Source organism: Amblyomma americanum, chromosome 11, assembly GCF_052857255.1.
Source record: "Amblyomma americanum isolate KBUSLIRL-KWMA chromosome 11, ASM5285725v1, whole genome shotgun sequence".
Lineage (NCBI taxonomy): Eukaryota > Metazoa > Arthropoda > Arachnida > Ixodida > Ixodidae > Amblyomma > Amblyomma americanum.
Genome location: NC_135507.1, coordinates 19,886,752 through 20,008,647, shown reverse-complemented (window position 1 = coordinate 20,008,647; position 121,896 = coordinate 19,886,752). Strand labels below are relative to the sequence as shown.

Below are 121,896 nucleotides of genomic sequence, written 5' to 3'. Positions count from 1 at the left end.
ACACCAAATGTGATGGTACCCATCCGGACGTCGATGCAGGCACAGTCACTCTTCCTGAGGCCCTATAGGGTTTAGAGACATTGGTCATGTAGATAAATCTGCTGTGAAAGTTCGCAAAAAGTGATTGGAAGATTGACCACTCAAAAGCAGAGAGGTGACATAAGGTTAGAACTGTAGGAACACGTATTTAAAGAAAATGGTGATTTTTAATAATTTACCACACAGTTAAACAAAGATAAAAAAAAGCCGAGCATGGCGGCCACTGCCACCACCCCGTTTCAAAAGGGACGCTCCTATCTTCCATCCATCCATCCATCCATCTTTGGTGATGGGGCATGTTAAAATTGGTTGTGCTGCTGGTCAACAAGGGTAACCGCCAGGCTGGGCCAAATGTACGGAGAATAGAGAACATATTCCCCATGGTTTTATTGACGCACATATCATTCCCGTTACTTTCAGTCTGAAAGATAAAATCGCGGCATTCCGTACAATACAGATAATGTGTGTTGATGCACCAGAGGTGAGAATTTTATATCAAACGGCGCAGCTGACATTTTCAGTACATCATTTCGGGCATCATTCACGCAATACATACATGTGCGATCATTCCGTGTATGCTGTCACACAATACAGAAGGATCATTTTGTGCGCAGTGAGTACACGCAATTTAATGCATGCACGATAAAATCGTAGATAATTTCAAAAAATATTCAGTAATTAAGTAAACGCGTGAAAGCAAACCACTATCGCGCAGTGGCTTTAACTATAGTCCACGCTAATATACGCGACACCAATAGAAATAGTTAACATACAGTTATATAATCGGTTCCGACGATGGGCCGACTCTTCTGCGGACCAAACACGATGAGTTCTTCGTGAACAGCAGTGACTAAATCATAGTTAATGATCCAAGGCGCCGAAATGAGTGATGGCTCCAGCGAAAGTGAGCGCAGGTAACAGTTCTCGTCGTATCCATGCTGGTCTCGCTGCACTCTTCACAATTTCTACGGTCATGAGCACACAACCAAACCAAACATCACAATGTCGCAGCACCGACATCCTTTCTTCTATTAGTCACTCCTTTATCCCATCCCTTACGGCACGTTTCACGTGTCCGCCGATATGCGAGACACAGATACTGCGCCATTTCCTTTCCGCAAAAACCAATTTTAAATTTTTCAAGCCACCCGTCGTAGTGGCTGAGTGGTTAGGGCACTTGGCTACTGATCCGGAGTTCCCGGGTGCGAACCCGACCGCGGCGGATGCGTTTCGATGGAGGCGAAACGCTGAGGCGCCCGTGTGCTGTGCGATGTCAGCGCACGTTAGAGATCCCCAGGTGGTCGAAATTATTCCGGAGCCCTCCACTACGGCACCTCTTTCTTCCTTTCTTCTTTCACTCCCCCTTTATCCCTTCCCTTACGGCGCGGTTCAGGTGTCCGCCTATATGTGAGACAGATACTGCGCAATTTCCTTTTAATAATAATAATAATAATAATAATAATAATAATAATAATAATAATAATAATAATTGGTTTTTTGGGGAAAGGAAATAGCGCAGTATCTGTCTCTTATATCGTTGGACACATGAACCGCGCCGTAAGGGAAGGGATAAAGGAGGGCGTGAAAGAAGAAAGGAAGAGGTGCCGTAGTGGAGAGCTCCGGAATAATTTCGACCACCTGGGGATCTTTAACGTGCACTGACATCGCACAGCACACGGGCACCTTAGCGTTTTGCTTCCATAAAAACGCAGCCGCCGCGGTTGGGTTCGAACCCGGGAGCAATTTCCTTTTCCCCCCAAAAAACCAACCAACCAACCAAGTTGCGGACAGCCGCTGCATGATATAATATGGCTCATAACCACTTCAGTGAGCTGCCTCATTTGTAACGTAATTGTTTTGGTAAACCACTGTAGTTATAATAGTCGCCTGTAAAAAAAAAAAACATATTTAAAACTTCACTTTCGTTTCCTCTGCACAGAGAGCCGGGCAGCGCAGCGTTAAGCGTATCGTCATCAGTTCAAGATGTCGCCAAGTGTGTTGAGGTTTTGAGTTATACACTATAGTTTGAGTGGCTTCGGTGAGAATTTCGGTCGTTAGTAATTGTTTTCGGCGGCTGTTCACGTTCTCGATCGCCACGCGCAAGTATGAAGGCAACTGCCTTCGGCTGGAAGCGGAAGGCAGGTGGGAAGGTGGCGTCGAGCGTCTCGGCGGCGTTTGAAGAAAACGCCGCGGACGAGAACGGCGATCCGCCTGACGGCGTAGATTGGTTGAGCGGCTACAAACGCCGTAGGAACCTGTTGCTTGAAGACTGTGCCCAGAAGAGCCGTCGACTCAGACAGGAGGGGACCACGTTGGCCGAGCTGGAAAGGTTAGTTTCAGCAGCGCACCGATCCCTGCCTGGTGCATGGTCCTTTTTGCGCGCTGTTTTGCTCGTAGCAGAACGGTCTTCACATATTCAGTGGCTGTCACTGTGGCTGTTACCTGTTACTGACTGCTGCCGCCGAGAGTCCGTTTGTAGTCACCATCGCGATTTGTAAACTGCGTGCTGCCGAACTGGTATGCTGATTTCATTCGTTTCCAGCATAATACGTTAGCGTTTATTGAACATCTAAAAGTAGTAACAGTTTTAGCGTGTAGTGGAAGCGCACCGCTGTACGTTACTTTGCTGTACTGCACGCTGCTATTGTACTTACTGTACGATATGTATGCGAAATGTGGTTGTGTGTGGATGCGCGATTACGCATTTGCAACCGGAAGGTCCAATGCATCCCCTTTTAATCAGGGTGGTGACCACCTTGCCTTGTAAATTAAAGTGGCTGTTTTATTTATCTCGTGCTTCTTTTTTACCTTTAATTCCCGCCTAGGTCTTTGCCATTATAGGCGTTTTTTTTTTCTGAGCTATATTATTTTGGTGTTTTATAGTTCTTGCAATTTTCCATCCTGGTTTTACGCCATCTGTACTCTAGTACCCTCTTGACTCGTTGTGACCGCTGATGTGCTAATTTTGCGGTCACTATCCCTGAAACCCACAGCCTCTGGAAGGCTGGCCATGTCCTCCTCAGTGTGTTGTTACCAGTCTACCAGAACGTGTAATGTTTCTTACACTGAACCCGCATGCTACACAAATATTTCCCCAGGCATGCTTACTCCTCTGTCCCTTCTAAGACAATCTGATCGAGCTTCAAACGTGAGGGCACTTCCTCTTGAGGTATCGTGCAGCATTTCCTTCCAAAATTTGTTCTTTCTTGCTCTGTCTCCAGTTAGCAGTCTTAGTATTGCGGACTTTGTCTTTGATTTTCGTGGTAACTTCCTTTTCCCTACAACTTGTGTAGGCTGCCGTGAAATTTTTAGTCTTTTCGGGCGCCGGATGTCCACATTTTTACTGTACAGGTACCTGAAGACTGGCTGCCCACCTCTTCTCATCCATTTTTATTAGTCTCTCCTTAAACAATATTTTTCTGTGTGCTCCCTGTGCATGATCAGGGGACGACCAATGCATTACCCCATGCACAGATTCATTTGTTATTTTTTCATGAGCCCATACAGCTAATCTTCCTAATGTTCCCTCATTAATCTGTAGTCTTTGTAGCGTATTTGACCTCAAGTACAGTACTGCTTTCAGCATAATTTGTTAGGTTGTTAACCTCCTTAAAGCCCCCATATTGGTTCAGTTAAGCTGCTCCCTTTCAGTCGTGAAAATCGCCTATGTCTATACTGGTAGAGTCATGGACAAGCTAACCTGAAGTGACGCAACAATAACCAAAAATTTATGTGGCTGTATGTAACCACGAGAACATGAACCAACAGCAGGATAAACACCGGCTCAAAATGTGCAGGATGTCACAATTTTGTGTGCAAAATTGCAGGTACTGGGAAGCAATGAAGAAGTTTGACGAAGCCCTGCAACTGACTCCTGGTGACGTTGCCATCCATGAAATGAGAGCTCAGGTAATAAGAGCTATTGGAATCTCTTAGATATTTTAATTGCTGCTAAAATGTGTTGTCTAATGCCAACCACCGTGTCTTCACTTACTGTCTTTATCGAAACAGAATGGTGCAGCATTGCTTGACCCATGAAACAGTGAGGTACTATCGAGATGTATCGTATTATGAGCCCCCTGCAGGTTTCCTGGCACTTTGGTCCTTAGCCTGTGTTAGATTGTCAGTTTTAAAGTTACTGCTTGTAGCGAAAACATTATAGTTAATTCCCCAGGGGCAAGTGGGCTGTCTGCAGGTATGAAGTGAACTGCAGGCTTCACTCTTGAGCAGTTTGAAAGTGAGGCAGGCCAAGCAGTAGTAACATTAGCAGAATCTTCTTTGAATGTCGTTGCCCCTCGGTGAGCATGATATGGCTGCTTGTAGTGGTTATTACAGTTGTGATGGTTGTGCAAAGCCAGCCGTTACAGTGCGTTCTCAGAAGCTTGGGTAGGCAAGGTGGCATTCACCCTCCAGGTGCTGATGCTGCTGCGGGAAGACTTTGCAGCTGTCCAGGAGGCAGAGCAGGCTGTCAAGCTTGACCCCCACTGGTGGGTTGCCCACCAGACCCTGGGACGAGCCCGTCTGCAGCTGGGCGAGATTCACATGGCAAGCACTAGTGTTTGTCTGGAATTTAGTCCCGTGTGTTTGGGGGATCTAGCTGCGATGGTGGAGGAAATTTGTGATATGGGAGTAACGGTCAACCTGTGCTACACTGCATTGTAGACAGTCTCGTTTCTTCCGCAGGCACTGAGAAGCTTCTGCTCTGCTGTTCACCTGAATCCTGCTGATGAAGAGCTGCGCAAAGATGACCTCCTGTACACTTTGCATCTCCTACGTCAGAAGCAAGTTGCTGAAGAAAGTGCAAAGGACACATCAGTTTGTTTTGATGAAGATGGCAACATCGTTGAAGTCGAGGACACTTCCATGACACCGGAGCTCGTGTGCTGTCGAGAAACAAGGTGACACGAGGCTTTGGGTCCAGATTTCTCTGGGCCCACATAGAGGATCTGCTGCATGACTTAGTGCATTCACTGAAGGCAGCACAACTAAAACAGCAGCTGGCTCAGTGTTGTACTCTCAGCATTTTTTCATGCTTCATAAAGCTAGGCCTGCTGTTGAGATTGTGGTTGTGGTGCAGTGTTCTCCATGGAAACGCCCATTATCCCATCTTTCCGAGGACTGTGGAAATGGTTATGGGCTCATCTTAACACAGCCAGCTCTCCCAACTTAGAAGCTTCACCATTTTCACCGGCTAGCTCAAAGGCTCAGCTTTTCTCGATCACTGCTGTTGTCTGTCATCAGATGTGGCAGTACAATCAATGCTGTTTTCCAGAAGAAGAAAAATTTGTGACTTTCCAAGTCTTAGTGTTACCTAAAGAAGACCTGCAATACCGTATTCTCCATTTTTGCAAGGTAGAGAAGTGAAGAATAGCATGGTTATTTTTTCAAAGAAGTAAAGCTTGCATCGTGGTCACGTGACCTACTTATCAGTGTGGTGTTTCACTATGTCCAACTGCATTCCACATCTAAAACCTGTGCTACAAGAATAAGGCTATAACAAACTACAGTGTGCTTTATGGATTCTGGAACAGACATCTCCTGGATGCAGGAGTGCTGGCCGAAATGGGTCACGACTTTCTTCCTTTCTTGCTAGTTTCCTCCTTCAAGTCTACTTACTCGTTATGTGCTTGCAGGCATCCGTGATAAGGGTCAAGACCTGTCAGCAGATATAAGAGAAGCCAAACTTTTTTGGTATTCACTAGTGTAAAACTTGGCAGTTGTTAGTGCAATTGCCTGCAGGAGAGTCATGTCCTACTCATGCACTGAAGTTTTTAACCCTTTTCTGCAGTGAATTAAAGGCTGTGCATCACCAAGCTGCACTGAACCAATCACAGTTGCAGTAAAGAGGCTAAATTGCATCAAAACAACACCTGGCAGTCTGGAAACATCCCGAAACTTAGCGATTGTGACTGCACATGGCGCGTCTGTTTTATATGCACGTGGTGTGCTCATCCAGAAGTGTTTGCTATGCTTTCTTTGAGCTTGGGCATGGTTTGGGGGCCAGGAGTGACCCTTAAATGGTGCGGTGATAAGCTGGCATGTATGCTACTGTTCTGATAAGGCGTCGCCAACAACGCCTCGTTCAGATAAACATACTTCTCTATTTGGCTTTACTAGCAGCTAGGCGCTGAGACATAGTCTGACAACAATTCTTTTCAGCACAAATGGATACGCCATATGTGATGTCTTGAGTAGCAGAACGCTAAGGTCGCCTAGCGACACAGTGATGAATTTCGGCTGGTGCTCGCGCGTCCTGGATGTGTAGTAAAAGTATGCCATGCATATGCTTAATCAGGATTACAGCATGATAGTACAAAATTGATGTCAAACTACACATTATGCAAATAAAGCCAACAGTCAAGCCCATTTGCCTGTCATGCGGCACATGCTCATTACGTGCCAAAGTTCGCTGTAAGTAGACTAAACATATAACATATTGATGTGAAGCTGGTTGAGTTGGTTTGGATGATGAAGCAGCAGCACAATAACATGACAAGAGAGAAAAGACACAGGGTGCTGATCCTGAAAATATTTTCCAAAGCACGCTAGCAAAAAATTGTGACTGCGCCAATGTCCTTGAGCAGAGACTCCAGCTGTATTAGTTAGTGAGGAGAAAGGTACATGGCCCGATGCGGATGCCATCTTTTTTCTTTAACTTAGAACTTGTTGTGGTTAACCTTGGGTGGAAGATGTTATATTGTAACCTGGTACATAGTGATACTAGAAGTGAGGAGAGCCTCGATCAACACTGGGAAGTTTTATTTAGCACAGGCAGGCAAGTGTTTCTCGTGGCCTATTTCTGCCTCAGCTGCAAAACGCGTTCTACGCACCCACTGTCTTTTTGAATCATTCGGAAGTGCTTTTCTCACCCTGTAGGCCTAGTGTACATCCATGCAATGTTGGTCATTTTTGCGTCTGACGTTAAATTTGTCAGCGCGCGGACTTTGTTGCATGAACACGCCAACGCACAGTTGGAGCAGCGAGATTTCATTTACAAAAAAATTGGAGGCGACACTTATGCTCTGCCTTAAGGGTATGACGCCATAGTGTAATGAGTTAATTCCTCTATGTGCAGAAGGTCATTCTCTACTTTACATTTGTAGACTCCTGGGAGTCCTCGTACCCCTCCTGGTGCAATGGTGCAGCAGTTACACCACTCGCTTGCAATGGCAGGTGCTCCCAGCGGTGGGCCTCGTGCTGCCCAGGTTGCTCTTCCGAAGTGGCCAGTCATTCAACTGCCATCTGCCATGGTGGGCAGTATGCTCACTATCTGATGGGCAGGTTGTGATGACACCGCAAGGTCATGTGACCTAGGTGGCTCACCTGCCCCATGCGTTGCTCTCTGGGGATCACCTGCCAGAGTCATGCCTCGGGATTTTTCACTAACGCCGACAATGTCAACACTGGATTTTCTGGTCTTTAACGCTGTCGCATTAAAAAGCATCGTTATGTCTTCTAGCTGATTCTAACAATTTATTTCCTAGGTCAAAAAGTCTTAACTGACCAAACCAGTTTAAATTCCTTGTCTATTCCAGCTGGTACTAAATGGGAATTATTCATAGACCAGTTCTAACTTAAAATTTTTGCTTCAGTTAAAATGTGCTCTTCTAGATTCCTTGCAAAGCCCATGCACCAGGAGGCCTTGAAGCAAGCGCTGCACAGCCATAGTCTTTTCCTTGGTTTTCATGTCACATTCCTGCTCTCGCATGTCACTTGCATGTTCACTGTAACCTAGCGCCATAGCACTAAAATGCGTCACAAATGCATGCCAGCTTTGTTCAGATTGAGCAAGTGTCCGTTATAAGCATTGTCTGTAATCAGTGTTTCCACAGCACGAACAAAACTATGCAGTTGAGAAATTGTGAAACGGGTTACAAACTTTCAGATGACATTTTTGCTGCTACAAATTATTCCAAGCCTAAGTAAAATTATGCTGTAAACTAGTTGAGGCTAACCAAAGGCACGATATGCATTGCACACAATTTTTTTAATTACTTAGTGTAAAGATGGAAAAAATGCATCCTTTATGCTGTGGTGGTCATTGTTCAATATTGATATAGTTGGGTGCAACTCAAGACTGAAGCGGCAAATGCCCCTCAAAGGAGGCCTTCCAGCCAATGGTGTTGACCGATTGTCATGACCTCATGGTTGCATCTGCCTAGCATGCGATGTCATGCTAGCAATGTGCAAGGGGGTTAACCATGGATTAACTGCCATGTTAGGATACGGATTGACACCATTGGTTGGAGGGCTGCCTTTGGGTGGCATCTGGGGCTTTGTTCATGGTTTGTGTCCAACTGTAGTTGTGAAGAGGAATAGTAAAGGACATAGCTATTGTCTACAGTTTTCAGGAAGTCGCATGCAATTTGTCTTTCATGCTTTCGCCATTTGCAGCCTGGTAAAGATGAATTCAGCTGGCGGTGCATGCTAGTGAAGAAAAATATTGCAAAATTTTGAAAAAAATTAACTTGATCAGTGAACACAACCTACTGTTGTGATCAGTCCTCTTCCATTATTAGTATGCCTTCATCTTTGCATATTTGCTGCTGTAAGCAGAAATTGACCCGCAAACCTTTCGGCTTGCAGGCCTGAACAATAGCTCAATATCAAAGCACATTTTTGTAGAATAATCCAGGTGGCATGTCTGTAGCATACCTGCCAACCTCAGGGCTTTCAAATTCGTAAAACCCTGGTGACTAGGGGGGGTGTAGCCAAGCCAGCACACAATTTTTTTTTCTTAAATGTCGCGTTTCGTCGCCAGTCCATGACATGATAGCACTGAAGCTTCTTCACACGTGGCGTCGCACGTGAGGAAACGCACAAACTGCGGACAGCACGTGACGAGCGCGGAATTTCAGCACGCTGGAAGAACGCAAGTATCACGCGGACTGAATTGAGGGCCGCTCGCAGTTATGTCACAGTCGTGCCGCAGCGGCCATTAAGATGCTTTCGACAAACAAACAAGCATACAAAAATGTCCACGACAATGCAGTCGTCATCTTAAACAGCGCGTAGCTCGGCTGACTGATAAGTGGAGCCGATAGTCGCTGACGCTTCCGGCTGGCGGCGAAGCTCCAAAAACGAAACTACGCGGGCAGACTATCGGCCTACCGGAGGGGGCCTGTCGATCCGGAAAGCACCTGCAGTTGCGCGCATGTCAGAGCGGGCCCGATAATAAGAAATGTAACATGCAGTTCAGGCCTGGGGATCGAATGTTTGGGCGATTGGGTAGTCGTGCACGTCATCATAGCGTGACACGGCACCACTTTTTGGGAGCCTGTCAGAATTGACCGACGCCAGCCCCTGAGTGTCCGAATAAACGAGCCCCCATTGCCACAGTCTTACAGGGTCGTTCAGCAGGACTGTGACAGCAGCACGGATTATCTGAATTAACAGAGGCTGAGGAGTAGGAATAAATGTTTGTTTAATTCAGATTGACGAAGTTTTACTTTCCAGTATTCCAGGTGCTGCTCATTTCACAGATGGTATACATATCCCTCTCTCGTGGTGGCAGAAGGTTACCGCCGGCAACAGTGTTTTTTTCTTTACAGAATTTTAAACGTTTATCGCAAATAAATTTTAGATTCCGTAATATTTCAAGCGATTCGTAAAATCGTAATATGGGTCAAAATTCTTACATTTTACTGAAAAATCTGAAGAGTTGCCAGGTATGCTATAGCAAAGTGGGCAGCGTTCCACAAGTGTGCTATTTTCATGCATTTGCAAGCCTACCACAATGGTCTAAGAAAATGTCACTTAAGTACGGGATGGGGTGGAGACCTTTACCTGTTGCTCCTTATACTGGTTGCGATATTGCTCACATGTGTCAAGCACAGCAAATGGTAGTGCAAACATTTCATACACATATGAAACGGTCAAAAGTTCAAGTGTTTTGGCTTCTCTGTGTATGTTAATGGCACAAAAGTCGGCGGGTAAGGTATTAGCCTTCTTGGACCTGGTTGGTCTCCTTAATTGCTGCCAAGCCACTCAAGATGAAAGCCGATTTTTCTAGTGCAGTGCAACATACTGTATCTTCTTGTTCTGGGCTGTAAGGAAGGCTGGGATTATATGGATGCAGTGATTCTACAGGTTTTGCGTGGGCTTAACTCTACTGATTTATGCAAGATGTGCACATTTGAAATTCCCATGTAGAGAGGGCAAGCCAGCGTGGCAGGTGTTGCATGGTGAAACTTATTCGCCAGATTTCCGACACACACCAAAGCACCTTTCACCTCCAGTTCGTTTTTCATAAGCTACTGTTATGACAGACATTGAGCGTTTAATGTGTTCGCATTAGAACACCCGTAATTGCGAAAAGCGTCCGGCGCTGGCATGCAAGGCGTCTATTGGCAGGAGGCAGAATGGAGAGAGGGAAATCCCCCCTCCTCTTTCAGGGTATACGACATGGTTGCCAATCGGGGTCAAGGGTCGGGAGGGTGGAGAGCGGGTGTGCCGTGTCATTGTGATTGCTCAACTATCTTCTGGCCATGTATCAGCATGAGGAAACTTCATACTGTAACACTCTACAGCAGTGCCTTTGGACACTCATTGTGATTGCACAGGTCTTTGCACGATAAGACCATCATGCTGTTAATGGTGCGATGCTACTATTCTTTGTTCTCATTTATACTTACTTGGGTTGTCCGCACTTTCGAATGATGATTTCCAGACTTAGTTGCTACTACCAGAGGCTGTTCACAAAATTGCTTTCGCAATATAGTTGAAGCACTTACCTACTGGCAGTTATTCATCTCATACATTTATATATTGTCTCAGTTGTGGCATTGTGTCATGCAAGACCAGGCTGCGAAACTGTGCCCAGGTGAATAGTAATAATAATTGGTTTTTGGGGAAAGGAAATGGCACAGTATCCGTCTCATATCAGTGGACACCTGAACTGGGCCATAAGGGAAGGGATAAGGTAGGGAGCGAAAGAGGAAAGGTGCCGTAGTGGAGGGCTCCGAATAATTTCCACCACTTGGGGATCTTTAACATGCACTGACATCGCACAGCACACGGGCGCCTTCGTGTTTCGCCTCCATCGAAACGCAGCTGCCGAGGTCGGGTTCGGACCCGGGAACTCCGGATCAGTAGACGAGCGCCCTAACCACTGTAACCACTGAGCCGCCACAAAGTTGGTTTTGGGGAAAGGAAATGGCGCAGTATCTGTCTCGCATCTTGGCGGACACCTGAACCCCACCATAATGAAGCAGGGAGTGAGAGAAGAAACGAAGAAAGAGGTGCCCTACCGGAGGCCTCCAGAATAATTTCGACCACCTGGGAATCTTTAACGTGCACTGACATTGCACAGCACATGGGCACCTTTGCATTTTGCCTCCGGAAATTTCGACCACCTGGGGTTCTTTAACGTGCACTGACATCGCCCAGCACACGGGCGCCTTAGTGTTTTGCCTCCATAAAAACGCAGCCGCCGCGGTCAGGTGAACTATTTCAATTTTGTAACCTGGTTCCTGGTCTGTACCAGTGTTTCCACAATGCTGTCCTTTTGTACTGCCGAGATCACCTTGCCATGTTCGCAAGGAAAGCCCCTCACGGAGCATCACTCACTCACATTTTCGCTTCACTCACATCAGGGTCAAAAAGACGTTCCCAAGGCATTGACAAGCTTAGTCAATGCAAGATTCCACCAACTTGTGAGGCATCCATGACAATAAAGGGAGGTTCAAATAATATGCACCTGATCCTCGCAGTTGTAGTACATAACGAATGTACAGAGACGAGGCGAAATGCTTTCAAAGAATAAGGATTACACAGAGTGCTCATTTCAAAGTCTTCTGCACACTGAAGTGCAATCTAGCCCTGTGCAGTGCTCCACTAGCCTCCTCACAAACAGTGCAGTCTTTTATCAACCACTCATGTCGGAAAAATGTTCCATGGTGATATCATCAAAACAACCCTTTCTGAATGTTGCGTTAATTTCTGAACCTTCAGTTGTTCTTTCTGATCACTCGCCAACACTCATGGCCGGAGGTGTTTCCTATTCAAACTACAGTGGTCATGGAAAACTGGACTTTTTCACAAGATGTGGCGCCCTCTTGGGAGTGCGCGAAACTTCGTCCTGTACACAAAAAACTGGTTGAGAATACATGCAGGTAAACGCCGCAAATGCGATGCACCTCCGTGCGGCACCAACAGTACGCACAAAGTAGTGGATGTACGCTCACACCTGCCAGCTACACCTGTTGCTGGCACGGACTTCACAAGCATAATACAAGCTTGATGTTTGTTCTCAACCTGTGTAGCGCGGAAGAGGGCAGAGGTGGAGAGGCGTGCATGCACAGAGCGGCTGTGTGAAGGTGAACTACCCAACACTGGTGCTTGGGTGTAACTCGAAACCTCATTAATGCACAGGACATTAATGCACCATCTTTGGTATTAATGCACAAAACAAGTCCTGCAACAGTTGGTGGCTGGTTGCAGCACACACTTTGTGTGGGAGACTGACTTGGCAAGCCTCGAGAAGTGGTGCAGGAAGCCTCTGTGGACCCCTGATGCACCACGTCCTTGTGGCTTAGTATGCATTGCATATTGATGACTGTCGCCACATTACGTATCACTTCAGTCACAGTAGGCAGGCAGCAGAGACTACAAAACATTTTCAAGACTAAACACTACCGAGCAGTATGATAGCAATTCATGCCGATCATCATTTCATATTGCTGCACACATTACGTGAACCTCTGGTCATGTTGCGGCAATGAAACTTTCTTTGACCAGGGCATCAGTGCATGCATTTGTGGCAAAGTAAACCTGATAATGGCAACGTGCGGTGATGGTCCAAGCAGCCTGGCATCTGATGATGCAGTGCTCAATATTATGCAGGGAACTCTTGCTCCCGTCATCACATGCTTCCGCAGTTGGTTTTTGGTGGCACTACACCAGCTGGTCTTTGATTCTTGGCTGTTGCCATGTGATGCCGGTGTAGAGCACCCCAAAGGTCACTTCTGCCGATATTGAACATGGAAAACAAGGGATGCATTGAATGCATTTGCCTGTCGCGTCGTTTAGCTTGGGTGCAGCACTATATTGGGATTGTATTATTTGAAGACCTTATCAGCAGAGCTTTGCCAGTTTCTTTCAGAAGCATTGCTCTTAAAGGTGCACTAAAGAGGAATCTGAATCCGTCTTTTTACGGCGGGAACTCTATCTACACATTCCGGGAATTCTTATAAACTTCGAATTATTGTCCTAATTAAATTGGATTAAACGTCCCGGCTCCTGCCATTTTTTGAACTCAACGCAGTAGGTAGGTGGAGTCAACCAACGTGTGGAGTGCCTTGCAGCCAGTCCTGTGGCGGCTTCACTTTCGCTTTTATTTTAGGCTCCTGTGAATAAACAGCTTCAGTCACATACAATATAGCCGCAAATTAGGCCCACGGAAATAAAAATAGATGTGGACTCTTTGATTTAAGTATCACTCCGCCGATGGCGGAGCGGCAAGCTGCCACGGGACTGGCTGGCGCGTTGGTTGATCCTCCTACCTACCGCGTTGAGTTGAAGAAAAGGCGGGAGCCGGGACGTTTAATGCGATTTAATTAGGGCAATCGGCCGCAGAGGACCATAATTCGAAGTTTCTAAGAATGCCCGGAACGTGTAGATGGAGTTCCCATGGTAAAAAGACGAGTTCAAATTCATCTTTAGTGCAACTTTAATGCTCATGAATGAAATTTGAGCTGCAGTATTGGAAGCCTGGTTGGCTGTTGGGTCTCTCCTGTTCAATGGTTGTGGGTACCAGCAGGCTGTCAGGCTCTAGCCATGGGAGACTAGCGACTAAGCAATTCATCAGTACAATCTGGGATCAAACAATAGTGTGACTGGAAGGCTGACAAACTAGACTATTAATGCACCAGTGCCTGTATGCCTTGAGGGTGGTAGGCTAAAGAGGGCTCTGAATGCTGGTCCTGGGGTTGTATTTTGCAATGTTCTGTTTTCCATTCCGTTGGTCATGACGTCAGTCACAAAGAAAGCAGCAGGAGGTGGGGAAGAAAATGATCAATGAGAGGGGCCATGCTCCAGTTTTTTTTTTTTTTTCGTGCATGTCAAATGCGTTGTCATGCTCGCTTATTTGGTGCAGTCAGCACTGGTTGGCCAGTGCCCACAAACAGAACACTAATGCAGCTGGTCCCTGTAGCCTTAACAACTCTGCTGTTTTTCATTCTTTCGAATGAAGTTACCCATCATCGGTCAGTGAAGTTTATCTTTATTACAATGCCCATGCCTACTATAATAGCAGCATTTGCATGTTTGTCATATTGTCCGCCGCGGCCTACATCATCGGAAAGCTGCAACCAGTGACTAAACGACCAGAAGAAAGGAAAACCAAGTGGAACATTACAGAATACAACCCCTGGATATTTTTTAACAGGTCAGTGCCTTCGAGCTTACTGCACCCAGTCTTAGTGGAAAGAAGGAAAGTTCCTTATGTCCTCCTATTTTTTTTTTTTTACGCTGTGGAAGTCCTATAGTAGGATACAACTTAAGAAAACAGCAGTTGGCAACAATGGGTCACGGTCCATAGCATCTTGTATTGCTCTACTAGCCAATCACAACAGTAAACAAAATCAGCCTTTTAAAGTTTGATTATATTAAACAAGCCAGGTATCAAAATTCTAGAGCTTATAATTTTTTTCTTATTAGCTTCCTGTTCAGGTAACAAGAAGTTTTAGCAACGGACCACTTTTTGCCATGGAGGAATTCTGTGTAGCAGTCCTGAATGTAGGCGGAGCTTCATTGCAGACTTAAGTTGGATCGGACTATAGGAACCCTGTTTTCCTCTTGGCACGTGGCTAGGCTTAATTACATGGCAATGCCCGAAGAAGTGGCCACCTTGTGTCACTTCATGTGACACAGATGCCTTTAGCTCCTTGACCCATGTGCACACAGTAAGGGAAAGCCCCTCCTCCCCGTCACTAGGAGAAAGCATGGTGTACCGCAGCACTTGCACCTGATCTCGCATGATTCTGTTCCTTGAATAGTACATAAAATCTCACAGGATGGATGGACGGAAGATAGGATCATCCATCCCTTTTGAAACAAGGCGGTGGCAGTTGGCGTCATGCTGGGCTTTTAAGGCGATAGGCTTTAATGGCTCATACTCGCGGTGACCGTCCGTCCGTTACATCACCACCTAGGTCACGTGACCTCATGATGTCATGTGATCTTAAGGTCACGTAACCTTAAGATGACCGAAAAATCTATAATTTGGGTAAAAATTGCTCAGAAATGAGGAAACGTAGATGATGACATCACACCAGACGAAAGGACGTCGAAGCAGTGCGATCCGCCACTAAGCAACAACTGCAGACTCGCTGCGCATGCGCAGCGTCACTTCACCGCTTCCTATGCCACGCTCGCGCCAGCTGCTCTTCTCTTCTGTCGTGAAATTAATTCAAGCACGGAAAATTCAAATCAGAGCAATGCGTTGCAAGCGGCTTTCGCCTTCCCGCAGTTAAGAGATATCCAAGTATCTCCAAAGTATTTTTTCTTTATGTTTTATAATTTAACGATGTTATAATTCAGTCTATAAATTTGCCATTTCATTAAATGCAATTTTTAATCCTGCACTTCTAACCTTATGTTACCGCCCTGCTCTTGAGCCACCAATCTTCCAATCGCTTTTTGCTAACTTCGACTGTATGACCATTGTTATCTCTAAACCCTAGATTCTCAGGGAGAGCGACTGTACCTGCATCGACATCCGGATGGGTACTGCCACATTCCAAAACAAGATATTTAGTTTCTATTGACTCACAACGCGCTACACATGTGTCATCTTCTTGGTTAAATTTATTTTTGTAGCAGCACATTCTAAGACACCCTGATCTAGCTTCAAAGAGTAGGGCACTGCCTCTTGAGTAATCATGAAATGATTCCTTCCTTATCCGGCTTTTCCAATTTCTACATCGTTTTGCAGTAACCACAGCTTGTTGGCTTTAATAGAGTCACCGACTTATCCAGCGGCTCTACAGGATGGATGGATAAAGCTGAACCCTTTAAATCGGGCGGTGGTTCTAGCCACCTAGCCATGACTTGTGAAATTTTACTCTTGTCTTGACTTTAGCCACTAATCAGATAACCTTCGCTTGGTTATCTCTACCCGCCTAAAATCTACTTTCCTTTCACTGTCCTTAAACCCCAATGCTTTGAATAAATCAAGCCCGCTGCTTTCCGCTTTAGAGCAAGGCATTTACAGAAAAGTATCAAGTGTTCAGCCGTTTCCTCCTCCTCTCTACACGCACCGCATAACGTGTCTATCTCGTGGTACCTGACTCTGTATGTCTTAGTCCACAAAACTCCCGTCCTGGTCTCAAAGAACAAAGAGCTTTCCCCTACAATTATCATAGATATTTTCTTTGGAAATTTCTTGCTTGAAGATCCTGTATGTTCCCAGTGCCGATTTCGTCAGCATCCCTGTTTTCCACAGAGCTCTCTTTTGTTTCTTTAACCTTTTTCTTGTAATAAGGAACGTCTGGCAAAGCACAGTATCGCAAACAACCAGCAGTACAGTCCAGGCACAGACCAGAGGCAGCGTTCAGTCCAGAGCACGCACGAGGGACTGATCGTTTGGCACTCGAGGTTCAGAGCGTTCGGCGCTTCTCGTCGTCTTCTTCGTTAAGCGCCAGCCTCTGAAGATTCCAAATCAAAGGCCAGTCTAACATTCTTAACCGATAATTGCTAATTTGCCCCCCCCCCCCCCCCCCCCCCCCCCCCCCCGACTGCTGTCCACATATTTGCTTGTCAATTTTCTAGCGTGCTTTCTCCATTTCGTGTCAACATTCCTTATGTACAGGTATCTGAAAACTTTCCTCACCCACTGCTTTTCCCCCATTTTCTCAATCACTCCTCAAATGCTATATTACTGCTAGCTTCTCTGCTATTGAACAATGCCCACCTCATGTCCCTCTGTACCCCCTGTATAGGTGGATGGATGGATAAGGCTGAACTTTTTAAATGGGCAGTGGTTCAAGCCACCTAGCCATGACTTGTGAAATTTTACTCTTGTCTTGATTTTAGCCACCACCCAGATAACCTTCGCTTGGTTACTTCTACCCGCATAAAATCTACTTTTCCCTCACTGTCCCTAAGCTCCAATGCTTTGCTTTCAACCCAATGGATGGATGGATGGATACGGCTTAACCCCTTAAATCGGTCTTGTTGTTAAGCAATGCCACCTAGTGGAAAGTAGGAGAGGTTTCATTACAATAGATAAGAGCATAATTAAAAGTGCTCATTCCTATTTTTTCTGTGGCACAGTAAATTGGTGCTACATTCTGAATGCATAAGGCAGCACTTTGAATCCCCTTACTTGGAATAATTTTTTTTACTGTATTTTTTACGCCAAGAATTAACAGCAAGAACATTTTTTACCATTTGCCACCGGGTGTGTGTTACCACTTGCATTACATTCTGAGGCGCTTTTGAGCCGAAATCACCGTTGAGAAAACTGCGAGATGAGCTGGGAGGCGGAACTGGAAGTTGGGTAATGTACCACTCAAAGAATGGAACTGCACTCCAATCCGCCTTCTTTGCCCTGCCCGCAGCCAAGTCAGTGATACACAGTTCTGTTGCTTCCCCGAAGCCTCCACCCATAGGTGATGACAAGCGCATGGCCCTTGGAAACAAAATATATAGTATACGGGCTATAAACTTTTGTCAACTGTCCCTGTCTGCAGCTTTTTCTGCGCAGTGCTAGTGGGTCAACAAACCACTGAGCCACACCACTGATAGGAAAGTATACTTCTCTTTAGACCTTACCTAGCTGAGTGTGGACAATGCATAGCCCCACCAATGCCTTCTACTATAGTAAGGATGAAATGCCCAACCACTGTTTTCTATTGCTGTTGAACTGTGGACTTGTGGGACTAGCCTGTGCTGCTCAGCATAACTCAACCTGACAAGTTTGGTGTTATTATGACTTTAGCAGGCTCAGCAGATAACCTTATGTCCACTTGGAAGTAGAATCACAGTAGCTGGTCATAGCTATCATCGTCTGGCCAAAAGTCACGTTCACACCATGCTGAATGCTGCCTGCAGTGGAAAAGGAGGCGGATCTTGAATTGCAGCACAATTTCCCGAGCAGAACTGCTAAAGTTCAGGGCCAGCTGTTTTAACAAGATTCTGCAATTTGTGGGACTTGCATGCAGCTGCATCACACACATACAGCCTGGCCTCACTGGAAAGGAGTGCTATCTAACCATGGTGGACTAAGTTATTGATGCCCGCTGGGCGAGTTGCAGCTCCTTATATTAATGCCGTACAGCTCATCTGGCACAATCAACACGCAGTGAGCTGCGTGATCGTTGAACTTGGAACACAGCAAGAGTTCTTTGTCTACAGAAACAAGCTTGCTTCCCAGATCAACTCGAGTGTTCGCAGTGTTCCGAAAATGGGCTGTGTTTGCGTGCAATGATATAGCTTTCTGATAAATGATTACACACTTTTGCACACAGCCGGTGACACGTTCACAGCAGCGAGGCAATAACAGATAAAGAAGGAAACCAACTACACAGGCCATGAAATGAACGCGACTTGTGACACACGAGTTGAGGATGTCCTATTTAGACAAGTGCCGTGCAAAGAAAGTGGCACCCGGACTCAAAGAAGTCATGGCACTGGCACCAATGAGTCAACAACAACAACGGAGCTGTGAAGCAAGCAGCTGAAAGGGTGCTACTTTGATGTCACTCGTCGTTTCTCCTGCATCTTTGCTGCGGCTTTCTTCTTCATGATCTGCAGCCGCTTGTCCGCAGACATGAGCAGAGATGAGGATGCCGACTTTCCGTTGCCACCTGCGGTGGTGGTCGCTGGGACCAAGGCCGGTGGCGAGGGCCCCGATGGGGACGTTGAACTGCCATTTCCGCCGTTGTTTCCTCGAGAAGAGGACCCGGCAGAGGAGGAGGAGGAAGAGTAGGAGGAGGACTTTATGGCGGCTGCAGCCGTGGCTAGGCTTGAGAGATTCTGGAATGCGGACGGCAATGGCTTCTGCGGCTGCGCAACAGAGCTCAGTGGCTTCAGCGGTTTCGGCTTGCTCAAGTTCGCTGCGAGTCCGGCTAGTCCGATGGGCTTGTTCGGACCGGCAGAAGAAGACAGGGCTGGAGCCTGGGCATAAGAAAACGGTTAATTTCGAATATAAAGACAAAACCACGCAAAATAATGCGGGGCCTTCCACACTAAAACAAGAGGCAACCACTGTGTGAGCCATCTTTTGGTTAGCTCCTAGGTGGGAGGTACAGTTTTACTGGTAGGTGCCCGGAGGTGCACCCAGTGAAAGGTGGTCTGTGCCCAGAAGGGGCACTGGGGAATGGAGGCTTCACAAGGACACACAGACCACAGTTTTTTCACCAAGAAAGGGCTACATATAAGCTAATGCAGTAATAACAAAAGTGCTAACACAAATGTGTTGGCATCAGCTCACCTTGAGCTCGGAGCGCTTGAAAGGCTGTGATGTGAGTGGTGGTGGCGTTTCTGGCTTGCTTGGCGGCGTGAGCTCGCGTGGAACACCAAAGGGCATCTTGGATGCTGGCTTGGGAGGCTTGATGGTCTGTATGGCAGCACGCAATTATTCACTTATACTACCGACATTCAGCTTGTGCATAAACACTTCAAATAGCAAAAAGTCAATTCTTAGGGTGGCAACAGGCCACAATAAGCTTTGTGCTCAGTTTCATTCATTTAACAATGCAAAACTTGCTCTCAAATATGACAGTGCCTTGCAGTTTTGAGAGCTCCATGTAGTGCTGCTTCCCTGTCCAGACAAAAATGCATGTCATGATAGGTCGTTGATGTAAAACGCTGAACGAACTTAGTTTCACAGTGGCCAAGGTAAGTAATACTGTAGAATCTCGATAATATGAATATCTTGGGGTGGCAAAAAATATTCACGTCATCCAAAACGAACAAAACCCTTATGTAGGAGCACAGGTAATGCATTCATGGAGATCTCATTTACCATTTATGGGATTTATTTACAGCTGCGCGCGACTGCTCAGTGCTTGCGGTGCGTACCACGCGACTGGCAGTTGCAACATCTGCAATGTGCGGGCTGCTCTGCTGCACTCACAGCCTGTTGTGCCATAGATAGTGCAGGCAGGGCATTGTTTTTCTAATACTTTTAGCAGTCATCCTAACGAAAGCCTGCAGTGCATACCGTGTAAGTGGCGATTACAGTGTCGGGTAACGTGCAGCCCGCGCTTGGTGCTCAATGGAGTGATCATGGCTGGCGCGTTCGTATCATTCACAGTGGTGCGGAAGCGTGTTAGGAACATCTGCATTTCTGCGCATTTGTACAACAAAATGCACTGCGACCAGGAATTTTTATAAATTCGTATAGACCATGATCATCAAGATCCTACAGCAGCAACAGAAGATTCCAAGCTGTACATGTTCTGAGATAAAATGAATGAAAATGAGTAGATGGTTATCAGATTTTTTCACAACATCAATTCAATGTGAAACATTTGATGGCAATAGTAATAAATGTGATCGTATGTGAAGATACTTCATAAAAACCCACCCCTTATGTAACACCCCGCAAGGGGTCTTTAAGGAAAATAAAGTGATGTGATGTGATGTGATAATGGTAATAATATTTTATGAAAAAGGCACAAGCGAGACACCTTGCCGATTAAACTTGATGGCTGAGAGTTGATTTCATGCGATATGCTGGCTGTTTGATGACAATATGAAGTGAGCAGCACATTCTGAATGATGTGCACTACAGGGTAAGGGATAAGTACTGTGCAAACTGTCTGGCCTCTCGTCAGAGCATGGCACAGTAAATATAACAGCACACAATGCAAAATAGCCATCGGAGAAAACACATGGCATAACACAGGGCCGAGGAATATGCAGGGCCTTGTAGGCAGGAGCACAGATCACAAGAAACAACACGACGGAGAAACGTTACGCCACTGTAGGCAAAAACACATTGCATAGCTCTATCACATCATTCACCTTACTCTCTGTACTTTTAAGAAGTACACGTATCCATCGAGAGAAACAGACAAGGCTTTCATGCAAAGTGACGCTGATGCACTGGCATGGCTCACCATTTTTTTCATGTTTTTTGTGCATCGGGCACAGTACCAGACTAGGCGGGGGTCGTTGACATCGTAGTCAGTTGCGGGTGGCCTATGGCACTCCTGCGCAATTAGAGAGAAAAATTAAGAGAAATGTGACATCAGCATGTGATATCAAAATGCGTTTGGAGGTTCAATTTTCTCCTTGCTATGTGCTGTCATTTCATGTGAATTTCAGCAACATCTAGAGGGGGGGACGGGAAGGATGGCGGTCTGTCTACAACTGCCGAGCGCAAATGTCAAGTTTATGCGACAAAGAACAAGGAGAAATTATTTTCTACAACAGGCTATGAACGCCTATGTTTTGGATGCACACAACTCACTTGGTGGTAGAGGCAGTGACATTCTTGACACTCTATTAGCTGATTCTTGGCTGTGACGTCTTGCTGGCTACAAATATGAAGATTGAACAGCATACAGGGTACAATGAACTGTGGAATGGACTTTGCCATTTATTTTAGAGTGCTCCCTTAGTATAGAGTTTGGTTTAGAGATAAAATACTCAAAAGTGATAAGATAAAACATTGGCATAATAACTGGGGAAAAATAACAGCCAAGCTTTTAGCAGTTTTGTGAACTCCTGCAAACAAGCAGGCAGACCATAAACGATGCAAGCTAAAGAGAGAAAGAAATGTTCTACTCACTTGCACATCACGCAGACCTGACCCATGTCGACAGTGAAGTCTTCCCCGTCGCTGCTTGAATCGGGGGATGAGGACGAGGCGAGGCGACTAACTGGTGAAGCCGAGTGGGATGAAGCGAGTTGCGGTGATTCTGTGCGAGTACGCTTGGCTTCTAGGAGGCCACTAACCTGCACAGCACAAAGGCATGGATGAACAGTTGAGGTAATGTAAAAGCATACACACCAAATTTATAGTAGGCCTAAACTAATCCAAACGCTTTGTGATTGCATAATCCGAAGGCTGGATTATTCACAAACATTCATGCAACACCTGATGACATGCGCACCGTCACAAAACACTGGTATCAATCACCATGAAAACATTCCAGTTTATTCAATAAGTGGGTTGCTGACAAACTTACATCCTCCAAAAGCGCAATTCTTTCTACCTCAATAATCTCGCGTGTAATCTGAGGCTTATTCCTCTTGGCAATATAACACATTGATTGCAATGCTGTGAATGTCAGTGGATGCTTCAAAAAACATGAGGTGTATAAGAATAGTGTATAAGAATAGCTGCCACCCGCTATTTAGATTTGAAGCAACCAGAATTTTCTAGATAACAAGCCTATTAGTAGAACAGCTCTGAAAACTATACAATAACGTGTTAGGTAGTCATCATTAGCAAAAAAACTACTAGTCGCTTCATAGGAACATACAACTCATACAATATGCACTGAAAAACAAGTTTGAAAAATGATAAGGTTTGGCGATTGAAAAGAAAGGTCAGTGATGGAGCAAGTATACATAGAAGAACTTGGCTTCAGTATGATCAAGTAAGAGGGGGCAACCCCCATGAGCATCACTCACAAAAAGATTACTTTTATATCAATTAGCAATAAGGTATTGATGCATATAAGGTGAAAAAAATTGTTTGCTGTGGTGTACTAACAGGTGTGTCCCTTGTTCCTCAACACTGTCTGTGTATGAGCACATCCTTTGCTGAGGAATGCAATATCTAGAATAGACTTGGTCAAAAGCTACAGCAGTGCCTTCGGCGTATGTTCATGTCTTAGCTAATGTGTGTCCCGTCTCCCCCCAGCCCCCTCCCCAAGTTATAACTGGCCTCGGCTGATTTGAACAACTGCCGGAGACCCCCCACCACCGCTCGGCACAACGCGCGGTGCTTACCTCCAGGACAGGCGACGGAGTGTCTGGCTTTGCAGGCAAAGGAGGCGGCTTGCATTCTAGCGGCGGTGGGTCCTTGCGCCTTGGCTCATCGCTCGGTGAAGAAAAGCTCCGCACAGCGGACAGAGCAGGTGGGCCCCCGTTGCTGCCTATGTCCTGCTTGGGCGACTGCCTCCTTCCGAGCAGGTGCGCCCGGCCATCACTCTCCTGCAGTGGCACCATGCCGGAGAAAGCACACCTTACGCAAGCACACAATGAGAAGCACTGCACTTTTCGATCAGATGCGCCTCCCACTCCATTCAATTTTCGTTCTTGGTAACAATCAAATATATTGCTCTTTCTGGGCATATGCCGACGTTTGTCTGGCAGCAAAATATGCAATTATTGCTAAGAAAATTACGTTATAAAATTTTCCCGCCACTCGGTTCAAACTTCTGATTTGTTTACACTGGTAAGGACTCCGTGATCACCATTTTGAAGTGAATGGCGGTACAGCCTAGCCTCTGAGATCTGCATACAAAAAAATTATGGTGATGTACAGCAGTTTACTTGCGAAATCAGCAGGTGGCGACATCAGTATTTCATTTTTTTTTTTACCTCTTCTAGCTTATAAAAGTTTTGTTTTCAATTAATGTACCGTCTTTGTCATTAGAATATGCTGATCTATTGATACAGGCTAACTTCAATTAGTCCTCAGTGTCCCTTTAACCTTAGGGGGGGGGGGGGGGGGGGGGGGGGGGAAACTGCAAGGAAATATGCTGGGTAGGTCAGAGTATGTGATCTCCTCCAACTAATCTGCAACAAAGCTAATCTGTGATCTAACCAATCAGTGACAAGGAGCTAATCTGTGACAAATGACGATCAGTGTCACAGCAGCCTAGCATTAGGGCTTGAATACAAATGGCATCTCCTGTCCTTCCTTTGCACCATTTCATTTTTTTTTTCGCTCATTTCAAGTCACTTGATAATTAAAGGTCTGCCAGCTAGACCGCACTGCAGACTGATCACACAAACTGTGGTTTTAGGCCTAACAGGAGGGGAGTGATGTGGGGCTGACAGAGGGGGCCACTAGCCAGCTTGATGGTGGTGAGCAGTGTCTTGGTGTCCCTGCCAGCTGAGCCGGTGGTCCCTTGGCGCTGCACGAGCGTGTCCTCAATGAGCTGGCGCAGCTGCTCGGCCGAGTCCTTGGCCTTGGAGTGGAGCAGGCGCAGAGCCTTGAGGAACAGCGGGTCCAGTTCCAGCTGAGCCATGGACACTCCTTCCTGGCAAGGCAAGGAGGACAGCTCTTCAGGAGATGAGAAGTGCCTGCAGTGTCTTCATGCGAGGCTGGCCCTTACCTCCTTCTGCTTGACAAGCAAAACAACCTTGCATGTGTGTGCCTCAGAAACAAGAGAAGAATGCTCGCACAAGAAGACAAGTGACAGCCCACAGTCACCTTTACGGCTTCTCGCTGTGGGCGACAAATATAAGCGCGGGGTTTGACTTTAGAGTGGTGTTTATGGCTGATAACAAAGGCTGCACTCGGCTATCTGCAAGGTGGAACCAAAGATAAGTGCTTGATGTGTTGTACGACACACTTCATTATGTGCGAAAAAAAAAAAAAGCGGAGCTCCCAGTCTCTTTGTGAAAAGAACTGTACAGGCCAAAAGGGCCTTCGTTGGTGTGAGAAAGCAATACAGCTCCAACTCTTGTCCAGCCTATCACTCAAACAACAAAACAAGGTGGAAGGGGCTGTTTGCGACTTTCAAAGCCCAAATAACAGCCTTCAAGGAGTTGCAGTCAGAAAGCTAAAGGCAAAAAGAAAATCTAAGCATCTGATAATGTCCAAGAACCTTTCAAAAATACATTTGAAAAAAAGTATTGTTTGGTTTTACTTCTCAAAAAGGTGCTTGTCACCCACAAACTAAGGCTGTATAACGAGTAGTAACAGCGAGTGCTCTCGTGTCCAGAGCAAGACTGCTGATGAGAAAAGTTGTCAGCAGTTCACAGCAGAAGTAAGAGGAACCAAATTTCTTGGCTCAATAAATTATTTCATTTCAGTTATGAATTTTTGCTTCTGATGCCTAGAACACAGTTCGATTAATTTATTTTTGATGCGGTAGAGAAGATGAGGACAAAAGGAAGACAAGACACACGTAGCACTAAACTTGCAACGAATTTTATTCCCAGTAGCACTCGGGAACAAATCCTTTTCATCTTTTCGAGTTGTCTCACACAATGTCACATGCCCGGAATCTCTATAAAGCATTGTAAGATGCCTCATGAAATCTGCCACCGGAGCACCAGCCCGCCTGGCCTGCAAATGCATTCACTGCATGTCAGACAGATCTGACAGAATATGCTGTCTGTGCAGAGTATGGAAAGGCTTCGATGCTTCAAGCAGTCAAGCTGTCTCACTGGAGATGTGAGCCGTTCGGGGCTGAACGCTCAGCTCTAGACCACAGAGGAAACCAAGTTTTATGTTGAGCGATCTGCCTCAGACTGTGTGACACCCAGTTGACGTAGGACGCAACTGCAGTTCCGTTTTTCTTTGCCAGATGCATGATAAACAGCATTTTTCTAGTTCCTCAGCTTCTTGAGACGGCCTTGAGCCAGCAAGGCTAGTATTTGTTGGGGAAAACCAGCTCCCACGAGCCCTACTATTTCCTACCTGAAAATTTCAACGCCATGTAGACATGGCCTCTTGACTGTAATCGCGTGCTAGTTTGCAATGGATCTTTTCCTTGACTTCGAATGAGCTGAATCAAAAATTAAGAAATTTTTTGCCTCCAGGCTTGAAGGCCCAGCAAACTTGATCTCCTGAACGAAGGATCTTGGTTTCAAGAAGCCAGATGTTGCTGTCAACTAGAACCTCACACATTAAAGGCAATCATTTTTTTTAGATAGGTGGATAGATAGTACATTTATTCATGTGAATTCTCGTACACCAAAATCAAGACTACCAAAGCCTCAAAGGATTTGAGTGGAAGCGCCTGGCAGATAGCGAACATTTCCAAAACAAAGGAACATAGAGATATTGCAGCGAACTCAAAAAAAAAAAAAACACAGAGAGAGAAATATAGAGATAACTATTACAACATCAAAAGGTTTGGTTTGGTTCATGGGGGTTTAACGTCCCAAAGCGACTCAGGCTATGAGGGACGCCGTAGTGAAGGGCTCCGGAAATTTCGATTACCTGGGGTTCTTTAACGCACACTGACATCGCACAGTACACGGGCCTTCAGCATTTCACCTCCATCGAAATTCGACCGCCGCGGCCGGGATCGAACCCGGGTCTTTTGGGCCAGCAGCCGAGCGCCGTAACCACTCTGCCACCGCGGCGACTACAACGTCAAAAGGGATGACAGTAGAGAAATTAAGAAAGTAACATTAGATGAAATAATTATGGCACAGGAAGCAATGCGGAGACATAGCGCAAAATTTTTTTCAGGGTGTATTTTGTTTTCATGCGGAATACACTAGGTGGCAAACTACTGAAACAGGCAGGTGCATAATACTGACGTATGCGCTTTCCATACCATGTTCAGGAGTGAGGAATGCAGTAACGGTACTTCGATCTTAAATCATGAACAGGAACATATGGAATGGTGAACTGACTGTACCAGAAATGTTTGAGGACAATAGTTTCTGATAACAAAGCGTTAAAACTTGGAAGCTTTAGTCTTCTAAAAATATCAATGTTATTACCAAAGAGCAGGTCGTAGGCAATATTCTTTAGAAGTGAATGCAGAAGCGAATTCACCCTGTGCTGCCAGCGAACCGTGCAGTGACCATAAACAGTGATTCCGTATCTAAGCACACTATAGGCTAGAGCGTGTGTAACACATTTACGGCCGGAAAAGGCATAAAATATCTAATATTATATAGGATACATGATACAGCACGAAATATTTGGAAAACAAAAGAAAGGTGCAAATTCCAGGAGAGATCACTGTCGAAGATCAGGCCAAGATATTTCATCTTTCTCTTTAATGGCTTCCAGTATTATGGGTGGCGTCCACTTCTTGTCCAAATTCCATTGCTTAACTATCACCATGTGTGAAGATTCGGCTTTGTGTGAACGAAAAACCTCGACAAAACTGTCATATAAGTCCGCAGGGTACACACTGTCAATAAAAGAATCCTAATCATACTTTGCAATTCTTTCATCAAGATGCTTATAATCAAGTAATGATTACCTTTTGCTGGCTGCGCATAGATGCAGGGTGGCTGGAACTATCCGTTAGTGAGCAGCAAACGAAATAGTGGTCTGCAAGCTTGACTTCAACCACAGCAGACTGCACCGACAGGTTTTGAGAACGCATGTTTATGTGGTCTATGCAAGACGAGACCAGCTGTCCAGATAAGTATTCCTCACGTGTAGGGCTGTGAATTTTAGTCTCTAGCCTCCACTTTGATAAAGTGTCCAGATAATCTGGGACCGTTGGCACAGTGGGGTGTAGAATATCGATATTGATATCACTGATAGTGCACATGTGTTCTTTGCAGGAGAATGATGATATTGCAGAATCAAGCTCAGCTAAAGAGATTCAACCATTACAACACGGAGGGCAGTAAATTGTGAGACGAACCAACGACAACCAAGGTGTACTTGGGCGGAGAGCAACAACTACTGCTTGAGAGAAAGGAATACTAATTTCAGAAATGGAGCAAAAATCTGTAACAAACACTGCGATTCCTCCTCCTGTTCGTTATAGACGAGTGTAGGAATATAACTGGTAACCTGGCAGCAAGAAATGTGATAACACATCGGATGAAACGTTCACTTCCGTGAGAGCAACAACGTCAAAACTTGAATGAAAAGGGTGAGCTAGTGCACAAAAATGGTCCGAATGTTTCCGTATACTGCGAATATTAACATGAGTAAATTGAAATGAATTGCCTGTTTGATGCTGAAAGAACTTCCGGACTTCAGAAAAATTGTAACATTTCACAAAACCGATGTCAGACATGGTTATGTTAGCTTTCAAGATGAGAAAGCCTGTAAGCCTGTTGATGCGAATGAGAGGTGCGCCTTCAGACAGTTCTGCAAGGACCTTCCCATTTTTGGTCCAGACGAACTCGAAACCCTTTTCTCTGTCAAGAGACCTTGCTAGTCGGAACAACTCGTGATTAACCCGAGACAGGTTATCGTTAAAAACAGCCAAGGAGACTGATCGTCTTGGACCAAATCAGGAAGGCTGTTCCGAGCCCCGAGCCATTTTTGCTTAACAGAAATTGACTGAGTTAGCACTAGAATTCGTGAAATATAATTGCCTCTAGATGGCAGCCGATGTACTGCTGAGATATCTGCTGGTTGCAAATTGGTTATGTTTAGCTTGCCAGCTAAGGCACTTAGTAAAGAGTGCAGGTTTTCATCAGATTTGACTGGAAGGCCGTGAATCTCGAAGTTACATCTTCTGCTGTATTGTTCGAGTTCATTTATCTCCCCACTCATCCTGTCAATCACCTGTGTCTGGGAAACTACTGTTGAAGGCAGCGATTGAACTTGTGATCGAAGGTCTGCAAGCTCAGCCTGATTAGTGGTCACTGTAGCAAGCACCGTGTCATACTGTGACGAGAGGAAATCAATAGCAGACTGTATGTCTTCGACTGCTGAAGGAACCTTTTCACTAGTTTCCTTGACCAAGAATAGTTCTTCAATTTTCACCATAAGTGCTGAAACAGTTGTAGTCAAAGAATCCAGTTTCGTATTCAGAGCAGACAGTTGCTAAGAGAATGAACCGTCACCTGGGTTGGATCCTACGTCTGGTTGCTTAACCGAATCAATCTTGCATGAAGGACACTTTTACGTTTCACGTGCGTATGTTTTACATACTCATCTTCTTGTAAGTGTTATCAGTAACTGACGAGCAGTTTTTCCCCAGGTGAAATTTGCCCTCACAGGCACAACAACTCATAAATCTTCCATCTTTCAGTATGGCTTTTGAGCAAGAAGTACACAAAGAAGAAATGGTGAAGTCAGCGGCAAAACCTGAAAAGTGATGAATTACAACAGGTGTAACCAACACTCACCTGCCAAAAGCAAAGCAAACGTTTAGTCCAGGACAGGACAAAGGTTTTCCGCTGACTGCAACGATTCACGAAGTTGACGACCTTTAAATAATCGTTGTTCGGCGCCAGGGGTACATCATAGGCAGGTCCAGAGCCCATGAGGTCAAGGATGGCTTGCTATGTCGAAACTACAGCTTTCTTGAGATCCGCATGCGTAGACCGGTCACCAGAAGCAGTTGCGAAAATGATAGCCGTTGAAAGATACGAGCGGTTTTCCAGCTGATACTGTCCCACAGCTTCCAAAGCCTGCCAAAAGCGAAACAAACGTTTAGTCCAGGACAAAGGTTTGCCGCTGACTGCAACGATCCACGAAGTTGACGGCCTTTAAATAATCGGTGATCGGCGCCAGGGGGACATCACTGGCAGGTCCAGAGCCAATGAGGTCAAGGATGGCTTGCTACGCCGAAACTGCAGCTTCCTTGAGACCCGCATGCGTAGGTCAGTCACCAGAAGCAGTTGCGAAGATGATAGCCGTTGAAGATACGAGCGATTTTCTAGCTGATACTGTCCACTGCTTGCAAAGCCTGTCAAATGCTAAGCAAACATTTAGTCCAGGACAAAGGTTTTCCGCTGACTGCCAAAAAGCTGCTATAAAAAATACTCAAAAGACTAAATGGACCAAGTTCAAAGCTGACTGCATAATTATGAGTGAGAATAAAAAAATCGTCCAGATCTCTAAAAACTGTTAAAAGGCCTTTAAGACAGGTAACTGAAAACAACTGAAAATGCAAGACTGCATACAGTGGCCCTGCTTTGCAAGTACTTCGTATCAATAAAAATGACATACATCAACCTAAGGTAGAATTCTAGCAGCTAGACTATAAGCAGCTTCAATCTGTGAAACCCCACATACCATAGCACTAAAAAATCCCTATTGGCCAATACTGCAACATTCTGAAAAACGGCCCTTCCATAACAGTTGATGCACTTTTCAACACAGGGCAGTGGTATCAGCTTGGGTTGCATATAAAATGTGTCAGCATCCAGTGAAAGTGCCACAGAGATTCTGTCAAAATGCAATGTTTTGAAATTCTAAGCAACTGCCAAATTTTTTCACCAGGAAAAAGTGGTGTACGGCTATAAGGTTTAGCTTCTCCAGCAGGAAGAGCAACTTCTTTCAAGTGCAACTCTCAGTATTGCGTGTAATTTTTTCCTTACGTCCTCGTTTTGTCAGCATTGTAGACATGATGGCTTAAAATCAACTAGACCTGCAAGTAACTCTTCTGTTCAATGACTGTTCCACCATTGAGCCATGCAATGAACATGTGTTGCAGGTCCTTTAAGATTTTGCTCCTTCCCTAGAGCCATTGTTGGGAAAGCTTTGGGGAGCACTGTGTAAAAGGGGACTCTTGAATTTGCAGATTTGAACAGTACTTCATGTACTGTCTCCAACATGCTACACGCTTTTGACCATGAGGCAGTGGAATTGTGAACAGCACTGTTTTGAGTGCTTAGCACTGTCCCTTATACTAGTTAGTGACTTGTATTAAATTATCATATTGTTTCCTTATATTTATATTACAGAAAACATTGGCTACAAGTCCAATAATTGCTTTCTATTTTGCAAGACATGTTTTAAATAAATCAGAAACCGAAAAAGAAAATCCTGACTGGCACCCATTTAAAACCCTCGATTTGTGCATGCCACGGACAGCTGGAACTACAGAAATGCAGGATGACATCATGCAGAAGGCAGGCAGGATGATGTTCCCGACATGATCGTGACGCTGACAGCACTTTCCGCGATGAGCATCGAACCTCTTGTTCTCTTCTCGGTATTTCTAACCCCAGCTTTGCTCTCTCTAAATCAACAACACAGGCGCAAATGCGCTAAATTAAAAAGACGCTACAAGGAGGAGTTAGCTTCGTAATCGTGAGATTGCGTCCAGCACGTTTCAAGATTTTTTTTTTTATTTTTTGCTTCCTGAAGTTAAACTGCAGTTACATGCGTACATGAAACTATTGCTACATATATTTCGTAATCTGGTTGCAATTCACGTTGGAAATACGAGTGTGCCTTGGACGAATTATTTCTAAACGAAGAGTTGCTCAACCATGCAAAAATAACACCAGAAGTGGTAGTCCCCAACTCCTCAGATATATTAGTGTGGGCAGAAAAAAAGAAAATAAAATAATGTTGCCCGGCCCGCACCACCGATGGCACAACGGGTTAACAGCAGGAAGCTCAGCGGAACTGTCACGCGGAGTTCACAACACCAGAGAAAGTTCTGCAGCACGCGAAACAGTGCAAGCACGCTCGCGAAGAGCGCATCATCAATGTGCCGAAAGTAAAAAACGATATAAAGAGCATGCAGGGGAGGAGGTTGAGACGAGAGGGAGAGGACGGAGCGAGCGAGCGACCGAACGCACGAAGAAAGAAGAGGATGAAGAGAGGAGAGAAGAAAGAAAGGGCGAGGGAAACAAAAGGAAAGTAGTAGCTCGCTCATGGCGGACGACCACCCATTCATAGTTGCGAAAATATGACTCCCACTGGCTCTGACGGGCCACACTTACGTTTCTGCTCGGGAAAACGGATTTGCTGGATGTTCCCACGTTTATTTGGGGCCTTAGAACCAGTGTTCGGTCCCTGCGACTAGGTTTTCTTGACAATTTTGTGGCGAGCCCTCCCTCCTTCGACTAGTCGGCGGTTCGCGATGCCGATTGCGGTGCGGGAACCATGAAAGTTGGACGGGCAAGGCTGTTCGTGGTTGGGAGAAAGATGCCTCCTAATTTTTGGCTTTTGTGAGAGCACCAGTCCTTTAATTATACCGTAAGCTGCAGTTTATGCTTAATATTAGACGAAAGAGATTGTAAGAAAGCGCTGAGCGAAAAATAGTTGGTACAGTGGCCATACAGCGATGAACGCCCCACGTAGGCCGTGCTGCACAAACACGAATAATTATTCTTAAATGAACGCTATGTTATCAGAGTAAACGTTGTCTGATTTTGCATAATCAAAATCGCTTTCGCGATGCGACACTACACCAACTACGCTTGGATGTCGACGGCCGAAACGACTGAGATGGCGACATCTCGCCGAATCTCGTTTGGGGTCTCGTTCGCGTTGCCTGCTGTGGGGGGGCTGCGCTGGTGCGCTCTGTGCGTGATATTTGGCCAACGCCATCGGTGAACTCGACCTCCCGACGACGGCGAGGATTTTATCTCCCCCACACCCTGCCATTCCCATGACTCCAAAATGACCGTGGACTTCCGTGACTACTTTTGGGTGCGTACCGATTTTCACCAAGCAGTGCACCGCCGCGGACAGCGCTGCACCGCTGTCGGCGTACTACATCGACAGCGGGTCGACACTTCCTACCCGTCCCTTCGATGTGACGGTCCGATCACCCCTTGGCGATAGCGCCGCAAACCCGACGGGTCCGCGCTTACGCCTAAACATTCTGCCACGGTCTCCGCCGTGTCTCGGGGCTGCGTGCTGACATGCTTGATGAGCAGCGGCGAGCACTCACTAGTGGAGTTCCCGCAGCCTGTGATTCGAGTGCGATGCCATGCTTATACGGGAGGCCAATTTATTTGTCTTTTTGGTCGCGCACAGAGCCGTTGATGCGTACAGTGGCATCCAGCACGATTCGAGAGAGGGGTTCGCGGCGCGGAGGGAAGAAGAAAGTGAGGCACAACGGAAATAAATGCATCTACGCGAGGATCAGCACGCAAGCGCCAAACAGGATAGAATGTGTACTCGGGACGTGATTAGTCTACGCGGTGTGCTTGCAGAGTTATTGCTCAAGAGATCCCCGCTGGCTGCGGTTGTGGACGATATTTGGCCGAGTTGCTTTCACAAGCACGCGGCGAAAGCGGTCGTGTGTGCACTGGGCCCTGTCACCGCGTCGGTTCGGGCACGTCCTGTCGCGTATTTCTTGTTTGTTTCTTTTGTTTATGTAGCGACGGTGACGCGTGTTTTGTTTTGCTCCCTGTAAGGTAATCGGCCGTTGTTTGTTGACGAGCAGCGCATTGCTGCTTTCGTGGTTTCTCGGCGGTCGCGCGCGTGGTGGTCTGGAGACGGGGCGGCGGCGGGCGTTATTGGAGCCGCGTGACTCAGCTCGCGCACTGTCGTTTGATTCCGTCCCCTTGTAGCTCGGGCAGTAAATAGCTGTTTACGACTGTCAGGTGCATTGCACCTATCTTTCTTTTGCCGTGGTCCGCTGACTTGTAACTGCGCGCTGTAGTAGACGCCGCCTGCACACTTCCGAAAATGAACTTCGCGCGTAGCCATGCCATATGTCTGATCCACGGGTAGGAACAGCCGGAGAGGGCTGCTGCTTCGGTGACCTCGCAGCCAGAGCCGCGGTTTGTGACCGCAGAGATTCGTGGTTCGCCGAGCACGCACGACCGGTGCGCGACGGTTTGTGCGGTGGTTCTTTTTCGTCAGGCCAGCGGCAGTGCTGTTGCGGTCTTCATTATCTGCGCTGACCTATTATTCCGCGTAATCAGCGAAGGAGAGGCATCACGTCGACGCTGGATAAACCTAGATCTGCTGTGCTGGCGATCGCGTCCAGCACTTTCGGACCACTGATTTCGCCTTCGTGAGCGATGAAGGCACGGCGTCCGCGGCGAAACCAATTACCGGCTGCGCCAAGCACTTTCGTAATCGACTTGACGCACGAGCCGTTGAGAAGAGCGCGCTGGGTCTTGTGCAAGGCGTTGGGATTCGAGGACAGCGCGTTCGACTCGGTAGACATGCGAGAAAAGTGCGCAGGCACGCACCATTTTGCTCCTTAAAGTTGGAGCTTCGACATGATGTGGGCTTGGTGCAGCGGTTCATCTTAAATGAGCTAAGCTGTTCTGTGCTACAGTAAAGTTGGGTTAGGAACATTGGAGAAAGAGAGTTGTCTCATGTCTTTGTTGCACGTTCACTCACATAGGTTTTGCCATTGGCTGTTCTACTGGTTTCAAAAATTCATGTCATGATTAAAAGACCTGTCAATATTTTCAGGAAGTAATAACATATTTCGCTGAAGAATAAAAGTTTTGATTTCTTTTATTAGTCTGACATCTTGGAACGGTCAAAAAACGGAATTGGCTGGAAAGATTTAGTAAATGTGAATAGCTGTGTGAGGAGACAAACAGGAATATACATTCTTGTGTGCAGTCATGTGAAGGTGTAACGTTAGGAGACGGGAAGCGGCAGAGTAGGTGAGGGAGAAAACGCGGCTTAATGACATCCTAGTCGAAATCAGGAGGAAGAAATGGGCTTGGGCAGGCCATGTAATGCGAAGGCAATATAACCGCTAGTCCTTATGGGTAACAGAGTGGATTCCAAGAGAAGGCAAGGCGACAGAAGGTTAGATGGGTGGATGAGATTAAGAAGTTTGCAAGCATAGGGTGGCCGCAGCTGGCAAAGGACAGGGTTAATTGGAGAGACATGGGAGAGGCCTTTGCCCTGCAGTGGGTGCAGTCAGGTTGATGATTATGACGATGTGAAGCCTTGCTTGGTCCTGCCAACTCTTCATTTGGTTAACCATTCAAACAACTGCTCTGCTGAGGAGGCTTTAGTTTAGCTATTGTGAAACAAAACTTCTTGTCAACCGTCTGCAATGTCCACTAGAGAACTGTATGCGTCTAATGGACCCAGAGTTATTGAATTCCTGGTAGCCCAGATGTCCTTGCATCATTGCTAATACAGATGAGAACACTACGCATTAATATGTAAGAACCCAGATATCCTTACCTGCTAAGAGGCCATGCATTCACCCAAAAATCCTCTTGTTACTTTATCTAGAAGGCATCCGGGATTTTGCATGCCTTTTACGTTTTTTCATTGCCAAGAATTGAGGCATTGTAGAAACACAATTGACAGCCGCGTATTCTGCAGCGAAATGCCAGGTGACCATCTTCGCCAGTAATAATCTGTGTGTGGTGTTCGCGTAATTTATCGTTAACTCACTGCTCTTCTAACTCATCCAAACATTTTCACAGGTATTTTGTCGGTCAATTTTGCGCTGCATTTCGTAAACTGATTCCTGTGTCTAGTGGCGCACAGGTTCATCTTTTCACTGCAAACTCATGAGTTGAGGCATAACTTTGCTCGAGCTGAAAACGCTTCTGTCACAACTTGCTCAGAATCCTTTTTGTGGTTTTGAGACTCCCTGTGCAAATATGGAAACACTCGAATGTGTCTTCTTTTTCAAGCACATATTTTCTTCCCGCCATTTGGGCGCTTGCACTCATCTCCCTTAGAAGAGATTCTGTGACCACTTCCATCAAACTTTACGGAAAGTCCACATCGGACAGACAAACTTGCATTTCAAAGCTGGGAATTTTAGGAGGAAGACTTGGAGATAGCTCTCTTGATTATGAGTTCGGATTAATTATAGACTTTGGTGGGTGCATCCAGCTTTCTCCAATGAATGTTTAGCAGCAGGTTAAGGAAGCAGATGAAGATGGGCATGGGTAATTCATGACTGAATTTGAAATGAGATAAACATTGTCTTAACGTGCTCAAGATACCCCTCTACCACATCTTGGAAGGGGCACTAAACATGCACAGTCACACATGGCCACTTATTTATCCATCCATATGGATACGGGTGGACCCATCCCTTTGGAACAATTACTCCTCAAGTGCAATGTCATTTTGTCTGGACCAGTCACTTATTGTCATTCTGGCTGATCAGTGTGCCGCAATGTCATGGCATCATGCCTGATGTCACTGTATTCTGGCCCATCTGCATGGCACGCTGTCATGATGTCATTCATGACATCACTTCATTCCGTCCACTCAGCGTTGTACCTTGTGTGTTACATCGACACCAATGTCACAGAAATAGGAATGATGGGTGCCTTTTAATGGCTATTGCTGTAGAGCTGTAGACAAGAAAAGCACTGAGATACACCTGAGACACTGAGGCCAACCTCAGTTACAGTAAAGAAGACAGGAGAAGTGTGCGCTTATAGTACTTGCTGGTTACGAGTTCTGGCCTGCTTATTTGGAACACTGAAACTACCACCACTGGGTAACATCAGGTACAAACATGACCAAGCAAAGTATGTGATGTGTCATCAGTAGTCTGTTCAGTCACAGTTAGGCATCCATTGAAAGGGGCTTTAGTGACTACTGTTCAGGAACACATTCGAGATCTTGTGTTTGTGTAGGGCAACTATTACCGTCATTTGCTGCTGACCTTAGGGAAATGAGATAAAAAGCATGGAAGTCTGGGGGTTGTGCGAGCACTAGTGTTGGGGGTGCTGATTGGAATGACTGACTAGCAGAAAGCTTTTAAAAGCAGCCACACTGCCATATTTTCCTCCCTCAAAGTCAGCTGAAGCATGAACTACAGACAGCTGGGGATGTAAAATCCGAAAAAGGAAACCAGTTGAAGTGCAGCCAAAAGGTTGTCTTCTTGAGTTGGTGAGCTGCTTCGCACAAATGCACAACATAGCGACACATTTGGCCAAAGCAGTGTTGTGCCCCAGGGAGTTGTAAAAAAAAATGCTGTAAAGCTCCAGGAGAATCAAATTTAAAAAAAAAAATTTGTAATCAGCCTTCTTTGAAGCTGTCTGGAATTTTTTCTTCTGATGCTTTCAAAACCTTGAAGGGCCTTTAGATTTTGTGTGAACCCCGATGTTTCATTACCTTTGCTTTTGTTTGGGCTTTTGATTTTGCATACATGGAATGCTGATAGCAACCGATGACCTTGTTGACTCCATTGTTATCATTTGGGTTAATTTTGTTGCGGCAGCAGCCTTGTTACTCACACCTGATAACACCGCTTAGGGAAGCGATCATGTTCTGATAACAAGAGTGTGCTGGCACCTTTGTGTTGCTGTCTCTGATAATCAGAGCGGCGGCATTTTTCCTTATATTGTAGAGGTATATATGAGCTCTCAAAATTATTGCGTCTGATAATAGTTTTGGTGAGTGATAGCATTTGTTTGACAGGTCTTTATATTGGCTGTATTTGAAACCACATGCAATTTTTTCTGACTGACTTTATCAGCACTACCGCTTGCTGTTTCATGCCATATCTACGGGCTGGTTCTTGTTAGTGGAGATGTTTTTTCTGTAAAAGGGAATGACACTCGGGCTCAGTTGTCTAGGATGAGTGGTGTTCTCATCGTTCTTGTGTAAATTTTGTTAATTCTGTTGCTGTGGCGCGGCTGCCAGCTATTGTTGGAGTAATTGGAAATGTTGCATTGACAAAGCCTCACCCAAAAGCATTGTCATTAATGCATACAGTGCCATTCAGTGTTGTACATTCTAAAACCCCTATCTCTAGGAAGCCACTGCTAAGTACTAAAGCAGGAAAAAGGAAGGGGTTTTAACGTGACACAGTTAAGACTCCCATTCTGCAGAAAATCCAGCAGCGGTGGCGGTTGTTTGAGCAGAAAATCCCTTGAGAAGCAGCCTAGGAGGAGCCACTTGTGACCTAGTGGCGTTGTCACAACCTGCTCGCCAGATTTTGAGCAAACTGACCATTGTGGCAGGCAGCAGTTAAATTAATGATTGGCCCTAAGAGGTTGCTTGGGAAGAGCAACCTGGGTCGTACAAGCCCCACCGCTGGCAGCAGCTGCCACTGGAGGGCAGTGGCATATCGCTTAACCAGAGAGTGTTGTGTTTGTGTTTGCAAAGCAGTGTGGGCTGGATGCTGCAGTGAAGGGCTCTGGATAGTTTCGGCCCCCTGGGGTTAACATGCACTGACATCGCACAGTACACGGGCCTCTAGCATTTCTCCTTCATTGAAATGCAACCGCTGTGGCCAAGTTCAAAACCGCATCTTACAGGTCAGCAGCCGAGCATAACCACTGTGCCTCCGAAGCGGCTGTAAGGTAGAGTATGACTGATTCTGCATATATGGGCATTAACCCATTGCGTCATACCCAATAAGGCAGATCTCTCCCCCTCCAATTTTTTCTACTGAATTGTGGGAAATTTTAGGAGAGCAGTAGATTAAGGAAGAAAAAGTAATAATGAGGGAAAATATATACGGCGAGGAAGAACACAAAGAAAACAAAAATTCCATGGAGTCATCTTTTAAAAGAGTCTCGCATGAATGCCAACACTCTAGGCAATCTGCATGTTCTTCAGAAAGGGCGACTGAAGCAGAGCTTCAGCACCAGTCTCTATATTTTGTGATTATGTGGGCCCCGTATGTCTTGTATGTGCATATTTCCAGTGTGCTGGGGTGCTAGTTTGTCACAGGATAAAAATATTGTTGCTTTGTTTGTAAAAGAAGCAAAAAGTTTTCTCCTTCACTGCAGTAAATGAGCAAAAATATTTGCTGACTGTCAATTCATACCTTACATCTTCTCAGTGTTTATCTTGGTGTTGCTCTGCAGTACGGTTATTTCTTGAGCCAACTTTTTTGTTTTTAGTTTTCCTGCAGTTTTATGAACTCTGCTGGGACTGTCATTTCTACATCCCATGTGGTTTTTGTGCTTTCTGCCAGACACTGCCATACCCGATGGGCATTGGAGCTCCTTTGGACATCCTACGGACGTCTTGAACATCCTTAGGACGTCCGAAGGAGTTCAGTGCCCATTGGGTAGCAGCATCCCAGTAAAGCTTTAAGAGGCCTGACCTGCTTGGAGTTTTTTTTTAGCTAGGGAAGTATTAATGTTTGCAGTTTTAGGAGCTGCTTTGGAATGTCTGGAGACATAAAGGGTACACTACTACTCAAGGTAGCTGTGGCTTATAACTGACCTTCCATTTTGGCTGTGTCATTTGGCTGCCAAGCTTGAGTTTCTGAGGTCGATCCTGGCTTTGGTGGCTGAATTTTTGAGGCATGGAATGCAGAAATGCCCCGGTACTGAGATGCTAGTGTCTGTTTAAGAACTCAAGGTGAATGCCCCCTCCCCCTCCTGCACTGCCATCCAGTGCAGTTGGGGGAGGGGGGTGTTTCTTGCGTATGCCTCAGGATTGCAGCCACAGTTTTGTTGGACGTAAGCCAGCTGCGGCCTTGGCACAAGTGGAGTGGGATGTAGAGGATTATGTTACTCTCTTACGTGGTCTGTGTTGCGGAATGTACTAGTCCGTTTTCTTTACTGGTTGCCAACAGCGCCTTTTGTTTCAGTCCTGTTGCTTTGCCTTCTCCTGGAGGCACTGCATGTAGCATGTTTGTTTATATCCACTTCCTATTTATTTTTTCCGTTGTGACTGAACTAAATGCTTAGTGGGAATGCGGGCTGCACGGCAGTGTTTTACGTTTTGGAAGCCTCACAGAACCCATGGAAAGAACGCAACTGCAAAAAAGGTATCTGCCTCTTCACAGGTTTAGAGGGGTGTCCTGTGGGAGCTCCAAGATGTAAGAGTTGAGGGATTTGCGAAAGTCGTGTCTTAGTGAAGTAAAACATTGGATTGTGAGCCTCAGCAAATCTACAGCAACCACATGGCAATGATAGTTTGTTTTTCGTGGTTAGATTGCTCCACTTTTGAGTGAGTGAAAAAATGGTATATTCTAATTAAACGCCAATGCTTACTACTTCTGCCTTTACCCAGAACAGGTGTTGTTAGCTGCCATGGTGGCTTAGTTGTTATGGCACTCAGCTAGGCACACTAAAGGCAGGGGTCTGATCCTGTCTGCAATTGGTGCGTTTTGACGGAGGTGAAATGCTTATAGCCCTTGTAAAATGCAATGTCAGTGCCTTTTAAAGTACCCACGTGGTCAACATTACCCGGAGCCTTATACTGCGGCGTCCCTTGGAGCCTGAGTCACTAGTGATGTTGAACCCTCTAAACCATAAACCAGACCAGGTGTATGTGGCAGGTTGTGTGTGACAAGGAGCTTTCGCATTCGTAAAAGCTTTGTTGGCAGTGTAAAACACGCATTGTTAAAATATGTTAGTGGCACTTTCTGAACAGGAGCATCATATTCGATATATGGATGTGCAAGCTTATTTTAATTATTTTGTAATCATGCATCTTTTTCTTTGGGATAGTTACAGCAAGTACCAAACTACACCATAGCTTGAGAGTGGTTGTCATTATAGATTTTGTGTTTATGTTAAACCCAGTTTGTCATCTGTTTGGCATGAGCCAAATGCATTTTTTTCTGGTGAAGAATGTCTGACCAAGATACCTGAAACCTAACATTAGAGCTACTTTCTAAAGGTTTCTAAAAAATGGAGATTGCTGGCAAGTGTGAGCTTGCTACTTTGTATTTAATGACATTACAGGTGCTGTGGGTCAGTGTTTAGTTATCTGCATGTCATTTTAACCATGAAATGCTTTTCGATTTCGTTCTCGCTAAACTTGGACGAACGTCATTCTGCGACCATAACTGTGCTGACGCTGAAACTGAAGCTAAAACATTTCAAGATTTTCTCTCTAGGTATTATCCAGCAGGAAAAAAAAAAAACTTACCTGACCCGGTATCCTTGGTGGGATTCAAATGAACGTCGGTGCAAATGAAGCACTCTATCTTTGTTGCTTAACCTTCAGAACACTCAGCTGCGTTACAAATGGTACATGCACTTGCTGGCCGCTAAATCATTATCATCGTACATCTATTCATTCCATGCTTCCAAATGTTCCAACAGCAGTAATGCTGTCATGGCTGTGCTATGTTGTCAATGGCAGCTTTATGTAGCCGCACATGAAGATGAGAAAGCGGCAAAGGCAACCAAATGTGTTGGCAAGACTGAGGAATAGAGGGCAAGTGCTATGGATCATCAAGCAATGAAAGCAGCGAGGGACTCTGAGCGTGCCGCCCAGCACAAAAGAGAAAAATGGCTGAACGGAGCACGTAAAGCAACAAAAGTGACGAGGGATTCCGAGCGTTTTTGGCCAAGAGAGCAGGCCAATACCCAAGTGTGGCTACCGCAGTCTCTGGGCCGTCACAGAATGCACCAAGGCTTTTCCTGCAATGTTTGTGCCTATTCTCAACAGAAAGATGGAGTAATTTGGGGGGAATTTTCAAAAAGTAGGCAAAAGGTTATTAGAGCTCTGTAACCACATCATTATGTTGCAGGTGTGGTAACGGGCATACGTGCTCACTGTCACAACACAAATGCAGACTGCATTTGAGGTTGGAAACAAAGAACGCTCTGACTTAAATGGCTTTAATGCATGTACATATGCTCATCTGTCGGTTTTGATAGAATACTTGCAATTGAATTGTTTTCTAATGCAGGTTTGCACACAAATTGTAGTAACACATATTTGTAGCTGTTGTCTTGAGGCAGCAGCAGTGTCCTAAAGTGGGTCAGTGATCTGGACTTTTGAACAAGATGACCTGTTGTTCGTTTTCTGCTACTCTTTCTTCTTTCGCAGGGAGACAAGAACAATGGCTTTGATGTGCTCTACCACAACATGAAATATGGCTACCTCGCTGCCAAGGACTTGGCGGAGTTCTTCCGTGAGAGGTGAGGTGGCCCACTTGGTTTTTCCGAGTTATTGTGAGTTGGTATCAATGTCATTGCTCAAAGACTGCAAAGACGGTAATACTTTTTTTTTTTTTGTTCACAGTGCTGCGGCAGCTTTCTCGATCAGCTTGACCAAAGTTCCTCTTTCTTCACATAGAAACCTTTTCGTATAATTTTCGCAGAACGCTGGGCCTTGTTTTTCTTGCCCGGTACTTTTATTTGGATGATTGTTTTCTTGCCCGGTACTTTTTTCTGGATGATTGTTAAAAACCTTTGCAACCGTCTCAGCTTTCTGTTGGGGTGGAGATTGCAGAAAACTCAAGAAACTGGATGCTGTAGTTAACTGCCTTTCTGCGTCAGTTGTAACCGCAGTTTAGATTTCAGCTTGGAGCAGTATTGGATTTTCATTAAGAAGCACAGATCAAGAGAGAGGGAGAGACAAAGACAAACGGAAAGGAGACTATTTGACCTTTCATGTGTACTTCAGAGTTCATATCTAGCCCTTCATAAAGCACAAAAAAGGGGAAAATCACTGCCTGTGACCCACCAGAAACCTCATGCCACTTTCACCACACTTGACAGGTCATGTTTGCATGACCAGCTGCTGGTGCCAGTAGCGCGCAACATGGTTAAACTGAGCCAGTTACATAGCTTCACTTGTGCGCATTATCCTCTTTTCTACTAGACAGGCTGTGAAAGTGACTCAAACACCAATGTGCTTATCGTGTCACTAATTATGCTGTGAATGTGTAGGAAATAGACTAGTGTTTATTTGTTTGTTTATTTATTTTATTTAATTAATGGCAGTAAGAATTTTGATTTAATGTGTGGAATCAGGTCTAGAGGATATAAATTGAAGCAGAAGGAGTTAGGTAAGGGCAGTGAAGTATATCGAGTTAAAAAAGTTGAGTCAAAACTGTTTTCTGATGATATGCAAGGTATGGCAGGTGAAGGCTTGCTTTCATTCGACTTATACTCACAGATCAATCATAATTGGACGTAATAAGATGAATATATTATGTGTAATTTCTAACTGATTGGACGAACTTGGCTTCAGTGCCATACTAGAACAGTATATTCTACTTAGGATTGAATGAGCATTTTACACAGCAATAATTTAATTATGGAGATACCTGCTTGCAAGAACTTAAGAAGAAGAGATTCTAACCGTTGGTCAGCAGTGCAGTTGTGTTTCAAGAAGTGATTGGATGGTGTTTGAAATGGTTTGAAAGTTACAAATGTAGAGCAAAACTGTCCGAACAAAGTGTGGGTAAGATAAAGTAGTTAATGCCGGAACGACTGCTCATGTCCAAACGGCTCTTTCAGTGACAGTGGAAAAGGCCCACAACAAATGCACCAGGTGTGGTATAGAACGTTTCAAGCTAATCAGATAGAACTGGGATGGAGCAGTTGCTGAAAAGGAATTTTAAGGGAAAAATTTAGTAAAAATAAAATAGATGGACGAGGGTCCTGGGAGGTCAGAGAAAGCATCCTAGTTACTAAAAAACATTGCGCGCATGCGCACACACACACACTCACAAACGCACACAGAGATAGAGAGAGAGATCCTCAGCCTTGGCTCTGTGGAGCCGGCCTAGAGACGATGAGAGCCAGAGGACACCAAGCCATGACAATGAAGAAAGGCAGGAACCCAGCAGCTCAGAATAAAAACATGCCATATGTTCACGTCATATAAACAGTTAACAAAACAGTGATGGCAGAGGTAGATGGGAAAAAAATTGAAGTATGCAGATGGCAAATGATGGTATTTGAAGGAGGAAATCAACCTTACTGCATCAAGAGTCCCTGTTGAAAGTAAGCTAAGTTACCTTTTGACAAATGGGAAGGATGGAAGTGTACACACGTAGCTGTGTATAGAGGCACTCACAGCTTGGAGAGCCATTTAGTGCAACTGTGGTTGATAAGCTAAAGGTGAAAGGGGAAAAAGAAAGGAGAAAAAGTTACCACCAAGCCCTGCTTGACCCACCATCTTGGGCATGTTTGCGTTGAGAGTGAGCATGGAAGTTTATCGAGAACAAAGTTCCTCATGCTGCTGTCCCAGATTTTAGCTTGCCTTGCAGGCATACAGGTAATAGCCGCACCTGTTCACAATTTTGCATGGCCACCATCGGTTCTTTCTGCGCAGTGCACTTGATGGCAATCTAATTGGCCAAAAGTGTAGGTAGTGAGTGCTGTGGAAGCAGACAGAAGTGTAGACAAGCTTGCCAGCACGCACATGAGGGCAATGGAGGAAAGTGCTCAGTCTCACATGTTACACACGAGTTCCCACACGAGGTGGGAACAGATGCACACGTTGCACCTTTTAGATGCTCCTGAACACACTGCATCGAGCGTGTGACACATCCATCAGCTTAAGCAGGTGGTCTGTCCATGTGCCCTCAATTACTGTTTATGTTTGAGTGGAGCTTCTGCTGCTGTCCCCCCGTCCCATTCACGAGGTTCATTTCCATTTCTTTGTCTCGCCCGCCAGACTAGCCTTTGAAGGGGGAACAATGGGTCCTGAGAACAATGCCTTCAGAAAGGGGGGGGTGACGATTAGAGCTGCCTTGCTCCTACGCAGTAGTGCTCTGATTGCGTGTTGGGCCGATGCCTCATCTGGGAAGCGGGCTTTGCACACTTCCGCTTGCGTTAGAGATGCACTGTAGATAAGCAGGGTTGTATGGAGCAGGCAAGGAGGGGTTTGCTTGAGGACAAATTTAAGTTGGGCTGCATCGATAGGTTAATGCGTTCTACCTACAAAGAGGCTACTTTGCACTGAAAACTGAGCTTTTATGAATTAGAAAAGTTCAAAGAACATGAACGTTTCACCATCATCAGCCGATTGTGGAAGTAGACTGCACTGTTTTTCAGGCACGGATCACGGAGACTTGGTTGATCACAGAGTCATTTTCGATGTAGCCTTCACAAGTTTGAATACACTGATGGGAAAATTTGTGAAATGCAGCTTTCTCAGCAATAAATGATGCTGCCGGACTAACATCAACATTGCCAGAAAGACCCCTGCTGTCATTTTCATAGCCATACAATCAAGAGTGTGAATCGCATGGCGTTGTCTTCAGTGTCCCCTTAACATTATGCACACAGACATGCACTCTGGCTGTGCAAGCAGGTGTGCACAGAGCAAAGGGTTTGCCATAGCATGGTGGGAGCCAAGTTCAGTCTCTTGCGTTGGGCTGTGGTTGCAGCTGCATTTGCAGTGGTTGTGAATGAAAACTTCTGGCATAGAGGTTGAAGTAAACATTGGAACCTGTGCCTCTGCATTCCCAGGTCGGTGGTGGAGGAGTCCCACTCGAAGCTTCTGTCGAAGCTTGCCCGTCAGGCAGCTGGCTCCTGCTCGACGGGCACATTCGGCCCTCTCTGGGGGGTGTTGCGCATCACCTCCGAGAAGCTCTCCTCGTTACACGCACAGATGGTTGCCCAGCTGCAGGACCTGGTCCGCGAGGTGAGGTCCGCTGATAGACATGTCCGCTGCAGCAGTGATCATAGGAGCTCTAACCCATGTGTTGCAGCCCCCCACAAATGGGCCACCCTCCCTTTTTTTCTTTACGGTGGTGTGTTCCGGGCCTTCAGCAAAACAGCTTATTTGTTCTTTGAGCCGCCAACACATGGCAGTAGGCAACCTTGCATGTGAAGTTCTTGTGGGATATTTGAAACTTATGGGGCTACCTCATGGCTTCATCGCACGATGCAGTACTGTTGGTCGCAGAGCTTGTATATGCGGCATGACCCACTGGTGACCCACGGCGCAGTGAGCATGTTTTAGATAGGGCCTGCGGTTACACCCCTCTGTTCATTGGAACAACAACAAAGGTGTGTGTGGAATGACACAGGTGCAGCGCTACTGTGAAGAGCAGCATCGGCGGCACAAGCAGGTGAAGGAGGAGGAGGCCCCCACGCTGGAGGTGGTGCAGGGCTTGCAGCAGACCACGGGGGCCCTGGCCAAGGCCCGCGAGGCCTATGCCGCCCGCTGCCTCGAGCTTGAGAAGCTTCGACGGGAGTCCTCACCCCGGGACCTTGACAAGGCCGAGGCCAAGGCCCGAAAGGTGAGGAACCCTGCTTTACACATTGCAGATGTTCCTGGGTGGTGACAGGCTGGTCTTGTTGCTTGGTAGATGGGTTGGGCTAGTCATCAAATGAATATAGACACTAGGTGGCAGGGACGACAGAGTTTCGCACTGTGTAACACATCCACGTTTGCACTCTTCTTTTAACTGCCCATTCGATATGCCAGGGGAAGTAGCCTGATGCTTGTCTTGACACTAAAAGCAGTACTAAACATTTCACTTAAACATAGTGCTCTTGCAATGTTTGGCCAAACGTGCCAAAACGTAACATTGCAGTGGGCTGCAATACCTGACTGTGGGTCGTCGAAGATACTTTTTCAAAACTTCTGCTGCTTGATCCTGAGGAGGGATTGCACTGCTTTGCAGCCTGTGTAAATAAAAATGAAGGGCACAAGGTGGACTGAATGCCCATTTTCATTAATTTGTGACACAAATTTTTCCTAATTTGTACAGCCGTAACAAATATATGAACATTTTCTTCAGCGTGAGTGCACTAACTTTCATAGTAGGGCCCTGTACACCAGCCGATGTATATAGTCCTCTTTTACGCATCCCGTTCATGCCATTACCTGGTGTGTATTGAAAGGAAGGTAGTGTTATTTAAAAAATTGTAGTCCTACAGCAACACAGCAATTTTTTTTCAATGCTGTGTGTGGTGCATGGTAGCCTTAGTTGCTTATGCGTCATAAAACGCCCAAACCGCTCTTGGGCCATTAAAATCAGTCATCAGTAATTGCGACTTTTTGTTATAATGGTGACAGTACAGAAGGGGGTGATGCGGGACAAAGTGACGCTAGGCCTGCTGACCATTATACGCATTGTTACTTTTTTTTTATGCTAACCAGGCCTGGCCTTCTGTTCTCCTCGTCCACTGCTCTGCCCATGAGAAGTCATGAGGGCAGTAGCATGACAGTCCAGACATCTGGTACTTTGATGTTGTATAACAATGCAAGAGAACATAGGTGACATGTGATCTTACACTCCATTTCATGCATAGCTTGCAGCACTGCCAGCACTAGCTCTCCTTTTCGCTTCGGCTGCATTCATGCCTGAGAAATAGTCGTTTGTCTAAAGCACAGGCAAGCAGCTTTTGTTACGGTAAAGCTCGAGTACCATGGCTAGCAGCACCCTGCACTCCGTTTTACCTCCTACCACGTTTCCATCCTCCCTCTAGCCGACCTCGAGAAGTGGGTGCGACATGTGGTGGCATTTACACAGCTGGCATGCCTATTCGCTCCGACTCCATGCGTGCCGATAAAGCAGTTCATCATCAAGGAAAGTTATAATCAGAGTGTTCACTAACTGAATGCCTGACTGCCTTGTTCGTGATTTGTAATGCCGGACATGTTGTCTTATGCCACTCCATATTTTCATCTGTACCCGCGCCAAGGCTTCAAAAAGTACAAGTGATATATGGCGGAATAATATGCTTTTATGGGTGCACTACTTACTTAGTGTCCACAGTGCTGCTTGTTAAATGTGAAACTATCGCTTGCTGCTTTGCGGGAGATGCCATGGTGGTTGGACGGATGCAGGCATGCGACGAGTACCGGCACCTTGTGGAGCGGCACGGTGTGGTGCGGGCGGACTTTGAGCGGCGCATGGCCGGCTCCTGTCAGCGGTTCCAGGAGCTGGAGGTGGGCCACCTGGAGCACATGAAGGAGTTCCTGGCGGGCTATGCACGCGTCCTCGACAGTAGCCATGCACTCGTCGGGCAGGTGCACGCCGAGTTCCGGCAGCAGTGCGATGCACTCGACGTCGAGACGCTTCTGCGCCAGTTTGCGGCTGCACGACAGACGGGCTCCGAGAAGCCAGGTACCTAGCCTCTCTTCTTCATCTCTTGCTGAATTGCGCGTCGCTCCTGCGTGTAATGGAGCTTCGTACTTACCTAGAGAGGAAACACATTGGAGGAAGATGGGAGGCAATGAGCGTCAGCTTAGGCCAGGTGGTGCATGGGTGACACGTTGGAAATGCGAGTCAACTGGGTGAAAAGGAAGCCAAGTAGCTATTTGGCCATGTTTGAAAATGCGGGTGTGAGCTAGTTTTATTTAAGTGCCTCTGTGTGATTTGTGGGGCATCAAGAAGGCAGTGTATACTGGGTGTTTCAACGAACACTTTCAAGAATGGGCTGTGTGGGGTAAAAATATGGCTTTTGCAACATGGTATTACTAATGTTGGCGGACACTAGAAAACTGATGAACCGTCTTAAGTAGTAAGCTGGGTAATTAAGTTTTAATAATTAACTTTCTAACTAGTAGGGTTAGGCGCTTAGTTGCAGTTAGAGGTTTGTAGCCGGTCATTAGTACAGTCAAGCCCGCTTATAACGAACATGAGCGTCACGTGGCGTCCGTTCGTTATGTCCCGAAGTTCGTAGCAAGTGGACCACAGCTTTAAAGACTGCTGCTTGTCAAAGAAGCAAAACTTTTTTTCTTTGCAAAAAAGTCCGTGATGGACGTCTGTTTTTGCAGCGCAGATCTGATGAGGGAGGTTTCCAGTTTATTTAAAGCAGAAGCGTTCTCTTCGCCGAGGCCCTTGGCGTAGACAAGTTGTCTGAGGCTCTTTATGTATCCCATTGCTACAACCGCGCTTATGGGTGCTGGCTCCGAACTTTCATCCTCACCTGATTCCTTCGTGTTACTTTCGTCCCGCACTTCAGAAACGATGCCCTCGTCCATGCACGGTTCCACGGTGTCTGCGTCATCATCGACAGACATAAAATCATTCCAACCAATGTCATGACCCCGCATGTCAGAGTCGACGACGCGCTGCCACAAATCGCCGCCGGGCTGGTCATCTTCCGAAGCATCAGGCTCAGCATCACACACTGTGTCGACGAAGCCGGCCTTGCAGAAGCAGTTACGCTTGCCAGTGGCCGTCACCTCCGCCCAGGCCGGTTTCATCATCTCTACTGGTGAAAACAATGGAAATGGGCACGGTGTTCCCGTCCGCCATTCCGAATTACAGCCAGGGCCCGAGATTTGAACGAAGCCAACGTAACGTCCGCACCGCAACAAGTGACAAAAGCACGGGATGGAGTAGACTTGTAACATGCACAGGCGGCAGTCAAGCCAATCAAGCTAAAGATACAGACGCACAATGCCAGCAGAGAGACCAATGAGGGGCGTCACTGAGCATCAGTGCAGCCATCTCTTGGCTCCCACGGAAGGCCTGCTTCACGAAGCACGTCCGTTCTCGAGGGGAGCGCGCGCTTGCCTTCTCCAGACCGGCCGTGTACGGAGCATGGCCTCTGTGATCGGCACCTGTGGCGGCACAGTTGATCGCGGATGCCAAGCGCGGATTTGCAAGAGAGCGAGGAGACCGGAGTTGTAAGGAGGGGCGGGAGGGCGATCTTGGAAGGCGTGTCGGCGGGGAAAGGGTAGCTCGCTTGAGAGTGGCACGAAAAGGGACGGGCAGTTCGCCTGCGATGGGGCTCAGGAAAGCATGCCGGGCGCACAAAGGGGTCGGTGGCAGGTTATCTCGCATCGCGGCGCCGGGTTTATGCCGTCCGTTCGCTGTAACCGTTCAGCCGTGTGATTTTGTGCCATTGAAACAATGTATATTTTGACGGTCGCGCAGGTCTCGTTCGTTGTAAGCAAAAGTTCGTCTTAAGTGGGGCCGTTATATGTTGGCTCAACTGTAATAGCCATATCAGTTTTTAGAATTTCGAAAATGTGATACCCTTTGCGCTGTGGCTCGACAAAATTTGTATTTTTCGATTAGTTATGTGCACTGGAGGAGTTGCTTTGCCCGCAGGCTTTCGAAAGCGCATATCTTTTCGCACGATGCAGCCAGATTTTGTCGAGCCACAGCGGCGAGGGTAATCGCGTTTTCGAAATTCTAAAAACTGATGGGGATTTTACTGACAACCGGCTATAAATCTAATTGGAACCAGTTGCCTCTTTATGATAGCTAAAAAAGCTAGTTATCAGAAATTAGTTAACCAGCTTACTACTTAAGACAATTCACGGGCTTTCTAATGTGCATTAAAAATGGTAACACTGTGCCGCAAAGGCCATATTTTTAGCCCAAAAGGCCTATTTTTGAAAATTCTTGAAAGTCTTTCCTGGAACATCTGGTATGTGTTTGGGAGCCTTTTGGGATATTAAGCTAGAACAAGGCAGCTTGTTTCTGCGACATATTGCACATTAGGAATCCTGTCTTTTATTTTTTTTGGCTATTCATGCACCTGTATATATTTGCTTGCAGGTGACCATTTGTTTGAGAGTTGGTGGTTCGGTGCGTTGTTCATTTGTGTTGCTGGCTTTCTCTTCATGACATAGTTGAGAGTGGCAGAGATTCAGGGAAAGTGATGTGGTAGGAAAGTATGCAGGTTTAGGATAGCGGTTACGGGAGAGCTATGGGACCATTTTTCCAAAGAGCTCTGATTGCCTAGTTATTTCAGCCGTTGAATCTGCCGCGGTGGCTCAGTGGTTGTGGTGCTCAGCTGCTGACCTGAAAAGACACGGGTTGCATCCTGTCTGTGGCGGCTACATTTAGATCGAGGTTCAATAGTAGAGGTCCGTGTACTTTGCGATGGCAGTTTACATTAAAGAACCCCAGGTGGTCAGTAGTGGTGGTCAGAGCCCTCGACTACTGTGTTCCTCATAGCCTCGAGTCGCTTTGAGGTGTTAAACCAGATAAACTAAACAATAAACCTATTTCAGCCATTACTGCTAGTTATTGTTGGCAAGATTCGTGATGCATCCTTCGACCGCGCAGAGCCGGTGACTTTCGAGGAGCCTGACCCGGGCCTGCAGTTGACACCAACGAATGCTGGCGCTGCGGGATCCCCACCATTTTTCACAACGTCCACACCTGCGAGCTCCGAAAACGGGCCGCCTGTGCTGCCGGCCGACTCGGTCTCAGCAGCTGCCGCCGCCACCACGGCTGCTGCTGCCACCAATGGGCCGCAACCAACAGCCAAGAAAGAAGGTAAAGGGCGGCGTCATCGCGCCATGTCTCTCCTGGACCTGTTTTTTTTCTCTCCGTCCCTGTCGGCTGCGAAAACGCCGGCCCCTCCTCCTCCCACTGCCAACAACAACGCCACCACTGCTGCCGATGTGCCTGCTGCTGCTGCTGCTGCTCCCGTGGGTAGGTTCTAACCGTTCCACCACCTCTCTCCCCGTGGCTTTTGGCATTCATAACACCTTCCTACAGAGCTTGCTGCTGCTGACTCCGATATGGCTCCAGTCTGGCTCCAATCCACCTCCAATCCGGCTATGATCCGGCTCCAGTCTGGCTCCAGTCTGGCTCCAATCTGGCTCCAATCTGGCTCAAATCTGGCTCAAATCTGGCTCAGACCTTGCTCTGATCTCGGCAAGGGGTGCATTGTGCCACTCTTGATTAGCAACAGAGCAGCCAGTAGTGAGTGGAATAGATGTTGCGTATATATGCTCGTACGAGGATGCTTGTATCTACGTGGCATGTACATGTACGCGAATGTGTACGTGTTTCTCCGCGTAGCGCATCTGCTGGAAATTGGAGGAATGAGTGCGTGGCAGCGATTTTGACTGCTGCCAGAAGTAGGTTTAGCCACAGGTGCAGTGAAACAAACAAAAACAAATGTGATACGGTAGTAAAACCAACACACCCACATATTCCCCCTTGCATGCAGCGATCACCACCAGCTCTCCTGTCAAGGGTGCACAGCGCCTTGGCGGTCTGCCAAGTTCGCTGAGAGAGCCACCCCTACTGGAGATCCCATTCAAAAATAAACACGCCATAATGTTATGTTACCCACGCGCACCATCTTGGCGCACAACCAAGGTCTGCATTGGTGATGATTCGAAACGGAGGAACTCGCTAAGAAAAGCCACCACTTAAAGGGGCAAGGGGGGGGTCAGAGATACGTCTTGCACTTAGTTGCCACTTTTACTCAGTTCACAAATGCATGAATGGGCAGGAACTCTGAAACTAGGTTTGTGGAGAAAGGCTTGGGCAGCGGCGGCCAAGCAACCTCTTTCTTCCTTCCTCCAGCGATTGCGACGATGATAGCGCTTGGTTCCCAGGGTCATACGCAACGCCTCCTCACAAATTTCACCACACCAGTCTGTATGTGGAGATTTGAAGCCGTTTGCTTCTAAGTATACTAGCTTTATCTAACTTTCAGACAAATTTGTGGGATAAACACCTTTCGGGTAGCCAGAATTCCATTGCTGTGTCCGTTTTTTGCCTATGATTTTATCATTATATACTGTTTAATTTTACATAGGGGCAATGGGAGAATTGATAAATGTAAACAATTTTGTTATAACCAATGTATCGTTATATCTGGTATCGTTATTAGTGCATTACTCTATTGCACGAGGGATGTCTTTATATCTTACAGATAAGTTCATAATTTCGGTGAGGCTTTCTGTAACTGTTGTTCTGTGCAGTGAAGCTGCAGGCACTGCATATTGCAGCCATATTTGGTAATGGTGCGCTGAAATATTCTGCTGGTCCCTGGTCGGGGTTATGCATCTTTTTCCCACATACAGTTAAAACTCGATTTAACGAAGTTGAGGGGAGCCGTGAATTATTTCGTTAAATCGAGAACTTCGTTAAATTGAATGAGGCATTTCTTGGGCACATAATTCAGTACATTCGATTACAGTAAAACCTCGTTAAAACGTACCCGCTTAAACAGTACTTTCGTTTTAAAAGTAGTAAAGTCAAGTCTGATGCGTCGTTGGCAAACCTTGGCTTGACCACGTGATCACAACGTCACCTCACCGGCGGGCTATAAAAGGGGCTGCCTGAATAAATCGTTCCTTCTTGTTGTGTCATTCCTGCGTGATGCTATATTGCAGTGGCGACGAGATAGCGCGCCGGCGCTAGGCGAACTTACGTGCGCAAGAATGAGTGCCGGGCGGCCACCGGAATTCACGGATGCAGAATATACGTGGCCTACGTATCGTGTTCGGCTGGAGGCTTACTTCGAAGCCCATAGCATCGCGGAACCAACGAAGAAGCGAGTGCTGCTCATAGCTTCGCTCACAGACAGTGCGGTGCGAGTGGTGCAGGGGCGGTGTCATCCAAAACAAGTGAATGAGCTGAGTTACCAAGAAGTCGTCCAGCATTTGGAAGACCACTATGCTCCGCAAGTTAACGAGATCGCTGCAAGTTATGCTTTCTTCAGGCGCTCGCAAAAAGACGGGGAGTCTGCCCAGGACTTCATTGCGGAAATTAGGCTGCTAGCGGAGAAGTGCAACTTCGGAACGTCACTGGAGCGCATGTTACGGGACAGAATTGTGTGCGGTGTGCAAGATGAAGACGTCCGGCGACACTTACTGACTCAACGGAAGCTTACACTAGAAGAGGCGGAAGACTTTGTTGTCTCGGCACAGAAAGCCTCCCAGAACGCCAAAAGCATGCACTCTTCAGAGCCAGGAGAGGTACATTTTGCCCGTCAAAAGAGTCGTTCATCGAAGCCGCGCCCAAGGCTGGAGAAGTGCGATACATGTGGCAGGTGTGGTGGCGAGTCGCACACCGAGGCGGAATGCAAACACCTTCACGCGGTGTGCTACCGGTGCGGCAAACGAGGACATCTGCGCCGAATGTGCCAGTCCAGCACAAGTTTCCTTCGGCACGCATCGCACCCAGGAGGCCGACGACGCCAGGGCTCCTACGCAATGGCAGCAGCAGGGGACACGAGCTCGGACGACAGCGAAGCCCTGTACACTATTGCAGCGGTTCTCCACCAAGAAGCCAGCATCCGCAAGGTTCGGCCAATTTACAAGGACATTAATTGGAATAACGTCCCTCTTACTATGCTGGTGGACACAGGATCACCCGTGAGTGTCATCTCCGTAGCGACGTTCCGGAAGTACGAGGCGTTGTGGCCGCCGTTGCGCAAATCACAGCTTAAGCTATCCTGCCTCTTGGGCGAACTTCCAGTTGTCGGACAGCTCAGTATGACGGCTACATGCGACGGGAAAGGCATTCCGGGTACGGTCGTAGTGGTCGACAGCGTCGGACCATCTTTGTGCGGCAGAGACACAATCAAGGCATTCAACGAGGCTGGGGTGGCAATGCTGTCGCGTGTGGTCGCGAGTGTGCAACCAGTCGAGATAAAAGCTGACAGCACGGAACTGCAAGAGCTGCTCAACGAATATGCTGACGTGTTTGCTCCAGGACTCGGCGTATGCAAGGGACCACCGGTCACATTGCAGCTGAAAGAGAATGCGTGTCCAAAGTTTTTTAAGGCCCGTACGGTTCCCTACGCTTTGAGGGACAAGATGTCTGAAGCGCTGGACCAACTGGTTGCGCAAGATGTCCTGGCGCCTGTGAAAACCGCCGAATGGGCAACACCAGTGGTACCCGTTTTAAAGGGCGATGGGTCTCTCCAAGTGTGCGGAGACTTTCGTATGACAGTGAATGCAGCCACAGTGATGGAACAGTACCCGTTGCCTCGAGTGGACGACATTTTTGCTAAGCTGAATGGCGGAGAAGTATTTACGACGTTGGACTTACGCCAAGCCTACAACCAGCTACCTTTAGACGCGGATGCCAAAAAGATAGCAGTGCTGAACACTCAGAAAGGCCTCTTCTGTTTCAACCGATTACCTTTTGGCATAAGTTCTGCTCCAGCTATATTCCAGAGGCGGATGGACGCGCTGCTGGGCGATATTCCAGGAGTTCAGGTGTACCTGGATGATATTATCATCGCTGAAAAAAAGGACGATGTATCAAGGCTGAAGAGAGTGCTGCAACGCCTGCGGGAGTACTGTCTCCGACTGCACAAGGATAAGTGCAAATTCCGGCAAGACGAAGTCACTTTTCTCGGCCATCGGATCGACGCTAAGGGTCTGCGACCAAAGGACGATAACATCAAGGCTGTTATCGAAGCCCCAGAACCTACTTCAGTGAGTGAGCTGAAAGCTTTTCTCGGACTTGTAAATTATTACGGCAAGTTCTTGCCCAATCTGGCCACTTTGCTGGCTCCGCTGTACGCCCTCCTAGCTAAAGGGGCCAAGTGGGAGTGGAACAAGGAACAAGAAAAAGCTGTTCAGAAAGTTAAGCAGGCAATTGTGGCTTCCAAGTTCCTTGCTCATTACGACCCGGATAAGCCACTGCGGCTTGAGTGCGATGCGTCATCAGTAGGCATTGGGGCCGTTTTGTCCCACCGTGTGAACGGTGTTGACTACCCCATCGGATTCCGGTCCAGTACACTCACAAAGGCAGAGCGTAACTACTCTCAGTTAGAAAAAGAAGCACTAGCACTGGTGTTCGGCGTCGCACGGTTCAAGGACTACTTGTATGGACATCGGTTCGTGTTAGTAACCGACCACAAGCCTCTTACTGGTTTATTCAATCCAGGCAAACCAATACCACCGATGGCGGCTGCGAGAATCCAGCGCTGGGCCTTGTCCCTTGGCAACTACAGCTACACATTGCAGTACCGCAAGGGCAGCGAGAATTCCAATGCAGACGCCCTCAGTCGCTTGCCATTGCCGCTTACGGAGCCGCGGGATGTCGCTCCCGACGAGTACGTTTTGTATGCCCAGTGTCTTGAGGAAACGGCGGTCGGCGCCCGGGAGGTTGAACAAATGACAAACCGAGACGCCACTCTTCAACAGGTCAAAAGGTGGATTGCTGACGGATGGCCTCCGTATCTACCGCAGGATCTTGAGCATCTCCGGGCGTACTTCAACAGAAGAACAGAGCTAACCGTGAGCCACAATTTGGTGTACTGGGGACATCGCATTGTTCTACCTATGGCGGCGGCAAAGCGTTTGTTGGGGCTGCTCCATGAGACGCACCCTGGTATGACGTCCATGAAAAGCACGGCGAGAACGCTGTTTTGGTACCCGGGTCTGGATTCTGACAGGTGAAATCATGCTCTATTTGTGCACAGGCCGCTGCGATGCCACCGGCACAGATACCTTTGGCGTGGCCAGCAACCGGGGAAAGATGGAGCAGACTACACGCAGATTTCGCAGGCCCAATGGACGGACATATGGTATTGGTCGTCGTAGACTCTGAAACAAAATGGATAGAAGCAATTCCAATGAAAATTGCCACATCGCAAACAACGGTGGATGCACTACGGTCAATATTTGCACGCTTCGGCCTTCCAAAAACCTTCGTTTCAGATAACGGTCCACAATTTGTGAGCGCCGTTTTTCGCGAGTTTCTGGCACGAAACAACGTGAAGCAACTCACAACAGCCCCTTATCACCCACAATCGAATGGTTTAGCCGAAAGAGCTGTGCGCACGCTCAAGGAAGGGCTAAAGAAAAACCCTGGAAAAGACCTGGAAATGCGTATAGCTCGGTTTTTGTTCCGATATCGCCGAACGCCTGTTAAGCATGGCAAGTCGCCTGCGGAACACTTATTCGGCTACCAGATAAGAACAAAGATGGATTGCATCACGCCCGGTGAGAAGTCGGCAGAAAGCCAGCGAAGAGTAGGTGCGACTAAATTGGATGTGGGAGAACCGGTCTGGATGCGCAGTTTCGGAGCAGGTCGCAGGTGGATTCCAGGAGTAGTGCATGGTCAACAGGGCTCCAGGATGGTCTCCGTCATTCCTGCGTGATGCTATATTGAACATAATGCATTTTGCATCTGCATAAACCGTACCAGCTTATCGCGGTCGTATCGGTTAGCACGTACCATTTTCACTTTTCGTCGCACTCGCGCGTGACGAATTCACGCCGGTAGCACCGACCCAAAGGACAGATCGGCTAGCGGCGCAACAATCTTCCCTAAATACCGCCGACGGGACGGCAAGCCACACAGCTAATGACAAATTGGCGCCAAAGTTGGTAATCATACAACTAGCGCAATCTTTGGGGGTCCGTATGGTCATCGTCATGACCCCCCGCGCTACTTTCGAGTGGGTAGCGCCAGCACCACGACCGGCGCCGCTAGCGCGTATGAAAAGAAACAACAAAAATTCTTACTCGACAAGAAAGGCCCGAGGGGACTACAAATTTATTTTCCGCCAAAGAAGTCGGTGATCTTTGCCTGCGTGCGCTTTGTGAGCAACGGCCGCACCGATTTCTCGTAGGTCTGAAGTGCGTCCAGCGCGTCTTCCGTCCCCTCGTGTGCGCCGGCAAAATGTCGCAGCAGATCGAGAGCATCCATCACCTGACCTGGTGTCGGCACGGGAGCTTCGGCACCTGCAGGGTCGTCGGCAGCGTCTTCAGCCGTCACTCCCTCCACGCTTCCTACAAGCCGCAACATATCGGCATCAGTCAAAACTTCCGTTGTGACTGCGTTTGCGTCGGCGTTCAAGTAGTCTGAGAAACTTATGCCTGTGGGCACTTCATCCACTGAGCGAAGGTGTTCCCAGGCATCTTCATCCTCGTGCACGGCGCTCGCGCAGTCCGGACCAGCTTCGGCAGTTTCAGTGCCTAGTGTACCGAAACCGGCAGTCCTGAAGCAGTTGACAATTATCGACGGCCTCAATGCTCTCCAAGCTGCCGCCACCATCTCAACCGCCATAAAAATATCTATTTTCGTCTCGCGCTTCAGCTTCAGGTTGAGGAGAACTCTGTCGACGACTCGACGCTTGTATGCGCACTTCACGTTATTACAGTCAAACCCGGATATATCGAACTCGTAAAAAAACGGGAATCACTTCGATATATCGTGTAATTCGAAATACAACTTTTAACAAATTTGGCAATGTACAAACCGCACCTCAGTAAAAAGCATTCTTTATTTGATAAAAACATGTACGGTGGGACTATTAATGCGAGAAATAGTCGTTGATCTTCTTCTGCTTTTTGATTTTGAAAGCATTATTAAGCATGCACTTCTCAACGTTATCGAGCGACTGAGAACAGCTGAGCCCACAGCCTTCTATTGACTCACAGTGACGGCGAACAACGCTCAGCGCGTTAAGTGCGTCGGAACACGATGGCGGGTACGAACTCGTCGTATCCTGACAGTTACTGTCGCCGGCGGCATCCCTAGTGAGGTCGGCAATGATGTCTTCGTCAGCGAGCTCTCCGGTTGTCGGAACATCGTCGTCGACGGAGACGAAGTCTGTTGCTGCAGTCCCATCACAAACAGCACCCGGGAACTCGGCAAGCTGGCTAAACAACTCATCAAGTTCCTCCAGCGGTTCACCGCTATCCAGGGGTTCATGGTGATTGTTTGATGAGCTCGCGCCAGCCTCGCCGGAAGCAGAGAGTCCACAATGACGGAAGCAGTTCTGAATTGTTTCTTGTTTGACGTCGTTCCATGACTCATTCAGCATGGTTATTGCTCCCAGGAGGTCAATTTTCAGCTCCCGGCCAGTGCGGAGGTTTAGCAAAAGCCTCTGCACAAGTCGCTTTCTGTAGCCTGCCTTCAGTGCACGAATGACACCTTGGTCTAAAGGCTGCAGCACCGACGTTGTGTTCGGCGGAAGAAAACGAAGCTCGATGTTGCTGACGCTGACGTTGCAATGGTGGGCAGAGCAGTTATCAACCAGTAAGCTGACCTTTCTGCCTTGGCTTACCAGGTCGTCGTCCCAGGACTTGAGCCACTTGCCAAAAAGTTCGCTTGTCATCCAAGCTTTCCCATTCGATCTGTAAGACACCGGGACAGAAAGTGCGTTCTTTAGGCACCGCGGTGATTTGCTCTTTCCTATTACGAGCGGTCGAAGCTTGGTTGACCCGTCGACGTTGGTGGCGAGCAACACGGATATTCTGGCTTTATTGACCTTCCCGCCGAGATCTACAGCGCGGCTTTCACCGGTGACAGCACGGCCGACAATGCCGTGACGCTCTTTAAACCGCTGCAGCCAGCCTGAGCCGCCTCTGAAGTCGTGTCTGTTCAGCATGAAAGCGAAATCCTTTGCTTTCTGTTCGATCATTGGGCCAGAAACGGGGATGTTTTGCGACCTAACGTCAACAAACCACTTATACACTGCAGCCTCTACGTCTTCAAATGCAGCCGTCCGTACTCGTCGAGCGCTGGTGGTAGCAGCAGGCCTCTTGTCCGCCTTAGCCCTAATGTCGGCCCTAATGTCGGGGGATGGATGTTGGCGCAGCTCGCCCGGCCGCCACGCGGGAAAGCCAACTTCTGGAGCAGTTTTGCGCGGCTTGAAGTTCGATATATCAAGCGCGGCTGCTATTTTTGTTCGATATATTAGTATTTTTTGCTATATATTCTCATTTTAGCAATACAATGTTCATAAATTGTTCGATATACGGGGTAATTCGATGTAAACGGGTTCGATATAGTCGGGTTTGACTGTAATTATCCCTTGATCCAAGGGCTGAACCACGGACGTTGCGTTTGGGGGGAAGTAGCGGAGCTCCACGCTGGTCAGCTCGACCTCTGCAACGTAGTGGGCCGTGCAGTTATCCAGCAACAGGCACACTTTCCTTTTCTGGCGACACATGTCGCTGTCAAATTCCTTCAGCCATGTAGCGAAAATGGCACGCGACATCCACGCCTTTGAATTGGCAACGTACTTCACAGGAAGCTTTTTGGTGCCTTTAAAACAGCGCGGCCTCGCACTCTTTCCGATGACAAGCGGGTCTCGTTTGTCGGTGCCGTCCATGTTGACGCACAGCAAAAGAGTCAGCCTTTGTTTGCTGTGTTTGCTGCCGTGGCACGCCTGTCCCTTCAGGGCGAGTGTTTTTTTAGGCAGCATTTGGTAGAATAGACCGCCCTCGTCGGCGTTGTAGACGTCGCTGGGGGCATATTTTCCCAGAATGTCGGGCACGTTTTCAGACTGCCAGTCGCCGACTACAGCCATGCTTACGCTGCTCGCTTCACCGCTAAGCACTTTCCCGACGATGCCGTGTCGTTCTTTGAAGCGCGACAGCCAGCCGGGACTTGCCTTGAACTCGTTGTCGCCCAGCAAGCACGCGAAAGAGCGAGCTTTTTGTTGGAGCAGGTATCCACTCACGGGAATAGTACTATTCTTTGCCCGCAAATCCATAAACCAGGCGAAGAGGGCCTCTTCCATTTTGCTTTGAGGAGTGGTCTTCAGCGTTTTTTTGCGCGAGAGATTCCCCGACGAAGTGGCGTGGAGGATGTCATCTTTCCCTTTCAATATTGTGGAGAGAGTACTCGCTGGAATGCCATGTGATGCAGCCACGTCACATTTCTTCTGTCCACTTGTCACAGCACGAATTATGTCCGCTTTCTCGTCCAGGGTAAGCCTTTTTCGTTTCTTGCAGGGCTCCATCTGCTAGTCAGGAGGGTTAGCGGCGCGCTTGCTCGCACACACCACGTCCGCGTTCACGATAGCAAGGCTAGACTGATGGAGGCCTAACAAGCTGAGCTTGACAAAGATGTGCGTTCAAAGGCACGGGGAAATCCGCACAAGAGCGAACACAGAGCACAACACACAAACACACACACAAAAAAAACACGCGAACTGCAACAGCGCCATCTATGAAATGTGGCACGAAACTTTTTTACTGCTGGCGCCATCTCGTGAGCTCGACTCAAAATTAAATCTCGTTTTGCGCCGCGCAGTTTGAAAAAAGCGACGGGATGAAGATGCTCCGCGCTGTTACCGCTGACTCGCAATCAATAAATTTTGTGGTGCTGTCTACAAAATAGACCAAAAATTAACACTTTTTCACCTTTATTTCTCGAAAAAAGGTTCGTTAAATCGGGACAGATCACGGAATCGGTTTCGTTATTTCGGGTTAGTCAAAGCATTGAACCCTATGTGCGTCTGAGGGGGAATTAGGATACCTTCATTAAATCGAGATTTTCGTTAAATCGGGTTTCGTTAAATCGAGTTTTGACTGTAGCAGCAAGCTCTGTGGAAGTCTTACCCTCGCCTCTCCTTCCCCCCATTCCTTTCCTTACCTTGCCTTTCCACCTCTTCCATCACTTGTGAGGGCTGTCTGTAGTGAATTTACGTGGAGCTCCTCGGGTCCTGTGCTCTTCCAAGACATTTAGAGTTGGCCGTGATGCGTTCACCACAGTAATTGCCTAGCACCTGTATCCTTTTTATGGCTGATGAAGAAAGCCTAGAGATGTGTGGAATGTTCTTTTCAGTTTTATTCTTGGGCTTAGCCTCGGTCATGGTTTCATCCCAGTTCCAAGGCTGCATTTTGATGTGCAATTAAATGCAGATATGTCCACATGCCAGGATTTCGGTGCACATTAGTCACTTTCTGGCGTCGCCCATTTCTGTCAGAAAGAAAATAAAATAAAACATTTGTAGGGAACTGTTTTTATTAGGCATAAGGGGGTGTGCTCGTTTCAAAATGCAAAACAGTCGCTGTTCGTGTTCTTCAAGAATGCAATGCACGCAATTGTGTACGAAGTGTCGCGTAATAGCAGCAAGACCAAAGTGCATGTTCACCTTGTGAAAAACATGGAAGCAGTTGCTGTGTTTTTCCGGAGGACATCTTTTTGTGCCACTACCAGCAAAATAACAATGCTAACACCATACTAACAGCAGCAGTCTGCTGTGCTACTAGATGATTAAAAGACAATAAAAGATGATTTTACGACTCTCAATAAGTCATACTCAAAGGAGACTAGAGACTTTGTGTGAATTGACCCACTCGAAAATTACGACAGAGCCGGTCCCAAAACATTACAGAATTTTTTATCGTCCTGTCATTGCGACAGATTTTTCTGTAGTATTGTGGAGCTGTCTGCTGTTATGACAGAACTGGCTCTATCGTTACGGCAGTAGACTGCTCAATACTACAAAAAATCCTGTTGTTACTACAAGAATTTCTGTTATCTGTTGTGACAACAAAAAATTATCTGTAGTGTTTTTCGATAGGGAGGGAGCCTTTCTTTAATGCTCTCGATGCTTGTTGGATCAAAGCATCAATTTTGAATGAAACTGAGGTTTGAACTAAGCGAGTTTCAATTAATGAGATTTCACTGTGGTGACATGACTGATTGCAAGAGTGAAAAAAAAAAGTTAAAGGACCCCTGAAGTTCCTTATTTTTAAGAGAACTTCCCAATATGTTCACTTGTAACGAAGCCTGCCTATGAGCAGCCTGGCTAGGTTTGAACACATGTCACTGCTGTTAGGTCTGGCTTCGCTTGCTCAGCCAGCATGAAAGTACCCCCAGATTTGCACTTGTTTCTAGCACCATAAAGTGATACTCAGCAGGACATGCTTTACTAATTTCTACCAGTAAACTGACCAATTAAAGGCTGTACTGTGCACCCTACTTCTGTAATATACACTGCACGCTGTTTATTCCGAGGTGCGGAATATGTGGTGAACATGCTGTGGTCCCTTCCTTGAAGCTCCTCCCCCAAGGTGTTTAATTAGTTCTGATCCTTTGTTGTTACCTAATGTGCCACCTCTTCCCCAGCCCCTAAACTCAGAAATGTTTTCTAGTCCTACTGTTACTTGATTTTTTTTATCAATACGTGACGTGCTGCCTGTTGGCAGGTTTAAAATAAATAATCCTATTTAATCTTTATTTTTCGATCTCATTTGCTCCTTGTGTTGTGCACTAGTTAGGAGCACTTTGCTGAGAACATTCACTTCAGTGTTGTAAAGACAGAAGAAAAGACAATACTAGTAACCATGTCACCACCCCTATCTAACTACAATTTACACAAAGTAAAAACTCATTTGATTTCGATGATCTCTTGCCGCGCCGGTCGTATCCTGATGCGGCCTCCTTTTCAGAGCACGTTCGAATTAAGTGGTACCAAGACTCATAGCATCCGACTTAGTGAGTGTATGACACCACAGACGTGATGACAAACGGATGTGATGGCGAACGGGTGGCCTTGTCCCTGAGACATAGTCCAACTGCTTTGTTCGAATTCCGAATTAACAGTTATTGGGGGTTGAGTTGACGAGCTTTTACTGCACTAACCCTTGGTTACTCTCCCCCCCCTCCCCCCTTGCAACTCTAGTGTACTGACCTGTGTTTGTTGTTGTGCATGGTATTTTGGGGTTTGTTCTTCCTTTATTTTCTCTCCTTTCTCCCTTTTCTGGTTGGGCTTCATATGTTGTGTTGCACTGCTGTGTTGCGCTTGGTTGTTTCCATGGCTCACTTTCCTGCCCCCATTGGCTTCCATTTGTTCCTCGCCCCAAGTTTGTCAACCGGGCGAAGGTGGTTTTATTAATTCTTTTTTCAGGCAGCAGTAACTTTTTTATACCCTCATGTTTGTGACAGGCTTTTCTTTGTTACATTTAAAATTTTTAAATTTGTCTTCCCATCACCCGTGTGTACAGATGCATGCTGCCAAGTCATTTGCTGGCTCCTTGCTGTGTGGCTGCATTGCTTGGCTTCCCAGGCAGTGTGCCATTTGCCTTGCTTTGACTTCGGCTTGGCTTTTTTTTTTGTTCAAGCTGCAGGTGGCAAATGGCGCCTTGGAAGTAGAATGAATGGCCCCTTGTAGAACTTGGAACTTGTCGCCCACGATTTGAGAAAGTCCTACCCTTGTTGGGAGGCAGTTGGCCAACATTTTTCTAAGCTTTATGTGCACATGACATGGTGTTTCGCTTGCCCAGGTAGCTGCTTGTTGTGTTTAGGCGCAAAAGCTAGCTCTGTAGTGCACTTTTGTTAGCCATGGTGGCAGACTCGCTGAAACCTGAAATATTGCCTTGGGGTATCACTCATCAGGAACCAGAGTGGAAATGCAACCAGATTGCGTATATGATCAGGTGCCATCGCTCAGTACACTCTGCAGCAGCATTAAAGACACCATACGATCGAGGTTTTTATGCTTTCTTTTACAAAGAGTTTTGCCACTGTGTTGGGTCACTGGATAGCGCTGGCTATGTGAACGAGCCTTCTTGCCGGCGCAGCATCAGCAGGGAGCGATGAAGTGCCAACATCCGCACCGTTGAGAGGCAGCCAGAGAACGAAGTGTCACCAAAACGCCCATGTTGTCTCTTTCCTCTTACCTCAGGCACAGGAGTCGGTGGCAACGGCAGCGAAGCCAACTCTGCGACCACTGCTCCCAAGAGAGAGTCCCTTGCCAGAACCTCGCTACGATCATCTAAATGTAAAGTTCAAACGATGCCCCCCCAACCCCCTCTCCAATCTCGCACGTGTAAACGTAGCAGTAGACAGTAGAGCAGGAAGTGGAATGAGAAACACTGAGCGGCTGCTGAAATTGTTGCTGCTGGTGTGGCAAGACACAGAATGCTGTTTGGAACCCAGGGCAGGTCATGCTAGTGGTTTCATTACAATATCTGGTTTTGATTGAAACAAAACTCAACAAGGGTACTCGTGTAAGGATTATGTAATTGAGTGGGGAACTCGGTAGTTAAGAAGTGTGCAAAATCCTGTTTACATTGGAGGCACAACTGCCCCCTTAACATTCAGTGTCGGAGTATAAGACCGATTCCCACAGTGCTCTCTTTTGCGAGCAGTGTCGGACAGTGTGATTTTTGTGCACTTGCATTTCCTGTCATAATGAGAGCATTTGCTCTTTCAACTCCCATTGTTCTCAACGGGGTGCATTGATGTGAAACACGAGAAATGTGCAGTACAAAGTACCACTTATAACTAGTTTTGTTGAAGCCTGCGTCAAATAGATTATGCTTTGTACATTCACCGTGTGCAAACAAACATACAAACATGGAGCAACGAGAAAACAAATGATAAAAGCAATAGTGAAAGCAATGCATGTGTGAATGTGCAACTATGAGCACTAGTTGTCCAAAGGTAAAAATGATGAGAAAAACTGACTACTATTTCTTATGCACGATTGAGTGATTTGTCACACAAGCGGCGCTTACCCTTTGAGGCGCCCAAAGCCACATCACAGCGTGGTGCCGTCTTAGGTGCAGAAGCACAAACAGATCTAGTGCTAGTTCGTGTGGGTGGACACAGAGGGCGCCACAGATTTGTTGGGCGGCAAAGCGTACCACTTGTCTTTGCTTCTCGTTTCTGCTCTGTGTTATGCTGCCACTCCATAACTTGGAAACGTGTCCTTCGACAGCTGGTGTTGTAAAATGTGAAACACATACTTTCACATATGCCTTGCTTTCGCTATTGTTTTGATTATTTGTTTTCTTTTTACTGCACCTTTTCATGTTTGCATATGGCTTGTGTGAAAGCATATGTCACTGTCTTATGTGGGCTTCAATAAAATTAGTTGCTATACTCTACAACAACTTTTTCTGGCACTAGAGCAGAAGCTACGGAGCCGAAACACGCCCTCTCCTCCCACGCAGCAGAATATCGTCCCTGCTTGCAGTTAGTAGTTTTCTCTTGAAATGCGGTACATTATCAGTATTGTTACTGCATATTTCTAACACAACTGCCAGCTTTCAATGCTGAAAGTCAAGGAGTAGATAGCTTGCTTGATTACAACAAATTTTCTAGGCATGCTTAGTTACAAGAAACTTCAACAGATGCCGCCAGCTGTGGCAGCGACGGAATGCGTTTGCCGCAGGGAGATCAACATGCCACACAGCCAGGCACACCGTCTTGCGGCTGAACTATTTGGCGCAATAACACAGTTATAGACGCTCTGCCCCTGTAGTCTTCCTTTCGTTGCCAGGAAAAGCTGTCGCCATGTGTAACGGTGTTCTGCTCTTCGCACTTGTTAGTGTGCCAATGCACCTCTTTTAGAACAATGGATCACCAACTGACTTGCAACACAATTCTTCTAGGCAACTCCCAGTCATCAAAACAAGCTCCTATATCTGTGCGCAATCTCTCTGCTTTCATTCGAGATATAATTTTGAGTTGACGTTGTTTACGAGCTAGTTTGTTTGAGCATGTTTGATTATTGGAAACTGTTGCATATTGGAACCACCGGATGCACAAAGCTCGCAATATAGCACTGGCGTAAGAGACCCCCTCCCCCATTTTTCTGGGGTTTGGTTTCCGACATGTTGCTTTTGTCAACCAGACATGACTAATTCTCTGCTAACACATTTCTACCATTTTGCATTGGTTTTCTTGTGTTGTCACTCTAGCTGCAGCAATTTCAGTAGCCGTTTGTTTCTCACCTTTCATCCTTTTTTTTTGTTTTTTACAAAGCGGTGTAGACGCGTTGACCCTGCCGCACCACCGTCTCTCCCACGAAGCACCCCCATGCCGCTCGCCTTTCCTCCTAACGCTCACAGCGCTTTGACTAACACGAGGGGGGAAGAAAAAAAACGCTCTCAGCATGCCTCACTGAAATGGGAGCACACTACTGCCTCTTCTTGGCCTGTTCTGCAAGGGCATGATGCTTTTGCTGGCAAGTAGGCTTTTGATTTCGGCTCTCGGCACTTTCCACACATCGGGAGTTTTCAGGGATTTTTCTTTTGGTTTTTGTGATTGGACACCTTTGCAAACACAAATCAGAACACCTCCCCAGGTGTATGTGACAACCTTGCATTTAATGAAGTGCAGGGTTTACCTTTAAGATACAAGATCCTGCGTTAACTCCTTTGGACAAGGGTGCTCGCTGTGAATTATGCATTGGTGAAAGTTCACAAGTTCACTGTAATGATGGCCAACTCCTGACTCAAAAGCAAGGCTCAGAATTCCCTTTGACTCAAGGGGCTCTTGTGTCCCTGGTAGTGCACAGTGATAAAAAACACATTGGGAACAGTGTTGTGATACGTTTATCTCTCTGATGGCACTTGACATGGGTGCACACTGTTATATGGTAGTAATCGCATAAAACACCGGGAAGTGCCTTCCAGGATGCTAGTGATATTTTTACTTTTTAACCTTTAAATCAAGGGACCATTCAGTTGCATACATTTATTGTTAAGAACTGGGTCTGAATCGAAGACCTACAGTAATATGCAGACAAAGTACAAGAAATGTATGGCAATGTTTTCTGCTTGATTTTTTTTTATTTTTCCAGATATTGATGATTGATGATATGCAATATAGATATTGGCAGGAACTTTTACTCAAGTTTGGTGGATACAATTTTTTTTTAATAGAAACAGCTCCCATCTTGACTCTCTGCTATATTGTCCTTGAATATAGAAGTGCCACTTCACGTTGAAACTCAGCTTCTTGGTCAGTGCTTTCATCTAGGGCCAGACTACTGTATTTGTTACCTGCAAAAGTAAATTTTTGTATCTGTGAGCAACTAGGACTGTTTGCCCATTAAAAAGTACATTATAGTAAACATCCTTTGCATTCTGAACAGATTCAAAGAAGCATAAACTTTTTTTTTTTTTCGTGGCATCGAGAATTACAGATGTAAAGTGTTAGTATATGTAACTGGTTTTATAACTTGCCAGGTCACTACGAAATAGCTTCAGGCTTTGATGTTTAAAAGATGGGACAAAAAATTAACATATCTGTGAGAAATGCAATGCTCATCTAAGTAATACTGAAGGATAAGTGTACACAGGAGCGGCAGCCTTGTATAGTTGTCCTATAATGGCACCAGTGTAATAGATGAGTTGAATTTGGGGAATGGCCGCGACATTTGTGCACCAACAGCCGTGGATATCTGTGCTGCGTGTTTAGAATTATTTTAGACCCAGAACATGGCAGACAAAATGGTGGTTGCTGTGGTGATCACACACACACAGTGTATTGTTCAGTGGGCAAGTCATTGTTGAAGCGGGCACATGCTTGAGGTGAAGAAAAACACGCGAGCACAGTTCGCTGCAAGTAATTGATGTTAGGCGCCAAATGCTAGACTTTAACTCCGGAGCATTTTGATCTGCGAAGCAGCTTGATGTGTACGAAATAGGATTAAGCTGTCATCTCTCTACAATGCCAGTGATGCTGGATTGATGGTATTTGATCCCAGCGCAGAAATTGGGTGCCTTAGAGGCACTGGGGGTCTTTGTTTTTATAGTTCGTAAACATTGTGCAATGAGCCCAATGTGAACTTGTGCAGAATCTTTGTTTGTCGAAGCTTTGTTATGCCGTCCTTAAATGTCCCTGTCTGAAGCTCTGCTTGCAACTCTTCGTATGTGAAATTCTTTGGAGTACTGCTCTTGTTGTGACATTAAAACCTCGGTTATAAATAGCCTGATCTCCAACTTAGTTTATTTCGTAATTCTCCTTCTTGCTTGCACCTTTAACCACACATGCTCTTGGTGTACTGCCTGATCTTCCCTTTCTGGTATGTACGAATTCACCTCTTTTGCATTTGAAAGAGACCTTCTGACCTAATTATGAACATTAATATTAGAATGCATTTAATGCACACCTCACTCTTTTGTAATGATTTATGTGCTCAAATCAGCAATACCACAGCGTTGTTCTCCGAGCACCATGCTTGCAAACTTCACGGCAGAGTGTTTCCTACCCTGTGTAAGACAGACATTATTTTAAATACATGCCCCCCAGTTGATCAGTGTGGAGCAAAAAGGAGCTTTCGCTTTTTGCACTACATTCAGGCATTTCGAGGCTTGTTCTTGTGGTGGTGGTGGTGGTGTAAACGCTTCAAGGTTCCTGTATGGGCCCTGTTGCCTAGGTGACGGTGCTTGGCATAGTTGACTCAGTTTGCTCTCACATCCTCCTCACCCTTTACCTCTCACTATTACACCTTACCCTTCTTCTCTGCACCTCTCTTTTTTGGCCACCCGCGCAACACGCTCTATTTTTTCCCCCTCACCCTCTGGGAGCAGCGGCGGCGGCAGCCCAAGTGGAAGTCACGGCGGTGGCAGCGGTGGTGACTCATTGCTTTTCTCTTTTTTTCCTTTAAACTGCGTTGTTTGCATTGTTTTTAAGGTGTTGGCAATGGCGACAACTTTCCAAGCCATGCTGTCCTTGTGGCCAGCTGAACAGGTGGACTCGCAGAAAGGGTTCAGATGACAAAGCATTTAGAGTATTTTATCATGTTCTTCCCTGTCTGAAACAGTCCTGACAGGCCTTATTTGCTGGAAGGTTGCCAGAAGCCTACTGGCTGCATGATAAAGCTGGTCCCAGCTGGGACACTTTTATGTAGTGTTAAGCTTTGCCACTGATCTCTGCTGCGCCCTGCCTTTGTTCTTAGTCTAGGTAGATGAAACTGCTCCTTTCAAATCTTTTCTCCAGCATAATGTCACCAATGCTCTTATGAATTGCTAAATGTCCGAGAATTGGGCCTAGCTGATTGTTCATGATAGTAGCAATGGGCTAAGCTTTTCAAAGACAAGGTGATGTGTCTTTGTTCTATCTTGTCCGTAAAAAGTTTAGTGCTTTGCTACTACCTTATGTATTGCCCACTGTAGGGAACAGAAGCAAAGGTCACGCACCGGCTATCGTCCTTTAATCTCATTTCCGTGTGTTCATTATAGTCATGCCAAAATTCTCAGTCTTTTAAGTTGATATTGTGCTTGCGCCTAATTTATGCGCTCCCATGACAACGGAGCCACATTGTATGCCGCAGCGCATGCACTTTTTTAGGGGCTGAGCAGTGTCAGGAGTCAGGTGATTGCAGATGCCTGGTTGCCTTTCAAAAAATAATTGGCTGAGGCCAAAGGTTCGGACTTCCTTTCCAGCTCATAGAAACCATACAGTAGTTGTTGGGAAACCAACCATTTTGTGGCAGTTAATTTTCGGCATGCAAATTAATGCTGCCTCATTAAGCACAAGGAGAGCTTGGCTTGCGAAAGTGCCGTCTCATCTTGCACTGCAGCCAACCCTAGTGATACATTATTGTTCTGTGTACGACAGTAGAACAGACATTTTCACAAGTTGGCTGCAGCCCATTTTGGCCGGAAAACAGTGCAAAAGAAACAATGGACTAGTGCAAGGACACCGCCTGTCCTGTCTTGCCTCGCACTCGTGTGTCGTTTCTTTTGCGATGTTCCTCGTCCAAACTTGGTGCAGCAGGCTTAACATTGATGCAGCTTTCTTCAGTTTTCTCTCTTGTATGAAAAGTATGCCAGTGTGTCAGTGGATGAAAGTCTCTTTTCCGGCTGCCCTTTTTATGCCGTGATTTTTCTTTTCCTTTCTTTTTTTCATATGGTTCAGTAATTTTTCATAACTTTCATAAGAGTTGAAATGACAAAAGGTACCTGTTGCGAATTTCAATAGCTGTGTTGAGGCAATTAACAGAGTGTTACCTTTCTGAAGCCTTTCTGAAGGCCTTCTGAATTACGTCTTTTAGGCATCCTGTAGTTGCACTTTTGAACGAGTAGATGTTCAGTTTGTGTGACTCAAGTATTCATTGCTCCTGCAAATAAGTCAGTTCTTTCAAGTTAAATAATCTTTTGGCGGCTATATTGCTCCGACTACCACACTTAACGGTGCACACTACTGCTTAAAGGCCTTCCATTTTGCGCTGACCTTCATGTACTGTTGACTCAATTGTCACTGGTGCCACTCTTAGTAAGACTTAACTGCGTGTGCTGGGAATAGATCGTCAGTTCAGAGGACAGGTAACAGCACCTCGCTTTAGCTTGGATATGGCACAGAGCTTTATGGCCAAAGCACTTAAGGTTAGTTTTATTGTAGCTTTTAGTTTCATAGTCAGGCATTGTAAACAGCGTCGTAAATTGACGAGTCTTTCTTGTTCTGCTGTTTCTTGAAGTACTTAGGGCTACAAAACTGTGCACCAAAACAGTGGGCCTGCTTCCCATGTCAGTGTCTGGAATGAGGTCTCAACCTTGTAATGAGGGTTTGGTAATGGCCTATGGATAAAATGAAAGCATTATTTTTCAACTTTCATTTTGGTGAGAAACAGAGTACTTCCTTGTTCTAGCACATAAAAAGTGTTCTTTGAAACTGTAGTTGAATCTGGCTGCTTTCTGAAACTATCACGTTTTCCTGAAAATTTGCATTTTTTGCTTCAGGGTTTACTTCAAAATTAGAAAATAGTAGAAGCTGCGTAGTCTGGGTATGATGTGAGAGGCCTGAATTTATAGAAGCATGAAGTTGAAAAAACGAAGGACCGTACTTGCAATGTTTTGTAGCATGCTTTTAAAATGGACTGAGAACACCAGATGATTGAAATTATTAATCGCAAGCCTTTCTCTATGGCATGGCTCACAGTTCACATGTAAGAATCCAGTGGCGGATCATTAATCCAGCTTGTCAGTCGGAAAATAGATCGTAAGTGGTAGTGTGCTTTGCTAGAGGTGTATACGCAGTTGTCGTTATTTGTGTATTGGTTCACTGAGCAAGAAAGATTAACTTGTAGCTGACTGCAGACTCTTTACAATTACATTGGCTTGTGGAGTTCTATAAAACCAGTGTTTGCTGCCTCCAGATGAGTACTAGCTTGCTTGCTTTTGCTTGCATTTTCAGTGGCCTTCCTAGCAGTAGTGAGTAGGGGCACTGCAGACACCACTGGGCTTTGCACGGCCACGTTTGTAGGCTTGTCCGATGTCCCGTCTTGTTGTGCTGATGTGCATGTCAAGACGTACAAGTCGTACGTATTAATGTGCTTTACACATCTCCGACTGTGTCGCATATCTCAAAGCCTCTACAGATGTACTTCGTACGTACATCTCTCGGCAGAAAGTGCAAAATTACATACGCCGCTGCCCTTTTAAAAGGCTCACGTGTCTTGCACAGAGATGCGGTTGGTTGTGGTGGTGAGTGTAGGAGACCTTTGAGCAGCTGTGTTCTCCCCCTGGCGGGGCCGGCAGGGTTCTTGCGGACCAAATGGGAGCGGCAGAAGGAGAAACGCAAGCGCAAGAAGGAGATGTCTTCCAAAGACGCATCAGCCACGAGCGGAGAGGCGTGAGTGTCTCGCCAGCTTCCTTCCTTCTTTTTGTCTTTCTGCGGCATTTCTTCTGCACAGCAGCTTTTACACTGCTTTCTGCAGCCGTGATTTTAGAGCAAGGCAGGACACGTTCGTGTTTGAGTGAAAAAGCAGGTTCTTTCTCAGTTCTCGGCTCAGATGTTTGTGTTGTATAAAATGTTTCAGCTCTGTGAGAAAGCAAACCAGAGTTCTCATTGAGCTAGCTCCTCACTCTAGTTTACAGTCGCTTAAGTGTGTGTTTGTTTCTTCCTGTAAAACTATTGCGGAATCTGTGTCACTTTTCTAGAGGGTACTGTATGGCTCCTGAAGTGTGTGGTGTTGTCCTTTGTGACATTGTTCGTAAAGTGTGAGCAAGGTTTAATGGCTTAAATAATTTCTGTGTCTATTTATTTGTTAATTGACGGTAACTGGAACTGCAATAAATTGTTTCTTAAGTTTGGATGACCAAGGTATAAGCCAGCATTGCCAGCGATAGCAATGTAAAAGCATGGTACAAGTCTAAGGTCAAGCCCCTTAATCCGCTAAGCAACCAGTTTTCATTACATGTAAGATATGCTGTACCATATCAACACTGAACCAATTGGCAATATAAATGAAAAAGTAGCGTGCCTTCTGATGAAATCTAGGGTGATGAAGCATTGCCACCTTCTGGAAGGCACTTCTGCTCACTGTGTGTATAAAATATTTGCATTAATCACTTGTGAAAAGCACCATTATGCTTTCTTATTTGGGGTTATGGCTAGAACAGTGTTTCGTGCAATTGGTGTGCTGTGTGTGGACTAACTGCACCTACCGACCATGTCACTTGAGGTTTGTTTGTTCCACATGCTTGCTTCATGTGCAATACTAACCCTGCTTGTTGTGTTGCCCATGCTTTTAACCACCTAGGCTCTCATCTCCTCCGAAGTTATCGTGGCAAGCACAGTCAGGCAGATGCACTGTATGAAATTGAAGGCTGATTTTTTTTTTCTTCTGGTTTATTTATTTGAGTGAAGAAAAGTACGAGATTCCTGGTTAGGCACTGGCCTGTGCCATTGCATTCTAGGTTTCTCATACATGTGCACATCATCAGTTCGGGGGGTTGGGAAAATGTGGCGGGGTATTTCCGTTGATAAGAGAAAGAGCAAAGGTGTTAGCGGCTGAATGTGGCAGTTGAAACAGTTGTGACTGATATAGCAAACAGCTGAGCTCTCGTACAGAGCTGTGAGGAGACGGTGTGTAAAAAAATGCTGATAAAAAGGAATTCTTGACCACCACAGGCTTCCGGTCTTAAGACCATTTTTGCTAATGCAGGAGTTATTACACGGAATTCTTAGTGTCTGTGGATGGAATTCACATTTAGCCATTTCAAATTAGGCAAGCAGCAGAAAAGAATGCAGCACTTATTTTTCTCCTCCGACAAAAACAGTGGCAGCATTACAATATTTTAGGGGATTGCTTTTTGGATGTTAGCTGCAGTATCTTACAGTGGTCACGATTAGTTCACCGAGAAAGAAAGAAATGTACCTCGGAAGCGGGCCACCTGTTGATGGAGTTACATGCTGTGTATAACGTGAATGCATTGGAGTTTCACAGATTGAGTGCAAAACTCATCTTCTCCTAAAGCAAGGCGGCCGCCTGGGTGGCGCTCGCTCCTTAGGGCCAGAGCCGCTTTGGGTCGAGCCGGCAACGCCCCGCACGAGCCAGCTCCATCACCCTCCTGCGAGCGTAACGTGCGGAGGCTCTCTATCGAGCATCCGCGTGCGCCTGACCTTGATTCACTCTGCCACGTGCCGGTCACCACGGCAACCACCTCGGTTGTGCCGTTGCCCTCCAGGTCAGTGGACGTTGATGGAAGGCCACAACACGATAAGAGCCCCTTTCTCAAACTGGGCTAGTTTCTCTCGTAAATGGCTACAGCAGATACAGAATGGTGCGTGTCTCATGGTGACAACTTGTAGTTACTTTAGCTGTAGTCACCCACATCTATGGCTACAACTCGTAGATACAGCAAATGCAGTCATGTAAATTGCCATTCTTAACACACAGACAGATGGTGGCGAGTGACTGACCGATGCCAACTCTGGTTTGCGTACTTTTACGAGACAGGCTTCCCACCATGTGGGAGACGTTTTGGTTTTAGATTGTGGCAGTGGTACCAGCTGCCACAGCTGCCATGTTCATGCAAACCACATCAGTGTATCTGCATGCCACGAATCGTGCCCATCAGCAACTCAAGGTCAGTGTGTCATGGAAATGAGGCTCCGCTGCAGTGCGTCATAAATCAGCCCACTTATTTCGCTTGCTTTGTGCCATGCTTCAGTGATGAATGCATCGTCATACAAAGTTCCCATCTGCATTAAACACATGTTTCGGCATGTGAAGAGCCTCTGGATAAATGGAAACTCCGCAGAAAAACTAATTAGCTTGATCAGTGTGTGTCTTGCTTCAAACCTGATTTGTTTTTGTTTAGTTTTTTTTTTACTTTTTTGCAAATTTTTGCACATGGCAGAATAAAAACAAACAGGTCTTTTAAGAAATTTTATGCTGCAGCCCAAATAGAAAAGTTCCATGAAACAAGCACATGCGTGCGCGCATGCATTCACACACACACAGGACAATAAGGACATGTGCAGAACATTGCTGCAGCTGCTGCCTCAGTTTTTAAGCTCACTTTATGATAAAAGTTTTCGTCATGCATTTTGACTGTTAGACATTGTCGGAACTTTTTTTTAAAGAGAATGGCAAGCTCTGCCCCGTTAACTGAGCCTTTTTGTGCTTAATACCTGTTATGTGAGACGAAATAGCGCCTGCTGTGCCCAGCACATTGTCGAAGCCACTTTCCCCATAGCGCAGCACCAGTGTTGCCTTGTGGAAATGGCCGTTGCGTCCATTGTTCAGCTGGCTCTGTGCACTAACAGCACTGCTGCACGGCTTCACTAACAGCTTTCTGTGCCAGCGAGGCTTCTGCACGCTCTTGCTTGTGTGCCTGCATTGGTGCATGTTTGTTTTGTTTTCTAAACTTTTCACTCACTTGGCACCTCACCATTTGATTATAGTTGTGCTACTGGAAGAATCCTATTTGAACAGCGCAATAAAACAAGGGAACTCAACGAAGAATGGGCACCAGAAGCGCTTGTGGTGTCGCTTGTGGTGTCCATTCTTCGTTGTGTTCTGTTGTTTTATTGCGCTGTTCAAATATGAATCAGTACCAACTCGCCCAGTTCGCAGCTTTAATGGAAGAATCCTATTCCACTTGTTGAAATTTCATTTAAATATTGAAATCAAATTGTGCGCTCAGCAGGCTTCATTGAAGGCCATGGTCTCTGCCGTGTAGTCATTACGAGCCTGGCAGAGGACTAGCATGTTTTGCAAAGCATATTGGTAAAACCCCTCGCCCCCCCGGTCTTGTTGAAGCTATTTTTGTGGCCAGGATTTCATGAGACAGAATACTGCTGGAGCACTGCTTTGAAAAGACTTTGTTCCTTAGACAAATGTTCTGACGGACAGATATTGATGTAATTGGCCATATGTATCTTTTTCATGCACATCTGTAACCTGCCTAGTGTCTAGTGACAGTGCGGGAAGCAGTAAATTGAAAGCTCGGTTCAACCAAAAAGTTTACCATGCCACTTCAATCATTTGTCAGCGTTGCCCAAGGCCTCAAAGAGTAACGTGAGCCAGTGGAAACTGCTTGCGTCATCGCTGCCGCATAAACAGTGCGCATGTGCAGTGAACTTGGTGCCATCTGTACATGGCTTCCATTATAAGCACCGCCAATTCAGATGCATTAAGTTCTACACAAAAAGCACATTTCCAGAAAAGGGTTGTGCTGACTGCTTTTACGTTTTAGCAGACCAATACAAAGGTTTTAGCTTCCTTCTGAGGTCAACCGAGATGTGTGACAATGGTAATTTTTTCAAAAATGTTTGTGTTTCTTTTCCTGCTTGTGCGGCCTCATCAGCGACAGCAAGGAATCTGAGGAGCAGGTGAGTTGATCTTCCATCCTCTGTTTTGCAGCACCAAGCATTGTGGGCACTTTCACTCGATATTTTCTTCTCTGTCTAGTGCGCGGAAGTCGATGAAGAAGGTTACACAGTGCGGCCATCTTCAGAGCGACACAAAGAAAGTATCCTTTATGATCGCAATGGGTGCCCCTGGTGATAGCATTGCATTGTTTAGGAATTTGTCAAATTGACTTGGGTAGGTACAGTAGAACTTTCATTCTAATTCAGTTGTGGTTTATTTGAAATCCTAGTTAATTTGTACACATTCATTGATCCCAAAACAGGCAATGTGTTGCTGGCCTGATAACTTTGCTTTTAGCCTCTGAGGCTCTGGAGCACGAAAATGCTGCACCAGTGCTTTGCCACAGCTTATCTTGGCCACTCAGTCAACGGCTCAGCCAGTTGGGAATCGGAGCTGATTTTCCAGTTTCTCTTTCGCTCACTTAACAGGCCAGTTTTGGGCCTTCACTAAGCTAGCTGTTTGCACCTTCTCTGCATTGAGTTGCTGTGTCATTTTTTTTTTTTTCCGTAAAGAAAATGGTTTGATCAGCCAGCATTGTGGTTTTGCTGTGGGAGATGCTGCATTACAGAACTTTTACTCTATGCCCAAAGGAAAACAATGTGCCTTACTGGGAAGCCAAGCAGTCGGCATGTTTGAAAAGTGCAGCACTTTGAGCTGTACATCCTTCGTTAAACTCCTCTTTGCTCCATACACCGTCATGCTGATGGTAGCAGGCCTAAGGGAGAGCTTCGCCGATTAGCGAGTTATATAAAAAATGATGTGTGAACAGGCTATGTGGAAATTGAAATTGGCATAAGTAAAATAATGACTCGCTTTGGTCACCACAATGAGCCCACCAGAGCTCCTGCTGCAGTAGTGGTTAATCGTTGAAAGCTGGCTGCAGACTTATTAAGTGCTACACACTGATAAGTATTTGCATTTGTTTCTTGTGTCTTGCTTGCTTTCTGGAAAGTTTAGTAGTTATGTTCTGCTTTCAGATACTTTGTATTGATTAAGTTCCACTGCATGCTGCCGTCAAGAAATGCTTTACATCTGCATTTGCTCCTTGACAATAGTGTGTTCAGATGACCGGGACAGTTTCTACTCAAGTTCAGATGGCGATTCAGGTGAGGAGTTTTGGTTTGTCCGTTTGTCAATTACCAGTACCAGCTGGAATTTTTAATCAGAAGATTGCCTTAGTAAGCTGATGTAGCTAGCAAAGCCCATTGAAGGGCATGGAGTCTCTCTGTGAACGCAGCTGGCCTGGTAACCGTGCTTCTGTGTGTGCCGTGCATGCACAGGTGTTGCTTGCACTTGGGTTCGTGTGAAATGGGGAGTGTTTATTACGTCAGCATAAGGTTGGAAGCTGTCTTGTTACGTCATCAGATGTTTTATGATGTATACTGAGCAAGCGGGTATACAGGTACGGAGTTATTGTGGAACGCCAGGTAAAAGAATGAACATTTTTCCAAGCATTGGCTTTTCACTCCCTTCCTCGCTCAGATGTAGCGAGCAATTGCCTCTGCCCTCTGAGGAAACTGGTTTGCCGTTTTCTGATGATGGTTATGGATTCTTATGGTGCAAGGACATCAATGGCCAAAGAGCACCATGGCACAAGGTGTTTTTGACTTCTCAAGGTGGGGTCAGAGACCCATTTCCCAAGCATTTCACTCCTGATAAGCCGGGCACCAGGCCAGGGGAAAGCTTGTACCCATAGTATAACCAGTGGGTACCCGGCGGCACTGGGGATCGAACCCCGCACCTCCCGCATGCGAGGCGGATGCTCAACCACTTGGCCACCGCTGCGGCGCGGTTTGCCATTTTCTCTTCAGGGCATTCACAAAGGTCTTCGGAAGTAGGCAGAGGGGGCGAAGTGTTCTGTGCTTTCCTTGCACCAGAGTGGCCCAAACTTTGCCTTGGGCTATTCGCACACTGTTGTGCTGGATCGTAGGAGAAGCTGCGTAATTATGTACCCACAACAATGCTCATCGTTGCACGAACGCTGTGGGGGAGAGTTTATGACAGTTTTGTCTGGCTTATTCCTCCAGATGACCGCAAGCGCCGATGAGCCCTGGTCCTACTGGATCAATCTTTTATTACCATCTATTCCTTTGCGTGCATTCATTTTTTTTTTTGCTCACATACGGCAAATCTGTCTCCAAGCGAAGGCATTAGCTTTGGACTATCACCTAGTGTTGGGCTTTAATGTTGTAACAACGGCAGGATGCTTGAATAAGCTTTTACCATTTTGTGGCTACACTCACTGCTTTCGGTACCAGCCCAGCTGAAAAGTGGAGCTCTTGCTGAAAACTAAGCCTGCAGCATTTCCCATTATAGATGCCACCCACATGTCAAAAGAACCTGAAATTATAAGGAATTATTAAGAGAAGTAACTTATTGTAATGAATTGGTTCACTTGTGGCCACTGTCAGGTAAATTAGTCTTGCGTTTTTTACGTTCTGCCTGCTTTGATGAGTGCCTACGGTAGCCTAGGTGTGTGTTAGCATTATGGGGTTCCGAAGCCTCTTAATTGAGATAAAGGCTGTATAACAGCATCATTTGATTGCTTACCCATTGCAGAAGGGACAGGGCAGTGCCAATTGTATTCCACTCGTTCATTGTGAACATAGACTGTAGTTCGTCAACTGTGATGTGTTTCTGTTGAAGTGAGAAGCTTCCATGCTGCCTAGTACTGCCACCAGGTTCTACAACAACAATGGCTGTGCTTTGAGCTTGAGTTTAGCAAGGAGGCAGATTCGTGTAGCGCGATTTCAGTATTTAACATGAGTTCTGTTTAGCTGATATTTCTCACTGTCCTTTGTTGTAAAACACTGGAGTTGATCAAGTTACCATGGGAAAAATCAGTCGCACTGTGCCAGCCATTCAGCATCCCTGTTCACGGTCGATTCAAATGACGGGTCGTTTACCCTAATGTCTGTTGCTGTAGTATTTTGTTGCTCGTGTTGTGCCGTGCAGATGACGAAGACCGAGACAGGAGGATCCATATCGAGATCAAGCCCCTGAGCAATGGTGCGCCGATGAGCGCAAGCGTCGATGAGCTGCGTGCCACCATTGGCTCTTTATCATTGTCACCGATCCCGCAGCATTCGGTGAGCTTCATTTGTTCTCACTGATCTTTTTTTTTTCCATTAGTCCAACGATGTTTCTTTGATTGATTCGACATAGTTGTTTTTGAAGCGAAAGCTTCATTATGCTAGGTTTTCAAGAGGGCAGCTTCAGTGCAGTCACATGAGAGGTGTCACGTGGCAGGTCATGTGACCTACTGACGTCATCACAATCTGCACACCGTGGCAGGTGGCAACTGCCTCATCGGCATTTAATCGACGCTTTAGAGACAATCCGTTCGGCAGTGTGTGTGTGTGTGGCGTTTGTGAACGTAGCCATGCAAAGGACGCTTTCGCTTCTCACCAGGGTTAACCAAAGTTTGAAACACAGCTAATTTTTCTTTTCCTCATACATTTTTCATGTACTTATTCAGCATGATTTTCATGCATCATTAGATTATTTGACCAACATATTGCTTTTGTCATGCTAGTATTCTTGTTGGGAGCCTTTCCTTCCTGTGAACCTAATTTCTGGAATTGTTTTTTCAGTTACTACCTGTGTGCATTATTTTATTACCGTATAAGCTTGTGTAAAGGCTGTGTTTTTTTTTTAAGTTCGGGTATAAATTTTTAACCGTTATAACTATATTTGTTAGTTAAGTAGTGAAGTAGCGTTCTCGTACTAAAAATCCTACTGCTGTTTTCCTCTGTGTGACACAGTGTGCACAAGCTGTTTTCTCCACACACTTGTTCCCAGTGTGTAAACCAGATTTCTGTTCTCGTTGCTTTAGCTCATGCTGAGGAGTTTTGTTTTTGTTTCTCCATTTTGTTGCCCATTCTACTCTTTGGTTTATCTCAAACACTGAGTGATGGTACTGTGGAAAAAACCTTCTTTTCTAAAGTGACGCTCATGTACGACTGCAGTCTGTTGGTATACCCACCCTTGTTTGCTGTCACCGCATAGTTTTCAATATAAGTTGAACTGTTTGCCCCCACAAGGGCATGTAGAAAGATCCCCCCCTTTTTTTTTCGCACACCTCTCACTATGGCAGAAATCCGTTCTTTTTCTTAGCAGTGCATGAGGTGCTGTGTGAGTTCCCATTCTGGTGTATTGTCTACCTTTGTGTCCCCGTGGCATTCTACAAGAGCCAAAATTGTTTCAACTTGGCAAGGGTGCTTTCCTTCTTTTTTTTATTTTTTTTTCCATCAAGGCTAGGTTTTAACATTTTTTTCCGGCTTGGGTGTTATTTTGCATTTTACATTATATTTATATTGTGCACTGAGGACAATAGAATATTTACAATATTTTCAGTGTACAGTGAAGACCAGCCCCTCATTTGTAAGTTTTTTCCAGTCAACTAGTTGTGTGTATTGGTTAGTCTGCAAGTGACCTGACCAGCTGGCTAGCCAGTTGACTCACAGATAAACTGTCTAGCTGATTGTTTACAATCTCAGCTGACTGGCTAGCTACTTGACTAGCTGGCTAGCTACTTGACTAGCTGGCTGGCCGGCTGGTCACTGACCAGAGTGTGTTGTGTGTCCCTTCAAAATATTCTCTTCTTTCTGGCCCTTGCCCACCCCTCTTTTCACCTCCTTGGGCACCACGGTTACAGAGTCGGAGGCCAGAAACGTTGTACATCAGGCACAAGGTAGCTTCTTGCTGGCTTGCACTAGATGAGCATGCTCCACAGCAGTGGCCTTGCAACTGTGCCCAGAGTCCCTCCACCCCTTGCAGAGCTCCGTTCAGGAAGCTGCATTTCCTTTAATTTATGTTGTCTGCCCACCTAGAGACCTGGCATGTGCTTCTGTTGCTTCACCTAGTACGGACTGTGTGCATGTTCGATGGTGACCAAGTGCGGCATTAGTAGCTTACTCTGGCTGATGAGCAAAATAGTGTACCCTGTTGTCGAAAAGTAACCAGGCAACGGGGTTTGCTTCTCAGCCATGTAGTGGAGCCCTTACAGCACATACCTAAAGACTAAAAGGTCTCTGAAGGCGAGGACAATACTTCTCACCTTACACAGGTGTACCGCTTGAGGACACGCTGAGGACAAACAAGTTTGCGTGTAGCAATAGACTATGCCATTCTAGTGACAGAGGCCACTGTCACCAAAAACAGTTTTTATAATCTAGACAAGACCAACAGACGAAATACAGGTGTCGCCACCACTGGCCAGTTCCGCAAGTACGCTGCAGGGTGGCGACACTGAATATTTAGCACCGATCCTAGACACTGCTGTTCACTTCAGAATGGTGGCAACCCATCTTTTTGTTTGGTGTAGATGTAATGAGTTCGAGTCCAGTGGCGGAAAAATTTTTTAATTCAATTTTCTCAGCCATAAATGCATGTTCTACTGGCGAGCGAATGATAGCGCAGGTAGAAAGGGCCAGAGAATCAATTTTTACTGTGAACACTGATCAGATGGAGTTGTACTTAATGTCCCTTTAACAGGTGTCATAAGTACCCCACTGCATAACTGATAAACAAACCCCATTGGCCAGTTACTTTTGGCACAGACGGTGCCTGTGCGTTAACACGCTGCAGGATGAAGGCTCTCAGTTTTTGCGTGTGTGTGTTTGCTGGCATTCAGTAAATCATTTCCTTTTGTCTGAGTTTTGTTTGGAGTGTTAACTTTTTTTTCATTGAACTGTATGAATGTTTGAATTGTCTTTTATGGTGTTTTTAACTGCATTTTCAAAAGCTATATCCCTGAAAGCAGAAGTGTAGTAATAGCAGGTGACTCTCTGGATGTGTCAGGGATGTCCTGGGGCAAAATCAGCCGTCTTCAGTATAAGTGCAGTGGGATAAAATGTACTTGAGCACGTCATGTGACAGTGCCTCTTACTGTGATGGAATGGATCCAAAGGAACGACACACATAGTGAAGGGCAGTGGAGTGCCCAGGATTGGAAAATTTCTGGGGTCACGGCATGTGCTTGATGCGGCTATAAATAGAAGTGAATGGGACGAAAAGCATTAGCACAAGCTTGGTAACAATGAAGAAAAAATGGATTCGAGATGAATGAGTACAGCACTAAACTGATACCAGTTTAGTTGATGGTGATTGTTGGTGAAAGCGGCAGTTTAACTCATTAACCCTTTCAGATGCCACTTGTGATTTATGTTGAAAAAAATTGTTGTACTGGACTATCTGTGCGGGTTTGCAACTAGCAACTTAACGCTCTGTAGGGCAGTGGGACACATGTGTCCCATGTGTGGGACACATATGTCCCACCTGCTTCAAGTGCCAGCAAACAGCAAGAGATGTCACCACATTGCACATTTTTGTGTGCTAAATGCTACCTAAGTACCAAACATACCATTCAGCATATCTTTCTCTAATAGGCCTCTATGGTGTCCTGTTGGTTTTTACAAGTGCAGATGTACAGTTCTAAGGGGTCCAATTTGGCAGGAAAAAAATATGTGTCTCACATGCATACAAATGGCAAAATTGCACTCGAGATGTCTCTAGGAATTGAATGACGTCACTTCCAAGCTGTTTCAGTCATTGGTTTTGTAGAAAAAAAGAGGTGTACACATTTGTGCCAATGACGTAAAAATACGTCAAATGTACGTATCAGTATCGCAGTCTTATCGACGTATAAGAGCACTTGTGATAGAATTGAAAATTACTTTAAGTATTACATGGCAGTTGACTGATGGAAAAGGCTCAAAAGCTAAACGAGTTTTCAAATTTTGTTTTTCCTGCCAGTATGGGCTGTGTCCAACTGTACACCCCACGCTTGTAAAAACACATGCCAAGGAGCCTATCTGTTCAGTTCAGTAGTATTACAGTAGCAGACGGGTAATTTGGACTGGTAGGATATTTCGGACCTCGATGATTCACCGTCAGTCACCCCATAGAAGCGCATACCTACATATTCGCGATGGATATTTCGTACTTCAAAAGTCCGAAATTTCGATTTTTCAGACTAATTTCAGTTGCCTGCGGGCCAAAATCGGCCATCTTATGAGCTTTACGCTGGCGCGAACGGCGCCATCTTGGATTGAGGTGGATTTACGCTGCAGTTGGCTTGGCTTGACACACTTTCGGTACCTCATTGTTGCCAGTAGAGGTCCCTGCGATCTGTGACACTTCGAGGTGGCAGCCGGATTGTCATCGCCGTCAACTTGCTTTTGTCGCCGACGTTGTCGCGGGCAGTTATCGCTTGTCCCAGACGTTGAAAATTGGTCGTTGGGGAAGGAAATTGTGCAGGAGCTATCTCACATCCCGGCGGGAAGGGATAAAGGAGGAACTGAGAGAAGAAAGAGGTGTCGTAATGGAGGGCTCCGGAATAATTTCGACCACCTGGGGATCTTTAACCTGCACTGACATCGCACAGCACACGGGCGCCTTTGCATTTCGCCTCCATCGAAACGCGGCCACCGCAGTCAGGTTCCAACCCGGGTACTCTGGATTTGTAGCCGAACGCACTAACCACTGATCCACCGCGGCGAGTCTCATACATTGCCATTCGCTGTTTCGTCACTTGGGTTTCTCTGACCACGTCGACCGAGTGGCGCTCAGTCTTCACGAAGTTGCATCCGTTCGCCGTTTTATGATTGCGTCCGGAGGTTCTGCCGCTTTGAAAGAAAAGTACCTTTGCGTGTGTTTAACAAGCGGTGTGGTGCACAACATGGCCCCGCCGGGTCCATCAAAGAAGTGTAGGAAGTATTCCAACTAAATGCGGTGACCTTGCTCTCTAGCGTGTACAGTGAAAGCACAACTTTGGCGCAAATACAGGCGCAAATCGTCGCCAGCAAGAGAAATTTTGCGCAAGGTAAAATCAGTGACATTTTTAAGGCGATTTCATCTCAATAAAGTGATTTTTTTGTAATTCACGGATCTTTCGGGCTGTTTTAATTATTCGAACCATTTTTCAGGTCCCTTCGAGTCCGAAAAGTCGGTCGGAGACTGTATTATGATTGTTCAGTATTAGTATTCAGCATGCAAAAATATGATACCCAGTTACATTGCTGTTCGTTAGTGGCACTTGAAGCTAGTGGGACAACATGAGTCCTGCTGTCTTACAAAGGGTTTAAAAAAGGACTACACCCTTGCTATGTATCTTCTAAAGCTAGAACTTACCAAAGTTCACCTGGAGCTCAACTAGAGAAACTCAGCATACCTTTTCCGCAGTTGTGTTTGGTGGTGCTAAATTTTTAAGACTGTGCATGCAAATTATAGTTGCATGCCTTAAGCCAGATCCCCTCCACTTGCTGTGCTTTGGTCGAGGTGCTTTTGCTTTGATTTAGAGTTTGTCCGTTCATTGGCTGGCAACTGTCTGCTCTTTCACTCTGCAGGCACGGAGAGCGTACAATAGTGCTACGTCGACACCGGACGAAGCACCGAAGAGGCCTGCAAATCAAAGTTCAAAGTGAGCTGACACCTGCTGCATTTTTTCTTCCTTTCGGGCCTATAGTTATATTACCAGTGTGGGAGGAGTGCCGTCAAAATTGAGGGAAAAAAAATGGCCGATGATTGCGATGCTCAGTAATGCGAAATTTGAGTGCAGGTGCTGATGTATTCAGACCATAGACAATTGGAGATGGAACTTGCAGTGCCAATCGGCAGCGACACAGGAGTAACCTACAATTTTGCTCCGCCACTGCTGAGCCCTTGCTTGGGGGGCTCTTTTCACAGCAGGCGCTGCGAACAGCAGTGTGACACCACTTTTGCCCACTGGTATTTCCTCCTCTGCTTTTTTCCTTATGCTCTTGCCGTACCCTCCTCCTCCGCTTTTCTCCTTGTGATCCCATCGTACCCTCCTCCTTTGCTTTCCTCCTCACATTCTCTTTGCTGTTGCTGCACTTACATCCCCGGCTGTGCTCCTTGTTCGCTCTGACGGTTTCAAAGCCGACGCTGCTCAACCCATGAATGGACCTTAAGAGCTGTACTATATAAAAAAAAAAAACTTGCTGTCAGTGTGCTTCAAGTTGCTAGCTGCATTCCAGTGATTAGTGTCAAACTGTGTTGAATGCATATGCCACTTTCCCAGGCCACTTCGACTGTTGTTGTGCTGTGCTAGAGTTTGGAGGGGATGGACCAGGGGACGGAAAGTAGAGACCGTTTGGACACCAGTATATATATTTTGTATCTAAAATTTCGAGGAATGGGAAGGCAAGGTAAAAAGCGCATGATAATACCTTTGTTTTTCTCTTTTAGTGAGCTATTCTATGTCCCATTTGCCTCTCTGAAATTTTCAGTCTGGGGGTGGCACCCCTGAAGAAGCTGGGCAGTGTAGTTTGTGGGCTAGTTGTTAAGATGAGTTTTGTCGGAATGCTCATTTGCTCAGTTCTCAGCTGCCAAGTCAGCCTTACGTCTTACAGCTGTACATAAAAATAAAAATTTGGATTGCAGCTGTGCTTTTGTATTGATTTAGGTTTATTGCCCAGTTGCATGATCAGTCATCTGCAGATAGGTAGCCCATCTGTGAATGGGTTGCTTGACTTCACCCCATGCTGTCCGCTCGTGGTTCTTGTTGTCTCTGTTGAATTTAACAGTACATTGGTCAAGTAGCAAGTATCGTCAGCTTGTCTTGCCTCACCTTTGTGCGGACTTGCAGGGACAGCGGAGGCATTGGCAGTGGCACAGAGGCTGACATGCTGGGTTTGTTCCCACTCGATGGCGGTGTGTCGACGCCCACGGCACGACTCCAGAGCCCCCTGGGGCAGGGGGAGCCAACAGCACAACCTCCTCCCCCTACCAACGTGCCCTCTTGGGACCGCTATGCTGGTGAGCACTGTGAAACCTCTCTGCTGCTGTAATGGCTCAGAGGTGTTGTCTTTTTACAAATTCGCCGATTTTTACATGACATAGGTGCATTAGGGTTGTGTAAGGCCTGATTTCAGCAGTGCCTGGTTTTTTACCATTCTCCTAAATCTGGGCTCACATTTCTTTTACACTCAAAAGCAACTCGGCAGTCGGCAACGAAACTGTTGACCATGTGCTTGGCAGCTGTATGCCAATGCCACTGAGCTATTCCAGCGAGTTTGCGCATGTCTTCAAATTCTTAGTGCTTGGATTTCTTCTCTGGCATCATATCATGAGCATCATCCTATGATCACAGGGTACTTAATGCGTTCACTGCGTCATGGGTCACCAGTTGGTGATGTCATGTATTCCTGCTGTTCAGCACAAATACCGAATGGCACTATGGAACCATGGGACATCTCAGATTTTTTCGAAGAGCCTGCAAAAAAACACATATGCCAGGTTGCTATGGCCATCTATTGCCAATTTCAACAAGTTGACTTTGCCGGAGGCTCGCTGGCGGGTCACACCACACCCAAGAAAATCCAAGGATCAGTATCCTGAAAATCGCTGCCACAGTGAACGTGTTAAAGGGGACTGAGCAGCCGTTAAGCACTTACAGGTCAATACATTCAGCCGGCAGAGAGCGTCACTCATAGCATCTCATGCTAAGTCACCTGGCCCTGTGCGACTTATGGCACTCATAAACGTATTGTTGGCAATTTGTTGCATAAGATTTCTTCCTTTACTGGCCATTCATTATGCAGTTGTAAAGCGGCTCGTGTCCCATTCACACGGCCAGTGTCATATGAGGAGTACGTTAGTGGTTTAAGCACTGCTGCTAACAGGCCACTTCTCCATAGCGCTCAGTGACCTGTTCAATGACAAGGCAGCACCAGGTGACTCCTCCAGCTCAGAGGCTAGCAGAGGTGCCACCAGCAGCCGGGGTGGGACTCCCACAAGTGCCTTCACGGGTGGACCCGCTCTGCCCAGGCCGCCATCTCGACGCTCTGAGGTGGGCTGTCTTCACTCAGTCCTTTGTTCACCTGTTGGGTGGACCTCAAAAGTAGTGTACAAAAGGAGTTGGGAGGAGGGGATTCTGCACAAAACAAAGCAGAGTATTTAGTTTGTACCACAGACTTACCAATGAATTGGAATGTATAGCTTGTACTATTACATAGTTTGTATTTTGTTTGTATTTCAATACTTTGAATGAATTGAAGTATTTAGTTTGTATTGTGATCATAATCCTGCAAATTGGTCTTAGTTTGTATAATTGGGGTATTTATAGTTTGAATAAGCATGTATTACAAACTTAATACCGTATTTACTCGAATCTAGGCCGGCCACGATTCTAAGCCGAGACCCGAAAGTTGAAGGCCACAGAAAAAAAAAAAAACTTACCTCGATTGTAGGCCGGCCGAAAAAACAACACTGTTTATACCTCATTATCACAATTATTTTTATGACGCGACACGACTGTTCTTACGTCGCCGCGCACGTGAAAGTGCGTGGCACGAAACGGCTGCACCATGTGTCTGCGCATAGGCGACTTGGTGTAGAGAGAGGAACTCGAGTGAGACACAGCGGGAAGCATCGTGCCTGCATGCTCTGCCGAAGCGTGATTGATGGCCCCGAGAGGGACCGTTGAAAAAAAAAAGCTGCCAAAGGAGCTTTGAGAGAAGAGGAGGAGGAGAGGCGGCGTTGGGCGAGGAGACATATGCAACGCCAGCCCGGGATCAGCCCCCGCTCATTCGTCATCATCATCACTGACTTCTTTATCGCTGGCCTCCTCGAACAGTGCACTATCTTCACTGCCATCAAGTGCATTAGAGATGCAGCACTTGCGGAATGAGCGTGCAACCAAGCTTTCTGGGATGTCATCCCAGGCTGCAGCTATCCAAGTGGCTACAACTCCCAGTGAGGCGCGCTTTATTCGGCCTGTTGGTGTAAGCTCGCGCCGCTCTTCACTAAGCCAGTCCACGTAGTACTTGCGCAGCCGATCCTTGAAAGGCTTATTGAGGCACACATCAAGAGGCTGCAGCTGGCCTGTCATGCCGCCGGGTATGATGGCGACGTCGGTACCGGCTTCAGAAAGCGCAGCTTTTACGCCGTCAGTGAGGTGTCCACGGTAAGAGTCCAGGACGAGGAGGGAACGTTTGGCCAAGAGGGCCCCTGGACGCCGCTGCCAAACCATTCTGATCCACTGCTCAACCATATCGCTCGCCATCCATCCATTTTCGTTGGCGCGGACGATCACATTTCTTGGAAACACTTCCCGAGCTGGTAGAGTCTTCCTCTTAAAAATTATATACGCCGGCAGCTTGTGGCCATCCGCCGTGCAGGCCAGCATTACAGTCATGCGCTGCTTTTCGTATCCGGCCGAGCGCACTTTCACTTCCTTGGCACCTTTTTCGTTCACGGTGCACGCCACTGGCATGTCAAACCATACCGGCGTCTGGTCAGCGTTTCCCATTTGTCCTACGGCGTAGCCGTGCTCCATCCTCTTCCTTATTACGAATCGCTGAAATGAGATCAGCTTCTCTTCGAAGTCGCCCAGCAGCTTTTGACAAATGGACGTGCGACGTCGGAGGCTGAAGCCAAAGCGCTTCATGAACTTCTGCAACCAGCCCCGGCTGGCTTTGAACAGTTCCCGAGGGACGCCTCGCTCTCTCGCCAGCTCTCTTGCTTTGGCTTGCAGCACTTCCGTGGTCACTGGAAGTGCCGCTGACCTCTGCGTCTCCACAAACTCGGCCAGAGCTACCTCCACTTCTGGATGACGGCCTTTCTTGGGGCCCGTGAAAGCCGTTCTCGTTGCCGCGCAAGCAAAAATTTCGTTACGCTGCCCCCTCCAACGGCGAACATTCTTCTCATCCATGCCGAAGTCCCGCCCGGCTTGACGATTTGATGACTGCTCTGCAGCGACTATAACTTTCCGCTTGAAGGCGGCACTATAATGGCACCACCTGTTTGGTGCCATGGTGTTGGTGATAAAAACTACGCACGAAAACTTCACTGCTGCGAATGTGCTCACGCCACCGCTACAGTGCTCTAGAATATGGGTAGTGGGTTCAGGGAGCGGCCAGCGGTGAGGCGAATTGTGTCGACGATACCAGATGGCGCCACCAGAGCATGGGCTGTATGAAATGCGGCGCGCCGCACCGTGGATGCGCGCTGTGCATAGAATCGTCGGAGAAATAAGCAAGGCTCTGTCTTTTAAAACAGGTCCTACAAATAGGTGAAGCTGTACACAGATATTGTCGGCGAATCAAGAAAATTAGATGTAGTAGTAGCCAACAGCCGATAGCGCGGTGGTGCGGACGAGCGGCCCCGTTAATGCTTCGCAACGCTGATCGTGCTCTTTTGCAGGTACGGCTCCCATATTTCAACGTTAGTGCATACTAGTATTATCGCCGCCCATAGGAAAGGCTGAGTACAGGGAGAGGAGCAAACATTCTATCGATCATCGGGGTTATCCAGCGGCCAACTCGAAGATGTCGGCAAACGTGGCCGAGTGTACTCCAGCTTGAGCCATCGGAAGTGTTTTAGTAGAGGGGCGGGGCAACAAGAAATTGGAATTAAAAAAAACGCTTCACTTAGAGACCGTTGTGTGTACAGCGTACTATATGTGAATGCGATAATTTTAAGTGTGGTATGCATGCCTCTGTTTTGTAAAAAGGAAAGGAACGCCGACCAAAGGTTGTTGTTAAAAAAGAAGACGCTCTGGCTTCCCTATGGAAGCCTTGATAACTCTGATCAAGGCTTCCGTAGGGAAGCCGAAATGTCTTTTTTTCTAACAACCTTTGGTCGGCGTTCCTTTCCTTTTTACATGAATCTTCTACCTGACCGGACGAGTTTTCGTCGAACTTTAGATTTCATGCCCCTGTTTTAATTGTTGTTTTGATGCATGCATTTTTTTTATCAAAACGAAGGGTCAATTGCCGCCGATGTATAAACGCTGATGAATGCAAGACAAGATAAAATAATTTTTATAAAACAAAGCACTCCTTTATTGCAGCGCTCCAACTATGTATGCACAGAGTGAGACATATTCTTGAATTTCTCAAAGGAATGCAGTGTTTTCTTGTTTGCGCGACTATGAGCACTTGCCCATCTTAGCATGAAGCTTCTTTTTCCTGCGAGCTTCTCGCGACTCATTGATTGATTTAACATAAAAATGCAGCCTTGTCAAAGCATAAAACTTGAGAATGCTGACTGTGAGCGCTTCTGAGTGCTGGCTGCACCCTACACCACATGAAATCTGAGATTTTCCCAGCACCATAACATCTACTATGCTGTTACTGCACAGCTTTTCCTGACTAAAAAAAGTTGTGAAAAGGTTTTCCAGCCTCCTCACCATCAAAAAAAGCACACGAGACGGGTAGAGCAACCCTCCTTTGTCACAAATTGCAGTAAACTCACTGTCCTGGCTTTGAAGGAACATCCAGCTTAGAAAAATCGTCCGGCACAGATGCTTCGTCAACTTCACAAGGGTCTTGGTCGTTCGCCAACACGCTACTCTCAGTGTCAATGCCCGGACACCTCGATTCCATGTTAACGTCGGAAGCATTACATCTCGTTTTTTTGAAAAAACTATCGGCCTAGATTCGAATAAATACGGTACTCTACCTGAATCAGACTGTTTAGTTCATATTAATTTGTATTACAAACTTCATGCATTAAATGAACTGGAATAGTGAGTTTGCAATACTTGTAGCATTAGCCCATGTAATGGATGCGAGTCCTTGGCTTGTGTGGAGTATTGAGTTCGTATGTCATTATGAAACCAAAAGGTGCCCAGCTGAGTGGCCTGTGCCAATGGTTTGTGGGGGGGAAGCAGGCCACCACCAATATGCGGGGCCGGGCCTCACCGCTGCTCATGAGCCGGACGGAGAGCGTGGGGAGCCTCAGCAGCGACTTCAAGACGACACCCATGCCGCTGGGCTCATCCCGAGGCCCATCTCCATTGACCATTGGCCTTTGCGACTCCATCCCTCTGGCCGTGGCTTTCCAGGAGGTGGTGCATGCCCGCTTTCGGGGCGCCGACGAGACCCTCTGCCAGGTGAAGCTGCTCGGTGACATGAAGGTCTCCTTCCCGGCGGGCATCGTGCATGTGCTCACCAATAATCCGTCGCCAGCCACCCTGGCCTTCAGGGTCAACACGGCCCGCTTTGACAACGTCCTGCCCAACAAGAACCTCGTCACGCTGTGAGTTGCAGGGGCTGTCTTTATCGGGGTGGGTTCCGGCTCCAAAGCCTTGCTTGACCACCTAATCAGTGTCCTGATTGGACATACAGTAGCCTCGCGCTAATTCGCATTCAGATAATCCACACTTTCGGTTACCTAATAGACCTCTTCTGGCCTACGTCATCAGCGCTGCGTGCTTCTGGTCCGGCGGGCAAAACATGCACCCTACCAAGGAGGCTTTAATCATTAGAAGAAAGGCTGCAATACGTACCGAGGCGTCTCTAATTAGGAGAAGAAACGCAGTGGGGGAGCGTTCGACGTAAGGAGCAGTTCTGCTTTGACACTTTTGACAGGGCACACACAATAAAGCATTTGCGGGCCAGAAAAAAATAGTTGCTGCTGCGCAGTTTGCACTTGGAAGCCAGCAACCATTGCCCGTTTTTTCACCTATTAAATTTACTATGATGCAAGGTGAATTTGGCAGTGTTTTTTGACGCCATTTGGTGGTTAGAATTTCGAATAATTTGGACACTTTTTTTCTTTCACTCCCTTAAAGTTTAAATAAACGTAGTTCTTGCCCTGTTCAGAAACCAGAGCATTCTTGATAACTTTTTTCAACTTCACATCTTGTTGGAAACTACTCGTTGAATACAGTTACAACTGGTTATAACGAAATTGAAAAAATCCAAGATTTTTCGTTGCATCCAGGTTTTCGTTACATGCAGTTTTGGAGAAGAGCCGAAAGCACACTGCAGAACGGAAACCAAAGTAAGAAATAAACATGGGTGAAATCAATTTGAAATTGCTTACTCAAAACAGCATTACTCAGTGTCATAAATGCAGAGAAACTTTTCGCAATCGCACTGATAACGCGACTGTGGCAGCAGCTGCCGCCTCCTCTGCCACGGCTCGTGCAACACCGCTGTGAGTGCAGTGGGCAGGGAAGGTTGGTGCGCCGCAGCTGGCTTAGTGAATGCGCACTGTCGCCGTACACCGCCGACCGCAAAGGCATGTGCTTCTACCCGCATGTTCCCTCTCTTGGTCTTCCCCTCACTGTTGCACAGGAGATGGACTCCTCATCTTGTGTCGCCAGTCCTCTCCGCCGTGCCCGCTCCCGACACCCGGGAGCGATCAGCACCGAAGCACACGGGCAACCGCGTGGCAGCGATGGCTGCGCACTGCTGGTGTCGTTTCTTTTTTGCTATGCCCTAGTATTTTTCGCTGCTTTTGAGCATGAACTGGTGTAATGCCACGTGTTATAACGTTCCAAAAAAGCGCCGGAGATGTGCCGATGGCGCTGGAGCATGGCGCATTGTGTCAACTGCAGCCACTCGTTGTGATCGGCGTTCCTCTCATCTCAGTTTTTGCTTTATCATCAAGAAATTCTCACATGGTTCTGCCAAATTTTGAGTAATTCAGCACTAGCTAACATGTAGATCCCATATCCAGTTCGTTATATGTCAAGGTCAACCGTCGCGACACCTTCATTACTTGGAGGTCTCAAATACACGCACTTCAATGGAGGCGGCATGGGGGAATTGAGAGACTTTGCAATATCGAGGAATCCTCTATATGGAGGTTCCTTACATCCAGGTTTAACTGTGGACAAGCCAATGCCTTTCACTCATATTGTATGTCAAACCAGTGCTTGTAAATGCATTGCATAGCGGAATGGGCTCAAAATGCTATTTGTATGCACAGATATCCATGCGTCAGATAACCAGACTTGAGTTATATGAAGGTGCACTTCTCTTAATTCAAACAAATCAGCGGTGCCTTGAATTTGAATAATGAGAGTCTGCTGTGCCTGTTTGTAGCCACTGTGCAGTTTTCTGCTGGAAAACTGCTGCCCTTATGGTGCATGCAGCTGCCGCTCCTGCCAAGGTTTGTTTCACTTGGGAAATTGATGAAGCATCACAGTAATTGTATGTCACGGCTGAGAAGAATGAAGAATTCCTCGAGACATTTGGCTTTCTAGCAATTCTGGGTGGACATCAGTAATGAAGCGAAGTGCGAGTGGCATCGCTGCCACTGGGATTGTGACACGCTTCAGAATTGTTGTTACATAATGCAGACATTCCTTGATTACGAGAAAGCATTTGACTCAGCGGAAACTTCAGCAGTCATGCAGGAATTGCGGAATCAAGGTGTAAAAGAGCCTTATGTGAAAATACCGGAAGATATCTATAGCGACTGCACAGCTACCATGGTCCTCCATAAAGTCGGCAATAAAGTTCCAGTAAGCAAGGGTGTCAGGCAGGGAGACACGATCTCGCCAGTGCTATTCACCGCCTGTTTACAGGAGGTAATCAGAGGCCTGAATTGTGAAAGGGATAAGAGTTAATGGAGAATACCTAAATAATTGCGATTCGCTGATGACATTGCCTTGTTGAGTCACTCAAGTGATGAGCTGCAAAGCATGATGAATGAGTTAGACAGGCAGAGCAGAGAACAGTGGGTCTGAAAATTAACATGCAAAAAACCAAAGCAATATTCAACAGCCTAGCCAGGGAACAACAGTTCACAATTGATAGCAAGGTACTGGAAGTGGTAAGGGAATACGTCTACTTAGGGCAGGTAGTGGCCGCTGATCTGGATCATGAGAGGGAAATAACTAGAAGAATAAGAATGGGGTGGAGCGCATATGGCAGGTTCTCTTAGATCATGAATGGTAGTTTACCAATTTGAAAATTAAGAGACGCCGACCAGTGGAAAAGAAGGTTCGTTCTTGACGTTTCGGCTTCCCAATATTTTTTCTTTTTTTTTTTCGGCCTTCCGGTTTATCAATATCCCTCAAGAGAAAAGTATACAACAGCTGCATCTAACGGGAGGCTAACGAAGAGGGTTCAGCTCAAATTAGGGATAACGCAGCGAGGTGTGGAAAGGAAAATGATAGGTGTAACATTAAGGCCGGAAGCGGGCAGAGTGGGTGAGTAAACAAACACAGGTTAATGACATCCTAGTCGAAATCAACAGGAAGAAATGGGCTTGGGCAGGGCATGTAATGTGGAGGCAAGATAACTGCTGGTCGTTAAGGGTAATGAAGTGGATTCCAAGAGAAGGCAAGCGTAGACGGGGGTGGCAGAAAGTTAGGTGGGCGGATGAGATTAAGAAGCTTGCGGGCATAAGGTGGGCATAGCTGTCAAAGGACAGGGTTAATTGGAGAGACATGGGAGAGGCCTTTGCCCTGCAGTGGCCATAGTCAGGCTGGTGGTGGTGATGATGATGGTGATGAATGATGATGAATGGAGGCACTTGTGATACATGAAGGGCTAAGAAACAGCATGTCAAAAGACTTGAGGGATGAAATTGTGTATATTTACAGCGTGAACTGTCATATTAATCCTCACAAAAGTCCGCCCATACCTGGCTCTGCAAAGTCGCCCTTTAATTGAGCTGGTGGCCTTGGAGGATAAGCTGTGAATGTTGGATGATTCAGACTGACTGAAATACAGCTGCATTTCGTGAAGATTGAAGTCGGAACTGTTTGGCGCCTCCACATGCAGGGATGCGAGCCAATCGACCAGTGACAGGTGTGTTTACGAGTTCAACATGTCAGTGCTGACGGGCCTGCTGCGGCGGCAGCACGAACAGACTCCATCGGCTTCCTACTTCAACATTGACATCCTTAAGTACCACGTTCGGGCGGGTCCCGGTGCTCGGTCAGCACCCCTGCACCTAGTGGCCTTCTGGAAGACGCAGGAGGACAACACTGACCTCAAGGTCTGCTGCTTCTTATTCCCCACTTGATGAAAAAGTACATCCACATATGCCCCCTCCCCAGCCGTTTTTTTTTCCCCTGTTGTTTTACAACATCATCTGCTAGAGCCGACCATCCCCTCCTTAAGATCTTGTGGTGGTTGTCCGATCACAGTGGCCGTTATGAATGAAAGGGCCCCAGGCGAAAAAGATGTAATACCCCTGTCACATGGCCAGTTTCAGTGCCCATCGAGTCGAGGGCCTTCGAGAATTTCAATCGCCATCGAACTCAAAGGAGTTGTGTCGCTGCCACACGGCAAATCTCAATGGCCATTGAAATGGTTCTTGTGTCTCACGCCAAGCTTGTGTGGCGCCACAATCGCTACTTCGGATTTTGCAAAAATAACAAAAATATTCATCAATGTGTACTAAATGCTTAAATACACGCATACGCGCATGTTGTTTAAAACCCTTTTAATTGCACGTACGCGACGGACAGATGCAGGCACTGCTGTAGCCACTCTAATACAAGAAGAGCCAAAACCAAGCCAGTCCTACTGCGTCGGAGCGCTGCTTCGTCAGGCTTAACGCCTGGTAAATCGCCTTGATATCTGAAAACAAAAGCTATTTGTGTCTTGAAACTTTATGCGAGGGTAAGAATGGGCAAATCGAAGGCGAATTTACAACAGTTTAGAACATGATGTTGCTTTCAGGGATTAGCGACGAAGCTGTTATCACTGTGAAGCGGGCGGGCAGGGTGCCGCCATGTTGTCAACGCTATGTACGCAAGCAACGCAAAGACCGCAACGCAAAATTAATGCGCTTAAAACGAGGCTGATACAATTTTATTAGTGTACAGACTGCTTGCATTAAAGTTTAGGCGAATAATCTTTGTTCATGCTTTTGTACCGTGAATGTATCGTGTACGAAAGTGCGCTTGGCGCCGCTAGAAGCAACGCTAGCAACCTTGGGTAGCGCTCGCAGGCCCTCGAAATCTCGATGGAGTTCTACGCTGCTCCGTTGACTCGATAGATTATTGACTCGATGGCCATTGAAACTGCCCATGTAGCAGCGCTCGATCTCCTTTGAGTCGCTAGACTATCGGTTCGAAGGCCTTTGAAATGCCCGTGTGACAGGGGTATAAGAGAGTAGCTTGAAAGTGCCTGGTGCCCATGCACATCTTCATGCACAGGGCACTCATTTGCATGATAAGAGTTGCTAAAGCTTTGAGACAAGCTGGTGTTTACACAAAGATAACACAATGGGTGAGAGTATTATGTGAAGAATATAGGCAGTGGTGGAAAATGCATGGACCTAGTCGTAACACAGCTGAGTGGATGCAAAGCTTAAGAAGAAAAAAAGGGGGGGCAGCAGGTGAAGATGAAGATTTTTATTCAGTGATATAAACTCGCTCGCTAGGCATTTCTACGCCTGACCTGCTTTACATCGAATCTGCAGTGGAGGAAGCTTTGGAACTAGCCACTGGCTATCATAAGATGTTTGATCGTGTGACTGGTAAACTATAAATACAATAATTTCATTAAAACCAAGGAAGAGACAGTTTCAGCAACACCTTTGGCTGTGAAGTATGCCAGGCGAGGGCCTCCGCAAGGGCTTAGTTAGGTTAACTTCACTGCATGACAGTGATGTGGTGTGGTGTGGAAGAGACCGAAGGCTGCCCTTAAAAACACCTCACATTCACCTAGTCAAGTGGTTTCACAGCGCCAGCACTGCCAGCAGCTGCCCAAGGCTGCGCAACCGATCAGTCTCCACGCGTGAAAAGGCTTCAAAGAGTACCGTTAGAAGAAGCGGCACTTAAGGGCCATGGTGCACAGTTCAATATATATTGATTATTCCACTGAACGCAAGCTCGATATACGTGGACAAGTGTGCTATACTTTTGCATGAGATTTTCAAGGGAATGTTCTGACTTTTCGATATAAGCAATGATTCGATATATCTGGGTTCAATGTATTCAAGCTCCAGTGTGACGATATTAAAAGTAAACATGAACACTGATACTTCTTTAGAATAATAAAAAAGTGATCGATATTAAAAGTAAACATGAACACTGATACTTCTTTAGAATAATAAAAAAAAGCTTCCCTGTATGGGCTGCGTTAGGTGCTCCAGCAATATTCATTGTAGCCATTTTATTGGAGCAACTGTAGTTTACTGAGGTTAGTTTTCAAGGCAGTCCCCTGGACTAGATGACAGTAATTGACATAAGACAGAAATGAACCATGATACTGTATTCACTCATGTAATTTGCACATCCGTAATTCATTACTTAGGTTTATAAAAAAAAACTTACTCACATATACAGTAGAATCTCGGTGACACAATCCCTGTTTATACGAATTTCGCGATGATACGAATTCGCGAAATTCCCCAGCTATAGTGCATTGTGTACGATGTGCGGAATTTTGGATGTTCCGAGCTCTCTTCCTCGCCTCTATGGATAGTACGAACGCACGAGCCACGACCGCACCCCCGAGCACTAAGCGCTGCCCGCACATCGCCAAAGTTGCGATCGCTAATCATGCGGTACGCACCGACGCACTGAGCTACGGGGCATTGCCTGCACATCGCCAAAGTCTCGATCGCTAACCGTGCGGTAGGCACCGCGAGTAGAAAGCTGTGACCGCACAGCAGCGAATAAATCTTGTCAGCCGTAAACAGATCTGCGTGAATGAATTTTTCATACTTCTGCACACGAAATTTGTTCATTCGGATGATGCAAAATTTCGAATCATACGAATTTTTTCGTGACACCATGAGAGTTGTATCACCGAGATTCTATTGTATTAGGCTCCCTGCTGTGCTAGACCACCACCGTGCACATGGTTGCACGCGAGGCAGGCTTGGAAAGATCGGCGCACATGCACCTCCGTGTGCGGCTAAAATTCAAAATTGGGGACCATTTGTCATTTGGTTTTCCGCTAGTCAGCTGGGCGACATGGCTTGCCGCTAGTCAGCTGGGCGACATGTGAGGACACCGTTTTATTGCCTTTTGTCTCCATTTGCCTCTGACTGCTGGCTTTGTGATTGTATCATCGCACATTTTTCCGGTGCCCTCGCTGCAACGTCGCTCATAGCCTGAGTCGCTTTGGGAAGTTAAACCCCCATTAACCATAAACCTATTGCTTTGAACTGCGCACGCACCGTCACGCTATCCCATGAGAACTGCATAACATGGGGCAGGGTGGAGTTGGGGTATGCGGCGTCTATTGAAGTCAGCTTTTTTTTTTCTTTTGGTCAATGCAGGGTGCGAGCTGGGGGGATCAGTATACAGTATAGAGTGGCAGTATACAGTATATATTGTGCATTATGACCTTTGTAGAGTTTTTTAGAGCGTGTTCGCGAAATCTCCGAATAATTTGCACAGCTGCTTTTTAAAGCCTTATTTTAAAGGGACCCAGAAATGATTTCAATGGGCTTATTCTAGTGCAACAAATCTGTAGAGGGGCTCTTTGTGGGTATTCAATTGAAATTTGAAAGCTCTGCATGGACCCTATAATTTATATTAGTTTTTAAAAATTGCTGCTCACAGTGGCTCGCAACCGATTAGGGTGATGTACCTTACCATGCGTCCCCTACCTGATGGCGTCAGTGGGCAGTTCAATCACCGGACCAGTTATAGTCGTTTTCCCCCAAAGCAGCTGATTGCCGAGACCTGTGCCACAATACCCCCCTCCGTGCCACTTCCGTTTCTTCCTTGGGAGTAGACCCAAACTGTCCCAAGGGAAAAAATTGGCTCACTGAATGCATCCGACAGCACCACAGTTCATCTCTAATGGGCAGTCCTGGTGGAAACCTTGTGATGCGAATTTAAAAAAGAATGCATGGCCATTTTTTTCTTTAGTTATCTAGTCCAAAACGGGTGGTGTGGCCCATACAGGGGTGTGCCCTTATATGAGATTATATGGTAGTCGTTGGGTGAGTGAGTTCCTGCGAGTTCCCTGAATCAGTCTTCTTGACCGTCGTTTGTTCTTACCTCCTTTAATGTTAATATAAACCTTTTGCTTTTTATTTGCCCATCAGTCTGATGCACCGCTTTGCTTCCTTTCTTGTTTGACTCAGCATACGCCCATTGTTTGTACGCTGCACAGTGTGTAAGCGTGATGTTTCTCCTTCAAGGTTGGAATTTGCATGCCTGGCCTATCGTCTCTGTTCTTTTCTGCACGCTGCAGATTGACTACGAGTACAATGCCAAGGCCCTGAGCCTGCCGGCGGGCATGGGGGCCACTGGGGTGGGGCAGCCTGCATCCACTGCCAACCCAGCACCTTCGGCACCAGGGTTTCCACCGCTCACGGGGCTGTGCCTGGGTGTGCCCATGGATGGGGGTGTGACTGGTGTGCAGGTTTGTAAAACGAAAATTACACGCGGTTGAGGGATATCAGTAGGCTCCGAGCGCATTGGAACTTTAGCATGTTGTAGTGATATCCCGCCTTTATGCTTGGTTCAGGGTAATTAATCTGCATGTTCATTGGAAGTCGTTACATATTCTATAACCTGACTTATTTAACAAGCTGCAAAAAAAAAATGGATATGTCGAACAAGGTTTTTCAGCACAAAAATAATTTCTCGCAGTATAGTGAAATTTTTGCTGCTGTGTGGTTGCAGTGCTTTGGTGTAATCTGAGAACTACACATAGCATGCACTGGTCACTGTGGATTTCTGCTGCTTGTACCATGTATACTCGTTCAAATGCCCCCCCCCCCCCCCCCCCCCCCCCCCCCCCCGCCCCACCCCCCTTGTCTGGCAGCATTTAGTTTGAAAACGAAAAAAAGTTGGCAAAGAGCAATTGAGCCCCACATGTGCACTGTTTTTTCCACACGGAGATGCCGACAATGCCTGCAACAAACGGTGCCATAAATCGGGCCTAGTTGGTTCATGGTTGAAGGAATGACAGCAGCATAATGAAAAAAAAAATGGAAGAACACAGGCGTTGACTAGCCCTAATCATCTCTCTTCATCAGTTCATATCACATACTAGTCAACAATTGTGTTCATTCATTTTCTGGTTCCGCTGGTTCCATTCTTTGTAAGCTTTGAACCAACTAGCTTGAATCACCATTCTGCATAAGTCCGCATCATGTACTAGTCAACGCTTGTGATGCCATAATGTGAAGTACATTTCATTCCATTCAAACATTGCTTACAGCCGCTGTCGCACAGAGGCCTTGCCACTTAGCAGAACTGTATCAGTGCAGCCATTTACATTGGAAACGGCAAAAAATACAATCACAAAAATCACCTGCTGTGCAAGAGCCAGAATGGGTGCACCCATAGTTGCAGTGCGCTTCACCATGCACCAGGTCACAGCACACTGGTCAGAAACATTGCTCGGTCAGCGTTGCACAGCCTAATGTACTTCAAGTCAAAGCTGCGGCAGAGCGCATTGGAACTAGCCACCACTGTCTTGAAAGGATTTATCGTGTTGCCAAGTTTGCCATTGACGCCTTAAACATTAAGTTAGGATAGATTTCCACCACACCTTTGGCAGTGAAGCGAATTACCACTTCTGGTAAAAGTCGCCTTCTATAAACAGTTGGAAATTGCATGCATGGTGCATTGCTGTGAACTGTTGGTGAAACCTTCACGGTGGTCACTCAGGTGCTGAATTGTAATACAGTCGACGACCGAAAATTCGGACACCTGATTTTCCGGTCATGCTTGATTATTCATTGGCCCATAGAGCCAATGTATAAGAGCGCTTGAAATTTCTGACGCACCGGAACTGACTGCTCGATTTTTCGGACCTTGTTCGCACTCGCCGCCAATACCCAAGCCGCCATATACCGTATTTACTCGCGTATTTAACCCACTTCTAGAAAAGTTGACATCAGTTGGGGGGGAGGGTTCATTATGCAGGAAAAAGTTGTAACAGATTTTTTTGGAAGGGTCGATATCTCATATCATAGCTTCGTCCGTCCGTCCTTCCATTATCAACAAACGCGCGCGGTCAGACGGGTTTGTGTTCATGCCGCTGCTGTTATGCATCGTTCACTTTGACGCGATCCGGCAATTTAGTGGTAGCCCGCGGCGCCGGCCACTCGCGTCGAGATAACGCGAACATGCCGAACACCGGCCCTGAAGGTCAGCCGCGCGTTTTTTTACGAGAGGTTAAAAAAAAAACACAGGATGGTGACGAGTGCGTAACGCGAATGACTATGCCTTGGGCAGCGCTTTCCCCCCTCCCCTTCGCCACCCTTCGGGCAGGAGCTCTCCTCAAAAAATAAACAAGGGGTGGTGTTATTGGCAGCGGGCAGCATTTGCGCCCCCCCCCTTCCTTCTGGCAGGAGCTCTCCTGAAAGATAAACAAGTGATATTATCGGCGGCCGGGAGCATCTTAGTGCGCTGCCAAGGTCTGCGCTGCAGACGGCGCGAAAACTGAGGAACCAGCTACAAAAGGCTAAAGGCTGAAAAAAAAAAAAAAAAAAGTTCTGACTGACAAAAGGGGGGGGGGGTGGGGGGGGGGGGGGGGTTCATTATTCGAATGGGTCCATTACGCGAATAACTACGGTAATGCGTACAGTGGAACCTCACTAATTCAAATTGCAGGAGAGATCGAAAACTTGATCAAACGAAACTAAATTCAATCTTTAAGGAAGCTTTTAAATTCAGATGCTGAAATTCTGCGCGAGTCGGTACATTGCGCCCGCATGGTTTTGAATTCGTACTGTTCTTGATTGTAGCCAGAGTTCACGGGACTCATCTGTGCAGAGTCTTTCGTCCTGGATACGGAAAGAGGAAGCAGCGAAGCGCGTGGGAGGCGTACGCCTCTGCGATGAGGAAATGGGGGTGCATTTCAAAGCGAGGTCAGCGCACCCGCGGCAAAACACACCGCAACCCTGACTTTTCTATCATAAAAACGTAAACAATTGGCGTTTCGATGACAGGCAAGATGCCACCGCAGAGCACATATCGCCAAATATGATGCCGATTTCGGCTCTAGTCACTAGGCATAATGACGAAGGCCAACGCCGACGGAGCGCTATCTTCGGCTGTTTCTCGGTTCTTATTGTTTCGCCATCTTCGCATTCTTGTTCCACGTCCATCGTACTGCAGACGCAGCGCAGTTCCCGCAGTCGCGTGCTTGCTTCCCAATTTAGACTTTATCATAAACCCGTGCGTTCATCGGCGACATGCCGCAGGCAGCACAGCCAGGCTGCGCTCATGAAAGCGGTCGCCATCCTCGTCTGTGCACATGTCGTGGGGCGAAATTTAGTCATGTGGAACTTTAGAATATGAGCAATACAACTGACGCCTTCCTCCGGCATATTGGTAATAAGTTCGTGATTTTTTCGGTGAAATTTTGATTTTCCGGGCTGCCTGATTTTTCGGTCGTTTTCGGGGTCCCTAGAGAGTCCGAAAAATCGGTCGTCCACTGTATTGTACATATGTACATGACGTCATGTTAATTCCAATTCGGAACAACTCTAGGCAACCAGAACATGGACAAGCATAAGCGTTGACTATAACGTGGTGCAAACTTATGTAGAGTGGCGATTCGGGCTACTTGGTTCAAGGAACTATGGCAGTGTAACCAGAAAATGGATGAGCACAGGCGTTGATGAGCCCAAGTCATCACTCTGCATCAGCTCGTATTAAATACTAGTCAACGATTGTGTTAATCTATTTTCTGGTTCCGCTGCCATTGTTCCTTGTTAGCTATGGACCAACTAGCTGACACTAACACGCAGTGAACGTGTTTGTGTTTTACTGCGGGCAATTCTTTTTTTTTTATTCGAGATGTTTGCCATTAGGCCTAATGAGAAAGAGAGAGGGGATATGGAAGAAAGGAGTGTAGACAAGCCTCGCTTAAAAAGTGGCAAGATGCTAGTTGCCGTGTGCCATGTGCGGCATGTATGGCTTGGCATTGTATCATCAAGACATTGATTGCATCTGCATGAAAGATCTAGGCTGACCACGCTAATTCTGCGTAAAATGCGAGTTGTGGAATAAAATGGTGAATGGATAATTGGGTTTCTACTGTAGTAAAAAGAATTGGACTGAACAGTGCTGCTTCTGTGTAAGGGCCACACCCTGTAAAAAAGGCAGCAATAAAGAGCGGCCCATGCAGATGTCAGCCAGATGACATTAGGCCTTCGCACATCACTTTCCCGTACCACTGCTAACGTCAATTTGACGTTTTTAGGCCAGCCATTTTGTGCGGCACGCAAGTGTTCCCAGTTGTGGAAGTGAATCTGTGTGTGCTGTTCATTCTTGAAAGTGCTCACAGCATGTTGCTAAATCACCCTGACATCTGTTGGTTGCGTGAGAATGCAGCATAAGACTAGCCAGCTGGCTGCAGGATGTTGGATTTGTTATTGGGTTTGTTAATGGCATCACTGGGTTCCTTATCGATAGGGGGGCTGCGAGCCCAGCAGTTGCAGTCCTTGTCGAGCACACATTTAAATGTTGGCATTTGTGTGGCCACTGCAGGCTAAGCCCCCATGTGTGTGGAGTGGGGAGAACCAGCGTGCTCTGTGGCGGCTGAGCGATCCGCTGGGCGGCAGCGCGGGCAGCCAGCAGAGCGGGTCCCTGCTGGCGCGCTTTACCCTGACACGGGGCCCCTCGACTCCCCGCCCTCTGGAGGCACGCTTCCTGTGTGAGGGCGCCACCCTGTCTGGAGCCAGCTTCGAGCTGGTGGGCCAGGGCTACCGGGTGTCCCTAGTCAAGCGGCAGATCATGTCCGGTGAGTGGCCAACGCAGCTGTAGTGCCTGGGAGGAGTGCAATTCCTTTGTGCCACAGGTGCGAGCGTGATGCCCTCGCAGTGCCATATGTGTATGGGCAGAGAGTACATTTTAACACGTTCACTATGTTGTGGGTCACCGGTGGGTCACATCGTTTATTAATGCTGTGTGGCACGAATACTGAGCGGCACTGTCAAGCTGTGGAGCAACTCGGATTTTTCGAACAGCCTGCGAAAAATGCACATGCTAGGTTGCTACTGCCATCTATTGTCAGTGCCAATAAGTTGACTTCGCCAGAGGCTCACTGGTGGGTCACTCTGCACCTAGGAAAATCTAAGTGTGGCCCACTGGTGGGTCATGATGCTCAGGGATTAGGGCCTGAAAATTGCTGCCACAGTGAACATGTTAGTGATTGCCAGTTAGTGGGAACCAGGGAAAAGGAATGTGCATAAGGAGAGACCAGAAAAGGAGGAGGAATGATAATACCCTGCCCGCACCACCTGTTAGAGAGAATGGACAGATGGGGACCGGGAGGACGACGTTTAGCGGAAGAGCAGCAACAGATGTAAATTTGGCCACAATCTTTTCCCTCATTGGCGTACTACCAGCTCCAAACCAACGGAAGTGTCACACACGGTGCACACCTTTGAGCCTTCTGCATACGGATTTTATTCACTTTGGATGGTACAAACATTTTTTGCAACACCATGAAGTTAATATCTTTGAGATTCTACTGTAGTGGATAAAGGGATCATGATTGCAGTGTCCATTATCAACTTCCCTAACTTCCACCTAGCCTTCTCCTGAGACATTGCTTGCCTGTCCGGTGGTTTTGACTGGACGCTCCCTTTGGCTCGCAGGAAAATACCTCTGTGAGCCGTGACGTTTGCCTGCGACGGCGATGACGGGCCGTCCTCTGCCACCTGTCCCCGCCTCCCCGCCGTCAAGTCCCGACGAACAAGACAGTGCGCAGCTGAGCGCAGCGCCCGCGCTGGTCGCTGGTCCGATTGGCGAGTGCGTTGCCACCCTGTCCCCACCATCCTCTCACCCTCCTCCTCCTCTCTTGCCTCCTCGAAGACCTCCCTCCCCGCCTCCGCCTGCCCCCAGTGAGACTGCCCGCAACCCAGAGGTCTTGCCCCCTCAGCAGCAGCACCAGCAGCAGCAACAGCACCAAGCCTCCCCACCCCCCATGTTTGCTCCAGCCCACATCTCGGCCCTGACCGTCACCGTCGTCGCAGCGAGCGTCTTCTGCCTCGCCCTCCAACTTGTGGCCCTGTGGCGACGCAGCAGCTAGACTCGCCCCACACATTTTAAGCAGGAGCACAGTGCTTTTCCTCAAACTGTGTCCTCAATCCCTGTTCTCGCTGAAGCAGGGACAGGGGGTCAAATTTTTGCAGACACTTTCACTGACAGAAAGCTGCAGTGGCACCTACTCTGGTGTTTCTGTTTCATTTTCTTGTTCTTACGATTCTTAAAACTGCGCTGCGTTGCCCTGTCCCCACCCTGTGTGCCCTGGGCACCTCTGGAAGGTAGGTGGCACACTGTGGTGTGGGGCAAGTGGCAACAACCGCGCACGCGCCGCAACGAGTTTTTTTTTTCAGCAGCAGTACGTGGGCAAGCCGTGCAGAAAGTGTTGGCTCTCTGTGTCGGCTCATTGGAGGCGGACACCTGCTGCCAGTCACATTGGTCCTGCGTTTTCGCTGAGCACTGTACATAGAGAGGATATTTTTTAACGAGACTCGGTCCCCTTTATGCTTCGCTCTCAGTCTTGCCTGTTCGTCTGCCATTGACTGTTGCAGACGACTCGCAATCGCAGATGGGCTGATTACCGCCGCAGCTGCCATTTCTGCCATCGTAGTCTGCATTCTCCCGCGTGAACTGTATATACTGCTTTTTGAGAAAAGAGAGAAGGAAGAAGATCGCCGCAAGAACAGAATTAAAAATGTTGCTGTGCGCTCTTTATCTTCTTTTAATTAAAAAAAAATTGCCACTTGTTCAGCATGTTTTGTTTAGCCCTGCCTTTTTGTTTTGGAATGAATGTGTTGTTTAAATGTACCATTTGTTGTTGCCTGATATTTGTCTAACCTTAAGTATATGCATATATATAAATATATACATTATATATATACACAATGTTGTTGATTTGATGGAATGCTTTGCTTTACACGAGCAACAAACAGTGAAACTGGAAAAGGAAAGCTTATGGAGGAGGCAATAAAATTGCTGCCTTTGAAAACGAAAGCAGTTTCATTTCTTTTGGTATCGCCGTGGCTGCCTTGCTTTTGTCGCCTTTCTAACAGCCTCTTGGATGGCCTGTGCTTTGTCACAGCTTTGAACTATACTCTGATTTTGCTTGCCTTGCAGGTTATGATTGCAGTCACATTTTTGCTGACAGAAAATGTATTCTAATGTCATGCCTTGATACGACAGCATGTGGAGTTTTACCTCCATGTCATTGTTATTAATGCATTATCGTTCAGGGGCCCACGTCACAGAAAAGCATTTAACGGCATCTTTGACCATGAGCGAAAAACCCCAGAGAAGCAACCTAGGTCACATGACCTTGTGGTGTCATCATAGCCTGCACACCTGATTGTGCCTGTCTGTAAGCACACTGCCCACCATGCCAGGTGGCAGTTAAATTAATGTCTGGTTTTGAGAGGTAAGCCTGGAAACTTCACTATAATAGGATACAACCACAGAAGAAGGAAAACTTTCCTTCCTCCATGGATACAGCTTAAAAAAAAAACAGCAATTTGTAACACTGGTTCATGCGCCATGGCATCCTGAATTGCTTTAGGGGTGAATCGCAACGTTAAACAAAGTCAGTTTTTGAGTGTTTGCCTATTAAACAAGCCAGGCATCAAAATTCTAGAGCTTTTTTTTCTTGTTTAGCTTCCTGTTTAGGTAAGTAAATTTTCGACAAGCTACTTTTTTGTCATGAATTGTGTGTGGCAGTCCTGAATGTGGGCGGAGACTCGGAGCAGACATAAGTTGTATCCAACTATAGAACTGTAGCAAGCAAGTGACGGCCCATTGCAGCATTAAGCAAGCAAGCATGTGCATACGCACGGTCAGTCATATGCAGCACATTTGCTAACGGGCTAAATCAGTCCGACATGAGGGCCCTCATATATTTCCAACACTTGCTTGATTTCATGATTGCAATTCAACAGATGCCAGGACAATACTAGTAGACGTGTGCATACTCGGCTTCACTCTTAAGTCGCACGGTAAGCATATGCACGTTGTGACGAGCTGTCATGCTTTACAATCATTGCTGTCTGTCTTGTACTGAGAGAGTGACTGTAGTGCTGGCTTGATGTCAACTGAACACTCATTACCGGGTGGGCATTGTAGCTACCCTCGGCAGTCCAGAACGCAGGCTCTGCCCTGCTCTTTGTGAAAGATATTAGCGGAGGTAAGCACAGCACATTCCGCGTCACTTGGGAGCCTGACCACTTTACTCTTGGCGAATGATCTGTTTTAACGCGGCTAGTGTAAACATCGGTAACATATGCTACCAATGGTTTGTTCTCTGACGGCCTCAAGACGAGCCGCGTTAACATTCCCACTTTTCGGGGATTGCTAAAGTAAACTTGAACGCCTCTGGACAGCAATTAGTGGCCACTGTCAGTATGAATGGCCATGAGCGACGTGGTGATGAATGAAGCGTTTTGCTGAAAGAATGCTTCAATATCTTGAACGCAACTTTTCCACAGTGCACACCTGACAGCGCTACGTGTTGTGACAGCGATCGGCCTGTTCCATGGTTGGGATGTCGGGAAGGGTTCAAGAAAGTCGTGCCTAACACGACTGAACGATACGGGGACATGCTCGATCGATAGACTGGAGACCAGCATGCAAGGCACATTTCCTCCTCTTACGTGTCGCAGCTCGCATAGGCAACATAACACCGGACAGTGCAGAAAAAGCCATGCCAAAAGAAACAGCGTCGCACCCGTGACACATGCGGAACACTGTGTGTGGCCATCGGCAGGTAGCGCCGTTTCTAAATGAATAAGTGAAGCTTCACTTACGGAGCTTCGCTGACGGCGCAGCTAAAAAGTGAAACAGTACCTGTAAACGCCTTATAGAAAAGGCATACTATAAAAATCATGACAGCTTGTCGCAACGTGCATATGCTTACCCTGTGACTGGAGAGTGAAGCCAAGTGTCAGGGTATGACGTCCAGGAGATGCGGTGATTTTCATTACGTAGGTAAAAAGCGGGAACATTTAAAAAAAAAAAATCTGCTCCCTTGCGGGTGTAACACTGAAGAGGAAACCCTTTCCACTCCCTTAACTTTTTTTGTAAAGGGTGTATTAAGCTCTCGAACACCATTATTGCACCCTTAAAAGCTGCGTGAGGGTGAGCAGATTTTGGAGCATGTGAGCATTCAGGTTGGTAATAAGGAAGCAGTTACTCATATATGGATGAATAAGGCTGACCCTTTTAAATCGGGCGGTGCCTCAAGCAAACCTAGCCATGACTTGTGAAATTTTATCTTGTCTTGATTTAACCTTATCCATCCAGGCTCGAAATGCTACCGTGCTGAAGCTGTCGCCACAAACAAAAATAAAAATGAAGGTGTCGCAATAGCCTCAGTTGGAACACGTGCGAAGTAAGGCTGAAGATAAGGTCAGCCGCTTCTTCTCGGCAACACGCGCGAGAATTGGCGAGACTGGGCCTATTAAGCTTATCGGGCAGCAGTGAAGCGGCGTCAGCATGGCCTCGCCCCTTCAGTGGTGCTCGGGAGTAATTTTCTTAATTATTCGTGACGTCGTGGGAAACTGACCTTGACTGAATGAACTAATGAGACGCTTCCCTCGCCGAACTGTGATGTGTGAAACCCTGTGTTAGCTGGGGCCTCGGGACTATCGTCAAGTTATAGCCTGACAAAGAAAGCACGTCTGCCAAAGTTCCACTGCTGCCAGCCTATCATCGAAGTGCGGTGTTTTCGGCGTCGCCTCTTCAAAGGGTGGACTCTGCTTGCACGGACGGTGCCTTCCCAAAGCTTCATCCGCGACAGCTAGAACGGTAAGTGCGATTACAATCGCTCAGTTCTGCAACTCGCACTGCTGAATTCTCGAGTTTTGCCATACTCGAGCGTTCGTTAGAGTGGAAAATGCGTTTATCGCACCTATGAAGATACCATAACGACCTATATTTGCCCCATGAGATTTCTTGCGCCAGTAGCGGAGGCACAGCTGCACGCAATGATGTGCAGCACGCAGTGATGTGTAGAGAGGTGATCGCTGATCTAGAACTTAAAGGCACGCCCCGACGCGATCGTCTGTTCTAGGAAGTAAGCACCGAAGTTGTCGCTCAGCGAGTACTACATGCAGGATTAGGAATTAGAGGTACTGTTCTTTCCGGTACCGCAGGGAACCAGCCTTCGTACCAATGGGTTACAGCATCCCCTGCTAATAGAGCGGAAACGAAAGGCGGGGATATTAGCCGGGAGAGGATACCGGTTCGATACCCTGCTTTGGGGAAGTGGATGAGAGGACGTCAAGGTGTATGAGAAACGGTAGATCGCAGTTCTCTAAAGAATGAAAAGTTCCCCTTCATAACATCGGAGAAGCCTTCAATTTTTTTTGTCAGAAAAAGGCACGCGATTGGCTCGCATCGGCATGCGTTCGTGTGCTCCGTATTTAATATCGGCTCCACTGGACCGCATATGTCGAGGAGAAGGCCCCAAATGTCGCCGAGACTTCAGCCCACTCAAGCTGCACTAACACTTTTCCACTAACATGAACTGTATGTGGAGGGCATTTTGCTGCCGGTTGCCTGCATCGGCTTGATGTGTGTCGTTCCGTGCTCGCACCACATAGTTCTCACCGCTTTAATAAGCCACAATTAGTGCGCAGAATCAGAGAGCCCTCACAACGTTCGTTGTCACAAGCCCTTGTAGCCTACATAACCGTATGGCGTGTCGCGCAAGTCGGTAATAACTCGTCGCGTTAGAAAGTATTGTCGCGCTCTTTTCATTTTTGATTCCTTTTGATCGGCCACATCAAGAAGCAGAACCACATTCGTGCAAGCTGTCGCAGACGCGATGCGCTGTCAAGTTCCAACGCTATCGGGATATATATGGCAGTTTGTTGCGATTATCTTTCCCCTCATCATTCTTGTTCATCACCGCCGACGCGTGGCCTTAGCATCGTATTTTCGCCACGGCTCACGCATGCGCGCCAGAAGTGATTGGAAGGCTGGCAAAATGCCGGTTTTACGCAATAGCGTATACAGCTCGTTCGATCGAAAAGCCGTCTGCGTAGTCGGCACCGCGTGTCAGAAATAATGAGGGGAGGCTGCGTAAAAAAAATCGTATCATAGTACTTTGTGGTTCAAGTGATTGTTGATTCATTGGTGTGTGATACGCGATGAAGTTTATAAAGTCATTATAATTGATTAATTAAACCGGCCTTCGCATTCGCCGCAAAAGCAATGCGAGTTTTTCTCCGGGAGTTACGCCGCCCGCCGCCGCTAGAGGCGCAATGACCCCACCCCATAGTTTCACTTGAGCAAGGAGAGTGGGAAAGGGCAGAGAAGAAGGTTCCTAGTGGCACATCAACAGGACCAGATGGTATCCCGATTATGTTGATAAAGAAGTTAGGACCAAAATCCAAGCAAACATTAATACAGGTAGTGAACAAAATGATAGTGGATGAGAAAGTCCCCGATGAATGGCGATTAAGTAGAATGAACATGATATATAAGGGAAAGGGGGACAAAGCAGACGTAAGTAACTATCGCCCCATAACAGTGACGTCTGTGGTTTACAGGGTGGTGATGCAGATTATAAAGGACAGACTGCAGGCTTGGGTGGAGAACGAGGGGGTGCTGAGGGAGCCACAAATTAGGTTCCGGAAACAAAGAGGGTTGGAGGACAATTTGTTTTCATTGACGCAGTGTACAGAGATTGCTGAAAAGGAACACAGGCCCCTATGGCTAGCTTTTCTGGATATCACGGGAGCCTACGACAACGTTATTCAAGAGTATTTGTGGGACATATTGGGCACATTGGATGTGGAAAATGGAGTAATTAATCTTTTAAAAGATATATATAGAGGTAACAGAGTGCTCATAAAATGGGAAAAAAATGTATCAGGGCCTGTACAAATACAGCGGGGGCTTAGACAAGGATGTCCTGTGTCCCCTTTGTTGTTCATGTTGTACCTGCAAGGTTTGGAGGCCAAGCTAGAGGGGAGCGGACAAGGTTTCAACCTATCTTTTTTTCAAGCAATGGGAATTGATTAAACAGACATTACCGGGACTAATATATGCGGACGATATAGTGATAATGGCTGACAACAAGGAGGACCTGCAGAAGTTGTTAGACATATGCAGTACAGAGGGAGATAGATTAGGCTTCAAGTATAGTAAGGAAAAATCTGCAGTCATGACATTTAATGAAGAGGGCGGCGAGCATAGAATACAGGAGTTCGTGCTAAAAGTAGTGAATGAGTACAAGTATCTTGGGGTGTGGATAAATAACAGTGTTGAGTATCTGACAGAGCATGAAAAATATGTAATGAATAAAGCTAGTAGGAATGCAGCTGTCATGAAAAATAGGGCACTGTGGAATTACAATAGGTATGAGGTGGTAAGAGGGATCTGGAAAGGGGTGATGGTCCCTAGCCTGACCTTCGGGAATGCGGTCCTGTGTATGAGGCCAGATGTTCAAGCAAGGCTGGAAATTAGGCAACGGGGAGTAGGGAGGTTAGCTTTGGGAGCACATGGCAATACACCAAATCAGGGGGTACAGGGTGATATGGGATGGGCGTCTATCGAGAGCAGAGAGGCTAGCAGTAAGATAGCATTTGAGGAACGATTGAGAAGGATGGAGGAAAAGCGGTGGGCTAGGAAAGTTTTCAGATACCTGTATATAAAGAATGTTGACACGAAATGGAGAAAGCGAACTAGAAAATTGACAAGCAAATATCTGGACAGCAGTAAGGGGGCAAATCAGCAATTATCGGTTAAGAAAAAGGTTAAAGGAACAGAGAGAGCTTTGTGGAAAACAGGGATGCTGACGAAATCGGCACTAGCAACATACCGGACCTTTAAACAGGAAATTGTCAAAGAAAATATCTATGATAATTGTAGGGGAAGTTCTTTGTTGTTTGAGGCCAGGACTGGAGTTTTGCGGACTAAGACGTATAGAGTCAGGTACCAGGAGATAGACACTTTGTGCATTGCGTGCGGAGAGGAGGAGGAAACAGCTGAACACTTGATACTTTTCTGTAAAGGGCTTCACCCTACAGTGGAAGGCAGCGGGGCTGACTTACCCAAGGCATTGGGGTTTAGGGATAGTGAATTTTTTAATTGTTTTCTTTTTTTTTGGGGGGGGGAAGGAAATGGCGCAGTATCTGTCTCATATATCTTTGGACACCTGAACCGCGCCGTAAGGGAAGGGATAAAGGAGGGAGTGAAAGAAAGGAAGAATAGGTGCCGTAGTGGAGGGCTCCGGAATAATTTCGACCACCTGGGGATCTTTAACGTGCACTGACATCGCACAGCACACGGGCGCCTTAGCGTTTTTCCTCCATAAAAACGCAGCCGCCGCGGTCGGGTTCGAACCCGGGAACTCCGGATCAGTAGTCGAGCGCCCTAACCACTGAGCCACCGCGGCGGGGAATAGTGAAGGGAAAGTGGATTTTAAGAGGTTAGAAGTAACCAAGCGGAGATTATCTGATTGGTGGCTAAAAGCAAGACAGGAGTAAAATTTCACAAGACATGGCTAGGTGGCTTGAGCCACCGCCCGATGTAAAGGGTTCAGCCGTATCCATCCATCCATCCATCCATCGCTCCCCGCCTGCATCTGCGGCGGCGGGTGGCTTTTGACTGGTTTTGCGCTGTGGTCCGCTGCTTCATGGTGAGCGCAGCACCGAAGTCAAAGAAAACAAAATGCAGATGCTTAAGCTGCGTATCGGCAACAAAGTCCACATGTGCACAGATTCTTCGTCACAAACTTTGGTCGATGAAAACATTTAAAATGAGGAATCCCCCTCCCATTCCTCACAACTATGTCGAGCATTTCTGGTTTTCAATCCAGAAGGAAATATTGTTATCACTTCCTCTCTTATATATCATGGTCCGTGATTAAATGACAAGTTAGTGCTAAGAGGAAGATAATGAAAACTCAGAGAACGAACGTTTTGTGCTCGTCCCATAAAAATGTACTATATGGGGGGAAAAATTCTCTACGACGCTTGAGCCATAAATTCGATAGCGCCGTAGCTGGTGGCTTGAGACGATACTTGAGTCGTTGAACTGTCAAATAAATTGCAAGATTGCTGGGAGCTGTATATAGTACTTAGTTACGCCGATATCGCTTTTCCCAAGTCCTGAATGAACTTATTTTCACCCTCTTATACGTCACAACTTCCTTAAACGAGAGGCCTGTATTGATATCTCAAAACAATGCTAATTACTAATGTGCGAGCAAGCGTCAAGAAGCATTGTAATGAATTTTTATCTGCTCAGAGCCAATGGCCCGCGGCCTTTCTGCTTTTGTTGTCAAACAAGAAGCCACCAGATCCCTCTGGAATGTCTGTAGCCGCGTGCAAGTCTCTCTTCATATTCAAAATGGTCGTAAGCGCATTAGGCGTCTAATGTTTCAAGTTCTTGGTCACCTTTAAATTGTGCAAGGCCGAGAGCGACCGTCATTCTGACCTTCGTTGACCGAGCACTTGTTTAATCGCTGCGCCGCTGAACTGCATGATTTATGTTTGAGGACACGAGTTAGCCCCAATAAACAATTTTCTAGTTTGACGCAAGCTTCCTTGTCGTCATTCAGGCCTGACTAACATTAATAGTACATACAGAACCAATCAGTACAAGCTGCGTATGCTGCCACAGATATTGACATGTACTGAGTATTGCAATTTCAGAAAGTATGTATGTCCAATAAGTGACTTCAGCTACCATAAAGAGCGCCATTTTTTGTTCTTCACGTATATTAAACCTGCGGCGTGTCCTGAAAGTTCCTAGAATATTTGGTTTAAATATCATTGTAAAAGACATCAGATTATGGACTTGAATGCCGAATGGCCCCTATTTTCTTAAATTCAAGGGATTTTACTAACATGTAAGTACTGCAAATGTTCATTTTCTGTTCATTACATTATAAGCTAAGCCAGCTGGTAAAACGCGCATTGCTGTGAGGTTTAGTCGAGCTCCGTTAAGTTGCGGAAAACTTCTTTTTGTGGTGCTACTTTGTTTCCTGAATGACGTGAGGAAAGTTCATGCTCACGGGAGGTTTATCGAAAGCAAGGGCGAGGCTACAGATATGCAGGAGAATAATGCAAAGCTGGTAGTCATCGCCTCCCAGATAAGTTTGCTCGCTCGTAAAGGCCGATTTTATTAAGACAGAGCGCAGTTCCTAATTTTGCTTTGCTGGCAGTTAGTTCATGCTTGCAGTTACTGTAAACAAGTGACTTAATTTTCGCATTGTCATATGGTGGGATGGGCGGTCGTGAGACGCCGCCAAACTTCAAAATGCCTTTCCAAGAGGAAATCTTGGACGTCGCGTGCGTGCAGCGTGCTCTGCTCCAGCAGCCAGGGTTGGGTTCCGTCTATAACCGTTGCTTTCGCGAATGACATGACGCGTTTTCCTGGGTAGCACCATGAATTCTTGCTAATGCCGCTGTTGTGCAAACTTAAAGCAGCTGCGCTTGAAATTTCAGTAGCTATATTTGCTCTGCAGAATCCTTTACTCTTTGAAACTTGTCATCCAAGTATTACATGCCGCATATCATTCTACACACTCCTAAATAACCTGCCGGAAGACGAACTATAGAAGCTGAAAGCCTTGCTTTTTAGCCAAATATAAGGGTGGAACCTGTTGACGTTTGTGCTCGAAGCATACGTTCGACCATACACAGTCCGGCTCAAGGAGTGAGCGCGCAAATGTTAATCCGTTGTTTCAGATTTCGCCCATGGGAAAGGGGCTGACTACGCGGTCTTTGCGTAAGCGTAAAGGGCAAAATATAAAGGCTTGACAGTTACCACTGACGCGGGCCGAATTGGGAGCGAGCGCGCAGCGGTGGAGCGGTGTGGCAGTGGCGACCCCACCGAGGTGCGGCGGGGGGCGGAAACAGACCCCATTGCGAAGGCCGTAAGAAGAAAAGCGCGCGATCCCCTCAAGACCGGCCGTGGGTCACAATGCTAAGAGATTCGTTTGAGAAGCGCCGAATCGAGAGCCTCGGCCACTTAGATCCCCACGACTAGTCTGCCTGGTACACGAGTCACTGTCGCTGATATACCGACTTTCTTTCGACGATTCTCGGGAAAAACTGGATGGATGGATGGATGGATGGATGGATGGATGGATGGATGGATGGATGGATGGATGGATGGATGGATGGATGGATGGATGGATGGATGGATGGACGGACGGACGGACGGACGGACGGACGGACGGATGGACGGACGGACGGACGGACGGACGGACGGATGGACGGATGGACGGATGGACGGATGGATGGATGGATGGATGGATGGATGGATACGGCTGAACCCTTCAAACCGGGTGGTGACTCAAGCCACCTAGCCATGACTTATGAAATTTTACTCTTGTCTTGATTTTAGCCACCAAGACTTCGCTTGGTTATTTCTACCCGCTTAAAATCTACTTTCCCTTCACTGTCCTTAAACCCCAATGCCTTGGATAAATCAGCCCTTTCCTCCTCCTCCTCTCCGCACGCAACGCACAACGTGTCTATCTCGTGGTACCTGACTCTATATGTCTTAGTCCGCAAAACTCCCGTCCTGGCCTCAAACAACAAAGAGCTTCCCTTACAATTATCCTAGATATTTTCTTTGGCAATTTCCTGCTTAAAGATTCTGTATGTCCCAGTGCCGATTTCGTCAGCATCCCAGTTTTCCACAGAGCTCTCTCTGTTTCTTTAACCTTTTTATTAACCGATAATTGCTGATTTGCCCCCCTAATGCTGTCCAGATATTTGCTTCTCAATTTTCTAGTTCGCCTTCTCCATTTCGTATCAACATTCCTTATATACAGTTATTTGAAAACTTTCCTAGCCTACTGCTTTTCCTCCATTTTTCCAATCGCTCCTCAAATGCTATCTTACTGGTAGCTTCACTGCTCACGAACGACGCCCATCCCATATCACCCGGTACCCCCTGATTTGGTGTATTGCCATGTGCTCCCAAAGCTAGCCTCCCTACGCCACGTTGTTTAATTTCTAACATTGCTTTAACATCTGGTCTCATGCACAGGACCGCATTACCGAAAGTCAGGCTAGGAACCATCACCACTTTCCAGATCCCTCTTACCACTTCACAACTATTGTAATTCCACAGTGCCCTATTTTTTATGACAGCTGCGTTCCTACTAGCTTTATTCATTACATATTTTTCATGCTCTGTCAGATACTCAGCACCGTTATTTATCCACACCCCAAGATACTTGTACTCATCCACTAATTCTAGCGTGAACTCCTGTATTCTATGCTCGCCGACCTCATCATTAAATATCATGACTGCAGATTTTTCCATACTAAACTTGAAACATAATCTATCTCCCTCTGTACCACATATGTCTACCAACTTCTGTAAATATTCCTTGTTGTCAGCCATTAGCACTGCATCATCGGCGTATGTTAGCTCCTGTAAAGACTGTTTAATCAATTCTCCTTGCTTGAAAAAAGAAAGGTTGAAGCCTAGTCCGCTCCTGTCTAGCTTGGTCTCCAACCCTTGCAGGTACAACATGAACAACAAAGGAGACAGAGGACATCCTTGCCTAAGCCCCCGCTGTATCTCTACAGGCTCTGATACATTTTTTTTTTCATTTTATAAGCACTCTGGTACCTTTATAATTTAAAAGATTAATTACTCCATCTTCCACATCCAATGTGCTCAGTATGTCCCACAGATACTCTTGAATAAAGTTGTCGTAGGCACCCTTAATATCCAGAAATGCTAGCCATTGGGGCCTGTGTTCCTTTTCAGCAATGTCTATACACTGCGTCAATTAAAACAGATTGTCCTCCAACCTCCTTTGTTTCCGGAAACCATTTTGTAGCTCCCCTAGCACCCCCTGGTTCTCCACCCAAGCCTGCAATCTGTCCTTTATAATCTGCATCACCACCCTGTACACCACAGATGCCACTGTTATGGGACGGTAGTTACGTCAGCTTTGTCGCCCTTTCCCTTATATGTCATGTTCATTCTACTTAATCGCCATTCATCGGGGACTTTCCCATCCACTATCATTTTATTCACTACCTGTATTAATGTTTGCTTGTATTTTGGTCCTAGCTTCTTTATTAACATAATCAGAATACCATCTAGTCCTGTTGACGTGCCACTAGGAACCTTCTTCTCTGCCCTTTCCCACTCGCTTTGCTCAAGTGAAGCTATTGCAGTAACCGGTCTATCCTCCTTCGATAAATTATGTGCAACATTTCTTTCTTTAAATTTTTCTGTCATCCTTCTTGTTATGTGTTTTATCGCTTCATCCCCTTCTAGTCGAATACCCTGATCTGTAACGATAAACCTTTGTTCTAGCCTAGTCTTATTACTTATTGCATTTAGATGCTTCCCGAATTTTTGAGCTGCTTTTCTATCCTTCTTATTTACTTTTGACATCCATTGGGCAATCTTTCTTCTAATTTTCTCATTAATCAAATAGGATGATTCCCTTCTACACTTTATGAAGATATCCCATTTTCTGTCTACTTCAACTTCTGGTTCCCCCCTCTTCTTGGAATATCTGTGTTCCCTAGACGCTTCCTGACGTTTCTCTATCGCCCTCTTGACCTCCTCATCCCGCCAACTCTTGGTTTTGCGTCTTTTCTCTTTTAGCTTTACTCGCACCTTAGCTAGCTCTAGCTCCAGCAATCGAGTTAATTTGGTATAAGTCCATTCTGTTTCACTGTCCTCAAAAATTACTTTCTCAATTTGGCGGCTGCTTCCAATTGCTTTTCTGATTAAAATTTCCCCTCTGATTGTTCATCTCGCTTCAGTCCTACTTTGGTTTCTCTTCTGAAACTCAACTTGATACGCTTGTGGTCACTACCTAGACTTCTGGAAGCATGTTCATCTATGCTCATTACCCCTAATCTAGTATACATCCTCTGTGACATTAGTGCATAATCTATCGTCGAGTGCAGACTCCCTGCCTCCCATGTTATGAGCCCTTCACACTTCTCGGTACTGTTGCATAAAAATAAATCATGCCTGTCACACATGTCCTGCAGCATGCTTCCAATCGAATCTGTGTGCCCATCCAGGTCTTCTATATGTGCGTTTATGTCGCCTAATATAATTATCTCGCCCTGTCCTCCTAGCTCATCAATGTCGCTTGCAATACATTCTAACTTTCCTGTTTTCCTCTTTGGCATTAGCTGCTGTCCACAGGTATACAAAACCGAGGAGTGTTTGCTCCCCTGCCACTGTTCCTTTTAGCCATAGATGTTCCTTGTATCCAAGTATTACCCTTTGGAAATTCTTACTTTTATGAATGAATGCCCCAATTCTACCCTCCTTTCTGCTGCCCTCTATTCTATTGCAATATTCCAATGCGTAGTCTGGGTTACAGGGTGGTTGCTCCATGTCTCTAAGATGCGTTTTCACTAAACCATATATCATTAATTCCTCCTGCCTTAGCTGTTCTTCTTTTTCCTCCAGTTCCAGTCTATTCCTTCCACCTTGCATGCTAATGAAACGTATATCTGAATTAACTGGCGCTTGTGTCTATTTCTTCTCCTATGGTTCCATCGTCCCTTTAATCTTGGTTCTTCCTTCTCTACACTGGTTCTCTCAGAGCTCTGAGTCCCCCCAAAAAAGCTGTTGCTTGGCGACCTATCCTACTGCCCACCCTCTTGCCAGTGGCACCACCGTAGTGAATGCCATCCTGTGCAAAAGGGTGGGGCCTGGCCTCGTACACTTCCCTGTTAACTTCCATTGCCCCGTATCTTAGTCGTCGACTCATTAACCTAATTACACGGTTAGAGTCAACGATCCTCCTTTCCGTTTCGCTAGCCTGCCTCTGGACCTCTGGGATTGTGCATATGGACACATGCACACTCTAAGGAGCCTCTCTAAGCGTACGCATCCCCACTTCTAACTGCTTCTCGAGATTCTGGCTCCTCCCCTTCAGCCCATCGTTGAGACCAGCATGGATAACGACAAGGTGTTCGCCATCCATGCTGCCCCCCACCACCTCCTGGGCTTTGGCCATTGCATCTACCATGCACTTCCCTGACTGGACCTCCACCTGCACCCGTCTGCCCGCCTTCACTATCGTCAAAACGCCTCCCTGAACCCTCGCTACGTTCGAGTCACTGACTACCAGAACCCTCCTCCGCTCTAACCGTTCGCTTCCTGACTGCGACTGTTGCCCCCCGGATCGCACTACCTGTCTCTCCCGCCGCCGTACGCTACTGTCGCGAGTTTTTACCTCTCTCTCTTCCCCACTCAAAGCCTGCTGCGCTACAACACTGTAGGATCGACGAGCCTCGTCCCCCACCTGACACTGCTCCGAACCGGGGTGCCCTGCCGGCCGCGACCTGAGCGCTTCTACCTGCTCTTCTAGCTGGGCCCACTTTTCCCACTCCTCCTTCAGCTCGCCCACAATTTGCTCCAACTGGTCAGCATTAGCCTGCTCCCTCTTAAGCGACTCGGCGACCTGAGTTTCTAACTTAATCCGTTTCCCTCGTTCCACCTTCAGGTCCCCTTTGAGTTCCTTAATCGTAGCTGCCCATTCCACTTTCAACATCTGAACGGCCTCCTCAAAACGCTTACATATCTTGCACGCGAAGCTAGCCCCATCTGCCTCGGCTAAGCTCCTGAATTTGGTCTTGTCTAAATAGAACCAATGGTCGCACTCTTGGCACTGCACTAACTTCCCGTCCCCGTCCACCTTGACATTCCTAGCTTGCCGACCCATCGTCCGGCCGACTACACAACGTAAAAGCCCGCCAAAATTTTTATACAAAAACGTTCGGCACCACGCAACGTAAAAGCCCGCCAAAATTCTTACAGAAAAAACCTTCGGTACTACGCAACGTAAGAGCCCGCTAAAAATTCCTACACAAAAACCTTCGGCACTACGCAACATAAAAGCCCGCCAAAATTCCTACACAAAAAACCTTCGGCACTACACAACGTAAAAGCCCGCCAAAATTCCTACACAAAAACCTTCGGCACTACGCGACGTAAAAGCCCGCCAAAATTCCTACAGAAAAAAACCTTCGGCACTACGCAATGTAAAAGCCCGCCAAAATTCCTACACCAAAAACCAAAAAACTGCTCCCCGACCGCGGCGGCTGCGTTTTTATGGAGGAAAAACGCTAAGGCGCCCGTGTGCTGTGCGATGTCAGTGCACGTTAAAGATCCCCAGGTGGTCGAAATTATTCCGCAGCCCTCCACTACGGCACCTAATTCTTCTTTTCTTCTTTCACTCCCTACCTTATCCCTTCCCTTACGGCGCAGTTCAGGTGTCCAACGATATATGAGACAGATACTGCGCCATTTCCTTTCCCCAAAAAACCAATTATTATTAAGAAATGGTTTGCTAATTGGAAGTCGCATTCACCGTCCTGCCTGCGTTCTGTCGTCGTTACGTAACTCTGTGCTGAGTCGCGGTGCAAACTTTACTACGTTTTCTTGCATGCAGGAGGGTGGGAAGGGGGGGGGGGCAACTTTATTTTAACAAAAAGACCAAAATGTCCTCAAGGGTGGGCTCCTAGTTGTCTAAGAGTCCACGGGCCTGGGCTTCACAGATAGCTCTGTACACTTGCCACATTTGGCCAGCTGGTTGAACAACTCGAAGATCAGCATCCCACGAGGGGGGGGGGGGGGGGGGGGGGGGTGGCTTGGGTATGGAGGACACCGCCATTGGTTGGGGGTATTCTCACAGGCAGTCTATGAGGTAATACAGCGCGGAAAAAAACACGAGGACGGAACAAACACGACGACACGAGCGCTGTACTTTCATCTAGTGATTTATTACGCACATGTGTACATATACTATTCCCGCCAAAAACTAAACAGAACAAAAAATATTGAAAAAGCACTGCGTCATCACTGAACGTCTTAAATCTATATTTCTACAAATGCATGCTCCAAAAAGGTGATTTCGCGGTTAGCCAGTGATAATGAGGGCTTGCTAATGCATGCTGCACCGCCCTTGTCAGTGTGATACGCCTCTACTAGTTCCCTTACTATCTGATCCTTATGTTTCAAGATGACGGATGTCTGATGAAGAAATGGGGCGCACGTGTGCTTAGGTTGCCTGCAGTGCAGCGCCAGATTCGAACCGGTAGCCCTGTCCAAAGAATTGTGGTGCTCCCTCAGGCGTTCGTTAAGTTCAGCGCTCGTGTCGTCGTGTTTGTTCCATCCTCGTGTTTTTTCGCGCTGTTTTACCGTGTATAGTAGTAACCAACTTGTCCAGCTTCCCGTACTTCTAAAGGTCTGAGGGTGGCCTTGGCCGCCCAAGTGCTGAGCAATAATAAAAATAATAATAATAATAATAATAATTGGTTTTTGGGGAAAGGAAATGGTGCAGTCTGTCTCATATATCGGCGGACGCCTGAACCGCGCCGTAAGGGAAGGGATAAACGAGGGTGTGAAAGAAGAAAGGAAGAGGGGCCGTAGTGGAGGGCTCCGGAATAATTTCGACCACATGGGGATCTTTAACGTGCACTGACATCGCACAGCACACGGGCGCCTTAGCGTTTTGCAAAGTGGAAGGGTAAAGGTAGGATGGTAGCGATGAATGAGGTACGGTTAGACGTAGAAGTTCGACAGCAGTTGCCGCTGTAGACCATGTAGACCATACTTTATTTTGAATCTGGAGTACGGTGAGGTGGCGGGAGGGTGAAGCGGCTGTTTTTGTAATAAGGGGTAATTCGGTTGTACGCGAGTAGAGCCCGCGAGGTTTCCCGATAGGTCTCGAATTACTGGTGATCGAGGCATGGCCAGGAACGCACGTGACAGTTATCTCTTGGGTAACCGTGTGTCCTGATGCGAGAATGCGTAGGGTGGTTGGTTTATTAAGGCCTTGCTGTTAGTGACGGTACGCAGCTTGGGAGTCGGTGCAGATATCCGTGATTGTGGGATCTTGTGTAGCGTGTAAGAGCACCAAGGTGATAGCCGCGTTCTCAGCCTCCGTAGGGTTGCACGCGTGGAGGGTGGCTGGTGCCCCGATGATGCCATCCTCGTAGGCGGCGACATTCAGCTCAGGCCCGGCGTCTGCACCTGTGTAGCAAGGGGTTCATAGTTCTGGGTAGTGCTTTGATGCGCAGTTGGCCCTGGATGTCGGGTGGGATGATTTGATAGTTGGGAGAAGTTGAAAAGCTGGTGAGGGCCTGGTGAAGACGCTGTATGTTGTGTTGGCCGGTTTTTGTGCGGGTTAGTCGAAGTGCCTGGTTGCTTCGTTTGGCTTCAAGTAGTTGCGAGGTAGTATTGTAGGTGCCCGTTGGGAGTAATGATTTGTGCTAACCGATTGTGTTAAGCGGAGCGCTGATGTGGCCTTGTTTCTAACAAGAACATCAGCTTTGTCTTGTTGCGTTTTGGTGACCGAATGATAAGCGAAGTGGTTGCTGATGAGGGCGTCTGTCATTAAGGGTTTCTCCGACAGGCCGTGGTTGAGTGTGGCTACTCTGCGGATAAGGCCCGCAGTTTGTTTGATTTGCTTGTATAGTAGTTGTAGAGTGAAGGTTTCATCCAAAGTGTCCTGTATATGCAGTCCGAGGGCCTATGAAGTCAAGGAAGGACGTTGAAGTCCAAGGAGTCTATTTATTAACCAGGGGTATGTGGTCGTCGTACATTCGGAGGTGTATGCGTTGATATCTGGGAAGTGGTGTGATCATCAGCAGTTCCGATTTTAGCGGGGAGCACTTAAGGCCCTTAACAGTTAGATTCGAGGTGATATCAACTGCCAATTGTAAAGTGTCTTCCGCTTCCCCTGTGGAGTCTTCAGTCGTTCATAAAATGATGTCGGCGTGTATTGCCGCGTGGAGGTCAGGTATGTTGCTGATTTGTTTGGCCAGCGGGGCAAGGGCTACATTAAATATGAGGGGGAGAGAAGGGCTCCTTGTGGAGTACCCGTTTGAGGAGGGAAAATGGAGGTGATGATATAGCGTCGAGTTGGATCTGGGCCGTTTGTTGTGTTAAGAAGGCTTGGATGTAGTGCCATATGCGTGACTGACAGCCCGTGGTGGCTATGGTGCGAAGGATGCGGTCAAGGCTAAGATTGTAGAAGGCTTTTTGAGCGCCCAGGGTGACAATTTGCGTGTGCTGGCGGTGTGCTTCTTGGTGTAAAATAACGTTTCCGTCAGGGATAGGAGTACGTCTTGTGCAGAGAGATTGGGACGAAAGGCGAATGGAAATAGGATAATAATCGTGAGGCTGCTGGAAGGGGTTGTAATCTGCTGAGGACGACGTGTTTAAATAGTTTTCCAGCGCAACTGGTGAAGGAGATAGGGCGAAGGTTTTGTAGGAGCAATGCATGCCTTGCCGTGTTTGGGAATAAAAGTAATGACTGCTTGTTTCCCAAGTGGAGGCCAGCGTCCCGCTGCGCCAGTGTTCATTAAAGAGTTCCGTCAGTTCCTGAAGTG

The 121,896-nt window shown here is 46.8% G+C and overlaps 3 protein-coding genes across 24 annotated transcripts; 2 read left to right on the top strand and 1 right to left on the bottom strand.

Annotated features, from left to right (window-relative positions):
• Positions 1–2,004: 2,004 nt before the first annotated feature.
• On the top strand, positions 2,005–5,468 carry LOC144109486 (tetratricopeptide repeat protein 33-like). The gene is made up of 4 exons (XM_077642308.1): positions 2,005–2,368; positions 3,867–3,948; positions 4,453–4,584; positions 4,723–5,468. Exons 1-4 carry the CDS (start codon positions 2,145–2,147, stop codon positions 4,939–4,941), a joined length of 657 nt encoding a protein of 218 aa, XP_077498434.1. The 5' UTR covers positions 2,005–2,144; the 3' UTR covers positions 4,942–5,468.
• Positions 5,469–17,364: 11,896 nt separating this feature from the next.
• LOC144110458 (integrator complex subunit 12-like) lies at positions 17,365–31,666 on the bottom strand. Its single transcript, XM_077643361.1, has 8 exons — positions 31,516–31,666; positions 24,021–24,209; positions 22,951–23,154; positions 21,782–21,948; positions 21,461–21,527; positions 21,108–21,200; positions 19,475–19,600; positions 17,365–19,158 (listed from the first exon to the last, which is right to left on the bottom strand). The coding sequence occupies exons 2-8, from the start codon at positions 24,195–24,197 to the stop codon at positions 18,730–18,732; spliced, it is 1,263 nt and encodes a 420-aa protein (XP_077499487.1). The 5' UTR covers positions 24,198–24,209; positions 31,516–31,666; the 3' UTR covers positions 17,365–18,729.
• Positions 31,667–32,011: 345 nt separating this feature from the next.
• LOC144109961 (F-BAR domain only protein 2) lies at positions 32,012–104,542 on the top strand. 22 transcript variants are annotated; one of them, XM_077642744.1, is made up of 23 exons: positions 32,040–32,227; positions 41,231–41,322; positions 44,611–44,785; positions 45,174–45,386; positions 46,943–47,222; positions 50,127–50,339; positions 63,199–63,294; positions 70,790–70,883; positions 72,515–72,721; positions 74,849–74,873; positions 74,953–75,013; positions 75,978–76,019; positions 77,869–78,002; positions 79,571–79,606; positions 83,262–83,335; positions 84,524–84,693; positions 85,575–85,726; positions 89,552–89,919; positions 90,963–91,082; positions 93,405–93,621; positions 97,791–97,961; positions 102,050–102,302; positions 103,162–104,542. In XM_077642744.1, exons 1-23 carry the CDS (start codon positions 32,198–32,200, stop codon positions 103,182–103,184), a joined length of 3,246 nt encoding a protein of 1,081 aa, XP_077498870.1. In that variant the 5' UTR covers positions 32,040–32,197; the 3' UTR covers positions 103,185–104,542. The 22 variants fall into 22 exon arrangements, with proteins under 22 accessions (XP_077498890.1, XP_077498887.1, XP_077498889.1 ...); XM_077642750.1 differs by lacking the exon at positions 63,199–63,294 and having other exon boundaries at positions 72,545–72,721; XM_077642747.1 differs by lacking the exon at positions 63,199–63,294.
• The last annotated feature ends 17,354 nt before the right edge of the window (positions 104,543–121,896 follow it).

What these genes read in the sequence shown, in the direction of transcription:
- LOC144110458 (XM_077643361.1), bottom strand. Translation starts at nt 24,197, where the DNA reads ATGGCTCAGCTGGAACTGGACCCGCTGTTCCTCAAGGCTCTGCGCCTG. An exon ending in GTCACTGCCTCTACCACCAA is followed by an intron (nt 21,201 to 21,460) that starts GTGAGTTGTGTG and finishes CTAATTGCGCAG; the next exon opens with GAGTGCCATAGGCCACCCGC. An exon ending in CAAAAAACATGAAAAAAATG is followed by an intron (nt 19,601 to 21,107) that starts GTGAGCCATGCC and finishes GCTGCCATACAG; the next exon opens with ACCATCAAGCCTCCCAAGCC.
- LOC144109486 (XM_077642308.1), top strand. Translation starts at nt 2,145, where the DNA reads ATGAAGGCAACTGCCTTCGGCTGGAAGCGGAAGGCAGGTGGGAAGGTG. An exon ending in ACGTTGGCCGAGCTGGAAAG is followed by an intron (nt 2,369 to 3,866) that starts GTTAGTTTCAGC and finishes GCAAAATTGCAG; the next exon opens with GTACTGGGAAGCAATGAAGA. An exon ending in AGCTGGGCGAGATTCACATG is followed by an intron (nt 4,585 to 4,722) that starts GCAAGCACTAGT and finishes TTTCTTCCGCAG; the next exon opens with GCACTGAGAAGCTTCTGCTC.
- LOC144109961 (XM_077642743.1), top strand. Translation starts at nt 32,198, where the DNA reads ATGACCGTGGACTTCCGTGACTACTTTTGG. An exon ending in GTTGTGCCGTTGCCCTCCAG is followed by an intron (nt 72,722 to 74,848) that starts GTCAGTGGACGT and finishes CGGCCTCATCAG; the next exon opens with CGACAGCAAGGAATCTGAGG. An exon ending in AAGTTCAGATGGCGATTCAG is followed by an intron (nt 76,020 to 77,868) that starts GTGAGGAGTTTT and finishes TGTGCCGTGCAG; the next exon opens with ATGACGAAGACCGAGACAGG.